Source organism: Cynocephalus volans, chromosome 12, assembly GCF_027409185.1.
Source record: "Cynocephalus volans isolate mCynVol1 chromosome 12, mCynVol1.pri, whole genome shotgun sequence".
Classification (NCBI taxonomy): domain Eukaryota; kingdom Metazoa; phylum Chordata; class Mammalia; order Dermoptera; family Cynocephalidae; genus Cynocephalus; species Cynocephalus volans.
Genome location: NC_084471.1, coordinates 53,777,941 through 53,922,119, shown reverse-complemented (window position 1 = coordinate 53,922,119; position 144,179 = coordinate 53,777,941).

Genomic DNA, 144,179 nt, shown 5'->3' with positions numbered 1-144,179 from the left:
AATACTGAGTCAAACATCAACCAGAAAAGAACTAGGACTGAACACACAAATCAGGAAGCATGGTTCCATCTGAATCTGCTTGAAACCACTCAAAAAAACTGAAATCTCCATCAGCAGGCACTTTAATGGTTGAAGAATCAGTTCTATAAATCTAAAGGTTATTATTTTTTCCTCTACTCTGAATGTTTCTCTTTCATATGACCTCATGTTTTCAAGCCATCTTTGACTACTTCTCATTGTCACTATAAAGTAGCTGCAGATGCTCCTGTTAATTTCCCCACTTGCCTGCCATCTGCAAGGAAAGAGGATTAGAAAAAGGGGACCACTGCTTTCATGAACAGAGATATGGAAAATTATTAATAGGAAATAAATCATGTTTGTTTCAAAAGTGTTTATTTTACTTTATCTTTTAATAAAGGATATAGTTGGTTTATATTTCATTTAGAAACCAGCTCTTTATAAGAAAAACTAACAACTGTGAAATTCTCTTCGGAAAAGAATGAAGAAAACCAATTAATAGATACACAAAACAATCAGCAGTAGGCACTTTTTAAATACATCTTGCTTCCCTACCTTTAGAACACATCAGTAACCCCAAAGCAATTTACATGGTTCGGGGCTTGTCCTGGAAAGTGGGGGTGGGGAGAGAAAGCATTTGCCCCCTACCCCCTCATAAAACCAGGACTCTGTGCTCTCACGTCATCTTAAAGTAGAAAACAATGACAGCTATTCACAATCTAAGCTTGTGAGAAAATGTCACAATGTACCTGTCCATTGCCCAATTTTCATCTAAGGTTTCCAAATGTTGGGTGCACAACAGAAGATTAGTGAGTAGAAAAGTGTCACTAGGCTGCAGTTGTTTACTCAATATCCAGGTTTTTTTTCTTATTTCTTCTTTTGTTTTAATAGCAGCCCCCTATATTGTAACAAGTGGCAATGTGCCTGAGTTAAAGCAAAAAACAAACCTATAAGTCCCAAACTCCCCTGTATTTAAGAGTATCCAAAAAGATTTAAGCAGAAGTCATTGAAAAGCTTCCGAGAAAATACTTCACAGGGACCTGACTCCATTGACAGCCTTTACCCTTCCTCCTTTTCTCCCTTTGGCTATCTGGAATGTGGGCATGATGGCCAGAATTCCAGCAGTTATCTTGTGAATATGAGGTGGCCTAAGAAGAGTAGGTTAAAAAAGACACAAACAGCTGGCCCACTGATAACTGGACCAGTTATCACATGAGACATCATACAAGCCCTTGAATACCTACCTCAAGATTTCTTTCTCATGAGAGAAATATAACCCTCTATCTTAAGTTCCTAATATCTTGAGTCTCTATTACTATCAGCTGAACCTAATCCCAAATGACACAAATAATTATTAGGTTGCTTGACTCCCTTTTCAGAATTTGCCTTGCAACACTGCGTATTAATTAACAGCTTGATATCTCACTAAGTCATGGTCCACAGCATAAACCGATTCCTTGGAAATGCCTGGCACTCCCACTCAGTCTCCACCATCACCTCATCCTCCTACCCAACAAGAGTTCTTCCAAATCTTCTTAACTCTCCACAAACCTCTATCCCCCTTATAACCCCACTCAAATCTCATCAAAAGATCAGTCGGTATAGGTTAAGAGCTCAGACTCTAGATTCAGAAAGACTTGGTTGGAATCCCAGCTCTGCTACCCACTTGCTGAGAAATCTTGGGAAGGTCCCTTACTCTAAGTTTCAATTCCTCATCTATAAAATGAGGATAATTGTTATCTGCACTGTATGAGCTTTTGAAAGGTTAATTTTTTAACATATTTTACCACAATGCCTGGAACATAGATAGGAAGCACTGAAACAGTGCTAGTTCATATCACAATTAAGTCTACACCATATCTGTCACAATCACCTTGGTGCAGAAAGCCTGGCACACAGTGAGCATATAATAAATATTTGCTGAATGAACTATGCGTTAAACAGATTCTATTTAAAATCTAGGGAAAATCCCTGGAAAATAAATATTGATATATATGATCAAGCCCATGCTGCAGGTAGAGAGAGACAGATGCATCTGTGTAACTTCTCTAGAGTGGCCCATCAACTGAAAGAGGCAATCGCATTCCCTGAATTCCTTTTGTCCTCTCTAGGCATACAAGCATGTAATAGTACAATTCCTGAAAACTTGGTATGGAAATGCACTTGGCTGATTTTCAGAGTTATTTTGTATTGGACTGGCTAATTGAGAGAACATTAAAAGATATCACAAAACAAATAATGCCTAGCTCATAAGAGAAGCCAGATAAATATTAATAGAGCAAGATACACATTTTTCATTCAAAATATAAATAAATTATATTTGTGACATATTTTAAAAGAAATGAGATTCTCACTCTTCTGATTTGGGGGCACTTGAGAAGATAAGATTCATAGGAAGAGGTTATAAGTAAATAATTCCACAGGACTGTACAGATGAGTTCAAGAAACAATGCCAAAAGAATTTTTAGATTACCATCCCATATACAAAGTCAGAGATTTTTTTAATAGCTAAATAAAGATTCATACATACACACTCATGTCCCAGGGAAACAGAATGTGGAAGAACTGGTGAAGTGGGGTTAGAAGATTGTCAGGCGGCATGCAGATTACCCAAACCTTCCATGAGTTAGGTCAGGAAAATAATAAGTATGTTGAAGCACAAAAGGAAATAAAAATACATGCTCAAGTATGAATGGCTTATAAGATGTGTAATTCAACATCCCTCTTACATTTCCTGGAAGAGTGAATGAACATACAGTCTGTTTAGATTTGTTTGAAGTCATGTAGAGGGAACATAGAATGTCAGGGATTTCTAAACCTGGAGAATATCGTAAAGACCATATATATTATAGCCCAACCTGTTTAAGAAAATTTCTGAACAATAAAGAGAAATAGTGTGAAAGTATGGATTATGATAAATTAATAAATAGACTAAGTTTATTAGATATTTTGACAAAGGAATAATGATAACGGATACTCGAAGGGGTGAAGGATAGAGCTCCTCAGCATTCTCAGAGGATTGCTTTTTCTACAATGGCAGCAATGTCATTACCCCTCAATGCACTTAAGGAGTCACTGAGTTTTTGTTTAAAAATCTCAGTGTTCTACAGTCAATGTTACCAGCTCCTCTGACAATAACTTCAGTTTTTTACATGTAATAATGTTCACCACCACCTAAGGTGATGGCTACTTTTAAAATTTTTTTTCTTGTTCCAAATGGCCCGTAGCGAAATAAAGGTCTATTCAGGACCTGCAAGACCCCCAGAGCTCAAAGCTAGCTATTGCCTGAAATCAAACTTTTAAAATAAGCCCTGTGCTCTCAATTATCCTTTATTTCCTCATGTGGTCAAAGTAGTGCGATTAAGTTGAGAAACCTGAGTTCAAGTTCTGCCTCTACCATTTACCAGCATTGAAATAGAAGCCAGCACCCTGCTGCTCTGGTCTCATGTTCTCCCCTCTACAAAACAGGAGCCTTGGGTTAGATGGCCTTTCAAGTCCTTTCCAAATATGCTGTCAAGTTATTCTACATGATTTTAGTCATCCATTCGCATATTTTGTTGGGAGGCCTTGAAGTTATTTCCTTTCAGACACTAAGATGACAATTTCATTGGGTGCAAAGTCTAAGCCTGTGTGCTCCAAACAAGCTGACTTTTGTCTGGCATGGAATACTGAGTCAAAATACATTTCACTAGGTTACATTTTTCCATTAGAAATAGAGTTCTCCATTAAAATAACAAATCACTAATATTATCACAAGTCACACCACTAGAAGCAAAGAAAAAAATAAATGCATGCAGGCACAGTAGGATATGAACTATTTAATCTAATCATAATATTCTTGCAAACCTACTTAGAAAGCTCACCATTCATTCATTCATTCATCAATTATTTATTGAATGTGTACTAAGTGTTAGATGCTGTGCGAAATATTCTTATGAAGTAAAAAGCCTTCTAGGGCACAGACACTACTCCAACTTGTTATGTCAAGGATTCACAGCTTTTCTGACATCAAAAGTCCTTTACTACCTGCTCATACCCTCCAAGTTAGAAGAAATTAATTTACCTCCTCAGACTTCTTACCATTCAGAACCATCCAAGTATTCAAGTTTGTCATTGAGCTGCTGTTGTACATGCCTCCATTATTCCATTTTCCTTTCAAAATTCATCAATGATTTTGACTCCAAGAAACATCATTTCAATAAATATGTGAGGCGTACTCAGTATGTGTCAGGCAATGTTAGAGATACACAGTAAACAAAGCCATGAAAAAGTCCCCACAGAGCTTATAACAGAGCAGACATTGATTAAAGATGAGTAAGATCAATAAGACATGTCCATATGTTCTTGGTCATCCCCATCACTATTATTATTTGCTTATTTGACTATTATTATTTATTTGTGTGACCAGCCTGTGCGTTTCTGTTTTTGAAACACAGTAGGAACCCAGTAAATATTTTCTAAATGAAAATTTTCAGTCCCTCTCTGTTTCTATTCACAAGAAGAAAACTGCCACTCCATAGAACTTGGGTATAGCCAGTAAAGAACAAATTGAAACTTATTGTTAAAACATCTCTAGTTGTTTCTAGACTAACACACTTCTAGACTCTACCTTATGGGAGTGATTGTCCATCTAGTATCCATCCTTCCTCTTCCTCTTTTCAAATGCAGCCATGATTTAGTTCAGATTTCCTTCCTCCAACGCAGCCTATCATTCTCAGGGAAACAGTCCTATCCCCAAATCTAAGGCTGAGTCCAGATAGCTTACTCGTAGCATGATCACTGCATTAGCCTTATGGTTAACAGTTCAGGACTGAATACGTGACCTAAGTTAGTCAGTCTGACTGGAGAAAAGGATTTTTAGACTATGACTGGAGAACAAGCCTTTTCTCTCACTACAATTAGGGCAATTGCTGCGGGTGGTGGCAATTATCCTGTGACCGGGGTGGAAGTGAACTTGGAAAAAAAATGGCCATACACAGAAGAGAGAAGAGCTGAGGTCCCAGAGAAATGGAGTTGGGCACTGCCTGACCTCTGGACTTCAGTTCTTTGTGATAATATACCTGTTTCTTGTTTATGCCAGTTTGGGTGGGGTTTTCTGTTAAAAGTATCTCGATATAAGCCCCTGGAACACATTTGTTCAACTTCAAATTAGGAGAAAAAAAAAAATGTGCTTTTAGAACACATGTATGTTTTTAAATGTAAATTCTGATCAGAAGGACAGCGTATCTCCTCTAAGACCCAATCAGAGAGTGAGGCATTTGTGATTATTATTTTGAAGGGAAAACAATATTTATCATGAATAATTTATAAAGTCCTTTTCCCTCTCTCTAAACTTGGTGTTTAATACCCTCCAGAACACTTAAAAGTACTTTAGTTGAAAAGTTCTTTCTTTGAATTGAAAAGGAGTTCCCTTGAATTAAAATCAACATAAAACAATCTACATTGGGTCATCCACTGATTCACAGAGGAAAAAAGGTTAACAATAAATAATCCAAGAATGAAAAGCCTTTAAAAGAATCATGGTATCACAGATTCATGGCTGAGAAAAACCTTGGAGACTGTCTAGATTAATGCTTTGCAAACTTTTCCACTGAAATTCACATGGGAAGCATTTTCATGAGTGTGGAAATAGTGCCTGAAGTGGCTTGTCAAAACCATGAAATATCTTGGCATTTGACTTTTTAATCTTAAAAATGCAAGGGAATTTTGCGTTCTAGTGCAGAATATTATTACATGTAATTTTTCCCAAACCCTTAATGAAATTAATAGCTCAGGAAGTTACACAGTGTCCATCTACACTGTGGCTCTGGGTTGATCTCTTCTGGCTCCCCACTGTGTAACCACAGGGACAAATGGTACGTTTACCCAAGTGCAAGCATACAGCTATAGACCATGAGCCTCATGTCACAGGTCAGGGAACTGACACCAAAAGAGGTTAAATAACTTGCCCAAAGTTCTGAAGATAGTTACTGGCAGAGCTGAGAACAGAACCAAGCTCATTCTAACTCCCAAGACTAGTACTCTCTCCAAATGCTTCTTTCAATCATTGCATGAGAAGAACCACCACCCAAATCAGAAGTTCAGCTACAGCTCTAATCAAACACATGAGGCTATGGATCATTTGCTGAACATGCCCAGCCTTGATGCCTTTGCACTTGCTATTCCCTTTCTCTGGAAGGCTCTTCTGACATTGCATGGCTGACTTCATCCCACAATTCATGTCTCAGCTCAAACACCTGCACTTCAGAGAAGAGGATTTCCCTGAACACCCTATCGAAAGTGTTCCTCCCACCTCCAGTTTCTCTCTACTGTATCTGATTTGATTCCTTCACAAGACATATCACAATATGAAACTGCCTTATTTGTGTATTCATTCCCTTGTATATTGTCTGGCTCCCTCCCTCTGGAATGTAAGCTTCACAAAGTAACAAACCTTTTCTGTCTTATTTATGGCTAACACCAAAATTGGAAGCTCACACATAGAAGATGCTTGAACAACATTTTTTGAATAATAAATGAATACCCTAAAGTTTCTTACCTCTCTGTCTTTACCCAAGCTGCCATGCTCCCAGAATGTCTTTCCTCTTTCATATTTGCCTGCTCAAGCATTACCCATTCTAAGTGCAACTCCACTAGACCTATGTATCTGACTAGCTGTGAGGACAATGAGAACAGAACACTTGCCTTATTCACGTTTGTATTCCCAGATCCTGACATAGACGGACCTTTGATCCCAGTCCTTCATTCTGTCTCCTGCACATCTGCCTTTCTCATCTCAGTGCCCTTTTCCTCTGTGTTCTAGAAGACATTTTTAAGATTATGCTACTCATGATCAACTACATTTTCCATTACTTCAATTCTGTTGCCTAAACACTCTAATGCCAATTTTGATTCTATCATTTCATTGCTTTGTTTTTTTCCTTCCTTGTCGTCTTTCACTCATGTTACTCGGGTTCTGTTTTTTACCTCAATGCATTCTTTCCTTTAGCCTTTGTACTTTTTCAATGAGACTCTGCCTCTTTGTAGTCAATTTAGGATGCTTATAAGTTATTTAAAATAGCATGCTATTTCCTGCAACAAATTATATTCAAATGTACTCTCTTCCTCTGATCCTCTGATCCTTAAGCTTGATGCTTCTTTTCTTTAACCTGTACTATTATTTTATGGGACTGAAACTCAGAGTTTCCTCTGTTTTCATCCTAGAGGGAGGAAGGTTCTATCTAGACTCATGTGTTGACCAAAATAGGTGATTCAGAGATCTCTTGGATCCACTCCTTGTTTATCAGGGAGCAGATTGAATCCCATTCTCTAAGCAATGGGAAGATTGGTGTGCTGGATCTACCCTGGCTTCCAGAGCCTAACCTAACTTAAAGCAGTTTAGGTAGACTTAGTTGGCATCTTCTCCAAACTAATCACAGGATAAGCATTTCCTAAGATGCAACTTACTCCTCCCCCAGCTCCCTCTATACTGTCACATTCTGCCCTGTTATTTTCAGAGTTTATTACCTTCAAATGGACTTTAATAAAAGGAAAAAGCAAGGGACCAAAAATTGAACCTTAAAAGTTGCTAACTTTAAGGACTGGAGGAAGAGAGAGAAAGAAGCCGCAGTCCAAGAGCTAAATGATAACCATGTCATGTCACAGGGATGACCTGAGGCAGAGGGAAGGGTGAAATATGCAAAGGGGTCGTGACCATCAATGTCAACAATATCGTCAAGGAAAAAGAATGAATGCTGCATGATGAGGAGGTCTCTGATGTCCTTGAAACTGCCAGAAGAAGAATAACAAAGAATATTACTCTGACAGGTGATTAAAGCAATGAGTAGAATGATGGAGAAAGGCAAACTAGGGCACCCTTATTGAGGAAGACTGACAGTGAAGACGGGAGAAACAGATAGCAGTCATCTATTAAACACAATGTTAAAATCTACAAGCATTATTTAAATCTGTAAGCAAAAATAATAAGCAGTTGCCCTTTTTGAGTTTGGGAAGACTATCTCAGGTTTAGAAAATAGTGAGAGTACTCATTATGTAAATGTCCTTTTAAATAATTGGGTGCAAGAAGGACGGAGGGAGATGAATTCAACCCCAGAAATTAGAAATCTGAGAATATTAGATAAAATACCAGAGAAGAAACATCATGCTTCAAGGTTCAAGGCTCTGTGATTTTTCTAACACTACATTCAAAAACTTCTTCCTTAATTCTGCTAAATCATCATGGAATTTCTGAACCTCTCTTTTTAATATTTTGCTAAACATTGTATGGCCCCAAAACTGACTATGGGTTATATGCCAAATTCTGAATGCTTCTTACAACTAAACAAAACAGTGAATTTGTATTGTTTGGTGGCTAGACATTATCGCACTCATTAAATATGAAGATTATGGTAGAAGAAAAGTGAAATTCTTTTGAATAATATTAAAAAGATATGTATTTTTATAGGTAAGGAAAAGTCTATTAAATATTTCCTTTCATATCATACATGCTGAGTGCATCAAAAATCTATTCTTATGAACCAAAACCCAGCAACACTAAGTGACAACATAAAGACTCCTGGACATAAGCAAATTTGACAAAGGCTGTAGGATCCATGAACTAAGTGTATCATGTGTCTCAGTTATGAGCTATAACCCCAAAGAAAGCCTCGTGAGGATTTTATTCATTCAGGAGCAACAAAAGTACAGGCCAGCACACATTTACTCCATTAGCCTAACCACTTATCAGTACCTAACTGTTTCTACTTCATCAGTCACTTGAGAAAGATGACGAATTGGAAACTCTACCACTCTAAGAACTAATTCCTGCCCTAGAAAGGAATCATCAGGATCGTCTACCAACTGCTTCAATATTTTAACTTTTAAAAAGGGATTCATTCAAGTATTTACTGAGGACTCCTCTATACCAACCTCTGAGACTTAAGCAAATAGGTCACTTGGTTGAATGTCAACCCTAAATAGAGTCTCTTAGTAAAGTGAGCAGAAGGATAAGGATCACATATACTAAAGAAACAATATACAAGACATTTGGCTCAAGGAGCTAAAATCAGTGGAACAGGAAGACTCATAGATTATGTGTGGTTTAATAGCAGAGAACCTAGCAAGGTACGATATCACTACATTTTTATTAAAAGTCTTTCCTACGTGTGACATCTTTCAGCCTTTAGGCTAATTTTTCTCCTGGATACTGGACTTACTGGCTAAGCGTAAGTTTCCAAAGCAAAGTAACTCTTGCTGATGTGACCTAACATCTTTCTTGAATACAGTCAACATAAGCAGAGGCTGGAAGCACTTTTCCATGTCTTGTACCAATATAAAGGCATGACTAAGTATGTACCTTTTCCCAGAGGAGCTACACAGGGGCTCAGGATCATCAACATGTTAATTCTCCAGAGAAATCTACAATAAAAGATGAGATCACTTCTGTGTAATTAAACTAAAAATAAATTCTGTCTTGTATAGAAGCCACTGTTGACATTTTCTCCAAACATAGCTCTAGTGTTAGGGTAAAATCAGCCTAGCATTTTGTTGATTTTTGAAATTCATTTATCATACTAAATACATAATATTAAGCTTCTTCCTTTACACAGTTCAACCAGGGTATACATCTTAGTTTCTTCATATTCAGTTTATCCAACAAAATTTAACTAAGGGGCTATATACCAGTCATCTCACAATAATAAATGAAATGAAGAAAGTGACGTCTCTGCCCTTATGGAGCTTAATTTCAGTAGATAGATATATAAATGTGCATTCACACCCATAAATACACCACCTGCATGTATAGTGCGATAATGTTTACGCATTTCAAAGTGAAATCTGCTTCCCTTCTAAACTCGAAAACACTTGAATAGTGTCAGGGTTCTAGACATGTCACTAAGCAAATTCCATTCGGCACGATATTAAACCATAGCACAGATCTAACTCTTAGATTTAGACAATATTCTGTGGGCCTTTTTTTCCCACAATAGGTTGTTCTCCTGTGCATAACCTTTACCTTGTTATCTTTAATAGAGGTGTTTTTTTTCATTCCTCACCCTCACCATCCTCCCCCACCAGCATTACTCATTCTCCCAAAGTGTACGAAAAGTGTTCTCTCACGATTCATGTCCTCATATGAGAGCACCCTATTTTGAAAGGCACTTTCTCGTTGCCCTTGATCTTCTCTTTTCAAAGACTTCCAAGTTCTGCTAACGCGGCATACGATGTGATCACTTTTTATTTTTTCAGGTCAGTTCTTATATCTCACTTTATATTCTACAGAATAGCTTTTGTTTCTCAAACACAGCACACTACATCTTACCTCCAGGACTTGGCTCATGTTTTACATGCTGTCTGGAATAGTCTTTGGTCATATTCTTTCCCCAGCAAACATCTATCATCTATTTGTCCTTTAACACTTTAGTTCAAACCTTATTTCCTCCAAGAAACTTTCCCTGACCTTTGTATCTCTACTCCCTGGGGGTAATTTAAGTACTCCTCCTCTGTGCTTCCACAATACATAAGAAATAACTATATCAATTAAACTTGCCACACAGTATTGTAATCACCTAGTTGAAGATCTCAAAGGGGAGATAAAGTCCTGGTCATGTTTGTTACCAGGGTCTCATAGAGTTTCCTTCATATGGTAAATACTTAAAAACATGTCTGCTGAATAAACACTTGAATGAATTTTTTTTTTAAAACTTCAATAATTTTTTAACAGTAAAAACTGCAAATGACAAAAATTGTGAAATTATCAAGTTCTCTAAACAAAGGAGTATTTAACTGTTCGATGCTTTTCTTTTCCAACACAAGCTATCTATATATTTAGCTTTCTGTTTTAACTAGATATGAAATACAAGTAAGTGCTTGTTTAAACTCAAAAAATTCTACAGGGATTATGGAAGCTGATGGAGGAAACACAGTAAGCAACTGAACAAATATCTGTTATGAGACTTACCCTCTGCCCAAGAGACACCAGAAAGAACTTCATTAGCAAAGATCTTCCTTCATCTATGAGGTAATGAAAGGGGAATTGCCAAAGCCCTCAAGCCAAGGAGTGGGTGACATCAACTTTATCCTCAGTAATTTAAATTTGCCTACAAAGCCATGTCCTCTAGAAAAGGCCTAGATGAAAAAGATGAGTTAAACACGTTTTCATTTATTGTTCATTTATACCTTTAGCAGCTGCCCCAGTAGCAAAGGATGAACTTGAGCTTTGACTGTGGAGATTCTCTTTATAGTCAGAATTTTTTTTTTCTTCTTCTTTTTTTTTTTTTGCCTCAACTAGTTGCTACTTTGCTATCTTTGGGCCAGCTATCTTATAATAAAACTCATAAGACAAACAGTTTTTGAATTTCTGTCTATTGTATAAAAAAGAATGTGACTTTGTCACAGGTTCCCAGGATGGAAGTGCTAAACTCTTAGAATTTCTCAACTAATAGAGTCTTTGTTATTCATGGTTGGTCCTCAGATCAAACTTAAGTTTATGCTAATGAAGTGACTCCTGGTAGGCCTCTAGTTTCAGAATGGGGGCTGGCCAAGCTAGAAAGACCAACTATGTGATTAGAGGGTTGGGGTTCTAAGCCAGGTGACATTAGCCCAGCTTCTGGGGAAAGGAAAAGGACTAAAGATTGAGTTCAGTCATGTAGCCAATGATTCAATCAATCATGCCTATGTAAAAAAATAAAAAAAACAGCAAAAACTCTGGATACTGAGGCCCTGGTGAGCTTCCTAGTAGGTGAGTGAATACCCTGACATGCCTGGAGGGCAATTGTCCTGATTCCAAAGGGAAAACACATGAAAGTTCTGTGTTCAAGACACTTCCAAACCTGGCCCTAAGTGTGTCTTCATTTTGTTGGGTCTGTACTTCTTCTTTATAAAAAAAAAATGTAAGCATAGTGCTTTCCTGAATTCTGTGGGTTATTCTAGTGAATTATCAAACATGAGGGGGTTGTGCAAACCTCTGAATCTGTAATCAGTTGGTCAGAAATGCAAGTGGCCTGGGGACCCCCAAACTTGTGATTGGCATCTGAAGTGAAGGTGGTCTTGTTGGGGACTCTTAACCTATGGAATCTGTGCTAACTCTGGGGGATGGTTATCAACAGAATTATATTGTAGTATTGCACTGTTCTACCATAGTAACCACATAATTATCATGTTTATTCAGCATAAATTTAAAAATGGCAGGCTAGGGGTCAGGGTCCAGGTCCAAACCTGCCATTTTACAGCTTTGATCTTAGGCCAGCCACACAACTGTTATGAGTGTCAATTGTCCCATCAGTAAATAGGGAGGGCTGGGCTCAGGGGCTTCTGCCATTGCCGATATTTATGCTGCTCCCAATAGTCCTCAATTTGGAGGAGAAACCAATGATTACTTTTTCCTCTGAATGATTTTCTTCTATAGGCTTCTCTAATTAGCAAAAGCTTGAAGATAGGTTCGAAGCACTTACATTTGCTATTCCCTCTACCTGAAATACTCCTTCCCAGATGTCTGTATGGCTCACTGCCTAACTTACTCCAAGGCTGTGCGTAAATGTCATTTCTCTGCTGATCTTCACTGGCCACGTTACCTGCAATTTCAACCCCCATCTCCGACGCTTGCCCACCTCCTTCTCTGTTTTATTTTATTCCACGACATTTGTGATTAACTGACATACTACATATGACAATGATTTGTTTCCCATCTGTTTCCCTGTGGAATGTAAGCTCCATGAGGGCAGGGATCTGTGCTGTTTGTCCACTGCTTTATGCTCAGCATCTAGAAAAGCACATGACAAATAAAGAGTAGATGCTTAATAAATATTTGACACATGGATCAGCTCTTTTGAGATATGGAGGGCACGACAGCTTAGTTATGTAACCCACATGCTCATACCTAAAATGATTGTAAAAATGATTCCCCCAAAATTCAAAAAACCTAGGAGAAGGAGTGTGAGAATAGATAATAATGAAATGCTAGGAACTGAAGCCAGAGAGAGAAATTACAGAGCTAAAGAGATTTTAGGGTGATAATAAGGATCAAAGAATGATGATGGTGGTGGGTAAAGTGGAGATGTGATAAGGCACTGAGAAATAAGAAGACCATAGATACTAGAGTTTTCAAAGACAATGGCAGGTAAAGGCTTAGGAGAAAGATTGTATAACACTTGATGCTATAATAATTCAGAAAAGTAAAAAATAATCTTACTGGTCACAGCAAAGATTACAAGAAAAAGTGGTATAAGAGAAAGGCTCTAAAATATTGAGAGTTTGTGGTTACCAGAGGCTGGGGTAGCTGGCGAGAGGGGAGACAGGGAAATATTGGTCAAAGGGTACATAATTAAGGTTAGATAGGAGGAATAAATTTAAAGAGATCTATTGTACAGAGTTGACTATAGTTAATGATGACATATTGTATTCTTGAAAAATATAAAGAAAGTGGATGTCATGTGCTCTCACCACAACAATAACTATGTAAGGTAATGCATTTGTTAATTAGCTAGACTTAACCATTCCTCACTGTATATCAACTTCAAAACCTCACGTTGTACATGATAAAAACATATGTTATCTGTAGATTCCAAAAATTAAAAATAAAATATTTTTTTAAAAGTTTAAATCATTGAGGAACAATGATTTAAACCAGCTGTCTAACACAGTAGCTACTGGACACAAGGGACAATTGAGCACTTGAAATGTGGCTAGTCTAAGTTGAGATTCAATGTAAAAGTGTAAAATGCATACATCACAAATGTACATTTACAGATCTCAGATATTTAGTTCATATAAGAGAATGTAACACATTCTTAATCATTTTTGTATTAGTTACATACTAAGATAATTTTTGAATATGTTAAGCTAAATAAAACACATAATTAAAACTTTTACTTTTTAAAAGTGGCTAACAGAAAATTTAAATGACATTTGGGGGCTAGCATTATATTTCCGTTGGCAGTACTGGTCTAGAAGTGTCAAGGGGTATATAAAGAATTCTGCAGATTTGATATCAGCCCCCATAGTTGGGGAAATGAGGGAAGGCATGGCTTCCTTTAGAGAAGTTTCCTAGAGAAGCAGTATCTTCAAGAGAGAGCAGAGTTTCAACATCAGGAAGGAGATAAAATGTTTGTTGGAGAAAAAGGTATAGTTGAGCTGTCAGAGGCAGCTTGGCAGATCAAATCACAAAAGAGGCAGAGACTTCGAAGTTCATCTACTCCATTCTGGTTCCAAGCTGAAAACAGTCCCTTTAATTAAGACCAATTTCATTTTTGGAGATGGCGTGGATAAATAAGTCATCCAATTATAATACAGTTAATCAATAAGCATTTCTTAGAGACTTCATACATCCTAGGCTCTAGGGATCTAAAAATAAATAAGTTCCTGCCCTGAAATTGCTCTCAGACTAGTAGGAGAGACAGGCAGATAAAAATAGATAAATTCCAATACATACCCTGGCAAACACAGTAATTGAGTATGAGTCGGGCCCTGAGGTCAGAGCTAAGAGTAAGACACACATAGTTTACATCCTGTATGCTATCCTCTAACTGGGGCATGGGCAGTAGAAACAGGCCATTCAGCACAATTTCAATTCTAGCTACAAAAAGGGTCATGCTTTCTTTTACTTAAAAATATTAAAGTTTTTGTCTGGAAAAAAAATGTATTTCCCATGAAACCATAAGAGTTTTGTAAATATCAAGGGAAAGATCTTAGAGTTTACAAATGTATTCCGCTATCTCTCACTTAAAGTATAATTAGACCTCACTCAAAAACATTAAAAATACCAGGTTATACAAGTATACTGTAACATTATCTTTAGGCGCCTATATGTAAAGTAAAATGTGCATATAATACTACCTGTTTTCACTGTCTTAAGACACTAGATGGTTATGAAATAGAATAATATTTCTTTCATTTTCCTGATTTTTTTCAGAAAATATTAATATAGTTTGTTTGGTACAGTTAATTTCTACAGGTATAACAAAAAACACTAAAATCTCATCAGTAGGATGGCGGCGGGGAGTTCCAAGATGGCGGCGGCTGCGGCGGCTGGCACGGAGTAGCTGAGGTGGAAAAGGTGGCCACTGGGCCTCAGGCAGCCGGGAAACTTGTGGACCTTCCTCTGGCCATCTCTTAAGGGAGGACCGCTGCTGCTGGCCGGTCGTGGGGGCTCAACGCCACTTTGCCCCCGGCAGGAGAGGCTGCCTCATTTACAGGCAACAGCTTTGAAGTGTGGAGCAGGAAAAGAACTGATTCTTAGCTGCAAAAGTGAGTCTTGAAACAGGGAACACGGCGCCAGGGCTGCTGTGGATGCAGCCAGGATCCCGGAGGCTGGGGCCGCACTGAAGGCGGCCAGCTGCCCTATTCAGGATTCGAGGTTTCAGGCCGGCATTAAAGAAGATTCCTGGGAGCGCCCGAGCGGCGCCGCGACTGAACAGCCCGAGGCGGCAGCGCCGAGAACACGGAAGGCAACAAACCAGAGACAGAGCGAGCGCCCGACCTGGCACAGCACTGTGAGTGATCCCTGGCACAGCTCTGTTCGGGGGGTGAATGCCCACGCGGCTTCCGCCTGCACCACCAGGCCACTCACTACCCCGGTGCTGCCTCCATTTTCCCAGGTGCGGGCAGCTCCGCCCTGCTCGGCCATCACTGAGCCCATTTGCTTGGCCTGGCGCGGGGCTTTCCGGACCCTGCGGGACGATCTCCTCTCCCACTCCCTCCGCGGTTCTCTGGCAGGACTGGGGGTGTGGGGCGTCCCGACCAGTTTTGGGAGGGCTAGGAAGTACGGGCGGGCCGACTGTCACTCCACCACACCCTGGACTCTGGCCCCGGTAAACTTCCTGTTACTGGGAGGCAGATACCATCTCTGCGACCACCAGTTTGGAAAAAAGCCTAACGAATTTCTGGTTGGGAATAGTGTGGTAGGAGAGTTCCCAGGTCCGCTTGAACCTGCCGGAGAGCAGGCTGCAGGCGGGCACTAGACTCGGTTTATACCGGGGGGATACAAAGGTGAACAAGACCCGAGAAAGATCTACACAGTGCTACAAAGGCACCCAGAGAGACCGGTCGTCTGTGCCTAGCAGAAACCTGGTAGACTTCCTGGGCGAGGCGGTGCTGAGCAGGGTCTTGAAGGCCCAGCTGATAGACGAGGGGTGCAGAAGACACGTCCCAGCCCAGCACAGTGTGCACAGAGGGGGGAGACGTGCGGCCAGGGAGGCGGAGTCTCGACAGAAACCACACACCCGGTGGGGTCGCCACTGCACGATCTAACAGCCTGGGCCAGAGCACACGGAACGGGGAGAAGTCCTGTACAGAAAGTGAAAGCTCAACAGAGATCACACACCCTGTGGTACGTGATCCACCAGCCCAGCAGAGTACAAGCTGACCAGAAAGGTGGATCCCCGGAGAAGCCCAAGACCCGAGGCAACCACACACACAAGACACTAGAGGCCAACTGAGCAGTCACGGTGGGAGCCATACTAAATTGGCAACCACAGCAACATCCTATTAGTCATTAGTCTTAAACCGGTGGACTGTGAAACCCCCTGCAACAATGAATAAACACCAAAAAAAAGACACCAGAAATACAAAAAATCAAGAAAGTACACCACCAAAAGTTAATAAATCTCATACTCTACATCCTATAGAACAAGAAGCCCTTGAAATAACTGACAAGGAATTTCGAGTGATAATTCTAAGGAAACTGAATGAGATACAAGAAAACTCAGCTAGACATCATGATGAAATAAGGAAAAGTATACAGGATCTGAAAGAGGAAATATACAAGGAAATCAATGTCCTGAAAAAAAATGTAGCAGAACTTGCTGAACTGAAGAAGTTATTCAGCGAAATAAAAAACACAACGGAGAGTTTAACCAGCAGGCTTGTCGAAGTTGAAGAGAGAACCTCTGAACTTGAAGATGGGCTGTTTGAAATAACACAAGCAGACAAAAAGAAAGCAAAAAGAATCAAGGACATGGAAGAAAATCTGAGAGAGATATCAGACAACCTCAAGCGCTCAAATATCCGAGTCATGGGTATTCCAGAAGGGGAGGAAAATGGAGATTCCATTGAAAACATATTCAAAAAAATAGTGGCAGAAAACTTCGCAGGTATAGGAAAAATCACAGATCTTCAGATCCAGGAAGCTCAACGATCTCCAAACGTATTCAACCCAAAAAGGCCTTCTCCAAGACATGTCATAGTCAAATTGGCAAAACTCAGAGACAAAGAGAGAATCTTAAAAGCTGCAAGAGAGAAGCGTCAAATCACCTATAAGGGAGCCCCAATCAGGTTAACATCAGACTTTTCATCACAAACCCTAAAAGCTAGAAAGGAATGGGATGATATTTTCAAAATACTAAAAGACAAAGATTGCCAGCCAAGAATACTCTACCCTGCAAGGCTATCCTTCCGAAATGAGGGGCAAATAGTATATTTCTCAGACAAACAAAAACTGCGGGAGTTCACTACCACAAGACCACCCTTACAAGAAATCCTCAAGGGAGTACTGGGTTTGGTTCCTGAAAAATAACTACCACTGCCATAAAAACCTAAGAAAAATCTAAACCCGCTAGTACAATAAAAATGGCATTCATGAAGAGAAAACAAGCTAACAAAAACACTATCTACAACCTAAGGAACCAACAAACAAAGAAACCAAACAGTAAATCAGAAAGCAAGGAACAAAAGACACCTAAGACAACCAAACAACCAATAAAATGCTAGGAATAAATCAACACCTTTCAATAACAACTCTTAATGTTAAAGGCTTAAATTCCCCAATTAAAAGACACAGACTGGCTGACTGGATCAAAAAGCAGGACCCAACTATATGCTGCCTACAAGAAACCCACCTCACCCATAAAGATTCACACAGACTAAGAGTGAAAGGATGGAAAAAGATTTACCATGCAAACAGAAAAGAAAAACGAGCTGGAGTGGCTATTCTTATATCTGACAAAATAGACTTTAAACTAAAAACCATAAAAAGAGACAATGAGGGACACTACTTAATGATAAAAGGACTGATCCATCAAGAAGACATAACAATCATAAATATGTACGCACCCAATGTTGGAGCAGCCAGATTTATAAAACAAACTCTATTAGACCTAAAGAAGGAAATAGACACTAATACCATAATAGCAGGGGACCTGAACACTCCACTGTCAATATTAGACAGATCATCTAGGCAAAGAATCAGTAGAGAAACACAAGATCTAAACAAGACTCTAGACCAATTGGAATTGGCAGATATCTACAGAACATTCCACCCAACAACCTCAGAATATTCATTCTTCTCATCAGCACATGGATCATTCTCCAGGATAGATCACATATTAGGTCACAAATCAAGTCTCAGTAAATTCAAAAAAATTGGAATTATCCCATGTATCTTCTCAGACCACAATGGATTAAAACTAGAAATTAATAACAAACAAAACTCTGGAAACTATACAAACACATGGAAATTAAACAGCATTCTACTTAATGACATATGGGTCCAAGAAGAAATCAAGCAGGAAATCAAAAAGTTTATTGAAACTAATGAAAACAATGATACATCATACCAAAACCTGTGGGATACTGCAAAAGCAGTATTGAGGGGAAAATTTATTGCATTAAATGCTCACTTCAGAAGAATGGAAAGATGGCAAGTGAACAACCTAACACTTCACCTTAAAGAACTAGAAAAACAAGAACAATCCAATCCTAAAGTTAGCAGACGGAAAGAAATCATTAAGATCAGAGCAGAACTGAATGAAATTGAAAACCAAAAAACAATTCAAAAGATCAACGAATCAAAAAGTTGGTTTTTTGAAAAGATAAATAAAATTGACAAACCATTAGCATGGCTAACAAAAAAAAGAAGAGAGAAGACTCAAATAACAAAAATTAGAAATGAAAAAGGCGATATTACAACTGATTCATCTGAAATACAAGGAATCATTCGAGACTACTATAAACAACTGTACGCCAACAAATTTGAAAATCTGGAGGAAATGGATAAATTTCTGGACACTCACAAGCTCCCAAAACTGAACCGTGAAGACGTAGAAAATCTGAACAGACCAATAACAATAAAGGAGATTGAAGCTGTTATCAGAAGGCTCCCAACAAAGAAAAGCCCAGGACCAGATGGATTCACAGCAGAATTTTACCAAACATTCAAAGAGGAATTGACACCGATTCTTTACAAACTATTTCAAAAGATTGAAACGGACGCAAATCTCCCAAACTCATTCTATGAAGCAAACATCATCCTGATACCAAAACCAGGTAAAGATATAACCAAAAAAGAAAACTACAGGCCGATATCCTTGATGAATATAGATGCAAAAATCCTCACTAAAATACTAGCAAACAGAATACAGCAACACATACGAAAAATTATTCATCACGATCAAGTGGGATTCATCCCAGGGATGCAAGGTTGGTTCAACATACGTAAATCAATAAATGTGATACACCATATTAATAAACTCAAACATAAGGACCATATGATCATCTCTATAGATGCTGAAAAAGCATTTGATAAAGTTCAGCACTCATTCATGACAAAGACCCTCTATAAGTTAGGTATAGAGGGAAAGTATCTCAACATAATTAAAGCCATATATGACAAACCCACTGCCAATATCATCCTGAATGGGGAAAAGCTGAAAGCTTTTCCTTTAAGAACAGGCACTAGACAAGGATGCCCACTCTCACCACTCCTATTCAACATAGTGTTGGAAGTACTAGCCAGAGCAATCAGAGAAGAGAAGGAAATAAAGGGCATCCAGATTGGAAAAGATGAAGTCAAACTGTCCCTGTTTGCAGATGACATGATCCTATATATCGAACAGCCTAAAACCTCTACAAAAAAACTGTTGGAATTGATAAATGATTTCAGCACAGTAGCAGGATACAAAATCAACACACAAAAATCAGTAGCATTTCTTTTCTCCAATAGTGAACATGCAGAAGGAGAAATCAAGAAAGCCTGCCCATTTACAATAGCCACCAAAAAAATAAAATACTTAGGAATTGAGTTAACCAAGGAGGTGAAAAATCTCTATAATGAGAACTACAAACCACTGCTGAGAGAAATTAGAGAGGATACAAGAAGATGGAAAGATATTCCATGCTCTTGGATTGGAAGAATCAACATAGTGAAAATGTCCATACTACCCAAAGTGATATACAAATTCAATGCAATCCCCATCAAAATTCCAAAGACATTTTTCTCAGAAATGGAAAAAACTATTCAGACATTTATATGGAACAATAAAAGACCACGAATAGCCAAAGCAATGCTCAGCAAAAAAAATAAAGCTGGAGGCATAACACTACCTGACTTTAAGCTATACTACAAAGCTATAATAACCAAAACAGTATGGTACTGGCATAAAAACAGACACACTGACCAATGGAATAGAATAGAGAATCCAGAAATCAACCCACACACTTACTGCCATCTGATCTTTGACAAAGGCACCAAACCTATTCACTGGGGAAGGGACTGCCTCTTCAGCAAGTGGTGCTGGGATAACTGGATATCGATATGCAGGAGAATGAAACTAGATCCATACCTCTCACCGTATACTAAAATCAACTCAAAATGGATTAAGGATTTAAATATACACCCTGAGACAATAAAACTTCTTAAAGAAAACATAGGGGAAACACTTCAGGAAATAGGACTGGGCACAGACTTCATGAATACGACCCCAAAAGCACGGGCAACCAAAGGAAAAATAAACAAATGGGATTATATCAAACTAAAAAGCTTCTGCACAGCAAAAGAAACAATTAAAAGAGTTAAAAGACAACCAACAGAGTGGGAGAAAATATTTGCAAAATATACATCTGACAAAGGATTAATATCCAGAATATATAAGGAACTCAAACAACTTTACAAGAAGAAAACAAGCAACCCAATTAAAAAATGGGCAAAAGAGCTAAGTAGGCATTTCTCTAAGGAAGATATACAAATGGCCAACAGACATATGAAAAAATGCTCAACATCACTCAGAATCCGGGAAATGCAAATCAAAACCACATTGAGATACCATCTAACCCCAGTTAGGATGGCTAAAATCCAAAAGACTATGAACGATAAATGCTGGCGAGGCTGCGGAGAAAAAGGAACTCTCATACATTGTTGGTGGGACTGCAAAATGGTGCAGCCTCTATGGAAAATGGTATGGAGGTTCCTTAAACAATTGCAAATAGATCTACCATACGACCCAGCCATCCCACTGTTGGGAATATACCCAGAGGAATGGAAATCATCAAGTCGAAGGTATACCTGTTCCCCAATGTTCATCGCAGCACTCTTTACAATAGCCAAGAGTTGGAACCAGCCCAAATGCCCATCATCAGATGAGTGGATACGGAAAATGTGGTACATCTACACAATGGAATACTACTCAGCTATAAAAACGAATGAAATACTGCCATTTGCAACAACATGGATGGACCTTGAGAGAATTATATTAAGTGAAACAAGTCAGGCACAGAAAGAGAAATACCACATGTTCTCACTTATTGGAGGGAGCTAAAAATTAATATATAAATTCACACACACACATACACACATACACACACAAACCGGGGGGCGGGGAGGAAGAAGATATAACAACCACAATTATTTGAAGTTGATACAACAAACAAACAGAAAGGACATTGTTGGGAGGGAGGGGGGGAGGGAGAAGGGAGGGAGGTTTTGGTGATGGGGAGCATTAATCAGCTACAATGTATATCGACAAAATAAAATTTAAAAAAAAAAATAAATAAATAAAATAAAATAAAATAAAATAAAATAAAAAAAAATAAAATAAAATAAAATAAAATCTCATCAGTAGAAAAAAATCCACCTATGAATACCTTTGCGATTCTTCGCATCATTTCTTCAAAAGCACCAGAGCAAAGGTGAAGACAGCAATGGTAACGACCAACTTGTGTGTGTGTGTGTGTGTGTGTGTGTCTGTGTGTGTCTGTGTGTGTCTGTGTGTTTGTGTTCGGGGCAAGGACTGATAATCTCTGGGGCTCACCCTGGTGAGAACAGGCCCATGCCAATGACAGACATTGAGCATTTGAATCAGAGAAAACTAGATCCAAACCTCACCTCTACTGCTTATTAAATTGGGATCTTGGGCATGTTAATTGACATCTTAGAACTTCAATTTCATCACCAAGATAATGGGGATAATATGCCACATACCCCCAGCATTGTGAAAATTAAAGTTGAATCCTGGAACACAGTAGGTGTGCTCAATAAGTGTTAATGTCCAATCCTTTTCCTTTCCTCCAAACCCCACTGCCCCTCCCATCCTGGTCATGGCCATCTACCCCAACAAAAGAATGACAAAATTACATAAATCAGCATAGTAGACTGCTTCTTCTTGATACTGTTCTCCTAAAGGGGCCAGTGCAACAGCAAAGGTAGCCAACCATACACTATGTACTAAAATGGAAGAACATGGTTTTCATGATAAAATTCTCATTAATTTCTATTAAAAATTAACTGCTTAAGGATTTTTCTAGCAAAATTAATCCCAGCTAATTGGATAGTCCTTGAAAAGCAGAAAAATCATCAGGGTCATCACAGACTATTGATTAAATTTCTACAAAGTTGAGAAGCAACTTAGAGAAAGTTTTGATGAGAATCTTGTCCTTATCAGCATCAGTGAAGACCATAATCTTCACCCACTAACTTCCAACATCTAAATTTCAACAGAAGAAAAGTCTGCTAATAACCCTACAGGGTGTGTTTATACCAGAAAAATAACCCGTCTTAACTCCTCTGTGGAAAGAAATAAGACATAAATTTAATATTTTTTATTTAGTAAAATTTCACATTTTTGATATTAGTCTCTTTTTACTTGAATAAGCAGAATTTCCAAAAAAAATTTCCTACAGAAAACAATACACATTTTATTAAAATAAATCACAATGCTGAGTATGAACTCCAGTGAATAGAGCACTTAATGAAGTTGCAGGAAATGACAAAAGCAGCAAAAGCAAGTATGCTTTAACAACATGTTGCAAAGAGACCGTACATTCATTTATGCAATTTTTTAAAAAACCATCAGGGCAGGAAGGTATTTTTATACCAACTTTTGATTGAGGAGACTCAGAGAGAGTGAGTGACTAGCCCAGGGTCATACTCACTAGATGGCAGAGGCTGGACTAGAGTCTAAATCAGACAATTCATTTCCCTGCCTTTAAAATCTGAGTGTTGGAACACCCGGAGGCTATTCAGTTTCAGTCTTGCAGGCCACACTGGAATCCGATCAATAACATTTATAACGTGGTTATTCAGCCTCTGTTTAACAGTTTCAATGACTCACCCCTTTTATAAGGTTAACATTGCCATTTCTGAAATGTCTTCTTTACAATGAATCTAAATCTTCTCCAGTTATTTTTATCCTTCAGTCCTGACCTACACAGCATATCCCATTCAACAAGAGAGCTGGTCTGCTAACCCTTTATCTCCTTCAAATCTAAACATTCCTTCAGTTCATGTGGTTTTACCATCAGGGCACCATGTCTGAAAATCTTTGCTCATTTCCTCCTTCCCAATATATTGTCTCACCTTTTGATTTTCATTTCATGCCACCCCTGAGGTATCCAAAACAGAATCACAAATATGCTGATAATTAAAAACATGTACAACTCAATGGCAGCCAGAAACAACCATGATCTTCCTGAATTATTCATTGTTCTGAAATATCTAGCACTAATCAGTAGAGGATTATTTATAGTCTACATCTGTAAGAGTCAATTAAGTTATTACATCTCTTCACCTTTTACATTCAAAGACAGAATTCATCTAATCATACAACAAACATTAATTGAACAACAACTACATGCTACATCCTCTCCTAGGCCCTGTAGCAGGTACTGCTCATAGAAGAATCGATAAACGAAGTTTCTACCCTAAAAATGGGTAATGATATTATTATGATATTATTACATCTGCTAACTTTCATTGAGCACTTACTGTATGTCAGGCACAGTTCTAGGTGCTTTACATGCATTAATTCATTTAATCCTTAGGTGGGTAGTATTGTCATCATTATTTTCTGATAAGGGAATAAAGTCCCAAAAAGGTTCGAGGAATTTATGCAAGGTCTCCTAGCTAGTTGTTGTGGCTGGCCCCAGGGCATAAGGGATAAATTCCAAAGTAAGTGATTTCTCTTTCTTTTTCCAGCCTTTTTCTGTCTTTTTACTCCCTGGCTGCCCAATGTCTTTAATACTACATAATGTGAGGTTTTCTTCATTCTTCATTCACTGCAGGCAAGATACTGCTACTTTTGCTCTTCGCACTTTCTTTGACCCACTTCCTCTCCCATGTATACAAATACGTGGGAGCAAATGCACAGCCCTCCTTTGATTGACACTTGAACTGAACAATGAGGTATATTAAGTAGTCTGGTAGTAGGGAGGTAATGATATTTCAGAGCATCTGTTACTAATTGTACCTGACATCCTCCATTTCATGCAGTACCTACTGTAGTTGGTAGGAGGGGCAGATCAGGTTAAACAGTGTGTACTATGATAGCTTCATTTGTAGATAGTGCTTTGTGAGCATGTGAATTGGTAAAGAGGGGCAGTTAATGAACTGCATGCTTGTGTCCCCCCAAAATTCATATGTTGAAACTCTATGGTATGGGATGGTATTAGGAGGTGGGGCCTTTGGAAGGTAATGAGGTCATGAGGGTGGAGCCCTCATGAATGGGATTAGTGCCCTTATAAGAGATATGAGAGAGCTTGCTTCTTCTCTCTCTGCTCTCCACCATGTCAGGATACAGGGAGAAGACAGCTGTTAGCAAACCAGCAAGTGAGCCCTCACCAGACACAGGATCTGCCAGCACCTAAATCTTGTATTTCTTTAAGCCATCAGTGCACAGTATTCTATTACAGCAATCCAAATTGACTAAGACAGGCACCAATGTGAAAAGTTGAGAAATTCCATTGTTGATAATTTTGTCTTCAAACCTTTATGTTGAATCTATCCATCTTCCTTGTTGTCACATCTAAAATGAACGAATCCTGAATTTCTCTGGTTAATTTTTCAGCTGAAGGACAATTAGGGGTTAGTCTAGAAAGAGAATGGGGCAGATTACATATAGTAAGGGCCTTCACAGCAGGGGGCCCAGCACGTGCAGAGGGGCAGAGAGCAGGAAGCTTGGGGAATTCCAGGAACAATTGCCAGATGGGGGAAGAGGAGAGAGTACTGCCAAGGAAGAACTTCTTTTGAGAGGACATTTGAGTGACATTAGAAACCACAATATATGTGACAACATAACTGATATTCATAAATTGATTTCATCTATTTAAATACATACAGACATTAAAGACATCTTTATTAAAAAGATAGCATTATAAATATTTTGAGCTTAATGTTACTTTTTTCTGTGAAACTGCTTCATTTCATAACAAACGCAAAAGGAGAAAAAGGCAGCAAGCATGCCTCTGATTAAATTTTTTATAGGGAAGCAGCAGTACAGTAAATACAGTTACGGAGCATTCTATGTGTGAAATTTCATTTGATAGGTACCATAATCATCTTTTTAATCTTTAGACCATAGCACTTTTAGAAAGTTTTTGTGTTGTTTTGTTTTTTAACTTAAAAGGATCTTCAGTGGTCCCTAAAAATGCAATGTAACTAAAAATCTACTAAAACGGTAGGAGAATTTGATTCAATATATTCTTAGTTTCTAAAGTCCCTTTGTATCAGTTGGGAACAGGCAGCAGAGTCCTGTCTAATATTCTCACAGGTTAAGTATTTTTAAGTTTCACTTTGACCCAGGTAATAAAAAAAAATAACATTGTTTAAATCTATCACCTCCAATCTTTCTCTGAGATAATCAATAATTGCAACTTCCAGCCTTTGCAGGGGTTAATATTATAGATTACATTACCGTGGATCCTTCAGTTAAAAAAAAAAAAAAAAAAACCTTCAGTAAAAGTAAAACTTCAGTGGAAAGGGAATCTGATGCCTTTCTCTACTTTGTTGACAGAAAGGACCTTAAAAGGATGTCACGTTGTGACACATCACTCCTTTCAGCTGGGGCACCTCATTTACCCTTGTTGGGAAAATAAAGGAAAATGGTCAGGGGCCCTCAGATATTCAGAATCTTGCCGAGCATTTGATGTAAATAGGCACATGCGCTCAGGTGTTCCTTGGTTATCGTCTAGTGAATTGTGCATGTGCACCCAGGTGTCCTGGGGAGGCCACTACTGCTGCTGGAGGCTGCTGTTGCTGTTAGTGCCCCCAGGACCTTCCGCAAGGTCACCACCAGACCTGTAAGCTGCTGCTGCTGAGGAAGCTGAGAACTGAGCTCATGTTGTCTGCCAACAGCTCCCAGAATCTTTCCCAATTACCTAGCATGGACCTGCGTGTGAGGGGTCTGGAGACCCAGCCTGGCATGTGAGGGGTCTGGTGACCCAGTCTGTACAATGGGTTTGAAGGGTCTGAGCCCTAGCTCTGACAATATAAATGGAAACTTAGTAAACTTAGTATAACTAAGTTTATAATGAAATATTTTGCCTTACTTTACAACCCTTCAGACTTTTGATCTGTTAAATGAAGGGACTCTATAATCTACAGGTCCTCCCAGCATTCATGTGTTATGATTTTGCGAATTGTGGATGACTTGGTTTCCTCCTTTATAGAGTTAGAGCATGACTGATAGCCTGACCCTGAGGCTGCTATAAAGAGTCTATTTTTTCCACGTATGTTCTTTTAAGTAAACATGACATACAGCATGTAATTTAGTTGATAAAGTGGAGTGCTGATTCATTTTAGTTAGAGCACTTTACATTTTTGACAGGGCACTTTGCTGAACAGTGCCAGGATATTCACTCTAAGCAAGGAAGACAAGGGAGGGGTGAGATTCTGAGAATAAGAGGGCAGCTGGAGATGTATGAGGAAGTTCTGTGGCCTAATGAGCTAACGGGAAGCGGCAAGGGGTGGAAGGCAGACGAGAGACACGGAGGGTAAACTGCTGTCTGTGTACTGCGGGGCCCAGGCGGTCGCTCAGAGGGCTGATACTGAGCCATTGCATACCCTTTCCTCATCAAAGCTGTAAAGTGAAATTATGCACGTTTTTAACATGGAATTGCCATTCTCTTTCACAGGATAACAAGTTTCACTACAAAAACATTCATTTAGCAGTTATAATAAAAATGGAGCCCAAATGTTAGCTTCGACCATGACACCCTTTAAAATCCAGAAAAGTCTGGCTCAAACCTCCATTCTGCATCCCGTGAAAAAATCCAATATTCTCCTTGATTTTAGCAACCTTTAGAGGCTTACGCGCCCGGGCTCCTATTTTTCCACTTCTGCTGAATCCTCATTCTTTCCTCGATACCTGGCAACTACTCCTTTCCTCCCCTTCAGCACAGACCCAGAGGCAGACTCCCCTTGATCCATCACCACCCTTCTTCCTGCCAGGCCAGTATTTGCAGCTCTTGCAATCAGGAGACCATTTGGAGAGGCTGGTGGGTAGGGGCGACAGCACAGCACTGCCCAGACAACTTAAATCTTTTCTTAGAAGACCTTTCTATTTTCTTCCTTTTCAAGAATTCTCACAGGGCCATTCTACTGGGTCCCTCAGTCTCCTCACTCTTGGTGGCTCCTTTCTCCCAATCTACTTCCCACAATGTCCAAGAAAGTTCCAAATAACCTCACTGTACTATGTAGAGCAATTCAGTTCTCTCTAGGCCTATTTTATAAAATCAGTTCAAGGCCCAGCTTTGCATAACCCCAAACCAGTAGAGAGCCTGAAATTATAGACTTTCCTTAAAAATGATCTTAGGTAGTAGTTGTAAATATATTCAAATGTATTCCCTAAATGTTAGACATCAATTCTAGATAAGAGTTAGCCTAAATGCATTATCATGAACTTCCAAAAAGCGGCACCAGGACTGTATTATTCTTTGTACACTTTACTACAGTTATTCTCAAACTTTAGCTAACACCAGAATCAGCTGAAGGGTGGGGTAAAACACATATTGCAGGGCCCCATCTCCAGGGCTTCTGTTTCAGCAGGTTTGGGAAGTTGCCCTTAAAAAAATTCCAGGTGTTGCCAACACTCTGTCCCTTTAAGAACCAATGCTTAATATAAGTTCTCCCTTCCCCCTGAGAAGGGCAGGAAGCACATCTCAATGCTTTTACTAACATAATGGCTAGAGCTTTCTGCTAAAGGTGTAGGTAGCAAATACTTTCACCTGTCGTCCCCATTCAGCCCACACATGGTGATGAATCATCCTGTTCCCACAGGATTCTGCGTATTTCCTGTAAGATCGACTGAGTGAGGGCTGGTGTGGTCTGCATATTAATCATCCCTCCCAGACCCCTGTCATCATAGTAGTCGTAAGGATATGCTCAGGCCTTACAAGGGTGAAACTATTTAGAAAATGATGCTCATTTTCCAGCCCCATGGTTTCTCCCTAATCACTGTGACTGTTGCTGATTACTTCTGAAGGCTGGTGGGAGAGACTATGTAAAGAGGGAGAAGTTTGAAGGAGAAAAAACAGTTGATATGGTACACGCTGCTTCATGTGTTTAGCTTTTAGACGTGATGATAATTTTTGTACTCTTCTGAGCAGGTGACAGATGGGTGACTTCTGGCATAGCAAAGACTGATGCTCTGATTTGATGGCTGCTACCACACACCATCAGCAAGGCATTGAGAATGAGAACTGTAAACAAAATTTTAGTCACTGTTCAGCAGTGAGATTTCTCCTGAGACAGGCTTTTTCTGCAGGATTCCTTAAACTTACCAACCTAATCAATAACCAAGAAAAAGACACAAAGCTACACACACAGTGACAGGCTCTAAGCAACATTTGCAGCTGAAAGTAAACAATCACCGTGTTTAAGTGCAGAAAGGGAAGTTGCTCCTACGCTATCTTTTTCCTGCCTCCTTGTCACATAGTTACTCTCAGAGCCATCTCTGAGGATGCAGGACCTCATTCTTTGTTGATAAGACCCCTTTATAAAGTGGGCTCACCTGCTCAGCATGTCAGACAATGTCAAAATATACAAGCTGCTCTCACTGTGGCAGAGAAAGCTTAAAACTAAAAGTGGGATGATGTGTTTATTCCCAAGGCCAGGGTTTAAATAAGGTTTACATTAAAAGAATGATTTAGAAATTGGAAGTTTCTCACGTATTAGAAATATTATAACACTTTAAATTGCCATTACACATTTTTCTGGAGGAGCGTGGACTTTTAGAGTCCATCCTTAAATATTTTTAGTCAGCTTCTCAGACACTGGGTTTGTTAGATATCTATTTCTTTCTTTTCATTTTCCTCCCCGTCATTCAGCTACGTGAGCTGGGGCATGACTGTGCTTCAGAACTCTTGACGTGGAAATCTATTATTCAATCATCAGATTTTATTGGGCAGATATTGTGTGTTAACGACAGTGTTGTAAAAAAGATGAAGAAGTCCAGGGGGAGAGTCAGGTATGTGACTAGATGAACTACTGTTAAACAGAATGCAGAAATAGACGAATAAATGCGGTAGACTCGGAACTCTAGGTAGCTTTGCCTGGGGAAATGGAGGCTTTGAGCTGGGTTTCAAAGGATGGCATAGGCATAGGTAAATGGAAGAAAAGGAAGGGAGAGAAAGGAAAGAGGCTTATAGAGGTTCTATCTTCAATTTGCATCAGAGACAAATTATTAACTTCCTACTACAGAAAATCGGAATTGTAGAATTTCATTTTACATCACTTTCACTTCCATTTTAAGGCAATGTTAGAAAATCTCTATTATAAATTACTAAAGATATGTTGCAGCTGAAATCATAAACTAAAAGCACATAGTTGACCTGACTGAGAGAGGAAATTAATAAAAGGAGCAGAAGACCCTTCCCTCCAATTCAGCTTTAGTTCCCATTTTGCCCACCAAATTAATTTAAAATTCTTTAAACTAACCAAAATCAGTTGCTTAAATTTTGATAAAAAATGTCTTGTATAGGGGTTTTCGATCTCTAAGAAAACAATTTGAAAATATAATTATGGGCATCCTATACCATAATTTAAAATTATTGATTATAGAAAAGCAGCTGTTACGGGAAAAAAATGCATATTAATCTAGCTGCACCTAGCTCCTACAGAAAAATTTTTGAGAGTTTTCTATAGAGGGAAAAAGAAAACTAAAGAACCAAGTGGAAACATTCTTCTGATTGGGGGAAAAAACAAAGTCATTATTCTGCAGTATTACTCTGAGCAACTAGGTTGAGAGTGTACAATTAGTTTCAATTTAAAAAAATTTTAATGAAAATAAGTAAATAAAAGTTGGCTCTACAAATCTAAAATTATGAACTGATAACGTATATAAATGTTTATTTCCTTTCAGTTATCCAATTTCATGTTTGTCTTTCTCTATTCAAAACTTCCTCAAATCATTATTAAAACCTTTCTTACTTTTATCATTTATGGACTCAAAGTCAAATTTAATGTCCATGTACTCCACAGTACAAAATAATGGATGCAAAAATAAAGGGAATTCCAAAACAGCCAATAGTGCTCAAAATTAATATTTCAAAATGCTAGCTGGAAAATAATTTATTATGTTAACTGTCCTACGTTCTACATAAGAAACTGTTCTAGACCCTCAAAAACATTTTCCTTTCTGTAGTTAAAATAACTGTATTAATGAAAAATAAAATGGATATCCAGCTTATTATTTAGTTTTAACATTTATAGCTATTAAAATCTATAGCCATAAAAAACCTTTAGAAAGAAACTTTTCCTAACTGTGAAATCAATTAACTTAATTCTAACCAGTATTAATAAATAAATAGAATAGCATAAAACAGAAAAGATCAGAAGAGAAATCAACAGAATATACTGCATGTAGCAATGGAAAATATTGATTGCTGAAGTTTTATTTCAGTTTTGTGTGTGTGTATGTGTATTTATGTGTATCTATCCTAGATCATGAGGTAAACTGAGTCATGATCAAAAATCTGGAAAAACTACTGTTCTAAAACAGCAATATTAGATTTTATTACATTTATTAAGAAAAACTATTAAATACTGCCAAGTAGATGGTCATTCATTTCTACATCTCAGAGATGTGTGTTGTGTGTAGCCTGGCCATTATGCTCATCCAACAGGACAAAAGCTGCCTCTAAAGAAATTACTATAATGTGTTGAAACTAAAGTCCAACCAGCTCAACATCTGGCATCTGGAAGAGCAATTCACAAATATTTGTGTATCTTTGGCCTTTATTCAGCCATGTGGCCTTCATTTACCTAGGCCTACTTTTTATAGGTACCATGTTAGGCATTGAAAGAAAAATGGTGAACAAAAAAAGTCATGATTTCTACAGTATGAGCTTACAGTCTAGCAAATATTAATCAAATGAACATATAAATAAGGTATAAATTATATCTTGTTAAATGCTATGAAATGTGATAAGAGAGGTCATGAGAAAGCCTCAGTAATATTAATAATGTATATAATGATATATTTTACTGATATTAATGATATTTAAGAGATATTAACTTCCTTGAGGAATTGATTATTAAACCGAGATCTTAAGGATGAGAAGTAGTTAGTTAACTAAATAGTGTGGAGTGAGGGCTGGGGGAATGTAGAAGAACATCCCAGAGAGAGGAAATACTAGGTATAAAGGTCCTGTGGCAGGAGGCAGCACAGCACATTTCCAGGAACTGAAAGAATAACAATATGGCTATAACAAAGACCACAGGGGAAGCATCTTGTGACATGAGGTTGGAGGGGTCAGTCGGAGCCAGACCACATAGGAACTTTTGGCCTTGTTAAAGATTTTAACAAAAAGTACAGTACGTAATCAAATTTCTGTTTTGAAAAGATTACTTTGCCTGCAGTATGAATAATGGTTAAGTGAGGAACATAAATGGATGTAAGAAAGCCAGTCTGGAGATTATGCTAGTCTATAAGAGCAATCCCTGTTGTAGTCCATTTGCAAGATTCTGTTGGTTTAGCCTGGAGTGTCTGGCCAGGTGCACTAGTGATGAAAAGAAGTGAACAGATTTGACAGCTATTAGAGAATAAAATAAGCAGGTAACTGGGTAGACTTGAAAGGGTAAGTAAATGAGAGATGCTGTCAGGCTATCTCCTAGGTCTCTAGTTTATAGACCTGCATGGACAGTGGTGATGTGGAAAAGGGCTTTAAATTGAGAAATAAAGGTACGCCAGAGGCAAAGGGGAGATGTTTCAATAGGCAGGTCTGATATTCAGAGGAGAGGTATGGGCTGAAGATTCTAGTTTTAGAGTTAACAGCATATTGCAGGAAACTGATGATAGATAAAGGGCATAGATAAGGTTGTTTAGAAAAAGGAGTATAAAATGAGAAGAGAGAAGAGGAGAGTTATAAAACGAATGGGAGAAGAAGCACTGGGACTCACTGAACACTGAGGAACTGCAGGATGAATGGCTGTGCAGAGCAAACAGACAAGCAGCAGCCAGAAAGTTTGAAGGAAAACGATGTGCCAAAGCCATGGTTTCAAGAAGGAAGTGGCCATCAGGTGGAATGCTGTTGAGAGATCAAATAAGATGAGGACTGAACAGTATTCTTTGGATCTTGGACATTGAAGGTATCAGAGAACCTATTATCAAGAAAGAGATTATATTATCAAAGTGACTAAGTTTCCCTAGGATAAATGTCAGGAGTTTCAAAACTTGACATTATGAATAAAAATCACATGTACTATTTACAAATGGCCTATTATTGAGAACCAATAAAAGGATAAACAACAATCTCCTTTTATATCAAAAGTATAAACAACTTCACCAGAATTTGTTCTTTTTTCCATAATTGATCACATCATCTTGCCCTGAGTGATACTAAAATAGGACTTTGAAAACGAAACAAGAATGGCAGATAAACATTTACTTTTTCTTTTTAGTACAAAGCATAATGTTTCATCTCAATAGAGTTCAAATTTCCATGACTCAATATATTCAACATCTTTCATGACCACAATTAAATCTGATTTGATATCTCATTAAAAACATTCTCTATTTGCTGCTGGATGAATGATTTCATAAATTGCATACATGATCTAGGCCCTAGAATACTGAAAGGAACATGATTCTGATGAGTAAACATATGCCATTTTTAGTTCATTTTTATTGTGCACACTTGCAGAGTTATTCAAGTTTATGATTAGAGTTACAAGAGGACTTTTATAAATATTCCAAATATCTTGACTATGCTACACACAGAAATTTAAATTCTAAAGCTGGTTGAGCATAGCTGCAAACCCAAATCAGAAAGGAAAATGTTATACTGGAGTGTATCACCAAAGCACGGAAAATGTACCACATCATCCAAGAAATCATTCAGCCAGCTACAAATGGAGAATGCCTTTCTTTCTTTCTTTCTTTTTTTTTTTTTTGAGAATGCCTTTTAATCTTTAAAAAAAAAAAAAAAATCCCAAACAATCATGTATTGAATAATTCATCTTGTCAATATTTATTGAGTGTCTACCATTTGTTGGGTACTAAGTCACAGGTGTGAATGGGACAGACATTCCATGTGAGAGAAAAGCTACAATCATGCCAAGACTAGAAAGGAAAAAGAGTATGAGGTTGGTGGAGCTATGTAACACTCTGGGGAGGCTGGAGGATGACAATGGTAATGAAGATTCTAGCAGCTGTCATTCATTCAGTACTTACTACTGTGCCAGGCCCTGAGGAAGCTCTCCATAAGGTTTTTCTCATTTGATCCTTGCAGCAACTCCAACTTGGGTGGTAGGAAACCAAAGCTTAAAGAGGTGTTTTGTTTTTGTTTGTTTTTAGCATAAATCATAATGCTCACAATGGTTATCCTGTGACATCAAGAAAATTTAAATTCTGCTCAACAAAATAATAGAAAAGGCAGGCTTTTAGAAATGCTATCACTAAAGAATGAATATGCTTTTGTTACTGCTCTGATGCTCACAGGTACCAGTGGTTTCTTGTGAAGACTCCCATTCTCACCAAGGATGACAGGTGAAGAAGGGAGTACTATAAAAGATTAGAAAAAAGTAAAAAAAAAAAAAAAAAATTGATGGTGAGGCAAGAGTAAAAGAAAACAAAACTGAATAACACCGGGTAACCTTATACCAGCTACTAAATGACAGACCAAAGAGGGACAATATGTGAGATACACACACACACACACACACACACACACACACACACACACACACACACACACCAGCTACAATCTAGATAATGAGGATCTGGCCTTTCTATACTCCTATAATAAAACTACACACTCAAAATCTGGTTTCTTGCTCAGCAGATTACAGTAGTTCTTCCTGACCCCCAAAACTGTTTTAAAAAATATTGCCAAAACCCACCACATTTGCAGCTTTCATAACACTTCTCTTAGAGTTCTCAGCTGATTCCCTTGCACAAAGTTGATATTTTTCTTACTGGGTTTCACAGCCTTCTCATCATAAGGACTATGCCTTTATCACCTCTCCTACTACATTTAGCACTATCTGTGGGTTTGCCTGATCAATCTAAATCCCCTCTATCTCATCTCTTCCTTTCTGCTAGTTCTTTGTGCATCTCCAGTTGGTTCTGTGTGCCAAGAACAACTTTGTAGCTGACTGCCACTCTCACTAATACAAAATGGCTGCAGAGTTTAGCAATATTTGGGAAATCAAACTTGTGACAGCTTAATGGTACAGAGAAGTGAAAACTCTTTTAGCTACACAGTCCTTTTGCAGGTGAAATTTCTCCCAGAATCCAGCTACTTAGGACTAAAGCCCTAGGAGAAGAGTGAATGTCTGAAGAGGTCAAGTGGATTGGGGCCCCATTCCTGCCTCAACCACAGTAGCTCTCTGTGTGGCTTTGAGGTGTGGAGACCATCTGTCAATTTCCAAAGTGGGGCCTAATTACGGAATCTTCTCGTCAGATTAAACATGCAAAACATCTAAAGTGCTTAAAGAATAGTTTGCAACCCACTTTCATCAGACAATAGTATCAACCATTCATTGTAGAAACAAACATTTTTCAAACGCCTACTACGTGCAAGGCACTGATTATTTTAGCCCTTGGACTACGTCAGTGAATACAAAGATCCCCTGCCCTTAAAAAGTTACAATCTAGCAGGGGGACACAGAAATTTTAAAATGCACATAATGAATCTGTAAATTATATGTGTTAGAAGGAGAAGTGTTATTGGTGGGAGTAATGGGAGAGGAGAAAAGGAGACTGGGAGTTCCAGGTAGCAGGGCAAGGAGGGAGAGGCATGTCGCAATTGTAAAGAGGTAGTCAAAAAAGTCCTCACCAATAAAGTGCCATTCAAGCTAATCCCCAAAGGAGGTGAGGGAGATGGCTATGAAGATATTTGACAAGAGTAGTGGAAATAACAGGTCATAACTGGTATCTTTTAAAGAACCACTTACAATGTTTCAGATAATAAATTGGTTTGCATTGCACACATTACACATAAAACCATCAGAGATCAGTATTATTATTGTTTGCATTTTATAGATAGGGACACAGTGATTTGGAACAGAGGAACCACCTGAAAGGCTTGTTCAAACACAGATTGCTGAGCCTGATCACCAAAGTTTCTAATTTCGTAAAACTAGGGTTTGGTCTGAAAATCTGCATCTCTAACAAGTTCTCAAGTTTTCTGCTGCTGCTGCTGACTCCTAAAGTACAGTTTGAGAACCACTGATTTAAAGGAATGAGGTAATCTCTGCAAGACCTTTCTGTCTCCAAAACTCCATATTCTGGTCTAAGTGATATACTCTCTCTTCAGATAATAACACTTTCATCCAAATGTTTCCATTTTCTCATCCAATTAAACCTGAAGAACAAAATGTAACTTATAGTATAGATTATATATTTACAAACAAATATGGTGGTACTTCAAAAAGTTCATGGAAAGAATTGTATTATCTTTTGATTCTATTTTCCACGAACTTTTTGAAGTACGCTCATATATATTCTTCACAAAAAAGGATCACTTGGTAATAAAATGAAAGCTCTACGAGGGCAAAACCATTACCTGCTTTATTCATTGCAGTATTCTTAGCACACAAAGAGTACCTAGCACATATTAAGAACTTGATAAGGCTTTTTTTAGTGAACTAATGCTATTATGTATCCTACATTTTTAAAACTTTTTATTTTACAGTAATTTTAGATTTACAGAAGAGTTGTGAAAATGATATAAAGAGTTTCTGTATATCCTTCAAGCAGCAGCTTCCCCTAATGTTAAGATCTTAAATAACACTTACCAAAACTAAGAAATTAACATTGGTATAATGCTATTAAATAACTTCAGACTTTGTTTGAATTTCACTGGTTTTTCCACTAATGTCGTTTTCCAGAGTTGGGCAGCTTTTTTGCATTTAGTCATTATGCCTGTTTGGTCTCTTCTGGTCTGTGACAGTTTCTCAGTCTTTCCCTGTTTTTCATGACTTTGATACTTTTGAAGCAAACTAGTCAGGTATTTATAGAACGTCTCTCAATTTGGGTTTTCTGCTGTTGGTAGTGTTTTTCGTTAATAGACTAGGGTTATGGGTTTTGGGAAAGAATGTGATAAGGTAAAGTGCCTTTCTCAATTGATCATATCAGGGAACATGATATCAATATGACTTTTTACTGGTGATGTTAAACTTAATCAGTTAGTTAAGGTGGTGTCTGCCAGGTTTCTCCACTGTAAAGTTCCTATTTTTCTTCCCATCACGGTAAGGCACTAAGTACACACTTAAGGGAAAGAGAATTGAACTCCATCTCTTGGAGGAAAGCACATAAAAGAGTCTGTAGAGATATGCTGAAACCACCACAGTAATTAATAAATATTTGGGAGGGGGAGATACTTTGAGGCTATGTACATATCCTGATTCACCTTAAATTTTCTCCCAGGCTAATGATGTACTTTCCCTATTTCAGTCCTAGAACCAGTATTTCTCCTTTTATTAGAGAATGGCATTTAGAAACGATCTGGGCACAAGGCATGCTTATCTCTGCTACTGGATATCACTGCATCTAGATCCTCTCAGCAAACGGAGCTATGCAATATGTGCATATATACTAAACAATATGTACATAATATCTATATTTATTTCTGTACCCATGTTTACATATATTAAAAAAAAAAACATGAGTTCCCACTGATATCTCTGACTCTAATCTATCACCATACGGTTCATTCTAGCCTTCCTCTGTTGCTTATTTGTAACTTCTCTAACAGTGAAAAACCTAGTCTCCTGGGCTAAAATGTGTCCCCCTCAAAACTCATATGTTGAAGTCCAAACCCCCCCCCCAGTACCTCAGGTTGTAACCATATTTGAGATAGGGTCTTTAAACTAAGATGAGGTCATAAGGCAGGCCCCTAACTCAATATGACTGGTGTCCTTCTAAGAAGAAGAAATTTAGACATAGATGCATACAGAGGGAAGCCCATGTGATGACAGAAGGAGAAGATGGCCATCTATGAGCCAAGGAGAGAGGCCTGGGCAGATCCTTCCCTCACAGCCTTCAGAAGACCAACACCTTGACCTCAGGCTTCTAGCAATTACAATTAAATAACCAATACTGATTCATTATTGCTAACTGAAGTCCATACTTTATTCAGATTTCCATAGTTTTAACCTACTGTCCTTTTTCTGTTCCAGTATCTCATCCAGTTTAACACACTATATTTAGCTATTCTTGGCTGTGACAGTTTCTTCAGCTTCCCTTATTTTTGATGAGCTTGACAGTTTTGAGGATTACTGGTCAGGTATTTTGTATATGTTCCTTAACTGGAATTTGTCTGATGTTTCTCTCATGATTAGATTGGGACTATAGGTTTTCAGGAGTAAGACTACAAAGGTAAAGTGCCATTATATCAAGGTACATACTATCAACATGACTTACCACTGCTGATACTGATCACATGGCTGAGACGGTGTCTGTCAGATTTCTCCACTGTAAAGTTATTTTCCCCTCTTCCATGCTACACTCTTTGGAAGGAAGTCACTGTGTGTAGACCACACTTAAGGAGTGAAGAGGTACTCCACCCTCAAGGAGGTGGAAAGTATCTACATAAATTATTTAGAATTTTTCCAAATTGGAAAGATCGAAAAATTGGAAAAATTTTCCAAAATGGGAGATTTATCTCTCAACCCTCATTTGTTAATTTATTCATTTATTTATATTTGTACACTCATGAATATTTATTGTATATTTTGGATTATAATTCAATATTACTTTATTTTGCTCAAATTGTTCCAGCTTTGACCATTGGGAGCTCTTCAGTTGGTTCCTGTATCTTTTTAAATAAAATTTCCCATCGCTGTGGGTTTTGGTCTTTTTGTTTGTTTTTGAACACTTCCTTTTTTTTTTTTTTTTGTCGTTTTTTTTTTTTTTTTTTTTTTCGTGACCGGCACTCAGCCAGTGAGTGCACCGGTCATTCCTATATAGGATCTGAACCCGCGGCGGGAGCGTTGCCGCGCTCCCAGCACAGCACTCTACGGAGTGCGCCACGGGCTCGGCCCAACACTTCCTTACTTTCTGGCACTACAAGATGCTCCTCATCTAGTCTATTTCCGGCAAGAGCACTAGAATCAAATATTTCTCCAAGGAGCCCTGGCTTCTGTGAAGAATGGTATTAGGAACCCAGATCTGGGTCCTAGGTATATCCTACAGTTTTGATCTAACAAGTCATCATAAATATTTTCTCCATGTGAATAAACATTTTAAGTTATTTTTAGAACTACATAATATTCCACTGTGTGTATAAACTGTAATATCATTTACTGACAGGTATTTTTACTGTTTCTATATGTTTGGGTATTATAAACAAGCTGAGATGCACTTTCTGGTATCAAAACCATCGTGTACTCATAATTTAATTATTTCCTTGGAATAAATTCCTAGAATGAAAGACTGAGTTTAGGGCTTTTTTCCAGAGTTCCACCTGCAGAGAACGAGTACCCACAGTTCCACATACTCTCCAGCATCAGGTATCTATGGATATTGTTATTTTTTAAATAATTTCCTGTATAATGGACAAAACTCTCTTTGTAGTTATAATTGATTCCTCTCTAGAATGAACAGTGTTTTAAACCTTTCTTTGCCGTTGGAATCCCCTTTTTAAAATGTTTACTTTGCCCACTTTTTTATTGGTATATATTTTAAAAATTGATATGTAAGAGTGCTTGTATATTAAAGAAATCGAAATTAACTCTTTGCCTATTATACATATTTAACTATCTTTTTCCAGTTTGCCATTTGTCTTGCAATTTGGTTTATGGCATATATCTTTTTAAACAATAATTTTCCATATTCCATATTCTACAATTGAAACTAATTTATAGGTTTTGCTTTTGTTGACTTTTTGTTGTTTGTTTTTTGGCCTAAGCCACATTTATATTTTACGGTTTTGCTCATGGACTAAAAAATGTGTCTACTCTCATATTTTTGAATTATGGGAGCCAATCTAAAAAAGAGTTGATGATGTATTATTGATTCTGACACAGTCATGAAAGCACAGATTATGCTTCTATTAAAACTTATACTTTATGACAGGTTTGTCAGATTTAATTTATGACTCATACACATTTCTGGCTCAGTAGCCAAAAATTATCTACTTTTGAATCTTTATCATATAGTACATTTCCTTGCCAGAGCATTTTTTCAAACATCTTGATACCTTCTAAAGAAAAACAAACAAAAATACAACAGAAAATACACCAAAAATTGATAAAAAGAAAATGATTTTTAAAAGCAATTTCAAATATGTATATTTTTGTACATGTATATAATTTAGTCTCCACTTTATTTCTTATACTAGTTTTATATTTTACAAATACATTCTTATCATTTTTAGAAAAGGACGTACTTAGATATTCATGCTGTCATGTTTAATTTGTTGAGTGTAAGAAACATTCACACACAAAGGTATAAAATTGATGACACTCTCTTTATTATAGTAGCATTAGTGAAATTCCACATGAGGAGAGCAATTATATATATATTCCTAATAGTAGGAAACAGCTAGGTCAGTGACATTGAGGAGGAGCTGACTGAGAATATTCTAATCACGTGCAGAGACCTGGAGGTGGGAAGACATATGGTATGTTCAAGGCAAGGGAGGGAAAGTCACAGGGGCCAGATCAAATAGGTCATCTACTCTTGTTAAGGATTTGGGTCTTTAACCTGAAAGCAGATGGAAGCACATGCAAGAGACTTGTTCAAATTTATTGTTTTACAAGACCTTCTGAGTGATGTGAAGAATCGACTGAAGGGAAGCAAAAGTTCCTGACATCCAGAGTTGAGACTCATGGGTGGTCCAGACAATAGATGATGATGGCTTAACCTGCAGTGGTGGGGGCTGTAAATGTGGAGAGAAGGGACTGGATCTGGGCTAGAGTTGGAATGCACAATCCAACCCATAGCAATTGACTAGAAACAGGGAATAAGGGAGATGAGTGGATGGTAGGCCTTATCAGTAGATAGGAAACATGAAGAAAGGCAGTGTATGTAGCAGGAAGATCAGCATTTGGACTTTTGGCTTTGCAATCTCTTTGAAATATCCAGGAAGACATGTCACTGGAGCACAGAAGCAAGGTCTGAACTGAGGTCATATAATGAGCATGACTAACATCTAAGTCATAATTTAATCCAAGAGCGCACATGGGGTTTCTTTGGGAAAGAGTATAAGGCACTGGTCCTCAACTGGGGAATGGCAGTGGGGGTGGGGGTGTTATCCTGGCCCTTGGGGGATATTTGACAATGTCTTCAGAGATTTTTGGTTGTCACAATTGGGACTATATTGTGAAGAAGGCCAGGGATGCTGCAAAACAGCCTATAATGCACAGGACAGGCCCCCACAACAAAGATTACCCAGACCAAAGTGTCAATAATGTCACAGTTGAGAAACCTGGTATAGAGTGTGATAAAATGAGGGATTTTAGGAACTCTACCTCAAGATAATGGTGAGTCAGGAAGAGAGACTAACTAGGAGCAACCACAGAACTAGGAGGAGCACCAGGAGAGTCTGGTGTCATGAACACGAAGGGAAGAGGGTCTTCAAAGAAAACGTGAGCAACAAACAGTGCCGAATGCTGCTATTGCACAGTGAAGTATTGTGTACAAGGGCACTTAGGAAAGTTCATGGAAGGATTTGTAGTATCTTTAATTACATTTTCCAAGAACTTTTTGAAGTACCCTCATATACTAGTTGAGAGTCCAATTCATACAAAAATAGTTTTTATTATTTCTCCTAAGAATATTTATAAGCCTATGACATTTTTCAACAGGCCACAATATAGGCATACTTTGGGGAACAAGAAATGAAATTTTGCATCACTTCTCATTAATCCCCAACCTTTGTCACCTTCCTTAATTTCTCTATTTCTCAGACCCTTTCTTCACAAGAGAAGGAGCTGACTACTGACTGAGAGGGAGTAAGAGTCGGGAGGGAGGTGGGAGTCAGAGAATACAGGTAGGAAAGGAATGAATGACTTTACATAGAAAAAAGCAAGCCCCACTTACAAATATGAGCATTCCAAATGGTCATTTAGAGTTTGTTACAGAGACAATGTTATGAGAAGTAGTTAAGTTTAAGGAAAAACTGCAAAAGCCTGTTTAATCTGTAATATGTTTTGATATTGGCGACAGCCCAAGTTAGAAGGCTATGAGTTCAGGAGGTTCAGAAGGACTTTTTAAAAATCAGCTCCTTTTCCCTGGGAACACCCTCGATCTCAATTCATTTAAAGCTCATTTACTCACCAAATATTTATTGAATACTTATATAGGTATTTGTTTAATGTCTGGGGTGTGTGTGTGTGTGTGTGTGTGTGTGTGTGTGTGTGTGTGTGTGTGTGTGTGTGTGTGTGTGTGTGTGTGTGTGTGTGTGTGTGTGTGTGTGTGTGTAACGTCTGGGGTGTGTGTGTGTGTGTGTGTGTGTGTGTGTGTGTGTGTGTGTGTGTGTGTGTGTGTGTGTGTGTGTGTGTGTGTGTGTGTGTGTGTGTGTGTAACGTATTGGATTGAATTATGTCCCCCCAAAACTCACTCAAACTTGAATTGTGTCCTCCATGTTTCACGTATTAGAAACTTGGCCCCTACTGTGACTGTAAAGAGGGTGGGAAATCCTATTATGGTAACTGAAAGGTGGAGCCTTGAAGAGGTGATTAGATTGTCTGACCATGTCCTAGTGAATGGATTAAATGGTGGTCAGGGGCATGGTTCTGAGGGCTTTAAAAGAAGAGGAGAGTCTGTCTCTCTCTCTCTGCTCTCTCTGCTTCCACCATCTCACAATGTGAGACCTCTGGGTCACTGACACCACCACCAGTTGGACTTTGGACTTCCCAGCCTCAGAAACTGTAAGCAATAAATTTTGTTTTCTTTATAAGTCACCCATTTTCAAGTATTTTGTTATAAGCAACAGAAACGGACTAATACATATATAAACAGTGTATATATATATTTATATGTATATAAACGGTATACATATAACTACATATGTTATAAAACATATACCTATAAATATATATACACACACACACACATACACACAGTACATTTACAGTTATTTGTTTCTTCCTCCCTTTAGGATATTAAAACATCTTTATTTTTGCCGTGGCTGTGGTAGTGGTGAAGCAAGCATAGCCCAAGCTAACAAACAATTTTAAAATTTAGGGAAAACAAAAACAAAAACAAACAAAAAAACCCAGCCTATTTCCTTCAATAACAAAAATAAATCTTCAGGAGAGGCAAGTTTTTGAAATGTACAGAAACCTAACAGGATTATTGTATTATTGTAAACAATTTTATGCAAAGAAACTTCCACAAAGGACTTCAAAGGGGACGGAATTAAGACAGGCAAAGTGGGTCAATTGTAGAGGACTTTTCTGATTAGGAAAAGATAGTCAGAGGGGAGCATTTCACAGGGAACTCAAGCATGAGGCCTTTGTAACGTGTCTGTCTTATAGCTAAACAGTGCCATTTAGACCAAAGAATGATATTAGAGAGTGAAAGCAGCCTCTCTGCAGAAAACAGGCAGGAAACCACAGAACTAGGCCCCCCTAGGAAGCCATGCCATCACGATGTCAATTAAAGAAGACAACAGATAAAAACAACTATAGACACACACTTTAATGAGCCAGTAAATGTGCAGAGGTCCAGTACTTTTAAATATTCAAGGTGCTAATATAAAGATCCATCTGAAAACAGAAAGAAGAAAACAGTAAGATCCTCATTAAACAACAACAAATAAGGCTAGTCAAGAGCACACTTAATTTCACTCTAGAGTTTGTACTTTGCTAAATGTTACTTTAAGCTTTATAGCATTTGATTTACAACTTGTAATTAGTAATAGTAGGTATATTAATAATTAAATGTTAATTAAATTTTGCTATGTATTTTAATAATTATTCACAAACACGCACATTCACAAACATAGCATAAAGGTATGCTCCATGACACTTGATAATCCATACCTAGAGAAATCTTCTGTGGTTGATTGTGAAAGCTACAAGCACTAGAACTGGAAACTTGATAAGTTTATAATTAATAATTAAAGCTTAAACTTAATAATTAAAAATGATAATAAGAGCTAACAATTATTGGGTGCATATTATGTACCAGGCTTTACATACATTTCACCCGGCCCTCGCAGCAAACCTACAATAGAGGTAGGTATTATAATTGAACCCATTTTATAGAAGAAGAAAAATAGAATGTAAAGAGGTTATGTAACTTACCAAGATTATGACTTTAGAGCTAGAATTTGAACTAAATATTCTTCTTACAGTTCTACAAAGTAATGACAAACATAACAGCAAGAATTCACAGAACTTTTGGGAAGGGCACTAAACTTCTCACTGCTTGGCTTTGAAGTCCTGTCTCCATTTCACTGTCAATACTCTTGTTCTTATCTTCTGTTATCTACATATTCTTCTTGAACAACCACATCCCTTTCCATGGCTTTAGTTTTACCTCTAAGATGAAGAGTCCTAACTCTAGATCCAGACCAGAGAGCCCTCCTTTCCAGTCATCATTAAGAAGACATCTTAACTTAAATGTCATTCTGCTACATAAAGCTAAGCATGACCAAAACGGAACTCAGGGTCTCTGGCCCACAGCCAAAATCTACTTTCCTTCGTATATTTCTCACCTCAGGAACTTACCCTGTCTTTCTTTCAGTGCCTACCACAGAAACATGGGAGTGAGCCTTCTCCCTCAAGCCCTACATCCAGTCATATCACAAGTTCTCTTAATTCTACATCCTGAGTGACTCTCCTCTCACACTAGTCTTTTTATTCTACACTGCCACCATCAACTTTAGCAGGACTATTGCAACAGCCTTCTGTTCTCTCTGCTTGGGGCTACATTCCAAACATTTCTACAGTGCTGCCAAAGTGATTTTTCTAAAGAACAAATCTCGCAATTTATTCATTCATTTATTCAGCAATGTTTTTGTTGAATACCTTCTATGTATCAGGCATTATTCTAGGCAGTGAAAAATATAACAGTAAACAAAAGAGACAAAAGGGCATCACAGAGCTTATATTCTAGTGGGGAGAGACTGACTGACATAAACAAAATGAGTATATACATATGTGTGTGTATTAGGTGGTGATAAAAGCTTACTACTTTGATGCTGAATCCCACTACGCCCTTATTTACTTACATCCTAGACTTCATCCCTATTGAACTACTTTCAATTTCCCAGACATGCCATGTTCTCACATCCATGCCTCTGTATATGCCTGCACATCTACTTAAAATTCCCTTCCCTCCACCTTTTCACCAGGCTAACTCCTACCCACTTCTAGCAACTCTTCCCTGACCCCCCAATTCTGGCATTGTAATCCATAATTGTGTTCCCAAAGCAACTTAAACTTCCCCATCATAGCATTTACCACACTGTACTGTTATTGCATGATTACTCATCTGTATTCCTCTCTAAACTATAGGTGCCCAGAGAGCAGAAAACCTGTTCTGACTATGTGATAGGTATTTGTATTAGCTTGCTAGGGCTGTCATAACAAAATACCACAAACTGGGTGGCTTAAACAACAGAAATTTCTTTTCTCACAGTTCTAGGTGCTGGGAAGTTCAAGATCAAGGAGTCAGCAGGTCTGGTTTCTTCTGAGGCCTCTCTCCTTTGCCTGCAGATAGACACCTTCTCACTGCATGCTCACATAGTATCTCCTGTGTGTGTGTGCGCTCCTGGTGTCTCCCTGTGTGTCCAAATTTCCTCCTCTTATAAGGATACCAGTCAGATTGGATTAGGGACTACCCTAAAGGCCTGATTTTAACTTAATCACCTCTTAAAAGGCCCTATCTCCAAATACAGTCACATTCTGAGGTACTGGGGGTTAAGACTTTAGCATATGAAATTGGAGGATGAGGCACAATTCAGCCTATAACCACATTACACAATCCTCATGGCCAGTCTTGTTTTGCCTATTTCCCTAATCACTTCCTCACTCCCATATTATTTTGAAGCAAATGCAAGGTATCCCTATCCTTTAGTCAGTAAACATTTCTTCAACATCAAAAAGACAATATATTTATCTCTGCAACAAAAAAGATGAGTCCCACTGAGCTCTCTGATTATTCTCTAACATCTTTTCTGGTTTGGAGGAACAATGACCTTTTCACAAAAGATTCTCTCATTTTGGAAAGTCTTTCCCTTTATAACAATCACTTAGAAAACAAATTTTTAAAATTTTCAATATGGTAGATCTTCAAGATGGAAGAGGAGGTATCTATGGCTTGTTTTAGTTGAAGTTTAATTTTCCTACATGCTGCTTAGGCTACTGAAAAATGAACTCTGTGTGTGTGTGCTTGTGTGTGTGTGTGTGTAAGTATTATGTCTACAATGAGGCTAACAATTTCAAGGTGCATTTTGAGAATCCACGTGTGCTATTCCATGCATCATCAGTAAGAACCAAATAGCTAGGCTATTTTCTCTTTTCATTATGGATGCCCTTAACAAATCTCCACATCTTCTAACAGCTGTCATAGCAACATTCTCCTCTGTCAGGATGAGAAAGCAGCAAGGATCATCTTCTTAATGCATGAATGAACCAGAGAGACTTCTGAATAACAGAATTCCCCAGAGTTTGGATAACACCATTGCAAAATGCACTTTTGCAGTTTCTGCCAAACAGTCTGCTTTCATAGTGATGCCTTCTCCATACCAGCACTTCATATAGTGATGATAAAACTGGGAATGGATGAAAGAGATGGTCCTTCTTTATTTTTCATTTGTGACTTTATATATTTTGTCCTTAAACAGCAAATTGTAAAATGACAATGAATAACATGGGCACTGAAAAATATATGGAAGAAATAGGATTTTAACAACTAAATAACATTTTTATCCTTGCATATGTCTACAAGAAAAAATAAAAGAATTGTATTCCAGAAATAAACTGAATATCATAAATAACAAAAGTTTTATTCAGCAGAAATTCTTGGAATTAGAATAAATGACCTTGGGTAAGAGTTCTACAAATCAACACCTGGGTAGGTATACTTACATTGATTTTCTAAATAAAATGTATTTTTAGAACAGTTTTACATTTATAGAAAAATTGCAAAGATAGTACAGTGAGTTCTCATAACCCCAAAGAGTTCCCCCTATTCTAACATCCTAAATGAACATTTGCTACAATTAATGGATCAAAATTGATACATTGTTATTAACTAAAGTCCATAATTTATTCAGATTTTCTTCATTTTTACCTAATATTCTTTTCTGTTTCAGGACCCCATCCAAGATAACACATCTCATTAGTTGTCATGTCTCCTTAGGCTCCTCTTGGCTCTAACAATTTCTTAGACTTTCTTTGCTTTCGACAACCTTTACAGTTTTGAGGAGTATTCATTTTTTGTAGAATGTCCCTCAATTGAGATATCTGATGTTTTTCTCATGATTAAACTGATTAAATTATGTTATGAGATAGAAAACCACAGAGGTAATTTTTATCACATCGTACATAATGTATCAATACTACTTATCACATATATTAATACTTATCACTGCTGATGTCAAATGTGATCATCTGGCTGAGTATTTTTATAATTAGTGAAACTACGGTAAATAACTACTATAAAGTTACTTTCATTCCACCTTTCCACACTATACTCTTTACAACAAAGTCATTACGTACTGCCCCCACTTACAGAGTACAGAATTATGTTCTACCTTCTTGAGAGTATCTGCATAAATTATTGCAAATTCTGCAGGGAAGATTGTCTCTTCTCCTCCATTTATTTATTTTAATGTATGAATGTACCCAAAGTTTGTTTATCCATTTACCTATTAAAAGACATCTTTGTTGCTTTATTGTTTCTTCTTTTCTAATATATGTATTTAGTGCTATAAGTTGATTTCTAAGCACTGCTTTCCCTGTATCCCACAATTTTTGATAAGTTGTATTTTCAATTTCACTTTATTTAAAATATTTTAAAGTTTATCTTATGACTCGTTCAATCCACATGTTATTTAGAAGCGTGTTAAATATTTAGGGATTTTTTCAAATATCTTTCTGTTAGTAATTTCTAATTGAATTTCCTTGTAGTCTGAGTACATACTTCCTATGATTTCTACTCTTTTAAATATGTTAGGATGTGTTTTGTGACCCAGAATGTGGTCTATCTTGGTAAATTTCCATGAAAGCTTGACAATGTGGATTCTGCTGTTGTTGGATGGAGTGTTTTATAAATGCCAATTAGATCAAGTTGACTAATAGTGCTATTCAGGTCAACTATATCCTTACTGATTTCTGTTTGCTTGATCTATCAATTACTGAAAGAAGGGTGAAGTCTGCAACTACGATAGTGGATTTGTCTATTCTCTTTGCAGATCTACCAGTTTTTGCCTAATGTATTCTGATTTTCTGCTTTTAGGTGCATATGTATATAAGATTGTTATGTCTTCTTGGAGAACTGACCTCTTTATTATTCTTCAATGTCCCTCTGTATCCCTGGTAATTTTCCTTGTACCTATGTCTGCTTTGTCTAAAATTAAGATAGTCACTACAGCTTTCTTTTGACTGTTGTTAACATAGTATATCTTTCTCCAGCCCTTTACTTTTAACCTGAGGCTTTATATTTAAAGTGGATTTCTTGTAGATAACATAGAGTTGGGTCTTTATTTGTTTATTTGCTTGTTTGTTTGTTTGTTTGGCAGCTGGCTGGTACAGGGTCTTAGTGTTAAAACACTGCACTCTAACCAACTGAGCTAAACAGCCAGCCCATTGGGTTTTTGGTTTTTTTTAATCTACTGTCATAATCTCTGTCCTGTAATGGTTAATTAGTATATTTAAACCATTCGCATTTATAATGATTGTTTACATAGTGGGATTAGTATCTACCATGTTTGTAACTGTTTTCTATTCATTATATATTTTTTCTTACTCCACCTTCTCTTACTTTAATTGAGCAAGTTATATGATACCATTTTATCTCCTCTCTAAGCATATCAATTATACTACTTTTTAATTGTTTTTAAGTGGTTGTGCTAGAGTTTTCAATATGCTTTTTAATCTAATCCAAGTTCAGCTTCAAATAACACTGTACCATTTTATGTGTAGTGCAGGTGTCTTATTACAGAGTATTGCCAGTTCCTCCCTCCCCCTTTTAGGACATTGTTGTCATTCATTTCATTTATCCATATGCTGTAATTATCTAATATACTGTTATAATTATTAGTTTAAATAAAGTTTTATTTTAGCTCAATTAATAAGAAAAATGAAATATTTTACTTTACCTTCACTTATTCCTTCTCTGAAGCTCTTCCTTTCTTCAGGTAGAGCCAGTTACCTGAACTATAGTATTTTCTTTTTCTCTGAAGAACTTCTTTTAATATTTTATCAAGAGTGGGTCTCCTGGTAATGAATTCCCTCAGTTTCACTTGTCTGAGAAAGTGGTTATTTCGCCTTCACTTTTGAAGGTTAATTTCTCTGGATATGAATTCAAGGTTGGTGGGGGTTTTCTTTCAGTGTTTTAAATATTTCACTCTACTTGCATGGCTTCCGATGAGAAGTCCACTGTAATTTTTATTCTTGTTTCTCCATAGGGAAGGTGATGACCACCCCCGGCAACCCCATGGTTTCTTTCAAGACTTTCTCTTCATTTTCTGCAGTTTGAATTTTATATACCTAGGTATTGGGTTTTTTTTAATAGGTATTTATTCTGCTTGGTGTTCTCTCAGCTTCCTAGATCCAAGGTTATGTGTCTATCATTAATTTTGAAAAATTATCAGTCATTATTACTTCAAATATTTCTTTTGTTCCATTCTCTTTTTTCTCCTTCTGATATTCCCTTTACATGTATATTTCACCTTCTGAAATTATACCACAGTTCTTGGATGTTGTTCTCCATGCAACCTCCCACTCCCCTCTTTGCATTTCAGCTTGGGAAGTTTCTATTGACCCATCTTCAGGCTCACTGAGACTTTCTTTAGTCATGCCCAGTCTCCAGATGAGCCTTTCAGAGGCATTCTTCATTCCTGATACATTTTGTGATTTCTAGCAGTTCCTTTTGATTCTTTCTTAGATCTTCCATCTTCTCTGCTTATATTACCCACTGTTCTTATGTGGTGTCTACTTTTCCTATTAGAGCCCTTAATATATAAACCATATTTTAAAGTCCCTGTCTGACAATTCCAAAATCTGTGTCATACGTGAGTCTGATTACGATGCTTGTCTCTTTAGACTGTGTTTTTCCTTGCCTTTTAGCATACTTGTCATTTTTTGTGGAAAGACAGATGTGATATATCAGACAACAAGAACTGAGGCAAAATGGACTTTAGCATGAGGTTTTATGTTAATCTGGATAGGAGTTGGGCTATATTTAATGATTGCTGAGGCCTCAAATTCCTTTAGCATTCTTTTTTTTTTTTTTTTTTTTTTTTTGACTTCCCTCTTGTCTTTGGGCTTTCCTAAGAACCCCTCCTTGAATAGTGTCCACACCTTGCAGCTCTTTTAGCTGTAATCCACTATTATACACAAAAGCCCTGTAGTTGTGATGTTAAAGAACTGGGGAAGGAGAAGTATTCCAAAATCTTGTGATTGAATCTGTCTTTTGGTGGGCCTTTGTTGCTGTACTCTGATCTTTACAAGTGTCTCTTAGCCTTTTTCCTCCTCCCTTAGGTGATACAGAAATCTAGAAAGGCCTTGAGTCAAGAAATGTCCTTTCTTCAGGTGGGATAAGACTGGTAAAGCTTTTCCCTTGAAGAGGAGGCCTTCACTACAGAGAATACTCTGGGAGTATCACAATGGTAACTCTTCCCTTCTCCTTGCCAGAGCCAGAAGAAAATCTTCCTTGGCTTTTCACTGTGAAAACCTGGTGGGGTTACTGGAGATAAAATCTAAGTAAGTGTGATACCCCCTGTAAGACTGCTATACCAGGAGTTCTACTCTCTAGCTAATCAGCACTCAAACTCCAGCAATTCATCAAAATTACTATCTAAGTGGTTCCTCCAGCTTATGGCTCCAGTTGCTTCTGCTGTAGGTACCGAAATCTTAGTTGTGACTGTTTGAATTCACCTGTTTCTCCACATTTGGGGATGGTGATTTGCTCTGTGATTGCTGCTCGATCCAAGACAAGTCATCAATTTTCAATTTGTTCAGCTTCTTCTCATTATAAAGATGGGAGTGGTGACTTCCAAGCTATTTACATATGGAGCTCCTTAGTTTGATTTTTCACACTCATATTTTTAATATTTACTCTTATAGAAACAGAAATGGTTGCCTGGAATAGTATTTATTGAAAACTCACAACTAGCTTAGCACAGTACCAGGAACTTTGGGAGATAATTCTTTCAACAAATATTTATTAAGCACCTATTATTGGGACAAGGACATGTGCTGGATAGTAAGGATATGGTGATACAGACCACAGCTATGGTCCCTGCCCTCATAGAACGTATATTGTAGTGAGGGAAAGGGAAAAGGATATACACATAAAAATAGTAATTTTGATCTTTAAGAAGCCCATCAGAGTGATAAGACAAAATGTAATAATCATAGAGAGTATATATTTGACTACATTGTAATAAGGTAGTTCAGCAAAGAGAAGGAATGGTACACGCTTGAGTATTCTGGGACCTGAGCAAAAGTTAGAAAATAGGTAGAATTAAGGTTGTGAAGAAACATCACTTGAAAAAGAACACAGCAATGGCAAAGACTATGAGGCAGGAATGAGAATGTGTCCCAATACATCCAACTCTGATTCGCTGCAGTGTAGTCTGTAGTACAGAGAAAGCATAGTGGAAGAGTTGGCTAATGCCAGAATCAGAAATATGTTGTTCAGCAAGAACCATAAGCACATTGTTGTTAAAACATTAGTCAGCAGGTAGAATGAAAAAAGTACTGAACTAGGACTCATGAGGACACTTAGACTTTGCCACTAACCAGTTGTGGGTCCTTGGGCAAAATCACCTGGCTCTGAGTCTATATCTTCATCTTTAGTGATAGAAACACTGAGTTGCTGAGTCCTCTGCCCACTTAAACACCCTAAGGTTCTGTGTAGGAATCTCTTCTACATCATTCCAATTAGGTAGGAATCCAGTCTCTGCCTGAGTCTTTCTAATGACAGAAAGCTCACTCTACTTTGAAACAGCCAGTTCAACAGAACAGACAATGGACAGTCAAAATTAATAGAATGCATTTGTTCATAATAAACTGAAGTCTGCCTTACCATAACTCCCTTTGTTTAAAGTTTAAAACTTTAGAGAAGCTCTGTCCAACAGAACTTTCTACAATGATGAAATATTCTATATCTGCTCTGTCCAATTCAGTAGCCACTAGCCATGTAGCCATTGAGCACTTAAAATGTGGCTACTATAAGTGGAGAACTGAATTTTTTTTATTATATTTAATTTTAACTTAAATAGCCAGATGTAACCGGTGGTTACAGTATTGGACCACCCAGCTCTGAAATGACCCAGAATAAACTTATTCCTTCCACATAACAGCTCCTCAAATACGCATGACAGTTTATCACTGGCCTGTGCCCAAGATTTTCTTTTTCTAGCTGTCACACTGAGATGCTCTAACCATTGTTCACATGGCACACTTTGCAGCACCTGTGTTCTTACTGACATATTCTAATTTATTCACACTTACTCAAGGTCACAAATGGTTTCCAGGAACCACAAAACCTCTGAACTTACATACAAATCTGTTGTGTATTGGGGCACATTTTTGAGAAAAGAGCTTTCATGGCTGCCTTCAGATTCTCAAAGGAATTCCTGACCCCCAAAAGGTGGGTGGAGTGAGAGGGGAAGATAAAAGAAAGTGGGACACAATGGTAGTATTAACGTTAGCTCTGAAATTTCACATAACAAATGAGAGGCTGAGATGAAAGCAGACCTTAGGACCCCTAGTGCCTATGCTTGTTTCTATGTCAATAACACCTATGCATTTTCATACAAAAGTTGCTTCAATTTCTTTCTAAAATACAGCCATCATTCTTTTTCTATAAACATGGTAACATGTAATTTTTATCAATCTATATGTGTCATGTAAAACTATGATTTTTTTCAGCAGAATCAGGGTTGAAAAGTATAAAAATATATACAAAGCATACCTTAATACCAAAAAATACAACATGTAGGCTATTCAGGAGATTGAAGTCATTTTTTTTCCTCCTTTGACGTGACAACTTTTTTTTAAAAAAAAAGGAAAACACACTTCAAAACCTTTCTTTCAGTCTGTTAAAACCATTTGTAATTCCCTTGGTTCAGATCCTGCTGTCTCCACATAGAAGGATATATTTTGAAAAAATTTCTGAATTCTGAATAAATTCTTTTTACTAAATCAAAGGACCTATGGTCTGTCAAGTAATCTGACCTTGATTGGCCTAAATCAAAACATCACAGCTTTGCCAGTGTTTATCCTATTTTTAAAGACCTCCAGGAAAGATAATTCTGTTACCTTAAATGGCAATTCATTCCAATGTCATTCAATAAAAGACCAAGTATAACAGAACACTAAAATAATTTTGTGGGTACCATATTGGCTTTTCCAAGAGCATATATCTAGTAAAAATGCATCAGCTATTTGATGGTTGTGGCTTCTCATTACTACCATCCTAATGTAATCCAGACATTAAAATTACATAAGAGGAGACTCTGGCATATTGAATATTCATTTCTAGAATTTTTCTAGATTCCAGGGTTTGAAGGCATTCTTCCTTTTCTCTTTTCTGTTCACTTCATCCTTTCTCTCTTTTTAACACTAAACAAGCTATTGCAATGACTACAATATAAAAATTCTAAACGAACAACAAATACCCGACCTTGACATTAGTTACCCCAAATCTATAAAGTTACTTTTTAATAACAATTGTCTAGAAAGCAGAGCATGAAAGATTTGAATCTATCTCCCTGCAATTACGTCTTCCTGCACAAATTTTAGAACATTTATTTTTGTCTTTGCAGTTTTGAAGAAAGAAATCACCATGAGAAATGAACAAAAGTCCCCTTCAGTCATCATACACATCATGAGTAGCAGAACCTAAAATCAATCTGACCGGGGTTGGCTCTTAAGAACTATGCTGTGACTACCTTGGAATCCCCCTCAGATGTCTCTGTAACTGTTAAAAACCAAGCAAAGAACCTGGCCCCTTCTCAGCACCTACAACACTGCCTCCCTGACCCACAACCCCATCATCCCCCACCAGATCACTAGCGCACCTGCTAACCCATCTTCCTATTCCAGCCTTCACCTCTTCTCTGCTCAACCCAGCAGCCAGAGGGATACCTTTAAAACATAAGTCAGATCATGTTACTCCTTAACATAGCCCAAATGTTTCCCATCTCACACAAAGGAAAAGCTAAACTCTTTATGCAAAGTTAGCCCACAACGTTGCCTAATTTCTTCTAGTTTTCACATAAATGTCACCTTCTCCACAAAGTGACCCACCTAAAATCTCAACCCCTAACCCCAACACACATACACATTTCTTACCATCTCAGTTGCTGTATTACTTCTCCTTAGTACTAATAAACCATCTAAAATTTTATAGACTTTACTTACACATCTTATTTGCTGACTTGTTTATCTAGTCTATCTCCCAACTATAATGTAAGCTTCCTGAAAGCAGGGATGTGAACATCTAAAACACTGCCTAGCATTCAGTAAATAGTTGGTGCATAAATTTAATGAACACAGTTCCTTATAAAAGTTGAAATGAAAAGGAAAGGTAAAAATGATCATAATGTTGACATTTTCTAAATTAGAATCCTCATTTAAATGCTCGTATTAATCTTTAGAATTTGAAAAAAATAGAAATGTAATATTTTATTATAAGAGTAATCAAAATGCTGTTACAAAAAATCAAAATAAAGTCCTAGCAGGGAGTCTGACACACAGTAAGCACCCAACAAATGCTTGCTATTACTGAATTTTACTGCACACTTTCCTGAGAATAAATTCTTAGAAGTGCAATTGCTGATCACAGACAGAGAGGCATACATATTAAGTGCCTAATAAAGCTTAATCTTCAGGGCTCCTCATTTGTTAGAGCCTCTTCCATGACATGAAAGGGGTCCTCAAAATGTATTCAATGGCCATGTTTTTGTAAAACTTGTAAAAACAAGATATTTTAACTGCATCTGTTATGACTGCTGTTGCCTTCCTCTCCAATTTTCCTTTCATCAAGCTTCCCCTTATACTGAGAGGCAGTGGAGTAGCCATGGGCATTTTTGGAATCTGGTAGTGCAGATTGATTTGGGAATTACATTTTATTTTGGTTTAGTGGCTTTTACATATGGGCTTTGTGGTCATTTCCAGAGATAATTATTGATCACTGTTCCAGACTAGAAATGTCCAGAAATGTTCCTACTGTCCATCAACCCAATCACCCAGCAGGGCCAGAGGCCACACCACAATGAGAATGCCTATTGCCAAGCCTGGCACCAGAAATATGTGGGTAGTGAAGTAGAAACAAGATTTGGAATGTATAGAGCTAGGAGCTAGTCTGTAAAAAATTCTTCCCATCATCAGGAGTGTCAAACTTTAAGCAAAGGATTCAGTTCTTATCAGTGCCTAGATTAAATGGAAGTGATATGTCATATCATATTTTATACTTCATATCCCTTATCTATCACAGAACCAAAGTACTTTTGTAAAGTAATATTTTAAATCAAAATCTAAATGCCTTATACTACCACCACTACCATCATTTCTCCAGTTTTTTCAGCTAAGTCCGTTCAATCAACAACCGGAGTTAAGTACAAGTGGCTGGCTAGAAATATGGCATGTCTGGCCAAAAGTATATTCTATTGTCTTGTTCTCAAATGAACATCGGAAGACTTGTGTCTTCTAATATCATTATTTGCACTTATTTCCACTCTTTTCTAACTTTTCTATACTGCACTATATTCTCTTAGTCTTTCTCTTTTGTCCAGTCCTCAGATCCCTAAAACTCACATACACATATACATACATTCAAGTTTATGAACTGCTAAGCCAATGAGAAATTTGAGAAACAAATGCTATATTCTGAACTGATGGTGAATTGTAGCTAATTCTGGTCTCCACTGAGGCCTATAAACACGCTTATATGATTTAAAATACAATTCCAGAAACAGGAGCAGGTTGCTAATTACAAGGAACATAAATGGACAGCTCCCAGAAAAAGATTAATCAATCTTGGTGCAATTATGAAAAAAAAAATGTATGAACATTAACATTCCCAAATCTGCCATGATTAAGATCAGTTCAAACTTTCACAAAGATATATCAGTAAGCCCACAAAATTTAAATTTCTTCGAGATAAAATTATCTTGAGAAAAGTTCTGAATGCCCACTAAGTCCTATAACATCTTTTTAATTGTTTTTAATGTAACATAAAGGTAACAAAGAGTGTACAAAAGATTAAGTATACCTTGATGAATTTTCACAAAATGAACATTCTCTGGTCATCGGCCCCCAGATTATACACAAGAGAACCACCAGAAGCTAAGAAGCCTCCATCACACCCACCACATTGCTACCTCTCCCCAAAGAACACCACTACTCTGACTTTTAACACCACAGGCTAGTTTTGCCCATTTTTCAACTTCATATAAATGGAGATCATACAATATATTTTTTTAAATCTGGCTTCTTTTTTGCATAATTCTGTTGTTGCAGGTAACAATAATAGCCCAAACACTCAAGTTTCATAATATATCAGTAAAAAATGCCTTTCATCCGTCACTATAATTAGTACCAGAGTTGGGTTTTCTTTTTATAAAGTTTTACATTTTAGGCTTTCAATCCAAATCCAGACACTATTTCACAAGAGTTAACAAACAGATTCAATCCTGTGGACTTTTAGGATGACTTTTTGATAGGGTAAAGTGCATATTCCCACATACAAGCAAGAAATTATCTTTTATTATATATTAAAAAATGACAAAGCACTAAACTCAAAATTTTTGAAAGTTTCACTTAAAAGCACTTCTACAGGGCTGGCCAGTTAGCTCATTTGCTTAGAGCACGGTGTTATAACATCAAGGTCAAGGGGTCAGATCCCCATACCAGCCAGCTGCCAAAAAGAATAAAAATAAAAATAAATAAAAGCACCTCTACAGAAATAAACTATAAGTGGTCTGAATTGTAGATCAAATCAATGCATGCATATCAAATCAAAAGCACACAACTTTGATTTATCTGTTTTTGACAGTGTTATCTGAAGTGACCACTTTCTGTCTCTGCTTAGCCTCTGTCTTAGGTAATTATGTTAACAGCTCCAGTCTTCCTCAAACTGCCCATATTTTTCCCACGGAGAAAATGCTCCTGCATAGGTGAGAGTGCCCCAAGCATCATGCTTCAGCAATCTTTTTTTTTATCAGTCTCAGACTAGTTGTTTTCAATTTTTTTCCCACACATTAAATGTTATTAGATTAGAGTCAAAAAGAGAAGTGTTAGCTTCAAAAGCTAAAATGAAATGTAAACAATAATCACTAAAGAAAAACAAAAAAACGGTTTTTAAAATACTGCATTGCCACCAGATTGTTCATTTTTCTCTTGTGCAATGACATTTTCATGTTCTTTTTCTTGATCTGACTTCTAACCAAGTTCACTCTTAAATTACAGGCAGCTAAGCCTTTGAAAATTTTATCTGCAGCTTTCAGGATCCACGAGGACAAATGGTGAAGTGGTAGACCATGACACAGCCACAGCTCAAGCCCACAGAAGCCAGCCAAGCTTTATGCCTTCAGCAGCATGCCTCAACTCTCTGTGCTAGGTCAGGAGCTTTACACCATCTGGTTCTTCCCCCAAGATATATGATTTACTAAACCTGCTGGGATCCCATGTGTGAATCTTCTCAAAGAATTAAACAGAAAATACACTGCTCTCCCTGTACGGCAATAAATCCCAAACATTTTGATCCACATGACCCCACTTGAGGATTCATATAACATCCCCAAGCCACAAAACTTCTCTATTTAAGAAAAAAAACAGAGCCACCTATCATCTTGCAGGTACTGTTACCACTAGATAATTCTGGAATTAGTTTAGCTTTTATATGAATTCATACATTTTAGCAAGGTGGAAAAAAAAACTCAATAAATAAACCCAGGAGTGAAGGTGACTTGGTTTATATGGTAATAGGCCATACCAGCCACCACTATAGCTTCTGTCTTCTCAAACGAATCAAAACATTTCCAAACCCCTCCTAGGGCTCCAAACCTCAGTTTTGAGAAACACTGTGTTATGGGTTGAATTGTGTCTCTCAAAAAGATACGTACCTGTATCTATGATGTAAATGTGACTTATTTGGAAATTGGATCATTGCAGATGTAATCAAATAAAGATTAAGACATTAGGATGAGCCCTAATGCAATATGATTGTTGTCCTTATAAAAGGAAAATATCATATGATAACAGAGACACTGGGAGAAATGTAATGTGAAAGTAGAAGCAGAGATTGGAGTGATGTCGCTGCAAGCCAAGGAACGGATGGCCAACATCACAAGCCAGGAAGAGGCAAGGAAGGATTCTACCCAGAGTCTCAGAGTAGGGTGGCCCTGCAGTCTGCTTAATTTTGGACTTCTAGCCTCCAGAAGTGAAAGTGAATGATTTTCTGTTGTTTTTAAGCCACCCAGTTTGTAATGTTATGGTAGCCCTAGGAAACAATACACACTATGATGATTATATTGAGAGTGCCAGCAATGCTTCTAAAGTATATTTTCATTTGTAAGACTGCCAAATCAGGATAGTCACAATCTAATACCATTCACTAAATTTGTTCAATTCTCAGTTATCTATGAGTAGATGAAATACTAAAAACAGCTAATCAATTCGCCTTTGAAAAAGTATTTTGTACTCTTATTTGAATGTGAGTGATTAGCATTATGGAAATTCACCACTCTTTGAACAATAATAATAGCTAACATATCAAGTGCTTACCAGGCACCAGACACTCTTCTAAGAATTCATATGTATTACTTCATTTAATTCTTACAACCCTATGACATAATAATAGTATTATCCTTATTAAACAAATGAGGAAACAAATAAGAAGAAATTAACTTGCCCAAGGTCACATAATTAGAAAGCAGCAGAACCATAGTTTGACAACCCCAGGCAGGCTGACTCCAGAGCCAGTATTGTCACTAGCATGCAACAGTGTCTCTATTACAAATCCACACTGGATAAAGTTTTGACTCTTCAACTATATCCATATTACTGTTTCTACTCAGTGCCTATCGTCTTCCTCTGTTCTTCCTGACTTGTACTCCATTACCCTATTTTGGGCATTGGCCAAATTACCATTAGGCAATATAAAAGACCCATATTATTGCAGAGCTGAGTCCTTTCTGCAGATGTGTTGCTTCTTACTTTTCCTAGGGCAGAAAGGTTAAGCATTTTGATTTAAAAGGCCTTCTATTGCAACTGAATTATAGCAAACAAAACTCCCATTTATGTCAACCAAGCACTTAAGCAGAGAAGGTGACAATGTCAGCAATTCTTCCTTTCAAATGCTTAATGTATATACTCTCTAATCAGGAGTTGGCCATGCACTGGAGCAGTTTTCCCAATGACCCACAAACTGAAAGTGATCCTTTCTCTCTCTAACTTCCCTTAACATTTAGTGCTTCTTATGACATTCATCAGGAACTACCTTCAATTATAATTGTGTTCAATATTACTTCTGTTTTTGTGTTATAAATCCCTTGATGTCAAAACTACATGTCATGTCTGTCTCCCCCATAGCAACAATCATCTATGTAACCTACAGGGTATTGAACATGAAGAGATTAAACAGTATTGCCCTTGGCTGCTGCTTTTAAGGGTATACCTAATGTTGCCCAGGAAGTGTCATGGTGCCTGTTTCTGCACAATGGCATATCTATTTTCAACTGAGGCTCCAGGCAGGAAGCACCTCTTCTCACCAAGGGAGATTTAAAACCCGCCTCCTATCTTTGCAGCACACAGAAGACATCGATTACAGCAAAGAAAACACAGATGGGGATGTTCAGGTTAGAGATACAGCATTATGTGACCACAGCCAGCAATTTGCTGAACAAACTCATGAGAAACAAAACCACACTTAAAAATTCACAGATAAATCAAGCCTCTAGTCTATACTTAAAGATTGTATTTCAAGAACATAGACAAAGAAGAAGACATTCTGCTGAGCCTACAGCAGCATCCAGACATCCCAGCAGCTACAAAAGCACAGGAAGGATCCAGTCTGGACCAGGATTATTTCCATGTCCCCACTGGTGAAAGACTCTCATCAGAGCATTCTGCTGAGGATAAACCTGGGACTAACATCAAAAGCCACCGTACTGCCTGTACAATTTATCATATGTAAGAACATAAATAAAACTATGAGGTAATTATAACCAGCTGTAAGTTGAACTGCTCACGACAAATCCTTGGATTGTCTTCCTAATGATGTGGATTGTCTTGGTGGATTGTCCCCCAAATGATGTTGACGGTATCTCATATGTATTCAGTGCCTACTATGTACCAGGTATTGTTCTAAAAGCTTTACATAATTAACTCATTTAATCCTCACAACAACTCTATGATTAAGTGTATTAGTATTATCCACATTTTATAGTTGAAGAAACCAAGTAATCAGTCCATAAACTAAGAGGTGATAGAGTTGTCTATGTAGTGTCACCCTTACCCAAATTACACTAAAATCCTTTCCAGATGTTTTTATCTGTTAACTAGATCCCACGGACTCTATGTGGGTATTAGAGTCAAGATACTGTTTCCTAGTGTGGTCAGACTAAGTAAGCAACCTCTCTCATAGAAATTCGATTGATAAGGTTTATTTATGTGTGGGTATGCTAGCTATGTATTCTGGTTACCTATTGCTATGAAATAAACTATCCCCAACTATCTCAAACTTGGCGGTTTAAAACAACATTTTATTTTGATCATGAACCTGCAGTCTGGGAAGGGCTGCTCTCTGCTCCACATATTGTCACCTGGGGTGACTAAAAGGCTGTGGAGAGGAGGGTGGCTCAATGCCTGAGGGCTAGAATCATTTGAAAACTCACTCACTCACTCCGTCAATGCTAGCTGTCAGGTAGAACCTCAGTTTGAGCCATCCTACACATTTCCTCATGGCATGCTGGCTGCATTCCAAGAGCAAGCATCCCAAAAGAATACAGGGAGAGTATATGGCATTTTTATGATTTAGCTTCAGCAGTCACATAGTATGGCAGTCACAATGTCATCCTAGGTTCAGAGAGGAGACACAGACCCCACCAATCGATGGAAAGAATGTCAATGTCATGTTGTAAAAAGAACTTGTGGAATGAGAAATATTGTGGCAGCCATCTTTGGAAAATATGTCATAACAAGGCAATTAGAACTTTCCAACCTGAATATAATGGACCTACACAATAAATAAAGGAGTTAAATAAGTGATGTCAACACTATCCTACCATAATTAAATAGTGATTTATTTTTAAAATAAAATATTCATTGTATAAATTTCCTTCGATCATAGAGCTCCAAGACATTTTGATTTATCATTTTGATTGTATCAGATCCAATTTCAACTTCCTGGGGACAAAATCTGAGGTTAAATTACCCTTCTAATGGGAATAGTTAGAGAAATAAGGACTGGCATCATTAAAGATTAGATTTTTCTCTTATCATGTTAAAGTGGAAAAATGAGCACTGCCACTAAGGCTTTAAAAGATAAAATGTCATTTTCAGTAACACCTACTACCTCTGAGACATTTCATCCTGCCTTACAAAAACACTGTAAATCAAAATCTTGGTTCACTTTATCAAGAGAGCAAGTCATTTGTAGAACCTTCACTGAGGACACTAGAAAACAACTCCATCACAATAATTCATGTGCCTCTGACCAATGATCAGCAACAGTTATTGATTTCATTCTGATTACACGAACTCAGTACTTTTTGAGTCTAATATTCAGGGTCATCTTTTTAAAAGTGCTGCTTACTTTTTCTCTTCATCAATTACTTTCACCCCAAGATATACTGTTCTCCAGCCTGAAATGCCCTTCTCCTCACTGACCTAAATCTTACACATTACTTAACTCAATCACAATCTTGACTTCTATACTCCCTCTGAGTATACATCTGCAATCCAAGCAAGCAATACACTTGTGTTGGTGAAAATCTTATCTGAAATTGATTTGAAAATATTTGGGATTCCTAATGGAAATTCCAAGAAGCTCACAGATACCATGCAAATCCAAAGAGACAGTAAAAAAGAGCTTTACCTATTTACAGTCTTTTGGGTAAATAAAGTGTTCAGCAAGAGTATTTGGGCCTTCTGGCTTATGGTAAAGCTTAACAGGGGTCAAAAGAAGGGGAAATAAATTGGAATGGGGCTGAACTCCTGGATGTTTCTAGGAAAGAGTGAGGAATAAGAACCTAGAGAGCAGATTAGCAAAGGAGCGGGTGGGAGAGGGGAGAAATACGATTACTGTCTCCCTCTACTAATATGTAGGTTCTGTACGAACATGGGCTATTTTTGGTTTGTTCATTGTGATACCCTTAACACCTAGAACAGTGCCTAACTGGAAGCAGATACTAAACCAGAATTTTTTTTAAAAATTTTACTTCTCAAAATACATTGTAGTTGATTTTCATGCCCCTTTACACGTTCCTCTCCACCCTTCCCCTCCCCCCGCAATCGTATCTGTTCACTTGACTTAAATAGTTCAAGGAATTTTTGTGGTTATTCTTCTTCCCCCCACCCACCTTTTATTTGTTTGCATGTTTTTTTTTTTTTTTTTGCTCCCACAAATAAGTGAGAACATGTGGTATTTCCCTTTCTGTGTCTGCCTTGTTTCACTTAATATAATTTTCTCTAAATACATCCATGTTGTATTTCATTCTTTTTTATAGCAGAGCAGTATTCCATTGTGTAGATATAACACAGTTTCCTTATCCACTCATCTGATGATGGACATTTGGGCTGGTTCCAACTCTTGGCTATTGTGAATAGAGCTGCAATAAACACTGGAGTACAGGTATCCCTTCAGCATGATGATTTCCATTCCTCTGGGTATATTCCCAGCAGTGGGATAGCTGGGTCATATGGTAGATCTATCTGCAATTGTTTGAGGAACCTCCGTATCATTTTCCATACAGGCTGCACCATTTTGCAGCCCCACCAACAGTGAATGAGAGTTCCTTCTTCTCCGCAACCTCGCCAGCACTTTTCATTCTCAGTCTTTTGGATGTTAGTCATTCTAACTGGAGTAAGATGTTGTCTCAGTGTGGTTTTGATTTGCATTTCCCAGATGCTGAGTGATGTTGAGCATTTTTTCATGTGGCTGTTGGCCATTCGTATATCTTCCTTTGAGAAATGCCTGTTCAGCTCCTTTGCCCATTTTTAATTGGGTTATTTGTTTTTTTGCTGTAAAGTTGAGTTCCTTGTATATTCTGGCTATTAATCCTTTGTCAGAAGTATATTTTGCAAATATGTTCTCCCACTCTGTTGTCTGTTTTTTACTCTGTTGATTGTTTCTTTTGCTGTGCAGAAGCTTTTTAGTTTGATATAATCCCATTTATTTACCTTTAGTTGCCTGTGCTTTTTGGGTCCTATTCATGAATTCTCTACCCACTTCTACTTCCTGGAGTGTCTCCCCTGTTTTCTTTAAGGAGTTTTATTGCTTCAGGATGTACATTTAATTCTTTAGTCCATTTTGAGTTGATTTTGGTATATGGTGAAAGGTACAGGTCTAGTTTCATTCTCCTACATATATCAGTATCCAGCTTTCCCAGCACCACTTGTAGAAAAGGCCTAAACCAGAATTTGTTGAATGAAAGGATGAAATTGATAGACGATAATAATCCTCAAGATACAATTCAATGAGAGATGAGAATCCAGGCTTGTACTCTTCTGATAGCAGACACTGTCCTTTAGACCTTTGCCTTCTTATCAACCTAATTCTCTCTCCTTCCACACAGTTCTCAGCCAGAGCAGGACACTAACCTTCTCCCCATCTGGAGAGCTAGAGTGCAGAGTTGTGTCTCTCCATTACAAATGGAAAGGAACATAGATAGGTCTGCCAGACAGAAAATCCACACACATCAACACAATAGGTCATCTTTGCAGTCCAACAGCAAGTACCACCCACCTTTTCAAAAGGAGCATTACCTGAAGGCTGGTATTTTCAGCAGCCTGTTAAGCTGAACTGTCACTAACAGAATCATAAGGCCACAGAGTGGTCACCAAAAAATAGTATTCGGTCAATTTCCATTCTCACTGGGCCCAGTGAAAATTAGCAAGGGAGGTTTGTTTGTTTGTTTCACTTAAAAGTTTTTGTATTTTTAGAAAACACCCCCTTTTAGCCTTCCTTTTCTCTGCCAGTTATGCCAACCTTCATTGCTTTAAGGAATGCCCAGTCAGTAAATAGCATGATGTGTGCATAAGCCTGGGAAGGCCATGGGATGGGCTTTTTCCTTCCCTTTATGTCCTCTGTAAATCTAGTCTGATTTCCGGGCCAACATCAGTCACTAAAGCTACCTATAGTCGAGGCACTTAATCCTCCAGGGCCTCTGTTTCCTCATTTATAACACTAGACGTTGGTAATAGATAAACTTAGTCTCCTAGTCACAAATTCTCCAAATCAATAAGTAATTAAGAAAGGACTCCAAACAATAATCTTTCTTGATGGTGTAAAATAATGGTGCAATTAATTCCTTCTTCTAATCTAATGGTACCACTCACTTATTTCTTTGATCAATAAATAAGCAAACATTTGCTAGCCACTCACTATATGTATAACGTTGTGCTACTTCACTGATGTTCCAGAATTCGTATTTTTGAATGATATCTGCCTGTATTCTTATCAACATCTGGGAAGTTTCAGGTTATTGTTTCAAGTTCGGATAGATTGCATGGTTTGTTCATTTACCCAGTTATTCAAGAGACAGTTAGTTAAGAAGCTAAGTGTTTATTGATTAACTCTCGATAAAGAAGGATTGATTTGACTGCTTTATAATGGAAGATGCTTAATTTTGAGATTTGCTAACATACCTAACTCGGGTAGGCAAGCTAAGTGGTGATCATAACTTTCATCTACAAACATTTCCAGGAACTAAATGTCATCTTAACTACCACTTGCTGAGCACTTACTATGGGCCAGTATAAAATTCCATCTTCTCAGCAGTTCCCTCAGAAAGGTATTACTAGTCCCATAGAACAGATTACAAAAGAGACAGGAAGTTGTGAAAGACTATACTGTAAATCACAAAATCCTGGCTCTCAAGTTGTCATTCCCAAGGGTCACAGGCAATTTCCAACCAACAGTCTAACACTTCTAAATTTCTGTGTTAATCTGGTACTCATGTGTGAACATGTTGCAGCTTCACAATTAAAATGCAAACTTATTCAATGTAGCCTCTCTTCTTTGTTGTTACTTTGGGTAGCCAGTTGCAGCACAGTAGAGGGAGTTTTTACTGAGTGAATGCAATGAGGTTTTTTGCCTTGTTGAAAAGTATCAATTTGGGAGTTGTCACAGTGAAGATCAGTGTGTCCTTGGGAGAAAGCCGAGACTGTAGAAATCTTCTTCCCCAAGCAATTAAAGGGGCGTCTGGTTTGTTTGCCTTCAGGGTGTGCAACAAGACCCATTTGCATGTGCCCTTATACAAGTGGCCTGATGGCAAAATTATCTTCAGTTCTTCAGATGAATACATCTAAATAGGTTATTAATCATCATTAAACAGAAAACCTTTATCTCCCTCTTAGAGACCTTTTTTTAAAACCGAATATTGTCAAACTAAAATACCACCACGTTTCTAAAGTTAAGCTTCAAACTGGCTTTGGAACAACAATAAACACGGTCAGTACACAAGGAAGAAAAATAATGGAAGATATTAGTTTTTCAGTGGGAAATGGAATCCCTGGCTTCAACATGATCTGGGTGACAGCACCAAAACCTTTAATGGAATTTGAGTTGCAACTGGAGAAATAAATACAATCAGCTCTATTGTTTGCTGCAATGAGAGAGGCAGGGAAGAAAAGCATAAATAATTTTAAAGGAATTACAAATTCCAAGGGAAAATCATAAACTCCAAATATACAGTTAGGTGTCATTTGTAAAGATTTCACGGAATTAAAATAAATCAAAGTACTAATGCTAGTTCTAAGATTTCTACGTTATGCCTATTCCTGACTAGCAATTATTAATGATAATAATTACATTAAATATAATTCTTCAAAACACATGACCCATAACAAGAATGAAGGAAATACTGCCTCAAATTCTGAAAAGTTAGAAACCTAGGGAGGTGGGATTTGTTTTGAATATCTGGGAAAAGGTTGTTAAAGTTGTAAAAATAATGTATTAAACATTGACTAGGTTCCAGCTCTGGGCCAGGTTGGAAAAATACAGAGATAATTAAAATAAACCAACTAATATTAAGGAGCTTAGCTGCCACAAGAAAGGAGAGAAAAAATGGAAAGAGGAAGCTAACACATGTTGAGTATTCTGTGTACCAAGCATTATATTAGGCGATTTACAGCCATGAGGCTCATTTAATGTTCACAACAACCTGGAGAAGGCAGCATTATTCCAATTTTTACATTGAGCTCACAAAGCTCAAAAAAATTACATAGCTTGCCCAAGATCACACAGTAATGTAGTTAAACTGAGATTTAAAACCATGATATCTGTTATTTACACTATGCAAAAAAATGTTTCTAAATATAACAGTCTAGGAAGCAGGGTTGTTTAAAAAACAAACTATTCTAATGAATGATTATCTTTCAAGTTATGTGGACACTACAAAAAAACTACAATAGAAAAAATAAATAAGTAATGACTAGAGACACGACTTCATCTGCAAATTAAGGAGAATAAGGCAGTATAACAGCAGGCAGAGGAGGAAAGAAATATTTCTTCCACATAGCTGACTGAGGGGAAATCAAGTAGTTATAGATAATGTCAAGAGTCAAAGTAAAATACAGAACTATTAATCAAAATATTTTGTTTCTCCAAATAAGCATTATTTCTGAGTGAAAGAGTACAGGAAAACATGAAGACAGCTTGGGCACAACCTACTTTTCAATAACGGGCAACATATTCACAAATTCGTATGGTGAAAGCCAAATGATTTATTAATAACAATATTGAAATTGAGCCAGTTAAATATTTAGTGGTAATACAAAAGCAGTACAAAAACCATTTAATCCACAAAAATATATACCTAGTGATAATAAATATATTTTAATTGATAATAACTACATCAGTGAGAACCCTGATATTTGTCAAACTGAACAATTCTTGAATTGTTGAGGGTATATTCGGCCACAGCCCATCTCAATGGATTCCAGATTAACACTAATGGAAGCTCCTGGCCTCAATTACAGCAGTTTCATGAAAGAGAAAATGCTTTCACAGAACAGGACACATTCAAACACCACTCAAAATATGACTTAAATAGACACAAATTTCATGGTAGTGCTGAGATACTTTTACAGTTTTCAAACTTCCAGGAATATCGTGGGTATGTTTTCTTCATAGGCAGAGATTTCTCTCAGGTGAATCTTGAATCCCATCCACAAAAAGGGCTATAGTCTGCAAATGTAGATATCCAGGGTCAACTGCAGAAACTTAAAACATGATTCATGTTCATCAAAATCCGTGAATCTCTTCTAAAACTGTGTATTTATTCTCAGTGTGCTGCACAGTTCTTAGAGAACCAGCAATTCTATTGATTTTAAGACAATTCAGTAACAGAACATGAATAAGCAGGCTGCATTTTGGCAATCATATCCCTCACTGGAAGCTAAACACCTGCACCACAGAAAAATAATTTTAAGGTTTTGTTGTTGTTGCTGTTTTAACTCTTTGGTTTCGTTTTGCTTTTTAATTCAATTTCAATTTCATTGTGTTAGGATACTGTCAATTCAGAGAGAAAGTACAACCAAAACAGGCAATTAGCTCTTTTAGAGATACTTAAATGTCCATAAATCATGATTAAACAGCTTGGTCAATCTATTCAACAAATGTTTAAGAGAAGACATGTGCTACAAACTAACTAGACCTACATACATCTATAGAATACTCTACCCAACAACAGCAGTATACACATTCTTCTGAAGTACACATGGAACATTTTCCAGGCCTAGCCATATGGTCTAGCCTGGCCTAGACCATGGCCAGGTCTTTTATGGCCTACAAGACCATAAAACAGACCTCAAAATACATTTAAAAGGCTTGAAATTATACAAAGTATTTTTCTGATCACAATGGAATAAAACTAGAAAACAATAACAAAAAGAAATGTGAGGAATTCACATATATGTGAAAACTTTAAAAACATTTTCAAAGAACCAATGGATCAAAGAACAAATCACAAGAGAAATTAGAAAATACTCTGAAATAAATAAAAATGAAAATTTTTATTTTATACCAAAATTTATGGATACAGCAAAATCAGTGCTTAGAGGGAAATTTATAGATAAAAACGTTTATATCAGAAAGAAGAAACATTTCAAATCAGTAACCTAGTCTTTCACTTTAAGATACTAGAAAAAGAAAAGGAAACTAAACCTATAGCAGGCAAGAGAAAGGAAATAATAAAAATCAGAACAGAAATTAATGAAAATAAAAATAGTTTAAAAACAGAGAAAAATGAACAAAACTAAAAGTTAGAACTTTAAAAAGATCAACAAAATTTGCAAACCTTTGTCTACATTGACCAAGGAAAAAAAGAAGTGAAGACTCAGGTTACTAAAATTAGGACTAACCAAGGAGACATTACTACCAAACTTAAAGAAGTAAAAAGGATTATAAAGGAATACTATAAAAACTGTATGCCAACAAATGAGATAATTTAGATAAAATGGACAAATTCTTAGAAAGATATAAACTACCAAAATGTATTCAACAAGAAACAGAAAATCTGAATAGACCTATAACAAGTAAGGAAATTGAATTAGCAATTTTAAAACCTCCCACAAAGAAAAGCCCAGGCCCAGATGGCTTCACTGGTGAATTTTACCAAACACTTAAAGAAGAGTCAATGACAATTCTTCACAAATTCTTTAAAAAATTAGAAAAGAAGACAACTCTTTACAACACATTTCTATGAATTGTGGGGTATCTGAATTATACCTCAATAAAGCTGTGAAAATGTGAATTAACAATCTGAAATTCTTTCACAATTGAAAAAAAGATGAGGCATGTGACTGCATAAAGAGTTCTAGAGGCCAGCTGCCACCTGAGCCAGTGCAGCAGAGCTGAGACACTCGACCGTCTCTATGTGACCGAAGGGCCTTGGCGTCTCAAGAGTGGCGCTGCTGAGTCACCCCATCCACACCGCCATTACCTCCACTCACCGACAGCCCCTTTGATACAAGAGTGGATAGAGAAGCCCAGGCCAAACTCATTGATTCCCCACCCCCAGACCACAGAGGAGAAATGGCATGTAGAGGAAGTAGAGGCACTGGTGCCCTAGAGACAGAGGTCGACCCATTCTGGAAGAGTCAGCAAAGTGGGTTAGGGCACCCCTGAAAACTATATCCCCGTTGTTTCCATTTTCTTGTGAGTATTTGGAAATTATGCAGATTTGACTGAAATTTCACCTTTTGAGAGAAGTTCTCACCATACCGCACACCTCACTCCAAACCTGAGAAAAATCTACACTTCCAGAAGGATCTGCTAGAGGCTGCTCACTTAAAAGGAAGAAGGAAGAACCAGACTGACTTATATCCCCCCACAGCTTCCAGCTGAAGACCTAAGAAGACATACTTGGCAATCCCTGGACAGAAAAACTGACAGAGAAAAGGTTAATCCTTAAATCTTGCCTATTCTCCAACACTGAACCTAGTGAGTTCTGCCCTCACTCAAGAATTTAAAAATGGAACCTCTGAAAAAGTCTGCAGCACAAGAATGATATTTTCCTAAAAATTTAATACAAAATCCTCCTCAAGTATTTTTCCAACAGGATATGTAATAATAGAGCATATATGGTTGCTGCTCCCACCAAGATCCAAGAACATATTGTCTCTATTAAATAACAAGCAGAATAAGAAAAGTGGATAGTAAAATTAAAAGTGCAACAGAACAAATTAAATTCACACAAGAAGCAACATAAAACAGACTTTACATAACAGAAAATAGAATAAAGATAATGAACATATTTGAGAAGCACCCAAAAGAAGAAATAAAGAGAGGAAAAGAATAAGCCTGAAGATAGTCATTTTGAAGTACTGATCAGAAGTCCTGCCTATGAATAACAGGAATTCTTGAAGTAGAAACCAAAGCAAATGAATTGAGCAGGGCAGGGAAAAGGAATGAATCCTCTATTCTGACCTGATAGCAACTCTTGGAGAAAAACTCATTCTGAGAAAAGTTAAGGCACTATCCAAATGTCACACAACCTTTATTTGCAGAGCTGAGATACAAACCCTGATTTCTATGGCCTCTAAATGTATGTTTTTGTCAATCACATCACACAGCTTCCAAAAGAAACACTATAAAGAAAATTTCTAAAACCTGGGAAATGACTGGTGATTGCCCTGTGCTCAGCAAGTTACATTTTTTAAAATATCTAAAAACCATATCCATCATTTACAAAATTTCAAATTTCTAAAAGTAAGATAAATTGAGTTTGAATTCTCCTCTGCAACAGTAAATGCCAAATGGCAATGGGGTAACGTCTACAACTGTGTTGCCCAAAACAGTAGCTGCTAGCCATATGCAGGTATTTAAATAATGAAAAGCAAATAAAATAGCAACTTCAGTTTTGTAGTGGCTCTAGCCATGTCTCAAGTGTTCAAAAGCCACATGTGTCTACTGTATTGGACAGATGCAGAACATTTACATCACTGTACAAAGCTCTATTACACAGGATGGACCACAGAGTTTTGAATGTAAGTTTTCGATCAAATAATTACATAGGGAAGTTGGAATTTCTGTTTTAAGGTTAGAGAAAATATTTTTTAGTTATGTACAAATATCAGGAAATATGCTACCCATGTACCTTTCTGAGAAAAATGCTTATTTATGCATGCAACCCTTCTGACTGGGTTGCATGCAAATTCATGACCACAAATCCCAAATAGGTACTAAGAATTGCCTGGAATCCCACTGCAGATCCCTGGTAAGTTCATTTCATACATTCTCTTCTCTCCTCAGACTTCCAAACTAGCCTTCTCTCCCCTCCTTGCCCATCGCCCCTCCCAATCACCATAGGTCCCTTTTAACAAACATCTCACCTCATTCTTCAAAGAGACAATAAAACAACAGGACAGGAACCCACCTGCATCAGGCCCACGTTCTGTCTTCTCTCTTTACAAATGAAGAGTAACAGCTTCTTACAAAGACCAACCTCTTCGGCTGTGCCCTGGCCTTCTGCCCATTTCAGAGGTCGTGCTCCTACCATATTCCCTCTCTCTCCAGAAACACTGACATCTTCCTCTCTACTGGATTGGCCCTGCCAGCATTAAACATGCTCCTTTTAAACAACGCTTTCTTTAAAAAAGGATGAAGACCTTCAGCTATAACCCCATTTTCTTCTCCCCTCATTTAGGTCTCAGCTCAAATGACCCACACCTCACACACCACAGTCTCTGTCACATTAGGATGTTTTCTTCATAACACTTATAACAGTAGGAAAAAATAGTTCCAAGACTGAGGAGACCTTGTCTATCATGTTCATACCCCACATCTCGAATGGAGCAAAAAACAATAAAAAATAACAATAGTTAATGTACCATGGTCCAAGCATGGGTTATCTTATTTAATTTTCACAGCTTTGAGGAACACACTATTAAGATCTTATTTTACAGCCCAGAAAACTAAGGCCCAGGGAGCTTTTGTAACTTGCCCAAGGCCACACAGCTAGTAAGTGGTAGAGTCAGGTTGAAACCCAAGCAGTCTATCCCCAAATCCCATGCTCTCAACCACTGTATTTTTCTCTATATATAGAATCGTTATTCAAATATATTTTCTGCTTGTTCACGGAGTAAAGATTTTGACTAAATCATGAAGAAACAAAGCAAAATTGTAATTAAAGATTGAGGAGATTAAGGAAGCAAACACTGAAACTAACTAAACGTCATAAAGATAATGGCAAAGGGCAGTAACCATCAATAAGGAAAAGTATAGTATACACACACAGAAGCAAAAAGCAAAAAGAGAAGGCTAAAAGGAAAAAATGCAAAAGAGGATTCACAGTAAAAATAACAAAAGAAGAAAGAGAATTAAGACACAATTATATACCATGGATGGACCCATCTACTCAAAACTTTTGGTAATCTTTAGTCATAATGTGAGACATTTTGATAACAGCAGATGATCACACCTGCTACACTGCATACTCACTCCCATGTACATTTGCCTTATACCCTCCTGCACCCATAACATAACTTTCTTCATGCCATTTTCATTTCAAAGCCCTCATCTTCTCTTCCTCCCTCCCATTAAGTTTTTCCAGATTCAGCAGCTCGGAACCTTTGCCACAATTTCACAGGCTAACAAGCCACATGACAGCACACACTTCTATCCTGGATTCATTCCTCTTTATCTTTTCCCACGTTTATTGTCACCTTGAACTAGGCTGGGATCTCTTGGTGAAGGCAACTGTCTCTTTTTTTTCCTCAGGGCCTAGCACAGTATGTTATAAATAAATTAGGTAAACACTAGAGGGCAAGAAAAATACCATTTCTGTTTAACTATCTAATACCTAGGACAATGCTATATAAAAATAAAATAACTTTTTTGGAACAAATAATGTGTAGAAATAAGCTATATTTCTCTAAATCTTCATTTCTTTTCTAACCAAATAGTAAGAATAATACTAATATCTAATCACTTTCCATTATTGTGTATCTGCCAATGTGTCTAACCAATCATTTCTATCTGCCTCCAAAGCGTCCTTTAAAATGCCATCCCTTAGGAGAGCCTTCAATCAATTATGGACAAACATCTAAACTGTATTCTTTTATAAACTTTCTTATTAGCTTTTCAGATATTTAGATCAATCTGCCTCCTCACCTGCAACAGTTCTACTAAAGAGTATTTTAAAATTCAGCAAGTTTATAAGGATACTTAAACATCAGATGACCAGTCCAAACTCTGGAGAAATAATTCGTTATAATTCTTCTCTGTGTTCTGGCTTGTCGATTTTGGATATTCTGGCTTAGACTAGAAATTTTGCCCAGGCTCATGACATAGGGATGCCAGATTTAACAAATACACATGAAAGATGCCAGGTTCAGTTTGAAAACAACAAATAATGTTTTACTATAAGAATGCCCCATGCAACAGGACATCCTTATACTAAGACATTGTTCATTATTTATCTGAAGTTCAGATTTAACTGGGTGTACTGTATTTCATCTGGCAACTCTAACCTGGGTAGAAATCAGACTTACCATATATAGTAGTCCATTTCTGTTGTTTGTGACAAAAAAGCTGGAACTGGGTAATTTATAAAGAAACAAAATTTATTGCTTACAGTCCAAAGACCAGGAAAAGACATCTGGTGAGGGTCTTCTTTGGTGGTGGCTTTACAGCAATGCAGGGGTCTCACATGGAAGAAAATGATGGAGCAGAGAGAGAGAGACTCTCACATGCTCTCCTTTTAAAGCCCTCAGAACCACACCCACAACTACCACTAAACCATCAAGTTAATCACCTCTTCAAGGCCCCACCTTCCAATTATCATAATAGGATTTCCCACCCTCTTTAACAGTGTCAGTGGGGATCCAGCCTCCAACACGTTAAACTTTGGGGGGACAAAATTCAATCCATAATGCCATATTTCTGGAACCATCATCACTTTGTATTGATATCAGACTGTCTGAACCTGTGCTGTTGTAAAATGCTTCCTGGCTAATTCAATCTACCCCTCTCTGACTCTACCTGCTTATCCTAGCTCAGATCCTACCATAAATTTTTAAAATAACTTCTGGTGTTCAGGTTTTGCTCCAGCTCAGCTCTTTGCTTTAAAAGAGCCAAGTCTCCGCCAGTGTTTCGCCACATAAATTATAATAAGAGCTTGTGAGTTATCTAAATTCTTTTCCACAGCGTCCAGGAGTGAAAGAGAGAAGGGAAAAAAGCATCAGGATCCATGTGCAGTCACTGAGGAGAGGAAAACCATGAATGTGAGGTAATAAATAATGCTCTGCAGGACCCTGGGATTGCAGAAAGTTGATCAAGCATGTTCAGTCAGCCTAGACCAGAGGTCACGAGCTGATGACCCAGGCTTGTGTTATTTGGCCCACACAGCATTATCAACTCTGTGGCCATTTTGAATATTTTCAATTAATTACTCAAACCTAATAATCAGGATGTTACCTAAAAACACTCTCTGTGGTTTCTCTTGGAAAAGAAGACCTAGCAAGTCTGTGCCTGCATTCCTATCTGGTGTCTAGAGACTGGAGCTAAACAGCAGCTGCCACCAAGATGGAGCATGCACATGTTCTCTCAGGAGCCCCAAAGACTCCACAATTCCCTACTGCCTCACCTGAACCCCACTGTCCATATAGCAGACTTGTGACCCTCTCGTATATTTCATTACTTTTCACAAGTCCACACAACCAGCCGGCATGGGTCCTCCATTCCATCTGCAGAGGTTTCTTGAGCAATCAGGAACGTTCCATCAAACAGGACCCAACTTCCCACTATTCCTACTAGTCATTTGTACATTATCCCAATTGGACCAAAGAATATGGTCACTTAGATGTAAAATAAAGCTGAACCCAACACAACAGATAGAGTTTTGCACACAAGCTAATGAAAAAATATCCTGACGAAAATATATACCAAGTTATAAATCAAGAGAAAAATGTGAGGTTTAGAATCCTGGAAGTACTGCCTATTAAATAAACAATATTAGATTCAAACTCAATTGGAACAAATGTAGTACTTTCACCATTACTAGAGCAATGATATATGCAACTAATTCTCCTTATTCAAAAGAAATATAGCAGAACTACTTTTTCCTACTCAAAACACAGTGTTTGTGAATTGTATGTGAATTGTATAATCTGTCAAAAATTGAAGACAACCTGAAGCAAAGCATTTAAATCAGCAAATTTTCATGTTGAAATTCACTGACCTAAATATTAAAGGATGTAAACGAGACACTGCTGCAAACCAATAGAATAAATGGTCAACACTGCACATCAGTAACGGAACAGACCGGAACATAAAATGCTGGTGTAGTACGTTATCTCACATTTATTGGGCAAACTTCAACTTTCACAAAGCATCTGTTATCCAAGCTGCTAAATAAGAGATACTTGTCTTTTCCACAAGGCAATTCACAAGAGAAAACAAATTAAAATTCTCTAATCTATTTAAAGAAACAAAAACAATTATTTTATTTTGTTACAAAAGCCACATATAATTAATTAGGTTCATGATTCAGGACATAGTATGTGTATTTATTTTCTTTTCTCATTTTTGGATAGTCATGCAATCATTTTTAAGATAATCCAGACATATCCTATAGAATCATGGTTTTCTTCTTTCCTTTATTAGTTTCTTTTTCCTTTTCTCTCTTTCCTTTACTTTGCCTTTAATATTTAACTTCAGAGATTTCTCTAAGTAAAAAATCCTTTGTCCCAATCGGGGTTAAATCAGATAAATGGCTGACTTCTTGCCATAAGGGGAGAATACTTGGGAAAGAGAGCCGGACAGCACTCGGGCCTCCCCCCTGCACATCAACCCCATGGTTCTCCTCACTGTTTGCTGCTGTTCTCTCTGGCTGAGGTTGGGGCCCTGGGCACGCTACATACTACGAGGAAACAGCAGCGACAGTCTGGGAGGGCAGATCTTGCCTTCTTTCCCCACTAAGTACTAAAATCCTAAACATGCCACTTAAAGGAAAGTAAAAATTCTAAATGTCAACACCACCGTACAATAATTTATATATCATCTCACCCTCTTTTCCTCCTCTTCCACCCCACTCCTTTCTGCCCCAACTCCAAATACAAATTTACTTGAATAGTTTTACATACTCTCCAAATACAGCTAAAGGAAGGAATAAATATGTTGCACTTAGATTACTAATACCATTCCAATTAATTTCCCAATTATGTAATTCTACACTGTTAATTCTATAATAAATATTGACATCTCAAAAATGATAATTCCTATCATTTTCCCCTCTTCCTCCATCTATTTTGAATATCGAGAGAGAAAGAAGAATGGATGTGCATTATTTCCTGAAGCTGCTTTAACAAATTACCACAAATGTGATGGCCTAAAATGACAGAAATTTATTCTTTCATGGTTTTGGAGGCTAACAGTCTGAAGTCGAGCAGGGCCACAATCCCTCTAGGGCCCTGGGGAGAGTCCTTCCCTGCCTCTTTCAGCTCCTAGTAGCCGCCCTGGCATTCCTGGGCGTGGTGCTGCGTCATTCTAATCTATGTCTCCGTCTTCACACCACCTCCTCCTCTGTTCGTGTGTAATCTCTCTCTTACTCTCTCTCATAAGGACACTTGTGATGGCATTTAGGGCTCACCTGGATAATCTAAGGTAATCTTCTCATCTCAAGATCCTTAATTTAACGACATCTGCAGAGACCCTTTATCCAAATCGGGTAACATTTACGAATTACAGTATTTAAGACTTGATCTCTTTGGGTGCTTATTATGCAACTGACTACAAGATGATAGGCCTTATTGCATTATCTTTAAAAGAAAACAAATAAAACATCAATTTATTTTCATCACTGTAAAATGTACTAATTGGCTGAAAAGCACCAGCCAGCAACTTGCTGTCTTTCAATTATATCGCACATTGCAGATACTACATTCTTACTGAACAAGGCCCAAGTTGTAATGGTCACCCTTAGCACTCAGTAGCTGAAGGATTCGAGATTCCTAATCTGGAAAATCACCTGGATGGCAAAGTAAGTTCGATTAAAAAAAAAGAAATTATTCATTGGGTAAAACCATAATTCTTTTTTTTTTTTTTTTTTTTTTTTGTCGTTTTTTCGTGACCGGCACTCAGCCAGTGAGTGCACCGGTCAGTCCTATATAGGATCCGAACCCGCGGCGGGAGCGTCGCCGCGCTGCCAGCGCAGCACTCTACCAAGTGCGCCACGGGCTCGGCCCAAACCATAATTCTCAGAACTTGATGAGGACCCAGTTTGGAAGACACTCCACAAGTGGGATAAAATTCTATTGTTACAAAACCAACAACAAGCCTGGCCATGGAGAAAAGGAGAGTATAACATGGTAAAATGTGATCCACCCATGTCACTTTGGTTGGTTGGGAATGGAAAAAAAAAGAGGAGCAACAAGATATCCTTCTTGGGACACCACATGAAAACCGTGAGTTAAATGTTCAGCACCACAGGACAGCAAAACCTAACACAAACAATTTTTTTAAGCTTAAAGGAAAAGAATAAAAGTTTTATAGAGTTAGAAATGGAATTCATTTTCAAGAAAATTGAATAAATATAGAGCATATGATTCATTTGGTCAAGCTTTATCTAAGATAAGGCACAATCATGGACAAACTTTTGAAATCTGTGAATACCAGAAAGAGAAAGGAATTTAATATATCATCAAAGAAATAAAAGCGATGGGAAAAAACTGTCAAGTGAAACTATGAGAGCATTTTTGAAAGGTCATAAGCTGGCCTTGTTGCATTAACTTTAAAAGTAAAACAAATAAAATGTCAACTTATTTTCATCACTGTGGACAGAAAGTATGAAAGTAAGAATTTTCACTTTTTTTATAAAGATCTAACCAAAGCAGTCTCACCACAAGAGGAGGTGGGAAGTATTCTTCAGGCCACTCGGAAAGTTGACATAACTACTTGCTGCCCTCTCCCCTTCATAAAATTCAAATACCTCAGAAAACAAACTCAAGTATTTCAGAAACTAATTTTCCATCCCTTCCTCCATAACCTAAATTTGGAACCTAGACAAGGAATAGTCTAGTGGTAACATCTTCCAGTCATCGTAGACATGATGCTGACAGCTCAAAAAATATGTCACTAGAAAAGTTCTAAATATAAAGACAGTAAGGAAATTACCAAAAATTTACTACAAAGATATTATCACCTGACATTTACTGAGTGCTTACTCTCCGTCAGGCACTGTGCTAAGCTCTTAAATTGGATGTTTTCTTTAAATTTTCACAAAAATCCTCTGAGGGAGGTACTATTTGCCTGGAAATTTTGCAGCAAGGGAAAATGAAATCAAGATCCTGGGACTAGAAGTAGAAGAACCAGGATTCAAACACAGGCAGGAGGCAGGCTGGTTAGCAGAGTTGGTTATTGCACAGTGTTGTAACATGAAGGTCAAGAACACAAGCAGTCTGCAGAACTCAATCCACTGCCACTCTGTGTGATAGTGCCTGTCATTAACTGAATGCTTACTGTGTGCCACGAACTGCCCGAGGCATCTCACACACCAATGATGACACTTCTCCCAACCTTCCTAGGAGGTAGGTACTATTACTAACCCCACCTAACAAGACCCTTTCTGACCAAGTACAGAAAAGGAATCAGGTCATCTAATCTGCCTGTTGCGGGATGGCTACACTGCCATTTCCTTTGACTTCTAGCATAACATCCATATGCCATTTCCTCAGCTTTTCAAAAGTAAGGAACAGGTAGCAGTCTCGCTTTTAATACACTTAATGGAGAAAACAGTGCCAGTTTTTCTAATGATAAGACATTCTAAGGGAAATATATGTGGAAAGGACTAAAAGTAGGAATCTAAAAACAAGTAAGAAAAAATACAAACACTAAGGGCAAGTCAAAATTCACTTTCCCACAGCTGCCTGTGTCCAGACATTAAAAAAGCCACACTAGCAGCCTTCATTTGAGGGGACTTTCTTTCTGCTGCATCTAAGAGGCTGCTGGCTGGCACAAACCTAACAAGAGGGAGCAGGCTCTGAAGGGAGGAATGGAGGAAATAATTTGGCCCAAGACATATCTTTTTCTTGGGCCAAATAAGGGCTTTTGTTTATCTGTGGATGTGTGTGTTGTTTTCCCATTTACCATGCAAAACTTCATAAAGACAATCTGTTGCCTTGGTTTGCAGAGTAAGTTATATGTACGGGCAATGTTTCCTCCAGTTCTTCAGAGCTAGGGTGGAGTTAGGTCAACAATGCTCACCTGCAGTTTCCTTTTAATGTCTAGAATGGGAAACAAAACCCTTGCAGGGAGAGTACAGTGGTGATGGGTTAGGGAGCAGACAGACAATGCCTTAAATTACTAACTAGATCATCATGATTTTCTCCCTGTGTCACACACATGCAAATATACAAGTACAAAAGGACACTCTGTACCACTGTTCAATACAATATCTTCCCAAACTCAGGACAAGATTCATATGGGGGAGAAAAAGAATCTACTCAGCATTTATTCAGAAAAGCAATATCCAAAATATGTGTGACCAGTACACAAACTGTCTTTTTCTTCCATAATTTTCAATAATCCATTGCATTTCTTATACAGGCAGATAGCAATACAAAGAGGTACTTTCCCCCCAACAAAAAAAGAAGAGTGAGACAAATAAAGAGTGATGGACAAATATGATGTTGGTGTCCAGACTTTCACATGTGATAGTTTTAATAAAGACAACAATCTTTAAAGTTTATTAGACAGATGAGTTTATTCCACATCCCTTGTTGCTCTTGTAAGTATTACTGGTCATATGACATTTATTTCCAATGCCATCCCCACAAACACCCCTACCACCACAGGAAATTTAGAGTCATGATGTGTCAGCAGTCTTGCCATATAAGTCAAAGATAGGATTTTCTTGCATAATCGATGCCTTCAATGTCTCCACTATCAACTCATGGGAATTTAACTGGAGCCAACCATCATCACATTTTACAAACAGCTGTGTTCTAGGCCTACGACATGTATCAACATCTCAAAAATAATATTGCCTATATAAGGATAAATTTAACAAAAAACCAAATCATGGCACATTCAGCTGAGGAAAATGAAATAGGAACCCACAGAGTTTTTGCAGAAATAACAACTCATGAATAAAACATCTGCATAGTATACTGCTTCAGAAGGAATCAATCATAATAAAGGCTTCTATGACATAGGATAATATGCATATATTTAAGCTTTTCTTTTTGACAAATGACAGATTATCATCAAATCCTTCTACATTCATTGAAAAGTTACTGCCAGTCTAAATGCTGACTTTCACTGCTTCTTCATAAGTGTGGTACGGAATAGAAGGATAAGGGGTACTGCCCCATTAATGCTCAAAGTTTTACACACCAAACAATGAAATAAAACTTGAAAGAAAATCTGTAAAAGTAGTCAGCTCTTTGGGGAAACAAATGTGGAGTTAAGATGAGCAAGTCTCAAGTCCATTGACCATACTGCATATAAAGATTTATCTTAAAGACTTCCAATAATAAGCCTATGAATTCATTTTAACAGAAGGCCACTCAATACATCATTATTTACATTCTGCTTACTCTCAAAAAGGAATTCGATTTAATGTACACTAAAAGACACATCAAATTAGAGCTGATAAAATAGCAGTTGGGCACAGTGGTTATGAGGCCACACTGAGGAGGTAGAGTTGATGGGATCTGAATTCCATCACTGCAACTTACTGGCTGTGTGACTTTGTGCAAGTTATGTAACATCCCTGTCAGGTTCCCCACCTGGAAAACTGAAATGATAATACCTTTTGGGGGACTGTGTGATATACAGGAAGTGCTAGCACAATGCTACTGTTCAAATAGTAAGGTCTCAAGAAAATACAGGTGTTATTAATTTTGTAATTAATAATAATAAAAGATTTCAGAAGAGTACTCTAAAAACTGCAGGTTGTCCTTATTAATTTAAAAAAGAAAAAAATCCATATACTTTGCTAACAAATATGTGTATATCATATACTTACAAATATTAAAGAAACTGACCTTTTCCTTTTTCCAGGAAAAAAAAGTCATTGCACCTTGACACAAATGAAGACTATGAGAAAACCTACAAACTTGAGATAAACTTGTTTCAAGAATTAATTTTGCATTTGTTTCAAGGGCCTAAGCAACTGAGACACTAGAATTTAATATAACAGGACGGCAATGACTTTGGTCTGAAATATTTTAAGAGCAGAAAGAAGACCAGCTGGCTATTTTAATCATGATTTTTGTTTTAAAAAACTACATCTTGTGTCCCCAGACTGAATTAGCTACAAATTGTTTCCTCCGGGAATCAAGCAAAAAAAAAAAAAAAAAGCAATTTATTTGATACTGTATATCTAATTGCTGAAGATTTTGACAGAGGATTATTTAGCTTTCTTTTTGAGAGTAATTAGCCACTTGTTTCACCTGCTTTGCTAACAACGTGGGGGAAGATGCTTATCTTTCAATTAACTTTGACAGGAGGGCATGCAAGCAGCTCATCTAAAAGCTGTATTGTGTTATTTGGTGCTCTTAAAAGGTGAAACGGCTAGAAGGCAGTACTGTCTTATATTATTTAGGAATGGAATTTTATCTGTAAAGAGCACATTCTTCCACACTATCATTCTCAAAGTGATTTTACATGACACAGACTTTAAAGAAGTATTAATACCTGTGGTCCACACTGAATTATAGTTGGTCCCAAAATGGTTCCTGTTTGTGAATTCAAACAATCACCAATGTTATGAAAGTCCTTCATCGCTCCTGAACATCTTATTGAAATGGAATACAACCTGTTGATTCTCATTCAAGATAGACTATATGACACGATGAAGGCTGCACATTTTGAAATAGTACCTAGAAAAAGATCAGATACATGATTGAGGGAAACCAAATACTACTCTCTTTAAAAATAGTTCAGTCTACATTTTGAGTCCATATTGATATTCTGGTCAAGGGACAAATATCAGGGCCCCTCACATGGAACAGCATTTCAACAGTTCTCACGATACCCAGGCTACTTCTTTTTTGACTTTCAAGTAACATTTCCACATTAAGTCTTTACTAAAGAGAGATGTAATGAATGCAAGGAAATATTTCTTTTTTTTTTTTTTTTTTTTTTGTCTTTTTCGTGACTGGCACTCAGCCAGTGAGTGCATAGGATCCGAACCCACAGTGGGAGGGAGCGTCGCTGCGCTCCCAGCGCCGCACTCTCCCGAGTGTGCCACGGGCTTGGCCTGCAAGGAAATATTTCTAGGCAGCTGAACCACTGTCTTAAAGGGTATTTTTTAATGACTTGGTGTCAGCCTCAACAGGGTATCCATGGGTATGTTAAAAGACTATCCTCCAAACCCTCTTTTTCCATAGTTTTTATCAAGGATTCAGATGAAGAAAAAACAAATATATACTTACCAAACTTGTAGCTAAGAGGACAGGTAATATGATAGAAAGAAAAATTCAAAAGGACAACAATACGTTAGATGAAAGCCAAAACACAGCAATTAAATTTAATTCTCCATTCCTAGGTCCCAAAAATTGACTGCACAAGTATGAGTATAAAATTTGATCTAATAGCAATTTGAGTTGCCTTCGTGGTAAATATAAATCATCAGTATTACAGCCTCCCCCACAAAGCTAAAGCAATCTGAAATTACACTAAAAAAGAATCGTGCCTAAAACAAAAAAACATAATAGTCCTCTTCTATTATGTACAGCTACAACCATACCAGGAATTGATGAGTTCAGTCCAGGTGCCACATTTAAGAAGGCTACTGACAAGCTAAAATGTACCTGTGGAAGGTGACAAGAATGTTACGAAGTTTCAAAACCAGATAGGAGAAAGGGCTAACGGAAATTAAGATGATTAGCCAGAAGAAAAACCTGTGGAAGAAAAGGCAAGTGGTGGTGTTTACTCCTCATCCCCACTAACTCAAGAGCTGTCAACAAGAGCTGAGTGCAGAAATGGGGAACATAGGGCCCCACCCCCACCTCCTGAGACTTTGGTCTAGGTCACAGTCAAGTTATGTCCTAGAACCCACCCTCTTCTAGGGGAACATCAAAACCAAATCCAACAGTATGCCTCACATTTTCAGCTTCCTTGGTTATCTCCTAAATGCAGGCCTCTCTATTAAAATGTCACCTGTTATCTTTTGCTGCTAACAAACTACCCCAAACTTAAGCGCTCTCTCTCTCTCTCTCCCCCTCCCTCCCTCCCTCCCTCTTTCTCTCCCTTCCTGTCTCTCTCTCCCTTCCTCTCCCTCTCTCTCTCTCTCCCTCCCTCTCCCTCTCTCCCTCTCTACTTCTCTCCCTCTCCCACTCCAAAAACACACACACACACACACACACACACACACTCTCTCTCCTATCCTTCATAGCTCTCTCTCTCTCCTATCCTTCATAGTTCTCTCTCTCTCTCTCCTATCCTTCATAGCCAAATGACTTGGAGAAAAATGTTTCTTTATCCTCACTTCCTGCTCATGTACCTCTCAAACTATGCTAATCTGGCTTCTGCCTGCACCAGTGGACTGAATCTGCTCTTGCTCAGGTTACCAGTGTGCATGTTTTCACCCTAATGGGCCCTCAATCTACACCTTACTTCTGCAGCAGCATGGCGTATATGAAACCATACCTCCTTCTCAAAACACTGTCTCCTCTTAGCATGGGGATACCAATTCTCCTAGGTTTCTTTCTACTCCTCTGGCTGCTCCTTCTCAGTCTCCTTTGGAGGCTACCCCTCCTCTTCCACCAGAACTATAAACGTTTGAGTTCTCAGGACTTGAGCCTAATATCCCCCTCCCAGTACTCATCTCTTTAGGCAATCTTGCTCACCAACAAACACCAAAGAACTGTAACGGCTGATGACTTTCAAATTAATACCAACTGCCCATATCTTTACTCTAAGCTCCAGATTTGGACATCCAATTGTCTTCTTGACATTTCTACTTAGATATCTTGCTGGCATCTCAAACTAAACATCTCCAAAACTCAAATCATCATCATCACCCTCTAAGCCTGCTTCTCCTCCAGGGCTCCCCATCTCATAAATGGAAACTCCATTTACCCAATTGCTTAAACTAGATGACTGGGAGTCATCCTAGGTTCCTTGCCCTCTTTACTCACACATGGAAACAACCGGTCCACCCAATAGCTAATGCAACCACTTCTCTCTAGCTCCATGTAGTTGCTTTAAAATGCAGATCTACTTAAAACCCTTCAGTAATGTCCCAGTACCCCCTAGGAAAAGAACAATATTTTTACAAAGCCCTACCTGGCCTGGCCTCTGACTACCTCGCTAGCTGAATATTGAACCACCCACCTTCACTCCTCCCTTGGCTCCAGCTACACTGGCTTTCCTTCAGTTCTTCAGGTATGCCAACCTCATTTCCTTCTGCAGGACTTCATGCAAGTTGTCCCTCTGCCGATCTGCTCCTCACACCTTGCAATCTCCTAGCTCTTTTTTGTCCTTCAGGGCCCAGCTTAAATGTTATTTTCTCAGGGAGGCCTTACTTACTGCCCAATCTGAATTAGGTCCTCCCTGGTATTCTCTTTCATAGCACCATGCACTATAGAAATTTGAAATGACATATTTATTGATATATCTAAGAATTTAATATCTACCTTATCCACTAGGCCAGGGGTCAGCAAAATTTTTCTATAAAAGGCCAGACAGTAAATATTTTAGGCTTTACAGGTCATACAGTCTCTGCTGCTGTAGCACAAAAGTAAAAGAATGGGCATGGTTGTGTCCCAATAAATCTTTATTTACAAAAACAGGCAGCAGCTGGATTTGAACTAAATGCTATAGTTTGCAGACCTACACACTAGAATATAAATTCCAGGGAGGCAGGGACAAGACCATTTTGCTCTCATCGCTGTATCTCTGTTGCCTAAACAAGTGCCTGGCATGTAATAGTTGCACAATAAATAGTTGTTTAATGAATACAATCTGAAAGACTGTCACAATAAAATTTGTTACATGTAGCTCTACAGATCAATAAGTATAAGCTATAGGAGAGCAGATATGGGTTCCTAAAAGTTCTACAAGCCCTACAGAATTACAAGAAAGAACAGCTAAAACAATGAATGTGAAAGCATTTTGTAAACTGCATACAAAATGTGTGTTATCATTAAGAATTAGAACTGACCAAAATATGGGATCCCTGGGTTATTTAATAAGAGTCTGAGGATCCATCTATCAGAAATGCTCCAGGACAGATTCGTGCATTAATAGGAGATTGGACCAGAAGATCTCTAAGATGTCTTCCAACTTTAGGGTTCTAAGCTATCTCTTAGGATCTATTTATTAATAGCAATAGCTTATTTATTAAGTCCCTACACCTTGTGATTTATTTAGCCTTGAAACAACCCTTCAGGGTTAAATGGCACTATTCTCATTTTGCAGATGTGGAAGCTGAGACTCAGAGATGTTAAGGTGAAGGGACAGAACCAGGACCAGAAGCCAGGTAGGATTGTGACTGTGCTCTTATCACACAGTCCATGGCTTCACTCAGCCATACCAGTCTCTTTTCAAGCATCACACACAGGACCCCAATTTAAAGACACGCAATTCCTAACATGTCCCTATATATTCAGTACTGAAAGATAAACCCCTCAAAAAGCAATTTGCATCAAATTCATTACAGGGTTCTGATGGAATGATGAAGAATGTGTGCCTTGAAACAGTCATTTTTGAAAACAAGTTTCCTTTGAGATATGCTGAATAAATGTAACAGCTTTGGTAAATGGAAAATAATTTATGTCTTAGAGGAACATTTTCATCTTTGTAAGAAAACCTACTATTTCTCAATCTGCATTTCATAGAAGGGAAAACAGGTAACTGAAGTATTAGTCAGGTAATATTACAAATTACTAAATCACATAATTTAGGTAACATTTGTTGGGGGAAAAATATCAGGGATAGCACAAAATAAATATTGCTTTTTCTGATTTTCACAGACAGAATATTCATTTTAATACAAATTCTTACACCAAAATAGGCAATTTTTATATCAGAAGAAGGTTAAAAATTAATCTTTTTTTTAGTCAGAACTATGGGATTACAAATTCTCTTTATTATTTTATTTATTTATTTATTTTTGACTGGTAAGGGGATCATAACCTCTGGCTTGGTGTTGTCCACACTATGCTCAGCCAGTGAGCAAACCGGCCATCCCTATATAGTATCCGAACCTACGGCCTTGGCGCTAGCAGCGCTGCACTCTCCTGAGTGAGCCACGGGGCCAGCCCTCTTTATTATTTTCTAATTGCTTATCTATCTTCTCAATTTTTTTTGATGATGAACATATATTACTTGTGTAATAAAATGGTCAAAAACAATCTGATTAGGAGATGAATTTCTTAACATTTTCTCAGTAATTTATTAGCCAAATTATTCTTAATTATTGTATCTATCCACTGCTAGGTTATTTGGCCTAATCTACCTAGAACACAACTGAGAATTAGGAGGAAAGCAAAAAAAACCTCTGAATAGTCCAAACAGATATAACAAACCCAGTATGCGTGCATTCACTACAGGACCTTTTGAGCACATAATTTTATGGGGAATTCTAATAAAGTTGGATATCCAGTTGCCAAGTCTCCTACAGAGCTGACATTGCAAATTAACAAATAAGAAGAGATGTCTATTAGACAATGTGGTTTTCTCCCCAACATCCATTCTATCCAGCCTCCAATGTGTAATAGTCATTTTATCTGGGTGGGATTGAGATCCACCTCCTGAGATATTGTCTGATAACCTGAAAATATCAGAATAACCCCATCTCCCTTCCACACTATTGGCGGCAATGCATCTAAACCAATAAGCACTTGGAATTCTCCAGGTCTTGGGGGTTGGTTTAGGAGTGTGCCCAATCAGCACAAAGTTCAGGATTTCTACTAAGCATTCTGGGAAAGATGCTTTTCTGAAAACAAACCATGCAACCTATAAGGCAAGATGTAAAACCTGAAAATGAAAATACTGCAATTATTTTGCATCATGACACAGACCAGCCCAAGGATAAACTTTACACATGGAGCCAAGTAAAGGAAGCCAGATCCCTGATAAAGCCACACCAGAACCCAACTCAGCCTCTGAGCTTTTCAGTTACATGAGCCAATCAAATGCTTCTATTGTTTAAGTTAGTTTGTATTAAATATTATGTTAGCCTGAAGAGCCACAGTTTACAGTTACTGCTCCAGTATAACTATTAACACAGTTCCCTTATACTTCTAAAAAGTATTCTGGTTTTAATGAGAAATTATGTAAGCACCCATATCATAACTGATGTGGGGTAAAGAGAGGATATTAGTCATTTAGATGAGGCCAAAACACTCACACTAACACCTGAAAACAGTAAAAACCATGAATATATAGAAAATGCATTTAAAAAGAAGACAAAAATTCAGCAGCAGTCTTGGGCCATTTAATATAGAGGTAAGTAATCCCATACACACTGACAGCCCTAGAAGCTATCACACTAAAGTAGAATTTTCCCCAAAAGTTCTAAAGATTTTCTTCAGGACCTACAACAAATGCAACACAGAGGAGGCTCTCTGGACCATTATATTTGAAAAAAAGTTCCATCCTATAACCCTCAGAGACTTAAATATGCATTAACATGGTAAAGGCTCAGAGCAATCCTGAAAAAAAGAAAATTGCTTAATTTTGTTTACCCAGTATTTCTCTAATTTACTTGATCACAAAAAATTGTTGTTATAAAAGATATCTACTAATATGTAGTAGATAACAATTCTGCTGATGCCAATTTGGGAAAAGCTACAGTCAGTAATTAACAACTCCAAGTCATCAAAAAAAATTAAATTACTTTTAGTGTCCTTGATTTAAAAAGTTTAAAAGCATTTAGTATATTCTAGAAAGATTTCCTTGCAGATTGGTTGAAATTTTAAGTGTGAAATAATTAAATAAATAAACACATTAAAAAAAAATAAGCTCACCTCTTGTAGTGACTAATACGAGTTGTGAGTAGAGCAAGAATCTCTACTGCACTAAGTAAAATAGCACCTTCTAAGGTGCTATGAGTTCTTGAAGGGTATAGGTCCTATTGTCTAGGACAGAATACAGCTTGGAAGACATGCACACATACACATCAGTAATTATATCTAAGTACAGTTCTACACGGATCAAGAAATATATAAGCCGATATTCTGCAGCACTTTAAGATGTGCATTATCCCAGGACTTGAGAAATTGCAACCTTTGCTATATAAATTTCTTAGCAAGCTTAGGGGGCTCTTTCATGCTGAAATATAAACAGGTGCTCAGGAGAAATGTGTCAGAGCACATTTTACTGTCCCTAAAAGGGGTTCTCTTGACTCTGAGTAAAATAAAACAAAAAGCTTCAGAAATGCCCTAAAATAAATCCTGCTACAGCAGACAGACTGGCATCTTCACTACAACTGGGGCTTGGTGAATTCTTACAATTCGGGAAGTCTTCAGAGCTTTCAAGAAGCACTCTACAAAGACTTCCAACAGGAATTCAAAGTTGGGCGTCTGAAAGTGAGACAGTGAGGAGGGAGGGAAAATGTGTGGTGGACTTGAGCATGGGATACCCAAAGCCTCACAAGGAAGGAAGCAATCTTGGGAAGGATGCAGAGAGTAAACAACTGGCTTAAGGGCTTCAACCATGTTGTGATGGGAAGAGAGCAATTTTCCTCAATTTCTACAAGAGAGGATACATGATACATCGTTCAGGAGTATTCTCAGCAGCTGACGATCGAATAGTTGACATAAAATCAGAAAATGTTGCTGGGCCTTAGACACAATATTATCACCACATGAGAGGCAACAACAAAGTTAGATTAAAATTGAGTATGAAGTAGACCTGACCCGGATGGTTAATTAATATGAGTCCCAGCTACCAGGAGTCCCAACTGTGGTTCACTGTTGGCCCCCCCACCAGCACCATCGGTACTGTCCTTTGCTTCTGCAGACCTCTCAGGTGGCTGGAGCAAGGATTTAAGGACAAAACAGTATTTTACTTAAGTCTGAAACCATGAAATTCTGGGTTACAGGGAGTTCTAAGGTCCTTCATGCCATTTATACTACAGTAGTTTTAGCTGTTGGTCTATTTGCTTAAGATGCACGTGATACTGTCCTTTCAGAGAGAAGGGGAAACAGCACTTTGCTTCATGCTTGGGTTTGTGTAAATGCAACAAACTAGGTTAAAATGGTTCCTTTCTCTGAAGAAGATAGAAGAAATTCCAAACACTTGAGAAATTAACTCAAAAATTCCAACTATCAGATCTGGTAACTCCAAATTCACATACACACACAAAAATAGATAGATAGATAGATAGATAGATAGATAGATAGATAGATAGATAGATAGATAGATAGACAGATAGACAGACAGACAGACAGACAATCAAACATAAAGTAGGAAGCCACAGAATCACTAATCTCACGACCCTTTATACTTATTTTAGAAGGATTTTTCATATGCATTTAATTTGAACCTCACACTATCCCCTTGGACAGAATAGATATTATTTCATTTTCAATACATGGAAACAGACTCAAGAAGTGAAGTGACTTGCCCATGTGCTCAGCAGTAGATAAAAATGGCTGGGCTGACACTTGCATCTGGTCATTCCTGACCTACTGTCTCTTCCACCTCATCTTAATTAGAGTTAAGAATTTTCAAAAAAGGGAATTAAAGTCTGTACTTCCACTGAAAATGACAACTTAATGGATGAAGAAGTTATCTGGACCACTCAATTGGTGTCCTTTTTAGCAACAATAAACAAATTGAAATAATATTGTCTTGTATCTATAGAGGCACTTTCACACAGAATATTTCAAAGTGCTTTTGCATACATCATTTCCTTTGGCCTCTACAATATCCCTATAAAATATGTAGCACTGGTATAACTTCCCCCATTTTTGAGATGAAGAAACAGAGATGGCTAAATATTAAATCACTTGCCCAGGGTCATGTGAAAGGTTAGTAAAGGAGGTAGAATTACTAGAACTTAGATCTGATGGAGCTATTCAATTCTGTAAGACATTTTTAATGACCTAAGAATATCGATATTGGGGGCCGAGCCCGTGGCGCACTCGGTAGAGTGCTGCGCTGGGAGCGCGGCGACGCTCCCGCCGCGGGTTCGGATCCTACATAGGAATGACCGGTGCACTCACTGGCTGAGTGCCGGTCACGAAAAAGACAAAAAAAAAAAAAAAAAAAAAAAAAAAGAATATCGATATTGGTATTTTTCTGTCTTCCACTCTCTTCTTCCATTCACAGTTGAGTGCTTACTAAATGCAAAACACTGCACCAAATGCTCTGGGAAAGGCAAATAAGAGGGAATCTACTTTCTAGGAATTTACAGTTTCAGAGAACTTTGACAGTTCTGTGCACATGAAATATGAGGAAGAATGAAATGTGTCCCCATCAGAGATATGAACAAATTCAGCAGAAAGGAAAGAGAAAGGCTCATGAATAGTTATCAAATGTCCCAGTTAGCCAGGAACAGTTTATGCCTCTTGTCCTTTTAGGGGCCCCTTTCACTCCCAAAGTATCCCAACTTGTAAGATAAATTATATGATCAGCCTTTTCATGAATGTGGTGGCATTAGGTTTGGCCTTGAAGGGCATTTTAATGGGTGGAGATTTAGGAAGAGACTATTAATAGACAGAGGGGAACAAGAAAGTCAAAGGCAGAGAGGCTGGTGGAAGGGGAGGCATGACAGATAAAGTAAGGTAGATAATCTACAAAGTTGGCTGCCCCTGATTCTTTCCCTCCCTGTCTGTGCATGCTGCTCTACCCATCAAGAGATGGACTCTCTTTCCCTTGAATCAAGGCTGGCTCTGGTCCACCTGCCATGACCAACAGAATGCACTGGAAGTAACATAGAGGTGCCGGCTCCATGTCTAGCCTTCAAGAGGCTAGGAAGTTCCTGCTTTTGCTCTTGGAAAGAGCAAGCAAGAAAGCCAAAGACAAGCATGATAAAAAAACATTCCCAAACCAGCTTGCAGCTGTTCCAGATAACCCCCCTGGGGTGCCAGTTATATGAATGGAAAAGCCATCACAGCCATTTCAGCACCAGTGGACACCATGTGGAGCAGAATAACTGCCTAGACGGCCCAGGCTGCAGAATTCTGAGAGATGATAAACTGCTGTGTGTTGGGCCACTAAATTCTGAGGTGGTTTGTTATAGTGCAATAGATATCTGAAACACTGAGTGAGAAGAACACGAGGATTTAAGCTTGGCTGAGGTGTGGCTGGTGAGGTAGGCATTCTCTGTTGTCCTGGTCCAGCCTCAGTCTTAGGAAAGTGCTGGGTCGCTGTGTCTCAGGGGTGGGCTTTCTCAGGAATTCTGTCCCTTGTCCAGTGGTAGAAGACTCCCAAAAGTCTGGGCAAAAGACAGTTTCCTCCCCTCCTGCAGGTCTACAGCACCAAGAGAGACTTTCTCAGGTCTCCTTCCCTGCCCCCAATATTTCTTGCGAGCTCCCAACAAAGCCTGTGGAGAGAGCCCAGGAGAGCCTTCAGGTGGGTTCAAACTCCACCTGTGTCCGTGACTCCCATGGGTTCTATACTCACACTGTGTCACATTTGGCCTGTACCAATGTTACTTTCACCTGGATTCAGTTCACCTGCTTCTATGGCAGCTCTGCCTTCCTCTTACGTTCTACAGCAGATAAGCCAAGGCCTGCATTCAGACTCTGGAGATGCCTGGTTTTCCTGGGATTTCTGGTTAGTTTGTTTCCCTGCAACTTCAGTCCTCTGATGGATTCAAGAAAAGTTATAATTTTGGATATTACTCCTTGTGTCAGGTTTCTACATACCAGGTGGGAGCTTAAACTGTGGTCCAGGGACCTGAAGGTGGCCACAGGGGGCCCCCAGGAAAAGAGGAGGGTGAATAAATAGACCTTTGAATCCTCTCTTCCTGTCTCAGCGAGTCAGCTCCATTTTTTAGAACCAATTTTATATACCGAGCTTCAGTAGAAAGGGATGTGTGGGTAAAACCAGGTGGGAAACCACTGGCTCACAGCATGGTTGCAGTCACACCAGGGAAGCGCTTCACGTCTTCCCCAGAGCCAGCTCCTCTCCACTTGTTTCCCAAAGCCTGAAACCCACCTAAAGAGAGAGAAAATTTTAAATGCAAATACTTCAAGAGGAAGATGACTCAAATTCACATTAAATGGGGCTGATAACAGGTGTTTGCTCGAAGCAGGTTTTCATGAGGAGAACAGTACAAAAACTATGAGCCTGAAAAGGAGTAGAAAGGAGCCCTGGGTTGGGGCCAGAGAAAAAATTTCAAAAATGATGGTTCAGGCACAAAAGGCAAACTTCCCACTTCACAATTCTGCCCAGAGCTGGCACAAATACACACACACATACACATATCTACAGGAGAAGCTGGCAGTCCAAGAATCTGCTCAGCTGTTACACAATGCAAACAGCGTAGCTAGCACCTCAGGAGGCCTGAGCAATGACAAGATGTAAATACAGACGCTTCCTGCTCAGCCAGCTCCCTGGGAGAGGCAGGCCACAGGGTGGCTCAGCACCTCCTCTGGCCCTGGTTACACAGAGCTGTGATAGTAAAGAATGAAAAATGAAGGAAGGAAGGGAAATATGTTAAAGATGTACAGCATGAAAAACGGTCACTGTAAAGCCACTCAAAATAAGAGCAATAGAAAAGTTAAGTGCTTCTCCAGAAAGTACCTTCAGTTTCTAAGCTTCACATGACTCATCTAAGGAAAATCTTCACAGCCAGAGAGGTAACATCTAGAAAAAATGCTAATATTACTAAATGTTGCTGCTGTAATTTTAAGTGCGGATGAGTAAGCCAGAAACAGCATTAGCAATTTTCAAAATTTTAAAATCAAGTCTTGGGTAAACATGTTTAAAAAGGAATAAATGTACAATTAAATTCTCCTATAATCCTTACATGTAATTACCAAAATGCAGATAGGTGGTATATTAGTCCATTTCTGTTGCTTATAACAAAACACTTGGAAGTGGGTGATTCATTTGCTTACAGTTTCTGAGGCTGGAAAGTCCAAAGTCCACCTGGTGGTGGCAACAGTGACCCAGGGGTCTCACGTTGCAAGATGGTAGAAGCAGAGCGAGCGGAGAGAGAAAGACTCTCCTCTTCCTTTAAAGCCCTCAGAACCACGCCCCTTACCACCATTTTTAATCCATTCACTACTGCACAGTCCTACAATCCAATCACCTCTTCAAGGCTCCACCTTCCAATTACCATAATAGGATTTTCCACCCTCTTAACAGTCACAGCGGGGCTAAGTTCCTAGTACATAAAACTCGGGGGACACAATTCAAGCTTCAATGAGTTTAGGGGGACATAATTCAATCCATGACAGGTGGTTCATGATAATGTACATATACATGAAAGATTACTGTAAAGACCTAAAACAAAAGTCATTATTTTCTGCAGAAGAAATTTGGAGTTCTCAATTAATACCAAACTCTTGATCTCAGTTAAAGGCTCCTTTAATTATTTCTTATCATTTTAAGCCTACACATAACATTTCATGACTAAAAACATTTAAATATCAATAACGCTAAAGGTATTGTCAACTTGAACTGCTAGAAAGTGTTAACAAAAAAGCAGACACTTAAGAAAAGCACGTTTTAAACCAATAAGAGTAAACCCAGGAAGTGGTTGGCCAATGGGTACAAAATTACAATTAGATAGGAGGGCACAGCAGGGTGACTATGGTTAAGAGTTAAGCTTTGTATATTACATGATAACAAGAGAAGATTTTGAATATTTTCACCACAAAGAAATGATAAATGCTTGAGGCGATGGTTACATTAACTACCCTGACTATCGTACAATGTATGGCTATCATTATACAACATATATATGTATCAAAACATCAGATTGTACCCCACAAGAATGCACAATTACAACGTATCAATGAAAATAAATAAATAAAAATTTTTTAAAAGAGTAAAGCCATATGGGTGAGTTAAACTTAATACAGGTTTTTTCTTTTCTTTTCTCAACTTTATAAAGTATTACTGACATACAATAAACTACACATGTTTAAAATATATAGTTTGATAAGCTTTGACTTACATATATCCCCAAGAAATCATCACCACAATCAAGATAAAATGAAATATCCATATGTAAAACATGTGCTTCATCACCCCCAAAGTTTCCACGTAAAACTTTTTGTTAGTCCCTTCCTCCCACCACACCCCATCTCCCACCCCTCCCTCTTCCTTTCCCTGGGCAAGCAAAGATCTGCTTGTATTTCTTCAAATTTTGTAGAAATGAGATCACACAGTATACATTTTGGGCGGGGGGAGTGGTCTAGTTTCTTGCCCCTTTTATTCAGTATAATGATTTTGAGATTCATGCACGTTGTAGCATGTATCAGTAGTCCATTCCTTTTTATTGCAGAGTAGTGTTTGTTGTATGGATATGCCATGGTTTATTTATACATTCACCTGTTGATAGACATTTGGATGGTTTGCAGTTTTGACTATTACAAAAGTATTAGTCCGTTTTTTGTTGCTTATAACAAAATACCTGAAACTGGGTAATTTAAGCCCCTGGTGCCACTCCTGTGATAACCCACTCAGCCATTAACCCTTTAAGCCACGAATGGATTAATCCATTCACGAGGGCAGGGCCCTCATGATTCATTCACTTCTCAAAGGCCCCACCTCTCAACACTGCCACACTGGGGATCAAACTTCCACATGAGCTTTGGAGGGGACAAACATTCATACCACAGCAACGAATAATGCTGATATGAACATTCATGTACCAATCTTTGTAATGTACACATGCTTTTATTTCTCTTGCATAAATGACTAGGAGTAAAATGACAGGTGAAATTTTAACTTTTTAAGAAACTGCCTGTTTTCCACAGTGATTGTACCATTTTACATTCCAACCAAGAGTGTGTGAGACTTCCAATTCCTACACACCCTTGCCAACACTTAGTATGGTCAACCTTTTTAGTATTAATAATTCTAATAAGTGTGTACAGGTATTTTCATTGTAGATTCAATTTGCATTTCCTTCATGACAAATAACGTTGAGTATCATCATTCACTCTCCATATATCTTCTTTGCTTAAGTGTCTGTTCAAATATTTGAAAGTTCATTACATATTCTGTATACAAGACCAGATACATGCATCACAAGGATTTCCTCCTAGTCAGTGGCTTCTCTTTTCATTCATTAACAATGTCTTTCAAAAAGTACACATTTTTAATTTTGAGGAAGTCCAACTTATCAATTTGTGTGTTTTGTATTATTACAGATTAGCTCCCCTGCTCCCTTTATACTGTCAATGCTGGCACTTTCCAACTGGGGTTCAAAGTTTCACAGCTGTTTCTCAACTCTCAGGTCCCTAAAGAAATCAAAAAGCCCTTTTAAGACTGTCCATATTTGGGGATCTTTGGGCCATTTTTTAACAAGTAGTTACGAGTCACCAAAAACTATAATGTTTTACTCCCCTCACTCATCACCCTCCTTTTCTTTACTTGCTATGACTCTTGAGAAAGATGAAGCACAGACAGAGGAATACAACCATGATGGCCCAAAGGACTGAAGGTTGCATGGGCACTTCTGAGGAGGAAACTGCCTCTAAGGACTTCCCCTGGGGTGACGTTGAGACCAGCATGGGGAAGAATATAGAAAGAAAAACAGACCTGCAGCCATAGAAACTGCAGTAGGGGGGAAACAACAAAAATAATTGGGAAAGAAGGGAGAGTTTTTTAAACTAGGGCAATAAAAGAAAGTAAAGGAGAAAGATATGAAAATCCTGGCAGAAGGAGTGTATCTGAAATAGAACTTACTGGTTTGCTCTTCCTAAAGGCTCTTTGGTCATTCACAGGGCCTATTTGTTAGTCTAGGGCTGCCTCTGTAATAAAACAGCCACTTAAAAATCCTACCATCTTATTTAATTTGTGTTCTAAGGTCAAAGTCTAAATTACAAATTGTTGAGGGGAAAAGTATTATGACTCTGATCACTTCATATATGGGATTCTAAAAATCTTTATCTCTGAGAAATTTACAAAATATCAGAAATATAAATGACTGCTCCTCCATATTTAATTTTATTTAATTCCTGGTAAAATCAAAGACAGAAAATGATTGATATGCATGCATTTTAATCAACAGATCTTTACAATAATATGTTTATCATAATTATTCCTAGTCAGTAGTTCCCCCACTAACAGTATTTGAAACTTCTTTCAATTTAAAGAAATCATGACACTTTTCTCATTGCCATTTGTTTTTCTTTAATTTAGTCCAGAGGGTCCTTCCAAAAGATGTGGTTGAGAACCTATTCCAAGTTTTGAAATAGCCCATCTCTATTCAACTATTAGAAAACATAAAATCTCCTCTATAAGAATAAACAAAGAACACAGTCACACAGTCACACAGCCTGTGAAAAAAAACCTCTGCAATTCAGAAAACGTAGGACTGCTATTAAAAACTGAGAAAACAAGAAATTTTTAATTCCATATCCATTTGAATTTTTAATTACTTTGTCTTCTAGGCAAGCTTACACTTTAGCCTTCTGTTTCCATAGATATGTGAAATGAAATAAATAAATGTACGTTATAAAGTCAGTCCTAGCACTTTCAAGCGTTCATTACCTTTAGTATCTCCTCATGGACTTGAATTTCTAAGGCTGGACCATCACAGATTTCTTTCTCCCAGGATTTAACTTGCAATTTCTGCACCTGCCACCAGGTGGTATCTTGGGTCATGATGACAAGGGTCATCAGCGATAAATGAAAGAACACATGATCTGGGCAATTATGCACATTCTATTAAATATAACTAAATAATTTATTAAAATTACAAGCATAAATTATTAACTCTTAATTGTGGTATATAACGTACTTTCTTAGCACTTTCATCTGAATTCTCAAAATACTCCTAACTAGCCAGTGCTGTTTTGCTTGTTTTGTTTTCTGTTTTCCTTCGACTGGAAGCGTGAAAGTGCATAGTCACGGGGCTTCTTCAGCAGCCGAATGTCTCTGCTCTATTGTCCCAATTAGGAGGGAAAATAGCAGCCTACCTGGGCTGCTTCACTCGGGCCTAACTCCCTGAACTCTACCTGTAATGCAATTTAATTTTCATTGAAGTACTTAAGATTTCTTATTGAAAACCTTAGATGCTCTCTGTCAACGATGTTCTTTGGGTTTTTTTTAAGTGTTTTTTTAAAAGTTCCTATTAAAAAAATTAAAAGTATAAAGGAAAAAATAAAAACCATGCCTAATCTCACCATTCAAAGATAACACCAAAAGCTACTATAACTTTTCCTATTGTTCTTGTGGCCTATATTTTCATTCCTTTTCTTCGGAAAATTTTTTCTCAAGTTTGTTTTTCACTTCACTATTTGTGATATTCCATAGTGTTTCATTTTCTATTCACTTTTCTACAAAGGTTTTCTAAATGGGGTTAATAATAGTATCTCCTTCATAGCATTGTGATAAGGATTAAATGAACTGAAATACGTACGCTTTAGAACAACGCCTCGCACCTAGTAAATGTTCGATAAATGCTAGCTCTTATCATTATTTCTACTGATGAGGATTTCTTTCTAATGGTGATTCCTTTCTTCTGAATAACAGAATCTCTTGTAAGAACCCATGAGAGAGCCTTATTTTCTGATAAAATAATTTCCTAATTATTTGAGCAGAATTTGTTGTGGATTCCCAGCCAAATATTTCTTAATCAAAAATCCTTGTCTGGATTGAAGTGGGAAGAGCGGGAAGAGGGAGATGTTTGATCAGTAAGGACATGCAGCAGCCTGTGGGGACAGTAAAGGAGCTAGAGTCAATATCTCTGGACCTTCAATGTGAATCATATTCCTCAGAAAATACTGTTTTCCAAAACCTCTGCCTGATGTGGCAGCCATACCAAGATCAACCTTCAGCGCTTTCCTATCACAATACCTGGTCCTTTGCTTGTGGTAGTAATCTGTGTAGGAAGCAAGTGTCAGGGGCTCCCTGTGGAGCTGCTGAAATCCAAATGCTGCCATCCACCAATCTATCAATCCATTCATTCATTCCATATATATTTTTTTTTTTTTTTGGTGGCTGACCAGTGACCTTGGGGTTACAAGGCCACACTCTCCATAAACATTTATTGAGTGTCTAATATGTGCCTAATGCTGTGCTCAATGCTACAGCTACAATGGTGTGCAAAACCAGATACCACTCCTGCCCTCGCGGAACTCGTAGTCTAACAGGAAAGACAAATACTAAGTAAATAATCATGAAGATGATTGTACAATTAAAAGCACAGAGTGCTGTGAGAGCACAGATCTCTGCTGATCTCTAAGAAAATAAAGAAGGTGCCAAGGTCTAAAGGATGATTAGGAATTAACAGGGAAAGAGGAGCAAGAAGAATGTCCAGGCAATGGAACTGGTTTGGGGCCAGTGTAAAAGCCCAGGGCCAGTGGTGCACATGAGGTCACTGTGGCAGCACTGCACATAGCATGGTGTGGCATGAGTCTGGGGAGACAGGACGGGTCCATGTTCTGGATATCTGCCTTGATCCTAAAAACAGTTAAGAATCCTAGAAGCATTTAAGTAAAGGGATCACATCACCAGATCTGCCTCTTGAAAACATCACTGAAGTCTAGTGAGAAGAAGGAATTGGAAAAGGGTAATTTGGACCTGGGGAGACACACAAGAAGGCAACTTCCATCTCAAGATGCCTAGGTCACATGCTCGCCAGCTGCTCCGCAACCCACCCTCACCTCCAAACACTGCATCTCCCAGGTCATCAGGATATTTTCTGGACCCACCAGTATCTCTGAGGGGAAGGTGTGCTGGGATGTCCTTCAATCTGGACCCACTGAGGAAAATTCCCCTCCCCTTCCACCACAGGGACTCTACCCATCATTGGTTTCTCTTGTCAATGCTTATTTCCCCTACTTCTCTATCCTTCTGGCCATTCCACTAGAAATTTGGGGAGAACTGAGGTCTGTGTTCATACCAATCACCAAACCCAGGGGTTTCAAATATTGCTTCCTTAAACTTAAAATTAAAGAACTGTATTTGAATAGAACCACTTTAAATAGATGTATTTTTTGTAGTCTCTTCATGAGCATATTTTGGATTGAATACATCTTTGTAATTATGTTAGCAATATTCAGCATCCATATAAGTAGAAATTGTGAAAAAACGGCTGGAAAAGGAAACATCAACCATACCCCTATTATCTAGTATAATGCAGAATATAGCTAGCGTGGCTGACAGACATTTATGAATAATTTTAAGAACTCATTTTATTCAATAGTTGTCACCTCTTCAATATCTTTTATTCATAAAATTAAATGCTGTAAATCCCTCCCCATTTTTCCATGCCATGTTTTTAATGTCAATTATTTAAGAAGCAACATATCCTAAAATCAGACAACAAGAAACACTCAGAGGAACCCCTGCCGGGAACTGTGTACTGCAATCCTGATAAATGTACTTTTTATATTTTACCATACCAGTACTTTACAAATCAAGTTTTAAGTTATTCAATAGCATTTGTGAAGAATTTCTCAAATTTTTATAATTGTTATTTATTGCAGCACCTATGATGGTGCTAGAGACTTAACCACTGTGAAGTTGATAATGAGATTCGTCGGTATTCTCATGTTATAAACACACAATCTTGGGCTTAAATATTAAATAAGTTTACACAAAATTTAACCAGGGCCAAATAATGAAATTTTGGCAGATCCAGAAGTGAAGTTGACCAAACTAAAATTTAGTCCACCACATAACATGGCTTTGACTTTTCCACCTATTTTTAGAATCAAAGTTCCTCAAAAGTAGTAACTGACCTGTGCCAGTCATGCTGACTGAAACCTTAACTATCTATTCTGCTGGCAATATCTAACAATGGTGTCTCTATTTTTGTATCTTTTTGTACTTTTATATTTTAAGAAATTCAAGTTCTTCAAATACTAATTGCTTAGATGTTTTTACCTACCATTTCCAAAAAAAATAACATAGAAAAAATCAAAATCTTACCTGGAATCTTACTGTAAGCTTTCCCTAAGCTATCAAAAGATTATTGTTATAGGAAAATAAAAGTTGTCATCAGTGGCAATATGCAGAGGAATGTAAACTTTCAGGTGAAATGTAAACACATCCCCCTCCAGCCCAGATTCAGAAGCACCATCTCTTTGTTGTGCTGTAAGTCAAGCAATGATGTATGTGTATAAAAGACCAAAAATAGCCATTTAACTTTTTTTTTAATATATATTCAGATGGCAAAAAGTTTCCAGTTTGGAACTCTGCTTTAACAGTATTATTTTCTCTACTTGATTCATAAAACATCTGTTCAACTATTTCCCATATCCTCTCAGTAAAAAATATTAAAACGAGGCAGTTAAGCCCCAGGTTTCTGTAAACCTTCTGAAAACAGAAGATAAAATAAAAAAACTTAATTACTTTGCTTCTAAGTATGAAACATGATCAGTGCCAGGTGAATTTATTTATTTAGTTTTAACCACTGTCCCCCCCGCCCCCACACACCGCCATGACCCCATGACTTCCGTTATGTTCATTTTACCAGAAACCTTCTCCTTAGCTCAAGCTGCATAAGGACTAGTAGAATGAGACATGATCCCTTACCTAGGCTGCCAACTTTTGGCCTGTCAGAGGTTTGAAGGAGAAGAAATATGGACTGCAACAAGGTTCTAGGTTAGGAGCCTAATTATTAAAAATTTCCTCCTGTCATTTTTTTAATGGCCTTGTTAGCTCTGTTTTTGTAAGCCCAGAGGTAAAGATGATGAAGATTAGAATCTTAGTTTTCCTTGTACACACCAAATGGTAGGTGAAATAACAGACGCATGCTCAGTGACTATCTGTTGAAAGAATGAATGACCCAAGATAAAAAGGATGTCACTAAATTAGTGCCTCATCTCCCCACAGAGGCTTCTGGGACGGTCTGGGTCCACAGCTTGACCACTCCCTCATTCCTTACCATGTGTTTTCCACCCCGGTTACTAGAAGGCGACCAACAACCTTCTAGTGGTGACCACCAAGGACTACACGTTTTTCAGCTCCACCCTTCACCTTGTTGGTAACACTTAACACTGTAGATGCATTCCTAACAGAAACTTCTCTTAAATTCTGTGGTGCTAAATTACACAAAGTTGTGTTCCTGTGTCTTCTGCCACATCTTTTAATTCCTTCACTGACTTCTCTTCCTCCTTTTATCACCCACACACAGTCACAACTCAGGGTGTGTCTTGGCCTCACCGGGCACCATCTTCCTCATGTAATACTATCTATTCTCAAAATTTTCAGTGACCACTTTACTTGAGATGACTCCAAAATCTCTAGTCCTTATCACTCTCTTGGCCTTCAGATCTGAATCCCAGGGGCTCTCTCACCCTCTCCACCACCTGGAAAACTTACTATTACTTCAGACCCAACAAGGCAATCCTGAACCCATCATCTTTCCATTCTTGCCAAACCAATCCATCCTCCCGACCTCTCTATCCATATTAATGTCCCCAGACACCCAAGCCTAAAACCCCAGGGCCATCTTTAATTCCATTCTCTCCTCTATCTACCTACATCCAATCAACTGCCCAGTCCTACGTACTTTTCTCTCTCATCTCTCCTTTTTTTCATCTTGCCTAACTGTTATAAATGGCCTCCGTTTTGCTTCTCTGTTTTCTTTTGTCTGGGGTTTTCATATTTTAGTCTTATTCCCAACTGCTTCCCACTGGGATTCCACCCTTCAGTCAACTTGACTATTAAATATTCCCCAAACACACCCCACATCTTCCTTCCTCCTTGCCTCTGACCATGCTGTTCCCTGTTTTGTATGCCCTTCCACCATCTCCATGGGTTGCTGTCCTGCCCATCTTTAGGGGTAATTCCAGATAGGACCTTCTCTGTGAAGCCTCTCCTGATTTCCCCAACCAGAAATGGTATGTTTTCCTTTGAAATCCATAGGGGGTTTTTATTGCTGTGTTGTTTTTCCCATATTTCTCTTCTGTTATCATATGCTGCCTTACAAGACAGTGTACTTCTCATGCCATCCTCTACTAGCCTGCAAGCTTTTAGAAGACAGGAATCATATTGCATTTATTTTTATTTTCCCTTAGAAGCTTTGCACACAATCAGAATTCAATATTTGTATATGCTTGTATATATGTATCTTATTCTCCCCTCATCTTGTTCCAAAAAAGGTTCTGTAGTCCCTCAACAAATATTTGTTCAAATGTCTAAGAAAACTTGTTGCTTTTATGCTTCCACCCTAACCATCTCCAATTTCTTTACTCTTGCAATAATGGCCCTTCTTTAATGCTGATAAATTCTTATTCTTTATAATATTTCAAATCAAAGGAACCCAAAAGCAGTTTTAATTCCCAATCTTTTCCCCTACTTCATCTTTCTGAACCATCTATGCCAGGAGTTCTCAACCTCAGAACTACTGACATTTTGGACCAGATAATTCTTTGTTGATGGAGGGAGAAGCTGTCCTATGCATGGTAGGACATTTAGCAGCATCTCTGGCCATCTCAGATGCAGTAGCATGCCCAGTTGTGACAACCAAAAATGTCTCTAGACATTGCCAAATATATGCTGGGGGTGGGGAGTGGGGGAGAAGAGTTGGGGGATTACCTCTGGTGGAGAAGCACTCAGACTATCATATAGAAATATAATAAAAGCTACAAATGCAAGTAACATGTATAATTTTGAATATCCCAGGAGCTACATTAAAAACATAAAAAGAAACAGATGAGTTTTAATAATATATTTTTATTAACATATCCAAATATCATTCAACATGTAATCACTGTGAAAAATGATTAATGAAATAATCTATGTTCTTTTTTTCTAACTAGCCTTTAAAATCCAGCATGTATTTTGTAAGTATACTATATGTTGGTTCAGACTAGTCACATTTCAATTTCTTAATAGCCACATGTGGCTAGTGGCTAGTGGCTAGTGGCTACTGGGTTGGACAGTTCAGACCTAGGCAGGTTTCCCAAGGCTGAGAACTAATTTTTTGAAAAGAATAAATAAACCTTTTCTTTTCTTTCCTCCTAATTATTCAAAGCTATACTCAAATATAGCAAGGTTCAGGATCAGACATAAACTCAGAAAATGTCAAAGGAAATGAATAACAGGAGATGTAGGATAGGAACACAGATGTGAAAAAAAATTAAATCAAGAAATGGCTGAAAGAGAATTCTACTCCACTAGCTCTGTGCATTTGATCATTAGGTCATAGAGAGATGTCAGTTTTTACCCGCTGTCCACACCCACAATTCCCACCCCAGGAATAATATACACCTACATACCCTACACAAGGACCTCTCACAGTGTGCATGAAAACAGTCATGTTCATTAAGTACTGATCTCTCAAGTTTTCCCTAGGTCATACATTACAGAGGTGGGACAAAAGCATATTCCAAATCTTCTCAGTCCAACCCCTTCACTCTATTATGGAAAAACCTGGGGTCCAGACAGATTAGAAACTGGCCTGCAATTTCAGAGCTCATTAATGGAAGTCTAAGCTAGAATCCAAAAAGTCCTGGTTCCAAGCCGTCTCCCCCACCCCATCCCAGCTGTGCAACTTTCAATGAGTAACTTAACCACTTAAACCATTGGTCTTCTGACATGTACAACAACAGAGACAATGATATCTACTTCGCACAGTTTTTTGAGAATTACTTTAAATGGATTAATATATGTAAAAATATCAGGCACAGTGTTCCTACAACAGCATCCTAAATGTTTGTTGAATCTGAAAAAGGTTGCACACAATAGAATCAGAGGAGGGTAAGAAGCAACTTTCAGGTTTATTTTAATGCAATCTTACCCCTCAGGAGTATTATGCCTATGCTATCAAGGCTGATGAAAATTTTAATTATTTAAAGGCTTTAAAGAAGAGATTGTAGGACCTCTCTCAACAATACATTCCAGTCAGAGACAACTCTAATAATATAAAAGTTTTCCTATAGGTCTACATTTTTCAATGTTTCAAGAACCAACAAAGAGTTTAATTGTTAGCTTCAAACCACCTGGGCAAATAGAACCTGCCAGAGGGTGCACATCAATTCTGGAGGAAAAATTCCCTACTACCTAACTGGGTTGGAGTCACAGCCAGCTTTCTGCATTGAAACTAACCATGGGAAGAAGGATAGATTTCTATTTCCTAAATATCCCACCTTTCCTGGTTTGGATAATTGGAAAGCTTACTGTGCCAATTCTACCAAATTTCTTCCCTCTCAATAGAGACACAAACTCAGTCACCTGGCAAATAGAGCTTGTCTTTGTTTTGCATGTGATAACAATATGATCCCTTCAAATATCTAAACAGCATTATTAAATTATTCCTCAGCCTTATTTCCTTGGAAATTTCAGATACAATTAAGCCTCCTTATCCATGGATGCTGAACCAGCAGCGGGGGGTGGGGGGTGGGGGAGTGGATTGGGAGGGAAGGCATCCTGGAACTAATTCCCCCTCCCTCCCAAGGATGCCGAGGGTCAACGGTATTAACTTTCTGGGTTCTATAGGAAGTTTGGCATTATAATAATACCTTGAACCAATATTCTGTTGTATTTTGTTCCAATTTGAATTTAATCACAGTCTACCTCTGGGTAAAATGAAAAGGAGAAAACAGCATTTTTCTCCTCCATGCAGTTCCATAAAGCTCAAGTTTCATGGAGGCTCTTTTATCTGAGGACATCCCTTTGAATTAGACACTTCCTGCCTAGGCCTCCTCTCAGCAGGGTGTTCATGGAGGAGGATCTGCAGTTTGGAATTCAGGCCCTCAAGTTAGGGAACAAAGTCTGAATCCGCCTGTCCTTCAGGACACAATGAAAGAGCCAGCTGTTTGCTTAGACATTTGTCTGAGTGGTATTTTATCAGGCTATTATTAGTTTTAATGTTGTAATTAGATGTGCAAATGTACCCTGAGGTATGTTTTGATGGGAACATCATACAAATCAGAATTGACAATGACGAACACAGCTGCATTTCTGCCAATGATTAGGCATTCAAATAAGTGCTTGTGGTGTGTCTGCTGGAAAATGTGATCCCATGGAGTGCAGAGGTTAGCAATGACGTGAGGCTGCCAAGGGGACATCGAAAATATCATAAAAACAAAAGAAATAGTGAATAAATTGAATTCCACTTGGAAACTGGAAACTAACTTCCTTAACCACCCTACCTAAAATAGCTCCTCTGCCATTATTACTCTCTAACCTAGTCTTCATTTTCTGCATAGCGCTTATCTCATCCTGACAAGTTATATATACACATACATTTTTTAACTTGTGTGTGTTGTGCCTCTCTCCCCAACAGCACATAAGCTCTAAGACAGCAGAGACAATGCTATATCCTCAACACCGGGACAGTACCCCACTTCCCCATGTAATAGGTGCGAAAAGGTATTTGCTAAATAAATAGATAAAAATAAATGAATTACAATATACACTGCAGAGAGTCGATGTAAATATGTCTTCTCTTCATTAAAAATTTTCCAAAAAATCATTTAATATTTACAGCTGGATGACATCAAGTTCAACACTGTTTCACCACTGGAACCAGAGTCTTGGGTTGGCTAGGTGATTTGTCCAAAGGCTTATAATTAATTAGCCTGGACTCAGATGAAAAACTTAGTAGCCAACCTTGCATTTCATTATACTTTATACCTCTATGAGAGTAACCATTCTGAGAACAAATTAGTGTTCTTTCCTACTTACCTTATGTCCTACTAAATTAGTATAATCATAATAATAGAGAATAGAGGTGTCAACAAATTTGGACCTTCACAGCCCTCCTGGTTGTGGCATTGTAATTAAATCTCTTTCATAAAATACCGGCCTCTAAAATCCTCTCCTCCTCCCACAGCTCCAAATTATTAAAACTGCGCATTCAGGGTTTCCAGCACCCTTTCTTTGTATCACTTTAAGTCCCAAAGACATGACTTTTCCAAAAGGTTTCCAAGTTGTCTCCCCACTACCTCTTGCTCTTACACTTCTTCCAAATCACAAAAATATGAATATCCAAAGACATAAACACACTAAATAAACATTATACCATTTCTGGAAGCATAAAAACCCTACAGAGTCTTTGACAAGCATGTAAGCCAGTATGGTTTGGGGAATACGAGCACATACTTAAATACCGTACCAATGTTCTATGAATAAGAATAAAATACTCTAACATTGATGCGATACCAACATAATTTAATCTCCCTTTGGAGATTCAGAAGCCAATTCTTGCAGTGCCTGGAGTGCACTATTTTGAACAGTGATTCTCTCTATATATTACTGTAGAAAGAAAATATGATTATTTAAGTTCTTGGATTATGAATAAATAGAACTTTATAGCATTTTGACAAAGAAGAGTTATCACTGATGTTCATCATAGTGAAGCAAAAGCAGACATAAAGAAAACGAGCTATATTTCAAATAAAAACAGTTAAATTAGATATTTATCATTTCTTTACATGTAAAAGACTAAATCTAGGTCCTAATCATTAAAAGTATAATCACATTCATCATGGTTACAATCAGAAAACTTTAACCTTTTGTTCTCATGCAAAATGTTAAAGTTATGAATTTTAGTTCGTACTATATTTCAATCTATTAGTTAGACCTAGAAACTGCAGCGTGTCTGACCTAGATTGCTAAATATTCGCTCATCTACAACTTAATACAGATTTTACTTTAAGTAACCTTTTGACAGACGGGGATTTTAGATTTAACACAATTGGTAAATACACTATTTGAATTCATTTACTGCTTAAACTACTAAAACTACTTTAAACTATACAATATTCTAAATATACTGAAATTGGAATAAGCTATTTATCAACTTTAAACATTGAAGTTGATGACCATCATTAACTCATCAATACAGCTCACACTGTTTATCTTATACCAGTAACTATTGTTTGGCTATCTAGTACTGAAGCCAGCTCTAGAAGGACTAACCAGTGACTTTTAAGGATTCCTATATTGTTATTAAAAGCAGAAGGACTTCCAAGGAGAGTCACTACGGAAGGCTGACAATGGCGAAAGGGAAGAAATTGAGCAGGGACACTAAGAGAAGCAGAAATAAGGACGTGGAGAGGAATCTGACAGTTTTCCAGACTATTCTTGGGACCTAGCTCTATTACCACCTTCACATTGGACATATCTCTGAATCCTGATAATAAATTCTCTCTCTTTTAATCTTAATTCCAATTGGCATCTGTGGCTTGAAATAAAGATCTTTAACTATTAAAACAGCAAACCCTCTCCTTAGAGTTTCACAATATGTATTAATATAAAGTCATCGGAGAACTTCCACCATAGTTTTGAAACTTGGCACACCAGAAGAATGCCGTTCTTGGTTTGTTTGTTGCATAATGTCTAACAGCCTTTGAACTGGAGCTCCAGAGTCTGTTTCAAAAAACAATGATGAATATATATTATACAATGTGTTTTTCCACCAAAGTATTTCAAATTTAACCTCAAGACATGATTGTGAAAGGAAAGGTTCGAGGAGGAAATCTTAGAAATTACATCACTCAGGCATTTGCCCATTCCATCTTAGCAAAGGCTGATTCTGTACAAATCAAAAGGTCACTTTTCCCCTCGGAATTAGCTCAATAGCCACAAATACACATTTTACCTTAGATGATTCAGTACTGACTTTTAAAAATATGATCAATCAATACTTTAATGTAGCATGATTCTGCATTCACCGCAGATCAATACAACACACATACCCTGAAGTACTAAGCAAGGCCTTGATATGCACGACGGCAATACACACATACATACACACTTAGCACTCTTTCCCAAAATAATTTTAAAATGAAAAAAAACAGAGGTCCTGAAAGCTTAAGTTATAAAAACCTTACTGAAAGTCATGAGTTAGACAAGATTTATGTTTGGGGTCAGGTATAATATTACATTTTTGACTGTTTGGAAAGTTGCCTAAATCACAATTGGTAACTACACTATTTGAATTCAGTTATTGTTTAAACACCATGATTATTCTCAGACATCTGAGAAACATGTTTAGATAAAAGGAAACAGGCCTTGGGTCTTTTTTTATATACCACATACTACCAGATATGGGCACAAAAAGTAAATTCTAAAAAGTGATTCTTCCATTAAAAGTATGTAAAATGAAAATAAATTTGCTTCAGACAGGATAAAAGGTAGTCAGGCTAGCTGTAAACTCAGTAGGAATTTCAGTTGTGATTTTGGAGGTGAAGTCTGCATAACTGGGCTCTCTAACTCTATGTAAGCTACAGTGAATGTGGGTGCTAGTCAAAAGTCAATTAAGGCCAAAATCTCCATTTCCAAAGGAAGCATTGTAGCACTGGTTCTGTACCAAGAGAAGGAGCTCAGAAGGATGTCATAATAATGATGATTATTTCCTAAAGACACCTATCCAGAACCCTAGGAGCCTGAAACATTATGGAGAAACTTCTTTCTAAGTAAACGAAGGATTAATCTTTAAGCACTAAAACACCTTACTGACTTCCCGAGGGATCCTTCTAGAATGCATCGCACAGTTCTAGCCTTGTTAACTGAAGTGCTCAAAACATGATTTGAACTCCTAGTGACTCATTATGAACGACAATTACTATATTGGGTCAAATGGGCTTTGGTGTGAAAAGATGTTTTAATTTATGCTAAATGGGCCCTGGTTGTAGTATATTTTAGGTTTGTGTTTGCTTTTATTAACCGTTTTTATTTCCACCCAGTTTAGTCAACCAGTTATTATTTCTAACTATTCTCAAGCTGTCTGCCCACTGCAAAGTCTTTCCCCCTCACCCCTTTCTAACTGACAGCCACTCACACTGTTCTAATCTTAGAAACCAGTGTTTCAGGTAAGAGCACACAGGCTGACTGGAGGCCTAGGTTACAATCCATGGGTTTTATGGCATCTTTGGGCCTTTTTCACATACTCCCTGTTCATTAGCTGAATTCCAGTTAGCCAAGGGTAATTATAGTGCACGACAGCACTTGTAGATTCTACCCTTCACACTGCTCCTCTCCAGCAAGATGTAATGATTGATCTCCAGTAGTGTGTGGCCAGTCCCCACTCCAGCAAGTTGAAATGATCCTTGACTCAACATAACTAGAGAAAGCATCTGTCTCACACTCAGACACAAGATACATCTTTTTCACCTCATGCTTGTTAGTATGTCAATAACATTTTCAAATGATCTTTCTGAGCCTTGTCCTAGAATCCTTCCCATGAAGACATAAATTCCTACTGCAATCACTGTCATGGAAATAAGTGAAAATTTCAGCAAATAAACAAATAATTTGTACTCACCAGGAAATTCTCTGGAACTCAACTTAGATGTCCCTTCACAGGATCCCCAACAGTTCCCAGCACTCTGTCATTTACATGTTTAAATAGACAGATAAGAAGCATGAACCCCAGCTCCTCCGATTACTGCTTCTGTGACCTTGAGCAGGGAACATTTCCCTTTCCTTCTTAAGGTTTCTTCAGCTGTGAAATGGAGATGCCCAATTGACAGAGATAATAAGAAGATTGAATAAAATAATATTCCGATAGAACTTAGCACAGGGCCTGGCACTCAGAATGAGCTCAATAAAGGCTGATTACTGGGATGGTTTCATGTCAACTTGGCTGGCCCATAGTGCCCAGATATTTGGTCAAACATTTTTCTGGAGGTTTCTAGGAAGATGGTTTTTGGCTGAGATTAGCATTTAAATGGGTGAACTCTGAGTAAAGCAGGTTACCTTTCACAATGTGGGTGGACCTCATCCAATCAATTGAAGGCCTGAACAGAACAAAGATTGACTTCCCTGCAGCCCCCCCACCCACTTTGGACTCAGAACTGCAGCTCTTCCGTGAGTGTCCAGCCTGCAAGCCTATCCCATCACATTTCGCACTCACCAAGCCACCAAGCCTCTACAATCCATCCTGTGAGCCAATTTCTTAAAAATCCATCAACCAACCAGTCTCTCTCTCTACACACGCGCGCACACACACACATACACACACACACACACACACACCACGCGCACACACGTCCCTTGTTGTTTCTGTTTCTCCGGAGAACTCTAACACAGTAACTGTTATTATTATTTATAATCATCATCATTATTACATTATGAAATCCAATGCACTAGTCTTCCTCTAATTTTAACTACAAAGGAGATAATTTCCTCAAACTTCTTGAATCAAAAAAGGAGTGGGTGATCCTCAGCAAAACCAGATATTTAACAAAATGCCCCAAAGTAGTTCACTGAACATACAAGCATGTCTTGGTATCAAAAAACCACCCTGGGCCCATTCATACTATTGCAGATAAATTTAACAACTTTCATTTTTCTGTTTTTTAGAAGAAATTTTAAGGAATAAAAGCCACAGAAAAAGAAGACATGCAATTAGTAAATTAATTGTTTTATTTGTTTTAATGCTACATTTATATTAGACTGTAAGCTCCTTGAGGAAATATACAATGGCTGCAACTTTCTAGCAAAACCCATAGCAATGTTAACCACTAATTACTCATTTATTGCCTACTGATTTTATAGGCATATGCTTGTAAGACTGGATTTTGCTCATGAAACTGTCATAAAATGAAACCCCTTTTTCTATATAAGGTAATAAAATAAAGCAGTTTCATGTCTTTGAAATATGAAATTTTCCACAATCGCTTTCATGTTTTTCTTTAGTAGAAGGTCAAAGGATATCCCAAAACCCTGTAATTTCATTCTATTTCAACTCACAGGATATAAAGATCTTTATTCCTCTGCCAGGCATTTTATGTCTTTGCTTGTTCGTGTCTTACAGCTTATGTATCCTAAATTTCGAGTCTCTTACCTGGTAGTTAGCTTTAAATATCTTTACTTCTTTAATCATGAGAAACAAACCTGTGTGAGAGAGCCAGGTTGCACATGGTCAGGAGGCCAGGACTGAGGACAATGTAGTGGGGAGAACAATTAGGACAGCATCAGATTACAAGCAAAGACTGAATGGGCAGTTCTGATAGCTAGGAGGTGCATCGGGACTGTGAGCTGTGAAGGTCAGAGTGAAGCCAGAGCAATGGGAGCTGGTACAGAGTGAAGCACAGGGCTAGACGTTAACTATGAGTGAGAAGGAAAGGGTCAGCATCCAGAGGAAAAATGCAGACAGGAGCAGAATATGCGTTTTACCCAACTTGCAAGGAAGCAGGCAGAGAAGAGCCTTACATGGGACAAATGGACTTGTCTACATGACAGCACAATTTGGAATGGCAAAGAATTCCAGGGCAGAGCCATCTGCCCGCTGTCTTGGCTTTAAATGGCCAGGCTAGTATGGGTAGATAGGACTGGCAGGTGTATGCTGTTCACAGGCAGAGGCCAAGGCTGGCTCTGCAGGTGCAAGTGACTGTCGCCGAGAGTGAGGTCCTCTGGGGAGCCCTTGGAGTCCTACTGCCATCGTTGAAATTGATAGAGCATATACTTTTCCATTGGTTTTCATCATCTTAAAGACCATGAATTCAGTATTCATCTGTATTACGCAGAATTCCCTTCTGGAGCCTACTGATAGGAGAAAACACTGGAAAAAGTCCTAAAGTCCACTATGAGAACTTGGGAAGAATCTGAAAATCTTCCCGGTTTCACTGAAACTATCACTGTTCAGTCTCCAACTATCTTCTTTCTTCTCAGAGAACAAAAGAATAATCCCAAGCTCTTAATCAAAAGCAAAATATATCAGCCCCTCTTAAAGATACCACTAAAAGCCTTGAGGAAAAAGGCAAAGATTTTTTCTCCATTTACTCAAAGATCAAGAAAGAAGGCTCAGCCCCAAGCAAAAGAGAGAAATAAGTGACCTTTGGCTTCCGGTAACCCAGCTTTTCCTTTATAACCCCCATTCTCACAGATGAGGCATCACCTTCTTCTCCCACCCCTTCTGCCAACAAGCAGGAGTCATGGTGCTCTCTCCCTTATCAGTAGTATTTAAGGCCAAACAAAAACTCCATAATCCACCAGAGTTTATAAACTCACTGACACATACTGTAAGTCACTGTGCATTACTAACATATTACTAAATATGTTATTACTTAGTTATGCCTGGGATATTTGCATTTGCACAGAAGATTCAAGACCAAGGTTTTGGTTTTTGTTTTTAAAAAGGAGAATCTCTAATGCGGAATTTCAAACAGTTCCTAGATAAAGAAGCTATTTGGAGGGAATTCAAAGGCATTTCTCAGCCGCTGAATTGAAATAACTTATTTAGGGCCCACTCCACCCATGGGTAGTGCTGACCCTGAGAGAACTTTTTATAATAGAGCAATGAGTTTTTAATCTTAAGAGATTTGCCTATTAATTCTGAATACTCGACTCTAAAAGAACTAGAAAAACACACTAAGGCTTGAGAAAAGCTAATGATACTTGCAATTTCTCCCAAGAGCTATTTCCATCGCTGATGGGGTGGGGGGGACATGATGAGAGAAGGGGTGTGGATGGTAGGGGCACTTCTTCCACCACCAGTTAAATATCTTTGCAGGAGGAAACCCTGTTACACTCACCAAACGGATTTAATCCAAAGAACTTTTCCCCTAAATTTCACATGCAAATTGCTCCCATCTTGAGAGAACTAGGATTTGTAGATACTAACGAAGCAAATCAGAAATTAAGCTGCTTGGATTTACCATTTATTGATCTGCTATTATTCCCCAGAGAAACTACTCAACCATTTTCTTGCTCTTTCTCCTTCTGTAAAAAATAAAAGTGATAGAACAAATTTTTCTCCTTACAGACTTTTCTAAGTGGCTGTACATTTCCCTTAAAAATCTTTGAAATAAAAAGCTACTGTGAAAATCTAGTACAACTGTTGTCATAATCATAATTACTATAAAATTCCTGTTGACTCCCAGGCTATATTATGTATCACATTGCTCTGTATCTCATTCTGCTGTGCTCAAGCTGACACCAGCTACTTCTAGTTCTCCTTTAGTGACTGTCATAATGTTTCTGTTTTAGAATGTCAACAGATTCTAATCTGAACTCATGTAATACTATTTTACATCAAGGAAAAAAAAAAACGCAAAGAATCATATCACAAAATCCATTCCCTGGGTACATATTTTTCAATGCTTTTTGCAATGTACTAACCCAGAAGGCAAGACTGAGTTGGCCAGCACCATAATTGTTTTATTTTCTTTTTCTTTTTTGGCACTGGCCAGTAAGGGAATCCTAAACCTTGACCATGGTGTTATCGGCACCACACTCTAACCAAATGAGCTAACCAGACAGTCCCATGATTCTTATCGAGTACTTAAAACTGTGCACTAAGAGTTTTATGTATATTAGTTTATTTAGTCCTTACAATGATCCATTGAGGAAGGTATGATAATTACCTTCATTTTAAACATTAGCAAACTGAGGCATAAAGGCATTAAAAGACTTGCCTAACGTCACACAGAGCTAATAAATGGCAGAGCCATGATTTGAATGGAAGCAGGCCATCTCCAGCATCTATGCTCTTAACCCTACCTTGCCTCTGCAGGAGAAAATGAAACGCAGCACAGTGGAGATGGGGTTTAAAATCATGTTGTTTAGAAAAAAAGATGTACTTAGCTACACTGGAAAGACTGGGTCACCTTATTCTCTGATCTTTTTTTTCTTTAATTAGCAAGTAAAATACTGTTGATTCATGTCAAGGGAGAGAGATAGGGAGAGGGGTAGGGTAGGATAGAGTAAGGAAGGGAGAGAAAGAGATCCTAAATCAAGTTTTGCTGAGTTTTAAGGAAGCAGGAAAATCCGGATCACCCTACTGCTTAGAGCCCAAATAAGTTAACAGGAAATGGTGTATTACTTGAGAGAATTTTCTTTCTGTAGTGTTGCTCTTCCAACCTAATAGCAAGTCTGACAGGATGCAGCTTTCCTGAAAGGGCCATAATGAAGGCCATGTCCTTTCATTTTAGAAACCAGAGTGAAAAGGGAGTTACTTGCACACTGTCAGCGTCTGGGGAGGGCAAACGATACGCTGGGAGTAAATACCTGAGTAAGCCAGTGTGAGACCCAAAGGAATTCTGAGCACACTAGTCTTCAATTAGTTTCAACTCACACTTGTAGCTACATTAAGAAAAAGACTGACCAAAAAAAAGATGCTCACAGTGGCAGTGGGACAGTCCAGACCACTCTGTCTGGAGGCTGGTCTGGCACATGATAAATCTCACACTGGCTGAGTGCTTTGTCCATGATCACCAACACCACTCAACTGCTGGTGACAGGACCAGGGCTGTCAGCACCCCGACCACATGCCAAGACAACGATCAGACATGCCACAATTACAAGGAGTGACTGTACTTGGATTGGCTGGACCTGAATAGGTGGACTCCTGAGAAGGGGAACACAGATAAACCCGAAACACATATTAACAACCTTCCTAATTCCGGGATACAAATCTTGATGTCTGAAGCATACCCCAGTGATGAGACTGTCTTTACTAAGCACTTTTAAGAGAAGACCATCTCCCAGAAAAGAGACAGAGGTAGAGGCACAGCTGTCATTTTATGTTCTGAGAAAACTAGAAAGAAAACAACCTGAGCCCTCTTCCGTTGCCATCGACCTCTACTTCCCAACTGAGCTCAGCCTCAGAGTCAAAGCCAGTAACTCTTCCCCTCGTGCCCCACAGGAAGAGGCAGAAATGTGTGTAGTCTGGTGCAAAGAGCAGCGGCGTTAGAGGCAGGAGATTCCATGCTCAGCTCTCTTCTCTGCCTGCCATATAACCTCAGGGAAAATCTAAGGATCTCTACAATCGAATCTTACGTGTAAAAGTAATTCTGATAGAAACTAACTCTTGAGGGTTCTGGTCTACACAAGATTCTTGACACTGCTTCAGTTCTCTAGCTGGGCTTTTTGCTTTACTACTAACTCTATGTTAATTTTAATAATTTTGAGCCCAGGATTTTAAATTGTATAGTATATTTACATAGGACATAATAACCTCTGATATGAACAGAACACAGAATTTTCTGACCTGTGTTCCACATTGTAAACTGTTACTGAAATCTATAATTTTAAATTAAATTCAAAATATCTTTATTTTTATTTCGAACCAATTTTCAGACACAATGTGTAAAAACAATTCCTAAACTTATGGGAATCTATCTAAAACAGTTTAAAACACAACCCAATTACACAAAATAAATTTATACATAAGTATAGAATATAATTAAAGTCGACTTAGAATCACAGTCTTGTGATCCTTCACTGTAGGAAATAATGCTGGAGAGGAAATTTAAATTCCTTCATCTTACTTTAAAAGAAGAAAAGGAAGAAACAAAACTCATTATCCTAAGTTACCATATTCAGAATTTTAATTATATTATTGCACTCTTTATGGTACATAAAATAAGAAGTCTAAAGAATTAGAAGAATTACTAGGCTGTTAAATTTGCATTTACCTAACCAAAATGACATTGTGCTGGACTTTTTGATCTGTAGAATGTAAGTTTTTCTCTGTTCAATACACAATTTCCATTTACTACAAAAGTGTTTTAATGAAAGCAGCACCTTAAAGGCTTTAAACATATCAGTGAAACCAAAGATGTTTTAGGAGTTCAATAAAATCACAAATTCTCGTAGTTCTAATTAGATCTATTAAATTCTCATCATTGCTTGGATATAAGTTCCTATTTTCCTATTTAAAAAAAACATTGCAAGCATATAATAAATAACGGCAATTAAGTTTTATATTCATTTTTCTAACTTAAAAAAGCAACAAACTTTTATTATAGAAAATTTGGGACACAGTGAAAAATATAGAAAAAAATTCATCCTCAATCCAACTGCAATATAACTTAATATTTTCATGTACTTCCTTTCAGACTTTTTTTTGTTTATCTTTCATACAGTTGAAATCAACATATATACAATTTAATACTCTATTTTTTATGTCCAACGAGGTATATTTTACCCTGGTCTATAGCACTGCTCATTTAGTTTGCTTTCAATTTTTCACAATTATGAGCAATGTTATATATCTTTGTAGATAAACCTTTTTCAGTGTTTAGGATTATTTACTTGGGATCAAGTTCCAGAAGTTGAATTACTGGGTCAAGGCTTGTATAAAAAATTTTAGGACTTCTAATACCTAAAATCACATTGCTTTCACCAGAACAGTACTGCTGAAATACCTATTTTAGCACACCATTTGAAAGCACTGTGTGGTCTCTTTTTAAAAAAAACTTTTCTAATCACATAGTTGGAAAATAGTTATTTCATGATGGTTTTATTTGTAAGTCTGTAATTGCTAACATTGACTAGTTCCTCAAATATGTGTTAGACAACTGTATTTCCTTTTCTCTATATTATCTGGTCATATCGTTTATCAATTTATTCAATCACTCTGTATTCCCTGGGGTGGGGAGGGGACGCTTTCTCATTAGTCTTCTTTTGGGGAAAAAGTTGTTCCTGTTAACTCTGTCACATAAATTTCAAAATACCTTGTCATGTTCATACACACAAATGTGATAAAATTTTTAAAGTATTGTTGCTTATGACAATATACACATACACACACACATATATAAATACATTGTAGAAAATTTTAAAGTACAGATAAACAAAAAGAAAATAAAAGTCAGCCAAACTTTCAAAAATCATGAATAAGCACTGTTCACACTTTAGTACACATCTTTCCAAATCTTACTCTATGCATATACCATTTTCAAGAGAACATATGTAGGATCATATGTGCACAGTGTTTTGCAATTTTTTTTACTTAACTATTTCATAAACAACTTACCAGGTCATCCAATACTCTTCATGGCATTTTCTAATTCAAATCTTGCCTCCAGCATCTTAGCTATATTATTAGACTGAGCTTCTTTAAGCCCTTTGATCATTGGTAAAAGGATAACAATACCTATTTCAGATGGATTGTTGTTTAAGTGAAATATCATGACTTACAAAGCAATTAACAGTATGGTGATAATAGGTGCTTAGTAAGTATTTACTTGTCAAATTAATGAATACTAGGTGAAAAGGTTATTTTGTTTTAATTTGCGTTTCTTTACTGTTAGTGTATTTGGATTTGTCTTTCCTTTTTTTCTTTCTTTTTTAGTGACTTGCCCTATGCCAAATGTTCATATCTTTTTTCCTTTTTTTCTACTGGGTTGATTTTTATTATTTATTGCTTTGAATGCATGTATTCACTCATTAATTTATTCAATAATGATTTATTAAAAGTTACTATGTGCTCATTTTACTAAGGATATTAAACTTCTGTCTTTCATGTTACAAATGTTTTTTCTAGTTTATTATTTGCCTTTCAATTTTGTTTATGGTAGGTTTTGACATATAGAAATATTAAATATTTTCATGCAACTTTTTCTATCTTTTATTTTTTGTAACATGCTCAGAAATTCCTTTTCTACCCTATGGGGATCCTTTATTATTTAGAGTTGAAAGAGAACAAAGCCCTGCGAAAGAAGTCTCAGGCCTGAATTGAAGAGAACAAAATAATTGGTTTGATATAGAACCCAGTTGATAAAATGTCTATTTTATACCGTAATTCATTTTTTAAGGGCAAGCTTAGCATATTCATATTTGTGTTTCCAGCAACTAGCACAGCATATGACATGCAGCAGGTCCTCGATAAATGCTGAATTTATTCAATTAGAGAGAAAAGAGCTCTCAAGAAAAGCAAACTCAGTACCCAAACATCAGAGTTGATTTTAATTAGAGTGACACTACAGAACCACAGAGAAAACATCAAGAAAGTTCAAAATCAAATATTCTAAAGCACTGATGTTCTCTTGTTGAGATGATAACATCTGCTGTTAAGATTTTTTCAAGCCCCAAATATCGCTACTACTCTATTTGGCAGAATTTCTCTGAGTGTGTTCTGAACTACATTACCCTACAAGATGCTCTCATGGCAAAGAAGTCCTATGATCAAATAAATTTGGCAACCACTGTGCATTGCTTTACTCCTTCTTCCCAAGTCACCCACGGAGCACAGGCACAATGAACTTTCAAACAAATAAACACTCTGAGAAATTCTGCAGGTTACCAGCTTTCACAGGAGCTAAGGTCAGAATTTGTCTGGGGTGCCCATATAAGCAGGAGGGAAATAGGAGAATGTCAAGTCCTAGTTTGAAGGTAAAATCAGTATTCTGGAATCCAGGCAGATACTGGGCAAAGCATGCACTTGAGATACAGGAAAAGACCAATGACTGGAAGAGACACAGACCAGGAAGGAGACATTCAAGGATCTTGGCAGTACTTAGGCTATATGGTAGTGTGGGCAAGAAGTAAATATTAGCATTCTAGAAAACCACGCCCCAGGCACCAGGAATAGGAGCAGAAAACAGGGACACTGGCAGAGTCTGAAGATGGAATGAAGGGACTGGGCAGCAATGTCAATCCCAACCACCAAGAGCTGGGATGGACCACAACATGTGGGTCCCCATGGATGCTAATCACTTGCTTCCTAGGTGAGCTACTTAACAACATTGATGTATTAGGGGCAGGGCCAATGCACTCTGCAGAGAGAGTTTTTTAAAAATTTTCACTTGAGGGTCTTTCCACTATGGTAGACCGAATTATGTGTGAAAACTTGAATAAACTAAAAAAAAAAAAAAAAAAAAAGAAACTTGACTTAACTAACACTATATTCCTGATTTATTTCAGTGATGTTTAGCAACCACATAGAATGGTACCCTGGCAGCAGATTCCTTAATCCTACTGTGATTGGGACTGAGTACCATGTAGAAATGGCCATCAGCACTGATCTCAAAATCAAATCAAGTTCTCCCAGGCAGAGGTTCCATATGCTTTGTGCTGAGAGACTCAGCTGAGCAATGAAAAAAGTGACGTCAAAGAAGTAGACCTAGTCCCTGGAGTGGAAAGGCAGGCAGCAGCTAATGGCTGTAAATAATGTGAGGTTCCAGTGGCAGTGGAGATGTGAGCTGGCAGAAGGACTAAGATCCCAGGTTAGGTTTGCCACACCTCAGATCAGAGAGCAGCTTTGCTATGTTTTTTTTTTTTTTTCTTTTTTGCCCTGTTTTTATCTGTAAGCCATTAATTGAAGTGTTGAAATCCAAATCATCACATCTTTGCAGGTTCTCTATGCTGAAGGATAATAGTTTAGTTGGTATCTTTATTGTCTTGGTTTAACATATATTGAAAGCCTGGCAATGCACAAAGCTATTCTTCAAATGATGTCACTGACAGGAAGAGAACTGGAAAATCCTGATTCAAGAGCCTGATGTCAGGCTGAACCGCATCTTCAGCAACAAAACAAATGGAGGCATGTGGCTTTAAAATCAATTCTTTTGTCCAGGGATATATGATTCTGTAACAAGCTTGGGGGCCTTATGTCTGACACAAATTAGCCTAGGTAAGTGTCTGGTTATGTTCATAATTATTTTTTCAAATATTTTTGAAAAATAGTTTTTGTATTACCAAATATCTATTTTAGCATGAGAAATTTGTGGATGCCCCCCCCCCAATCTTCACAAAGTAGAGAAATCTCCAAACATCCTGGAATTCACCTTCTGAAACAATCCTCAGGTAATTGTATAACCCACAAGAACATGAAAACCTGGACCTCATCTTGCATATGATCTTATACTTACTATATTCTTATCTAAATTCACTATTCTATATTTAGCTACCATTAATGAGGGCCCATCATTGACAAGTACTTTTACAGATACTCTTAAAATCTTTACTGAAGAATAAGTGTTATTATGGTTCTTTTACAAAGGAAGACATTTCAAGGTCAAATATTTTGTCCAAGTCTACACAGCCAGTTAGTGTAGTAGTTAGTATTCAAATCCAGTTCTGATTCTAAAAGCCCAAATCCCTAATTATCCTAAAATCAAGTTTCCTAGAGTGTTTCCCCATAATGGAAAGGGAAATCTTGATCAGCGAATAAATTCACTCCTCCCATCCACTGCATACATTCCAAATCTAATTGACTAGTTACGTGATGAGGAATCCATGAGAGACCTTTGATTCATTCAGGAGTCTTCCTTAGGTTAAACAGTCTGCAGGAGGAATAGGGACTTAGATCAATCAATCAACTAGTGTTTATTGAATACCTGAGAATTGATGTGCCAGGTATTACAAAAGCCATAGCAGAGTAGTAGAATTGATTGCTATTCTGATATTCCAATGCTGGGCGATGAAGAGGGAAACCAAGCAGATACCTTGGGAATTTAGAAAGAAATAAGATAGGGAATTGAGAAGAAATAGGGTAGGGATGTTGTGAGAGTAAAGAAGCACTGGTACACAAGCAAATGACAACTGACATGTACTAGGAAACTGGGGAAATTAGCTGTTAAAGACATGCTTTAGGGGGAAAAACTGTTGCATTAAACCAACTGCCTTAATCTGAGTATGATTCGTGGTTATGCTGAAATTTGAGAACATCCACCATGTAATCAACTGTATATAAAGAAAAAACTGATGTGGATAAGAGTATATATACACAGGAAACATGGCCTTAAAACAAAGTGGTGATGATATATAATAACATTATGAATGTTTTCATAGAAATATATGTAAACATTACCTAACAGGTTTGTCATATAACTACACTGTCCTTTGGTTTCAGTAATAAGCAAATAAATTGATAAAGTACTTATTTCTTGTGTTTGATATTAAGAAAAAACAAATGCACAATAAATTACTCAATTAAAGGTTGTCTTTTATTTTACTCCATTAGAGTAAAATGAATTAGCTTAGAAAAAATAAGGCAAAATATATTAATCTTCATTTTATCGGCATGTTATTGTACACTGGTAAAACCAATTGGACTCATCTAGAGCCAGAAGAAGGCTATTAGAAAGATACTGCTTTCAGTTCTTTTCTAAGAATCAAGAATGGAGAAAAAAAGTATAGATAAGGAGATAAACCACCTTGTCTTTGGCACAATTTTCTCAAACACCACACATAATGAAAACAAAAGTTACTTTTTTCACCTACACCAATTGCATAATATAATTCAGTGATATGTCCTGAATCCAGGTGGCAATACACTTTACCCTGGACTTTTACATAGCTTTTGCTTCTAGAGAGAGGGGAAATTTAGACCTATTTCTTTCCTGCCATTATTTTTCATAATGCCAACTCACTTTATGTAATTTATTCATTCACTTTAACAGATATTAAACATCTACACCATGGCTTGCACTGTGGTAGGCAGTGTGGACACAAATTAGAACACTAGCACACAGTTGCTGATGCAACAATCATATTTCACAATAAATATCAAGAAAAAGATTTTTACTGTAAAATGTTCCTTTATAATTTTTCTGCTTTAAAGTATCAACTGTATCATCAACAGAGGTATATTTTAGTATTTGTAAGCATTAGACATTAAAAAGCTTTAGACATTATTTAGCAAGTTTTAGACATTAAAAAGCAGTTTTCGAGGACCAGCCTACAGATTGCCAGTGGTAGAAAAGAAACTCTCTGCTCATCTGCCATCTACCTTTTACAGGAGGAGGAGAGGGAGGGGAATTGGGGTAAAGTTTATTTAGGTCCCCAATTCTTCTCCATCCCCAAAGGGGAGACCAGGAATGATACAGAACTAAAATTTTTCCTGGTTCTTCTTCCCCTAGAATCAAGATGCTTGAAGCTCAAACATAAACCTTGAAAGCAATGGAAAGTCTAAATGTGAACATAACTACTCCATCATCTGAAATTACTTCTCTTGCTCTCTTAGTATCACCACCTGAGAGCCCTAATTTATTTAACAGATATTTACTGAGCACCTACTATGAGCCAAGTACTCTTCTGTGTGCTGAGGATGTAGCAGTAACAAAACAAATAAACATCCCTGCCCTCATGGAGCTTCCACTAACAATACATAATGTACAAATAAATGAGTAAAATAAATAGTATGTCATTTAGTGCTCTGAAAACATATTAAAGCAGAAAAAGGAAGAATAAGTTTTGGGGAGGTTGCAATGGAAAATGAGGTAGTAAGAGAAGACTCATAAGAAATAGACATTTATGTGAAGACATGAAAAAAGTGAGAGAGCAAGTCACATGGGAAAAGGGAAAAGCAAGTTCAAAGAAAGGAGGCAGGAGCAAGTCAGGTGATTCTAAGGCCAGTGTGACTGGCGCAGAGTGAGGGGGTGAATGTGGAGAGCTACGGACAAGTGGGCTAACAGGGAGCCCGGTTATGTGGGGCCTTATACTTTGACTTTTACTCTGGGTGGGATGGGGTACCATTAAAGTATTTTGAGCAGATCTGACATATTTCAAAAAGATCCTTGTGGCTGTTCTGTAGAAAAAATAGTAGGAGTAGAGGACAAGGGGACAAACAGAAAAAACAAGAAAATGCAATAATTCAGGTAATATAGATGATGGTGGCTTGAACTGAGTTGGAAGTGGTGAAGATGGGTGGCAGTGATCAGATTCTAGATATTTTGAAGGTGCAGTCCACAGGATTTGCTGATAGATTAGATGTGACGAGTAAGAGAAACAGAGAAATCATACCTAGGGCTTTGGCATGAACAACTGGAAAGATGGATTTGCCATTAACAAAGATGAGGAACACTAGAGAGGAGTGGGTTTGAGGAAGAAAATCAGGAGCTTGATTTTAAACATGTTATATGTAAAATGCCTGCCTGTTAGACATTCAAATGGAGATGTTGAATAGTCAGGTGGATAAGGAAGCCTAGAGTTCAGGGAAAGGACAAGGCTGGAGATATAAATTTGGTAGGCATCAGCACAATGATGAGATTGGACGAGATCATGCAAGAAGAGGAAGTACAAGGACCAAACCAGGTATACTCCAATATTTAGACATCAGGCACACAAGGAAAAAACACCAAAAGAGACCAAGAAGTGGCCAGCGAGGAGAGGGGAAAAGCAGGACAATGGGATAGACTAGAGACCAAGTGAATACGGTATTTGAAGGAGGGGAATAATCACCTCAAGTGCTGCATACCCAATCTATGATATTTTGCTCTGGCAAAAACAGACTAATACACTGCCCTTCGTCCTTTTTTCAGTATGATCATAAGGTTCCGGGAGAGTAGAGGTTTGAGTAAATGTAGTCACTGAATGCAGAGCCGAGGTTACCCTCAATCATTTTATTATTGGTGAAGAAACCAGGGCTACCCTTTGGTGGCAAGGCCCTCATATGTATATCAGCATTCAAGCTCAAAAACAAAGCCAGATGAGGTGCTTTCTCAACAGATGCAGCACTACAGGTGCCTGATTCTAGCCTAGCAAATTTCCATTCTCATAACTAAAATTATTGGGGGGGAAAGTGAAATAGTAACAAAGAAACTAAATTTGTATTGCCTTATTCAAGGTTTTCATTTAATGAAATGTGCTCTGCACATACTAGAAAGTTATACATTCAAAAAGAAACATTTGAGTTCATCTAAAAAATCTAATTTAAATGTCATTCTCTTTTAGTCAACAATCCTGACACTTCTGAAGAGGGGAATGCAGAAATCCTTATGACTATCTTAATTTTGATCTCATGAGGATATTAGAGCATTCCTCTCAATATTTCTCAATGGAATTTGTGAATATCAGTAATAGGAGATATAAATACTGGACATCTGAATATATGAAGAAGGAAAACTAACTGATTATATGCCAGAATAAACAAATACCTACCACATTATTATCTAAATTTTAAAATTTTTACCTATATTATTTTCTACTGTTTTATTCCTGATTTTTAAATGTACCAACAAGTGAGAACTACATTCATTACCTTTTTCTCAAATGATGAACCGTACCTTTAAAAGACATAAAAACTAGTAATTTATACTGTCCAACTGCATATCAGATTTTCATATTGTCTGCTATATTCAACAGCTGTGAAAATAAAAGAAATTAATATATCCACAGTAAACAGAAAAGATTAATTCTAACATCAATTCATACAAGAAGTCTTGAGCATATCTAGTGATCTATTTTAAATATCTTTATTCAAAAATCAAAGTAAACTTTTAAAGTACATCAATATCTAATGGAAAATGCACATTGCAATTACACTACTGACTGTGAAAAGAAATATGTCCGTTCTTATTTTCACACATTTACTGATAAAATATAAAGGGAAGATTTCTAGTAAACTATTAAGTAAGAAAGATTTGTGTACAAGGTAGACCAGTAGAAGGTATTGGTCAAAATTACTTGCCAGCTTCAAGCTGTGTCACCTCTGGCCTGTTTGACACTCCTCTCCATTGCTGCCTTCCCTTGTGCTCAGATCTTAGGGAGAAGCACCAGCTAACAGAGGAACAGGGCTCTTCCTCCTCCCTTATCATTCATTCACCCTTTTGATCCCAACTCCTACAGTTTTAAGACTTTAAGTCACTTAAGCCACTCCAGACATCTGGGGCAGGAGAGAAAGAAAAAAAGGGGGAATGAGGGGCAAGAGATCAGATGTAAGTGTCTGATACTTTGCAAGGATTCAAAACTCCTTCATAAGTGCAGAAGGAGAGAAAAACTAACACCTGTGCATCTTTCAGAGACATAGAGAACATTATGGCCAATCACCTTACCACCTAGAATGAAAGTCCCCTATTTGGCACATGCAACATTCATATGACACTGGACCAACAGAGTGGCAATATCTATAGAAAGTGCCTAACATGGGTGAAGGTGAGGACACCTCCCAAGATCCCACAAATTCCATTATGATTCAGAGAAAACAGTTAAGCATTCTCTCTTTCCCAAGAGAGATACAGAAATGCTGATAGGACTGGTATGTAGAAAAGGCCTGGATAGAAGTTCACAAACTACAAGGATCTCATAACCCAAGAAGTCCAAATCAGCTGCCAGAATGACATTCAGAAGACCAAGCAGGAACAGTCTCATTTCAGTGGATACCAGGGCACAGCGCCCAGTTATGAAGCATGCCAAGTCTAGAGCAGTGGACATAGTGAGGGTCACACAATGAATAAAATGTCCTTCACCCAGTGCCATGAGGATTACTAAGCTTTCCCCTTCACTCGAACACCATCTTGGGAACAAGGAAAAGGAAAACGCTTGAGAAATCAGAGAAACTACCAGAGTTTTTAAACTAGAGACTAATGTGCCCTTAATTGACAAGATCACTGTTTTTCATTTTCAGTGAGAATGGAGGCTTGAAGGAAAGGTAAATACAGCTATAGAAAATAAATTATGCTTCATTTGTAATCTTAAAGTGGTGTGTAAATTTTCACGCACACACACCCATCCTTCTCAACACTCCTCTCCAACCCCAGCTATGTAAGCATATTCTAAATCAGTATCCAAAGTGTGGATTGTGGACTGTGACAGCTGGAAAACTGTTTATTACCCATCCATGGTTAGATAAGAACTGAAAATGAGGGTAGGTGCTTAGAACTCCTATAGCAATTTGACATTGCCACATCAAAGTCTGTGACAAGAGCAGCTGTGGCCAAACTCAGGTGGTGAATTTCATGCAGCACACTGTGTTATAGGACCACATATCAACCTGTGACAGACTGGGTAAAACAGCCCTTCACCATAAATAGCTTAAGGAGCACAAATGTAGATCATCAGCATGCAGCCTAATACTGCCACCAATTTCAGTGTTAATATTGAGTTTTGTATTTAGGATCACAATAGCGCAAAACAGACCCATGAGAACAGAGGACATCACTTGTCAGTAATGTATGTGTTCATGCCTAGGGAAGAACTAGTGACATCAGGCTGTTAAAACCAAGGTTCCATAGAAGTTGAGCTAGAAAAAAGTGGCAATATTAACTTTCCGTAACAGCAAGTACCATATTCACAATGCAAGAGGGAATTCAGTCTCAAGCAAATAATATCAAATCGCATGAAATTAATGTTGTTAATTTGAATGTTATTGATTTGAGGAGTAGTTTTGTTTGTATTTCATTTGTAAAATCTGTTTTGGCTTTATGGTTATATGAGAGCCATAAGCATCAGGACCTAGTTTTATGTTAGTACATACTCAAGCAGTGTAATAAAAATAAATGAAGTCGGCAGTAGAGATCTGTAAGAATTTGTTCTCCCTTAAAAAGGTTTCAAACATGATTCAATTTGGGAAATAATGGTCTTTTGGATATTAGGTTAAGGTCAGAAGCCTGGACTGGAGAGAAGCAGAAAATTAACAACAGGGAGCAGCAAAGTCCACTCATCGTTTGAGCTGGACTTTTCTAACGCAGCCAGGAATGAAGCTGCCTTGGGTAACTGTCCAACATTGTATGCCTTGTAACTTAGCTCATCATTTGAGTTATTTTGTTATAAATGGTAGTCCAAGGGGAAAACCTCATAATACACAGCTGGCCCTCCACATCCATGGGCTTCTCATCCCTGGATTGAGCCAATCTAGGATGGAAAACATTTGGGAAAAAAAGTTTGTACTGAACATATACAGATTTTTTTTCTACTTATTATTCCCTAAACAGTACAGTATAACAACTATTTACATGGCATTTACATTGTATTATTATAATCAATCTAGAGATAATTTAAAGTATACAGAAGGATGTGCATAGGTTATAATATATCAAGAACTTGAGCATCCTCAGATTTGGGGATCTGTGGGAGGTCCTGGAATCAATCTCCCACATATACCGAGGAAACTCTCTCTGTATTTAAATTTTATTTTGGAAGACTAAGAGTTAAGATTTTTTTTTTTTTTTAATGAAAATTTCCACCTTGTGAAACAGAAGTTATGCAAATAACACTTCCATCCAGGGATGGTCCACTAACAGACAAATGTACTTTAAGACCCTCTGTCTTTCATCAACTTCCCCCCATTGTAATATAGCAATGTAATAATAATACATAGCTTTCACCTCCTGACATAACTACAGGAAGTCAATATGCCAAGAATCATCCTTACTTTACAGATGAGAAATCCAAAATTAAGAGGCACAGTCTATGCCTAGATCAAATAGCCAGAAAAATGATGAAGAGAGGACTTTAACCCTGGTTTTCTGATTTTTGAGTCCAATGTAAGAAGTACATTAAAACTTTATTCACAGAGCATTTAGCTGTTTTCAGAAAATAATAATAATAAAAATCACCCAATTCTATTACTAGCGAAGACATTTCCATAAAATAATATTACCACTTTTCTTTCAGTTTAAAACATCACTTAAAATCCCAAATTAGTTTTAGGAGATAAACGAATGGGATAGTAATTATTTTTCCTTTAGGATTATACAGTACATGCATTTTATACAATTAAAAGAAAAAAGCTAGTATACAATAAGCTATCATCATAACCATCACTTCAGTGGTTCTTTATTTTCACATTATTTTACCAGATTATGTTTACTTCTCCCCCTACATAGATGGGCTGGGGAGGAGGGTAAGGAAAGGCCATATGTGATAGAATACCAGGCTGTGTGTCAAGATTCTGGGTCTCAAGATGCTGCTATGATTCTAATCAGTACCTGGACCAGAGACCTATACCTACTCATATTTCCTACATTTACCTGATCACTCAGTCCTCCTGAGTGTCTCTGCATGGCTTGAAGAAGCAGTAGTATCCTACCTGATCCCTGGCCCCTCCAAGTCCCTCCCTTTTCAACTCTTTCCTCCAGGTTGCCAAGGTGATCTTTCTAAAACAACAATCTGATCCTGTCACTTCTCTGTTGGAAGCCCTTCAATTAACTCCTCATCGCCTGCTCTTGAATCTGATATACAAAGTCCTTCTGAATCTGGCCCTCTCTAGCGTCTCATTCTCCCACCCAGTTTCCCCCCGTCATGGGGGAAATGAATATATTCTATACTCCATATGCATGTTCATATTCTACACTTCAGTGATTTCTGGAACAACTCATTCCACAATGCTTTGGAACACAACATGCCCCTTCCCTGAAATAATTTTCCTCACATCCCCTCCCAACCTCCTAACCTCCTCCTTTCTTTCAAGTCCTTTAACATTTCTTCTGTGCCACCTCCTCTGACAGCTGTTCTCAGAAGCTCCTTTCTTCCCACCCACCCACAGCACAATCAACCCCTCTTCTCTGCTCCCTTAGCATTAATCAGTACAGGAGTAGAGGCTGTACTGGAGTTACATGTCATATCCATGACTCTACACTATTCTTAAATCTCCTTGAGAGCTGACCGATTAGCTCACTTGGGAGTGTGTGATGCTGATAACACCAAGGCCAAGGGTTCAAGTCCCCATACCGGCCAGCAGCCAAAAAAAAAAAAAAAAAAAAAAAAAAAACCTTAAAAACAGGAACCATGATTTTCTCATCCCCAACACCCATCATGACCATTAGTGCTCAATAAACATTTGCTAAGGGTATGAATTGTTGCCTTGGCCACATTTCTCTCTATGCTGGAGTTTCTTCATCTGTGTGAGAAAGTTGGAATATATCAAAGAACTTAGCCTCATAAAGTTCTGTGTTTAAGTGTAGCTTTTTACAAAACACTGGACTTTTCTTTTTTAATGAGGCTTGAGGTTTGTAAAGAATAAAAACATGTTATCATTCAGATACCCTAAGGTTTATAGATCTCTATCAAGGTATTATAAAAATAATGACAGTTGCCATTACTGAACCCTGAAATAGTGGACTGTCATAAATTCTCCCACATTTGTTTGTTTCATTTAATCTTCACATGAGGTAGATGTTACTTGTCCTCATCTTAAAGAAGAGAACGCAAGAGCTTTGAGAAGTTAAAAGGCCACAGAGCTAATAAGTGCTGGAGTGGATTTAAAACCAACGATATTTGACTTCAAATATCTTGTTATCAACCACTGTGCTGGGGCTAAGGAATCTAGCATACAAGCCATATCTTTTCCACATTATATTCATCATTTGATTTGGTGCTTAAAGTTTAATCACTGTTGAAATGAAAGGTGGGAAATCAAATCAGGTGAATTTTAATCCACAGATTTAAAGAATGTTAACTTTCTCATAAAACTGATGGCACCCTTTGGCCACTGACATGCCTAAACAGTAGGCTTCTTGAAAAAGGAAATTTGTATCAATAGGTTTTTATATTTATATTTAGGAAACTTTTGAATTTAAAAAGAAATAAACTTTAATAAAAGATAAACCAAGAGATTCAAACACAGCTTTTGGCTTTGCATTTGAATAGCGTTCTCTGTCAGACATGTTACTCTGTATTATTACTTTTGTATTATGTATTACTAACTACTATTGTAATTTAATTGAAAATAAACTCATCAAATCCTAAGGACTTAAACAGTCTGCCATCATACAGCATTTAACAGTTTTAAAGTCCATGACATTCAATTCTCAATTTCCTCTGCCAGTAAAAGTTGATACTTCTTTTCCTTCATAAAAGAAACCAATCAGGTTGCTGCAGAAGAAAGCATTATCTGAAGTCCCATTGCTTGGCCACTGGGCTTTCTGTTAGGTAGCCAAGCTGAGAGTTCGGATGTACGGCCTTAATTAAATAAAATTTTGGCATAATAGCAAATGTACAAGGGCTATTAACAATACAGTAGTTTCCCATCTCATCACAGTGAGGAAGAACAACCAATTCCTGTTAATTTTTGCATTCGTAGCAAATACTTTTTGAAAAGAAAGAAAACTATGTAAAAATGTCAAGACTTTGGTGGAAAAAGCCATTCGCTTAAATGAGTTACTTTGTTTCATCAAATAATTCTGCTTAAATATGTTATTCTTATTGTTAGAGTTAATATGTATTCTTATTGTTAGAGTTAATACACCAATCTTGCATAATCAGTTTGTCAAAAGCCCAAAAAACGTTAGAAGCATTTTCCCAGTGTAGGTAACTAAAAAACTTTTCTGATGACTTCCTAATGAAAGATTTGGTAGCAATTTATTGAAATTTTGTCCACCCCCCCCCCACCCCCCCATATGTTACATGTTAATTCTACAAACATCATCTCAGGAAATGTAACTTCTTTTTAGAATTATCTCTTTAGAAACTAGTGTCATAAATCTTGGCGTTGTAACTTTAGGCAAATTTATTAGTTCCCTGAACCTCAGTTTCTTCATCTGACAGGGAACAAATAATAACACCTATCTCACAGGCAGGTTGTAAGGATTGTACCAAATAACGCACGTGATACGTCTAACACAGTACCTCATACACAGCAGAACCTAGATTTGTTTTCATTTCTTCTCTTTCCTCATAGAGCTCCCAGTCAAAACTCAAATTTCAAAATGAACTTTTTGTTAAGCAGATTTGGGGTTAGGGTCACCAGATTTGCTTGTGATGTGGAAAATGAAACAGGCCAAGGATGTAGTAAAGGCACACCCCTTAAGCACCCTATGCCTTATCACAGATATTTTATACAAGCTAATTCTTTATACCTAAAGAGATCCAAATACTTTCATTTGGCAAAATATAAGCAAAAAGGAAAACACAATAATCCCTATAACAGAAGTCCAAAGGGAAGTTCTCGAGTTCACTTGTAGATACCCAAAACTTATGAGAAGAACCAAAAGGCAAGGGGGAGGAGAGCTATAAAAAAAAAAGCATGCATTTCCCCCCGGTGAATATATATATGCTAATATAAAATGTATTCATCACATCCATATAATCAGATAATATTTATATATTCATATTAAGTCTAAATAGAAAAGTTTTTAAAATAAGAGAAAATACCAATTAATATTTTTCTGTTTTCCCCCAATAATAAAAATATCAAGAAGTATGGCTGCAGAGACAGATAATCTTCCTAAGCAATATGTTTGATTTAATACCCTAACTAGATATTATTAAACTGTAATAAACATTTATTAACCAAAGCCACACAAATCAAAAGGGAAGCTACGGGGGGGGGGGGGTATCACTAATTACAGAGGCATCTATCCCTTTATTCTGAGATTTTCCTCACCAGCAGTATTCCTATAATAAATGATCAGCTAATAAGAAGACATAAAACAACCGATAAATTACTTAATCTAATTTGATTAGAAAGGATATTAAATACAACAGTTTTCAGAATCATTTCTTTTCTCCTAAAACATTTACCCAAAAGTGAATTAGGTGGCTTCTAAATGGATTGGGTTTAGCAGCTCATGCAGAAAATCAGGGGGGAGGACAGAGAAATGTGTTCTGAATTTTAATAATATGTCACTGTACATGGGTGAGTCTTAACATGTCATTTTGGAAGTGACTGTATTTGCTGCAACAACCCATATGTTACAGTTTCTCTGCTCAGCATTGTGTGCAATAGCAATAGCTCACTAAATATCATTTTGACAGAGGCCTTCAAGATGAATCCAAGTTATGAATGGTGTGCAGGTATGACATGAAATTACATAGATTAGCCAAACCTTTTTTTGTATGTAACAATACCAAGAAAGTATGTTCCCTCAATCTTTGAGTTGATATTAGCATTTTTTAAAAGAATAATGCTAAGATATATAATTGTTCAGATATGTAGTCCTTAAAGAAGCTAGCATCTTGTATTAATTTGCATTACATTTTGGAAAGACATTTAACTAAATAAAATCTACAGGAAAAAATGTTATGCTAGAGTAGTCTCCATAATGGGTTTTAGAGTGTTTAAATGTAAATTAGGGGTGGAGAGAGTGTAGAAAGAGCAACGGTTATATGAACACAGACAACCTTAGAATTTAATAGTAAGATATTAGAAATTGACTTTTTGGTCAATATTGTCCCCCGACAAAATTAAAACTGTATTTGTTCCATGCTCATTATTTTCTTGACTGACCTGACAATTTAATCTTTCTGTTTATATTTTGAAAGAACCCAGTTCAACACTGCTTGAATTACTTTAAATTTTAAGTTCCAAGGAAAAATTCTATACACAATCTGACTTCAAATGCAAATAGAAAACATTGCTCATCACCTTACAATAAAATTCTCCCAAAAGGAAGACAAACTCAAGCAGTGTTCTCTGACATACACATTAAAAGTCATGCATAGCTGGCTGGTTGGCTCAGTTGGCTGGTTGGCTCTGTTGGTTAGAGTGTGGTGCTAATAAAACCAAGTCCAGGATTTGATCCCTGTACTGGCCGGCCGCCAAAAAAAACACACAAAAAGTCATGTGTATAAACACACTCACAAACAATTGAAACACAGACACAAACACCAGCTAGACAGGAGATTTTAAAAAAGACAAAAACACATATTTGTGCATTCCCAGTGAAGTAGGACCTCAAAAAGAAATGCTGCAACCAAACAAAAAAAATACTAATTGTTTAGAAAAGCATCTCATAATATGAGCAAAAAGTAAGAAAACTTTAAAGTGAAATAAGGCATCAAATAACAAACACTGCCTGTTTTGTCCCATTGCGGGAGATAAGACAGAATATCCCATTTCTGATTCTGATTTTTATGTTCTGGTTTCAGTCTTATCTTCACCAAACAGATTAGGCGATTATCTTTCAAAGTGACCACATATTTCTAAAAGACATACAAGTAAACTTTGTCACAATCCAAAAATCTACCCACTTCAGCATTCCGGTAAAACTTGCTGGCAGTACTGTGATTTTTTCCTTTTCTTTTTCTTTTTCTTTTTTGCAAACTGATACATTTAACACCAAGTGCATTGTGACATTCAGTTGACAGGAGAGATACTCCATTCTTGACAGAATGCTTTCATTTAGTGCTTTTACCTGGTTATAAATTCTTGGTACTGCTATTTGCAACTTTTAAGATATGATTTACTAAAGGGAGAGGCAGAAGCACTTCTAAAGCAGGGATGCCTTTTGAGTGGGTAAATGTAAGGTCACCTGCCAGAAAGTGTAGTGGAAAATGAATGCACATATCTAATAAGGAAGTGGGTAAAAAGGGATGTATTCCCTGAGTCATTAAACAGGATATAACCAAAGACAGGTTGTGCCACCTAGAGAAAAACTGGAAATCATACATTGGTTCTTCAGTAGTAAGCATTATTTCAAAAGCTGGAAATTTTGACATTCCCAATAGCCAAGCCACTGTCCATACCAGCACATCAAGTTGCTGGATTAAGCTCCCTTGACAACTCTGCCTTCTCCACACATCAGATTGGCCTCCTGCTTTCCTCACCCACCCACCATGCAGCACCATTTAACCTCCAGCACCGACTGTTTGCCACAGTCCATGCAGACCCTGCATCCTGGAACCCATCCAATTCTAAAGCATTTTCCTGGAAGCCAGACAGGCCGGGGTAGAAGGAGCAGGGGAATAAACCCTGGTGGACCTTACCAGCGAGGGTCTCTCTGGATGCTAGCGGAGTCACCGTGCACACCCCTCTAGCCCCATGGGGCCTCTATAGGAAATTCTGGTGCACTTATAGCATCATATCCAGGTTACGGAGCTGAACTCCCTGGCCAACCTCTGCAGAATCCGAACACTATGAAATGATCTAAACAGAACCAAGCCTTTAAGGTGCAAAAGGCCTTCAACTTTCCTCTCTGCAAGTCACTTAAAAGCAACACGTCCGGCACACTTGTCAGGCTGAAGCAAAAAAGGTCTGCAAGCCACCTAGCACGGAGAGCCCCCTTTTACAAAGAAAATACACAGTAAGTATGAAAAGCCCGCAGTCCTGCGGTACCAAACTGACAGCGGGGACTGCGCTGGGGCATAACTCATCTCCGAGACTGTCACTCCCAGGCCCTGACCCTCAGCCAGGGGACAGTCTTCGCCCTCCGCCCCTCCCCCTCCGGAGACCTGCCGCAGCTCCCCCTTCCCGCCCCCACGCTCTTCCTCCTCCTCCTCCTTTATGAATCTCCAGCAACTTTGGGCTCGGTAGCACCATCGCAGCCCAGCCAGAGGCGGGGACACAGCGAAGGCGGCCGCCGGAGGAGGAGGAGGAAAGTTTGAAAAGTCACTCAAAGCCCTGCAGGATCCCCCCCACCATCACCCCCAGCGCCCACCCCGCAGACGGCCGCCCGAGGCTCCCCGTGCAAGCGGGCCCTGGAGAAGCTGGAGTTGCCCCTCCGTCCTCGCCACAAAACCTTCCTCCGAGCGAAAAGTTCCCCGCTGCGGCACCACTCCTCTCCGCCCTTCCCCACCCCCCACAAACGCTCGCAGAGTTCGCAAGACGCCACCTGAACTCGCCCGCGGCCCCGAGGGCGCGGCGCCCCTCCCCGCGGGCCGGGGGACGGGTCGGGAGGGCGCGGGGGGGGAGCGCGGCCCGGGGCGGCCCCGGGCCCGGACCCCCGCCTGCCTTCGCCCGCCCCGCCGCCGGGCTCACCTCTCTCCTGCTCTTCCGCCTGCAAGCAGATGGGGATATTCTTCTTCCAGCCCGGCATGGTGCCGGCTCCCCGCGCTCGCTCTCGGGCTCGGTCTTTCTCGCTCGCTCCCTGGCTCCGGGGCTGGCCGCGCCTCCTCGCTGGCCCTGCCGGGCCGGCCGCCGCGCGCTCGGTGCTGGTCAGCGGGGCTGGGGCGCCGAGCCGGCTCCCGGGCACATCGAGGCGGCGGCGCGCCCTGCGCTCGCCTCAAACTCGCCGGCGGCTCCGGGTGGCGGCGGCGGCGGCGGCTGGGCCGGGCCGGGCCCCGCCGGGCAGGGCTGGGGGGCTGCAGCAGCGGCTGCCGCGGTGTGGCCGGCGGGCCGGGCCGGGCCGGGGGCGAGGGGCGAGCGCAGGCCGAGAGCGGGGGGCGGCGGAGCCCCCGGGAGACGGGCGCCGGCGGGGGGAGTGGGCTGGCGCCGCCGCCTCTTTCCCCTCCTCCTCCTCCTCCTCCTTCCCCTTCCTTGTCTCTCCGCCGCCAGCAGGTGGGACTCGGAGCCGCCGCCGCCGCCGCACAAAGCTCCGCCGGCGGCAGGACTGAGGCTGCGGGCTCCTCGGGCGCCTGGTGGCGGAGCCTCCCCCGAGACGCGCGCGAGGCTGAGCGGGCACGGAGGGGGCGCGCGCGCTCACACCCTCCGCGCCCCGGGGCCGGCCTGCGAGGCGCGCCCGGCCCGCCAGGTGCCGAGCCTGGCAGCCCGCCGCGGGTGCGGAGCCCACGCCGCCCCACCGCGGCAGCCACTCCCTCCCTGCCTCGCTCCCCAGACCCACACCGGAGGCTCCACCGGCTCCGGCGACGACCTAGATGAAGTAGGGGGCAGTGTCCTTCCCTCTAGTCCCTCCTCCTCGCCGCTCTCCCCCCGCCCTGGCTGTCGCCCCCTCCCCCAGGTTGAGACTTGCAGCTACGGATTCGCTAACTTCGCCCTCAACTGAGGGAAATAGCAACTTTCGGGATGGTCAGTCCGCTCCCAGGAATACGTTTCTGGCGGGTGGCGAGGGCGTGAGTGGAGAACCTCTATTGTTTTAAATGATGCAAGGAGACCTTGGCTGAGTGAATATTTAATCGCCGTCTTGAAGTATGAGAAGGGTTTTACGATCAGGTTTTATGATTAGTTTCTTCCCCTGTCATAGGCTCATAGAAAATCGGTGGGAAAATGAATAAGGGGGCAGAGAAACAGCTTTGCAGTAGATCCTGGAAGATTCTGCCAAGATACAGGGGCTCTTGCTTGTGGTTTCAAACCGATCATGCTGGGAGGGGCTCCTGACAGTCTTCCAGGTAACACTTGGCAACTGTCTTGCGGGGGTATGTCTTCCACCTGCCCAAAGCTGGGGGTGCTGGCTAGAAAATGTGTCTTCCCGTCCGGAGTATCTGATGTGGACTGAAGAATTTGGGGCCCCCGAGGCGATGACGACTGATGTGTGGTGGTTGGGGACCAACCACTGCACTGTTATGACTGTGTGTCCTGCCGTTTATTTTAGCCTCTGAAGGAACTGCAGTTTGTTCTCCCAGACAGGACATTGGCTCAAGCCAGCCTTCTCTTTTTTCTCTTGGAAATATAATATTACTGTCAGAGAAATGTAATAACTACAAAAAACAAAGAATCTTTATTCCAATCTTTTTCCCCCCAGCCACTTCATAAGAAGTCTTATCAGGCAGGGTTGTTTGTTCCTGCTGCTGTCCCTTGTCTGTGTGGCTGTGGGCCACTACAGAACTGCCCAGCTGCCAAAGACAAGTGGCTTGCTCTCTCTCCTAAGCAAAGGAGAGGCTCAGGTCCTGAAGCTTCCAGGGTAGAGGAACCAAAGGGCTAAATGAAGGGAAGAATCAAACTGTCCCAGTGGGTTATCAGTAGAAATCCTGTCTGAGCTGCTCAAATCTCCTTTCCAGACTCTTTGAGAAGTAGAATCTAGAAAATCAATATGAATGTCACACCTGTTGCCCTTAAATGGCCCACTCGCCATCCTAGAATAAACAAGACTCCTTGGCTACATTAATCTTGTCCTAACCTTGTTTCAAGGTCCAGTCCTACTCACTTTATGTGGAGAAAAGCATTTGCCATTGATTCCCCAAAGAGAAAAGACCAATCTGCCATAACCAGGACAGCTGGTATATGTATACAGGCAAAGACCTAGGCTTTAACAACATAGAAATGACCACAACATTTTTATAGCATCTTAAATAATATTTTATAGGTGTATGGTGGTTTATTTATTTATGATTTATTTGCAGCTGGTCGTGTATGGTTGTTCTAACAAGCATAATTCTGGAAGGCTTACACAATGAGTGCTTGGTATGGATTGAACCATACTCATACAATTATACTACAATCAGTGGTGCAATTGTCCTGCCGAGATGGGTGACAGATTACAGTTGATAGGGAGTTCCAGCTCACACCCATTAATAGTATTTTAACTCAGGAAGAAAAAATCATGTAGTGGAAGGTCAAACTAATACATTCTTCTATGTGTAAGGGTCAGATATTACTTTACAGATTATACAACTAAAACTGGTACAAGAAACTTTTAAGGATAGATTTTTATCTTCCCCATCTCAAAGTACCTATTGTCTATAAACTTGTTCACCAATATCCAATGCCTTGTATCATCTTTGTACGTACACCTAAGCCATCAACTAGGCCCTGAGCTCTGTCAGGGGGAAATATGGCTTACCTCTTTGCATCCCCAGAGCCAGGGACAGTAAGCACTCAGTCAATGATGGTTGATGATGATGATATTTCACCTCACTTGGGCTACCCATAACACATCACTGCAGGGAAAAAGGCCCTTCGTATATCCTTTTTATGATAATGTTGAGATCACTTGATAATATCAAACCAGAAAAAAGGACTAAATCATTTAAAACTTAGTCTGATATATTTTATTCCATCATCTGAAGTCATCTTATATTCAATGCATTACATATAAAGATCTATTCCAAGGAAATTGTAGCACTGTCTGGACATTTATGAGGAAGATATCTATCAGCCAGTAGAATATAAGGTGTATTTGAATATCAATGTCCTTTAAAGACAGCAACTACAACTGCAACTACTGTTTCTAGACATCATCTCACTTATTTTAAGAATTTTTGGTCCCTGTTTGAACATAAATTCTTCCAAGTTATTTGTGTAGTTTGAATGGCTTTATAGCCTGGGTTTATAGAAATCAAAATTTAATTTAAATTGTTTTACTTTAACCCGTGTGCACAGTTGATTGCACAAGCCATGGAAAGACATACTCATAAGTAAGGTCTCACTTGATCTCTTTTTCTATGCAAGATTTTCAAAATAAAGGGGAAAGAAGACATGTTCTTTTACTGCTAGTGCCTCCCTCACCTGGTAGGAAAGAATAAAACCTGTAAACTAAAAGCTTTAATTTTATTGTTTGCTCATTTTTTCAAGCTCGTGTGGATACACTCAGTCTATTAAAGAACTGAAAATGTGTGGGATAGAGAGAAAGAGCAGATTTCCTTTCATTTCCTTTGTTCTCTGACAACTGAGCTCCCAATCTCCTGCTCAAAGGACCTTCACTGTAACAGAGTATTATTACTTCTTGGGACTGAATTTCATGAGTTTGAGGAGTCCCGCAGGAGATGTAAAATCTCAGCTGCTATTTTGGATTTGCTCCAGGTCCTAAAAATACCCACAATATATATATTTTTTTATCGTGCATTGACTTTTTACAAGCACATACACTGCATATTAAGCAGACATGTGAAAGTTCCGATAGTGCTACCAAAACTCAGTACTTCTTTTCCATGACATGCAGAGAAGTTGAAAACTTTTAACACCTGATATGCAGTCCTAGTGGGTACCCATAGATTCTTTTAGTTGTTGTTAACTCACTTTTACCTGAAAAATCCTCTTTGAACATTTAAAATGAAAGAAGAAGCTTCCTTGGATGGCTTATCTTCTTGGGGAAAAAAATAAAGAGAGCCGAAAACAAACAGAATGAATCCAAGTTGTTTTTACTTTAAAATCTTCAGTTAGGAGAATATAACTGGGGAAAGGGAAAATAATAGAGAAGCAGCAGCTCTAACCTGAATAATTTAACTGAGGGGTGTGTAAAAGCAAAAGGAAAGTTCCTCTAAGAACAATATTAGAGTGTGTTTTAAAATGACTGTATAGGGCACATCAGTTGGAATCAGAGAGACAGTGATGATTAATTTTATGTGTCAACTTGACTGGGCCACTGGGTGCCCAGATATTTGGTCAAGCGTTATTCTGGGTGTGTTTGTGATGCTGTTTTTGGATGAAGTTAACATTTAAATCAGTAGACTGAGTAAAGCAGATTGACCTCGTCAATGTAGGTGGGCCTCATTCAATCAGTTGAAGGCCTGAGAAGAACAAAAAGGTTGACCCTCCTGCAAGTAAAAGAGAATTCCTCCCGCCTGACTGCCTTTGAACAGGACCATATGTTTTTTTCTAGCATTCATACATGAACTAAACTATCAGCTCTTCATGGGTCTTGAGTTGGTTGCCTTTGGACTAAAACTCCACCCTTGGCTCCCCTGGTGCTCAGGCCTTTGGATTCAAACTAGAAATGCACTATTGGCTCTCCTAGGTCTCTAGCTTGCCATGTCACCCTGCAGAGCTTGAGGCCTGTCAGCCTCCATAATCCCATGAGCCGATTTCTTATACTAAATCTCTTTCTATACGTACATGCATCCTATTAGTTCTGTTTCTCTGGAGAACCCCAATACAGAGACCTATGTTCAGATCTTAGATCGGTGACCCTGAGAAAATCTAACTCTGTGCTCCCCCATGTTTGAAATGTAATACCCACAAGGCAATGTTGTGGTGAGGATTAAATGAGCTAATGGAGCTAAGGCACTTAGCACAGTACCTGACGTGTAGTAAATTATAGCTAGAAAAAACTTAATACATTGGTTTAAAAAGGAAGTCATGCAGAGTAGACTCTTAGGATTCACGGACTTCTAAAAATACAAGAACTCCCTAAAATTGTATGCAAAATTTTTTGTGTATGTTTATCATCCCCCCCAACACACACACAGTGATAAAAGAAAGTACGTCATTCTCATCAGGTTTTCAAAGGAATACCTAACCTAAACAGAATAAAAGTCCCTTATATGCATGAGAAAATGACATCATAATATATAATTAACTTTTGGTTTTGCTCAAGAAAGAAAAGGGTTAATCCAAAAGAGATTTACCTTCCTAATTGAGTTTTAGGATGTCTGACACTCAAACTCTCCAGCTGTTTCCCTTTGCATCAAACTTTCCACAGTCATGCTGACATCCAAGTTTTCAACTCTGATTCACACCTAAACTAACTGCAGTTTCTCTCTGCAAGGACATTACCATCATTTCAGTCCCCTGGGGCAAAAACCAGAGTAACATATTGGTTCTTCAAAATGGCAAAAAATTGGAAAGGTTCTAAATGTCCAATAATAGCAAATTGTCCCAAATCCCCACTGGTCACCAAACCAATTTCAAATCTATGTTTGAAATAATTCTGGAATCTCTCCCCTTCTTTTCCATGACTTTGCCCTGATTCATGCCCTTATTATCTCTCACCTGGACAATCCCAATAGCCTCCTCCAGGTTCACCTTTTCAGTCTTTCCTTACTCCAAACTGCATTGCTGTCAACTTTGTTGTTGTCTCCCTTTAATTAAATACCAAGTTACCTTTCTGCTGCCTTTAAGTCTTTTGAAAGTTTCTCATACCTATTCCCTTTGATTTTCTGCCACAATTGCTCCTCAAACACACGTGCCTTTCCCTCTTCCTTCCTTGAACTGCCCACAATACTCCCTTAAACCCATTCCACCCTGCATTCCTTCCATCCCCAAAACATATCATGTGCCTTCATACCTTTCTATCTTTGCTCATTAGAACTAAAAGAGGTTGAATGCCTGAGGCTAAGAGAAGTTGCCTTACAGCTAATAGGTGCTGGAGCCAGAATTTCAACCAAGGAATGTTAGACTCTAAAATTTATTATCTTTCCACTCCACACTGAACTATCCACTTTCATTTCTACTCAACAAACTTATTCTACCTTTTCTTTGGATCTTCTCTCATTTCCCCAACCTGCTATAACACCATATCTCCTTGTTTGTAGTATTTTATTGTAGCTTGTGTAAATCTGATCTATCCTACTATGTACTCTAAGTTCTAGAGGGAAGTATTTGTTGAATGAGCTAATTCTGGAGTCAGATGATCTAGATTCAAGCCCCAGGTTCTTCATCTGAGAGATCCTGGGTTTCTCCCTGCCTTTGTTTCCTTATCTGTAAAATAGGGGTAATGATAGGACTAATTTCATATCATTTTGGGGTGGATAAAAAGAGTTAGTGTATGCAAGTATTTAGACCCAGGTCTGACACATAGAAAGAATCCAATAAATTTTACATATGACTATTATTATCATACGACCAGGAATGTGCCTTATGCTGTTTAGCATTGTCACAGGCAACAAGCATTGCACCTTACAAATAGCGTGTGCTCAATGAATGCTTGCTAAAAAGATGAATTTTTAAAATAGTTTTTATTTCCTAAGTAAATCTCTAATGATTGGGAAGACTTGGCCCATAAATATACTGTGTTGGAAATTTCGCTTATTTCAATAAGGCCTGACAATACTTCTAAAAGAAACCTTTTAGGTCAAAATGAAGAGCAATGGCTTTATTATGATGATGATAATGAACAAGAGCAAAAATGACTAACTGAATAGAGGACTAGACATAAATAAGCATTTCATCAGGAAAATTAAAGAGATGGTTTCCACCTTCATGACAAAAAGCTACTAATAATGAATTCAGGTTTGGTCCCTTGAGTATCTAAAAAATTGGAGCAATGAAGTAATTAAGAAAACTGACTTCAGAGAGAAAATTAAGGCAGCTGGCTACATCTTGTAAGGATGACTGAGCAATGACTAAGAGCTTTCTTGGTAGAGATTCATAGGATCAGTAAAGGAGTAAATACCAAACAGGAAAAGGAATTATTTATCATGTTGGCAGGTGATAAATGAAAATAAAGGAAGAAATGAAAGGAAAGTATAGTTTGGTCAAGAGGCAATATTTAACTTGTATATACAGCTAATGAGTAGTGAAAACTACTGGTTAGAAAACCCTGTATGCACATATATTCTACTGGTTAGTGTACAGACTGATACAATCACTTAAGCAATCTGGCAATATATAGAACTGCAAATTTCATATTATTTTACCTAGTTGTGCTATATTTGGAACTCTCTCCAAAGGAAATAATCAAAGATATGGCCAAAGGTTTATGCGCTTGAAGTTTATCACATCTTTATTTATGATGATAAAGAATGGAAAGGTTCTAAATGTTCAGTAATAGGGGGTTGTTTACATAAATTATAGTGGCTATTGTAAAGCCCTTAAACATCATGAACTTAAGAGACAGTAGTAGATCCTGATGATATAAAATGTAGCAAAAAAGAGTTACATGTTCTATATTTCATAGATTCTAGGAGGCATAGATTTTAATATTTTTACATATCTAAATTCAGAATATTTTTTGTAGTTTCATTGCATGTTCATGTGTAATAAGACTTACGGAGGACATCAGCTTGAAGGCAAGTTCTAGAGACAATACCAAACACTCTTCCAAGAAATGCTATATTACCAATAGCCTCGCTGAGAAAGAAGATATTGTTTGGAAGATCAAAAAACATTGAAAAGTTTGAATCATAGAGTGAATCACAAAAGTTGAAGTTTAAATGTGGAAAAGTGCTAGTAAAATCTAGCCAATTAATTTCAATTATTTTTTATTTATGTAAGCTAAAGATATTTCAATTTCCTTCAACAAGTATAAAATGATAATTCTTAGTGTTTAAGCATTGTGTCATAGTATTGGCAGATTTTTTTTTCTTTCTTAATAGTGCATAAAATAATGATGGGCGTTAATGTAGACAACTTCCTATATTAATGAAAAGCAGTATGTATATATGTGTGAATCAAACTTTTTTTTAGAGGTGAAGAGCTACATCAGAAGAGATTTTTCTCCGGCTGAGCCTGTGGCGCACTCGGGAGAGTGTAGCGCTGGGAGCGCAAGCGACGCTCCCCCCTGCGGGTTCGGATCACTCACTGGCTGAGTGCCGGTCACGAAAAAGACCAAAAAAAAAAAAAAAATAGATTTTCTCTGGTTATTAATGTTATCTGTAAGTTTTATTCTTTACTTTTTATACATTTTTTATATTTTTTAATTTTTCTAAGAAAGTATTAAATTATAATAGGAAAATTTTAGTAAATATTGTTTTTAAGAACAATAGTGAAAACAAATGAAGACTAGAGATTTCTTTGAAGTTACTCTGGAATTGGTATACCTATAAGCAATTCTGCAATAAGTAGGCTAAGAAATTTAAGTGAGAAGTTCGAGTTTCATTCTTGCTTCTTCCAACCTAGCTATTTACAAATGATGTGGGTTTCTAGAATTTTCCTATGGCCATGTGTAAGAAATACACAATAATATTCACTCACCTACTTCAGAGTAACAGTGAGTGAACATCTGGAATGAAATGAATAGATTATATCATAGTTGCAGGGAGTCTCAGCAAAGAGTATGAAGAAAGCATTTTGTGAAGACAAATCTATTTCCTCTTTAACTTATCACTAAGCAACATTCATTTCCACATTGGCTGTGGGGCTCAGGCCAGCCAATCTATTGAAATCCCCAGGAACATCAGCCTCAGATCAGTTTCTGTCTGATGTACCAAAAGATTTTTTTTAATGCCCCTTAGGGATTTGTAAGCTTATTTATTTTTACAACCTTCAAACATCAGTCTGAGCAATGAACTCCAAGTGCCTGACACATATGTATTATGCACGTAAGAGCATTTGTTTATATTTTCTTTGACTTTTAAAAATCTGTTCAATGAGCCTTTTTATTCCATACTTATTATATACAATGTTTCATTAAGATCCATGGATAGAGTCACTCCTAGTTTGTATTTACATTATTTAAGCACTACAAGTGATATTTGCTACTGTTTACATAAATGGAAAATAACTTATGAGATTTATGATGTGATTTTCTTTCATGCACTTGGTGACTAGGTTGCCTCCTGGTTTTTATTTATGTCTTGAATGATAATCAGTCCCTTCCATTTGCCCACCCATATCGTTGCCTGAGCTTTAGGCATGGCTAGAAATGAAAGTGGAGGGAGAAATAATTGCACTCAGTTCAGAATCATAACAACCAGCCCCTCCTAGAAACCCTGAGGCAGGTCAAGAAGAAATCCCAACTTGCTCTCTGCAAGTGAAGTCCCAGGGATTGACTCAGAAGATCCCCTTGCACTGCACAGTGCAGTCAACCCTGTCGGAAATTAGAAAAGATCTATACCGTGGAAATGCCTATAAATGATTAATAGGTAGACAGATTAATTCACAATTATAAGAAACAGTAGACTAGACGAGCATCAAGAAATGTGACTGTCTACAGCCACCTTGAAATCTAACAGGAAACAGGCCAAATTGCAAATTAGTCTGTTTAATGGTTGTATGTGAGAGAAAGAAGTGCCTCCTCCTCTTGAAGGAACTGTGACATATCCAGACTTGGGAAAAGAGAAAATTATAAACAAGTGAAAGAAGCTTCAAGATAACTTCCCTAAATTCACTAAGTCATGCAGTGAATTTTACATTATAACTCAAGTGAAAAAATAAAGCAGAAAATCAAAAATCAAAACAAAAACAGAATTAAAAAAAATTCCTGAACATGCCCTGAATGAAATGCCATGAAGGTAGCTTCTCAGAATCACAATGGATTCTCTCATGCCCCAAAGTGGATTTTATCAAGCAAGCAACATCACTGAACTTTTACTTCATTGATGTTGCTTGCTTGACAAACTATGTTTTATCAATGAAACTTGGATTCAGTTATCCTATAGCCTGCAGTTTAGTTCTATTTTTACCTCATTTCACAGTCCCAGTTAATATTCTGGTGTTTTATTCCTCGTAGCCATAGTCAGAGCAGTCTGAAATAAACTTTGCTTTGAAACTGCCCTAGTCTTTTCAAACTCTGACCTTTCTGAGGACCCTCTTTTTTATCACTGCTATTTGCTTTCTCCCCAGAGCCTTCTACTTCAAGATACAGACCTTCCCACCTCCTCTCTACCATCCCCAGACTGTACCTGTCCCAATTATAAATCCGCTTCCTAAGTGACTGTTAACTAATCTGATAAAATAATGCTTGTTAATGTACGATTAGTCACTACTATGCAAATGAAAGGATGGTAATTTCCTATTCTCTTTTCCCTTCTGGGATTTTTTACTGTGATCTTTTAAAAAAAGAAATGCCTTATTTCAAAGAGGTGGTATTAGCAGTGGGAATTTTAGGTAAGATATCAAATCGGGGGACAGGGGCAGGGAGAGAAGGGATAGGACAGCCTTTTTTGTTGTTCTTGCTATTCTGCAAATCACAACACAGAGGAATGGTGTCACATGGGTAGTAGCTGAGGCATGTGACTGTATTACATTATGGATGATTCTGCAACAGTTTTGTTCAGAGCTGCTGTGGACTCAGCATTAGGTTAAACTCTAGAAAACTACCGTGTAAAGGCAACTTGCATTTTCATGTCTATAAAAAAGGTTAAAACATTTGAACTCTCTTTTTAATTGTTATATATTTAAACTTTTCTTGCAATGCTAAAAGAAAGACTTTTTTAGCATTCAATTGCTGCTATGCAGAGCCTAAATGTCTGAAAAAATTCATTAAAATAGCACTTTAATTTTGAAAGAGTGAACTACTGGGAAAATTAATTGATTGTTTCTCACTTGAGCTTTGGAGAAGTCATTAAGGTTTTCATGGTTTATGGAAAATTGAGAATTGAAGTACATGAAAATCAATATGTTATCTGATGTACAGAGAAAATGGCACTTCAGAT